A 121896-nucleotide genomic window follows, 5' to 3' on the forward strand; every position below is an offset into this window, starting at 1 on the left:
TATGATGAAAAGATTCAGTGCCAGCTCATGAGACTGGTAACCACTCCAAGAACCCCAGATTATCAAAATTTTCTATAATTTATTTTTTTTTGTGATCTCCAACAAGTTTCCAAAAAGCAAAGGGAGAAGACGCTGCAAGTGCTAAGCGCTGCAGGTAATTTCTTAGGGCTAGATTCTGTCACCCTTACCCATGTCATGGAGTAACTTATTCCTTTAGCAGCTGGTGTGACTATGTGAGAAGCAAGACATGCTTCAGTTTGAGGAATAGTGGTAGAACCTGGCCCCAAATCAGTAATGACTTGAGACAAACCACTTCAGACATATCCCTGATATCTGTACTTTAGTTCATATCAAGTTATGGACAAAAGGCAAGATCATGGCCCAAGTTGTGCAGCTGTGCAGGGGAGTAAGTGGGCACATAGTGTGCCCTTGTTCCCTGGCATGGGCCACTTATATTGTGAACTGCTGATGCAGAACTGCTATGCTCTCCCGCTATGTATATGGGTGGGCGAGGGCAGAAAACGGGTCTGACCCTCCAATGTTCCAACCAGCATTGCTGGGCTGAGGGACTGTGGAGGGGTGTACTGCCTCTTTAAGGAATAATCTGCAGCTTGTGGCCAAGATGGCCTGGGAAAAAACAAAAGCACTATCTCAGGTGGAGTCTGGGCTACATACAAATGAAGTTGAGCAAGAATGAGGGGGCCTGAAGTCATGCTGTTAGTTGTAAGCCACAGGTAAGTAGTTTGACTTACCTGAGGCTAGAGGGTGTTTTTTTTATTACTACAAGTTTGGTTGCTCTTTACTAAGAGCCTTGTGAACTGGGTTAACTAGCTCCCCTTTCTGATCTGACACCTCAGGGAAAGAGAAAACCACCCTGCCTCCTTAGATCAATAGGAGAACTAGGAACTCTGCTAGCTGAGGTTGGTTTGGAGGCCTTTTTAAGGGGGACACTTTGTTTGGATTTAGCCTCCCCCTTCATGGATCCTGTACAAGGATAAATGCTGCACCAGGTATACAGCTAAGGGAATATGCCCCAACCCGTGCAGTAGGAGAAACTGAGAGGTAGCGTCTGACTCTAATTTTCTTTCTGCTTCCTGGGCTGCTCCCGGGACAGTGCAACAACATACTGCCTCTTGGTTAAGGCTCCTGGAAATCTATGCTTTAGTCCTGAAGACCAAATTCATCCCTGGTGTAAGTCAATACAAGTCCATAGATGTTTTAATCATATGGAGATTATTTATACCTTGCTTTAATAAAATCTTCTCTGAAGTATTTAACCATCTTTATAAAGAAATTTGCTGCATTGAATAGCAATGTTCTGCTCTATTAATTTTGTGTAGTGTTGGCTTTTAAAAGTTTCTTGGTCTTAAAGCAATATAACAAACTATGGACAAGCATTGTGAAACCAGACATGTTCCTCCCTAGCAATCTCATATAACTCCCATTTAACATCTGTCTTCCATTAGATGATACATTCTTCTCTAATGACAGTTCTTCAGTTTTGTTGTTAATCTAATAAACTAATAGTTCTCATAAGGCAATTTCTGCTATAAAAGATGAGTGTTAATACAAGACCTTTTTCACCATCTAATGTTCAGTTTCTGCACAGCCAGGAAGAATTTCAGTCCATTTTGTATAAAAGCCTGTAGTCTGATATAATGATTCAGACAGTAACTTACAATTCTATACTAATTTTAACAGTACTATCCTAATTCTCTCAAATTTGCAGAAGTCCAGTAACTCCTTAGATTTTTAAGTTGTTGCAATTCCATTTTAGACTAACCAGTAAACTATGCCGTAATGTTAATATATTTGACTATTGTCTGATCAACACATTTAATTCATGCTTCCATGCTTCTGAGAGACTGAAATGCACAAATAGGACAATGACAGGCCAAATAACAGCATAAAATTCTGCTACCAGATGATGATGCAGGCTGATTTTATTGTAAGGATTATTAAAAAATTCAGGTGTAGAGTAGGAATGTGAATAACCTGAAATCACATGAAAACTTGGTAGCTCACCAAGGTAAACCCATCTTGAAAGGATGCAGATATACCTAGCATGCTCTCCTGATACAAATCTATACAGGAAACACTAACCATTTATCATTCCTTCAGCTAAAGGACTTTGCTTATTAGCTTTTGTTTTAAATTCTAGCACTGATCCAGATGGTTGTGTCAAGGATAAATTGTTACATTGTTCCACAATTTGTGCCCTGAGCCAAACATAACTGCTAAACTTCAATAATGGGTCAGCTTTCTCATTTGTGTTTCTAGGAAGAATTGCACACTTCATTTTTAGCACTTTTAAATGTATTTTCAGTGTATAAATGATTCAGTAGATCCAAGATAACAAGTCAAGTGTGCCAGACACTTGCATAACAATCATGTTGACTGATTGCTTGGAAATGATCTGCCCCCTATCATGGTATTATCAGAACACTTCACAAACATTAATGAATTCTGACTTGGAAGCTCTAAGGTATCTTGTCTTACAAACTTCTAATCTTACTTGTCTTACTAGTAGACCTGTCAAACTTGGAATCTCTCTTCTGCAGGAAATTGACACTTCAATTTATTTTTGTCCTAAATCAGAATGAAGAATTGAATATATGGACCAATACCAGAGGGGGGTGAAACACACACACATACCCCTTATCAGTGGATTTCACTGACATTTGCTACCAAATGAATTGTGAGACTCAGGAATCTTGGGTTCAAATCCAGGCTTTTGAGAAGTGTGTTCTAGTTAGCACAGACTCCTCTGTTCTTTCCCTCCTCCAGCTGGTCCCTATCACCATCCCATATCTCGCTCTTAGTCCACCCTGCCCCTAGTCTCCCATTATTGGGACCTATCTGTCTCTGTCTCCCTTCCTCACCACATTGGGTAACCCTAAAAAAAAACAAAACTATCTGCTTCATAAAATGCCTTTGTCCTACTACCTAATCCACAACTCAAGAAATGACCATTTTTTTTACCTGCCTCTTTAGGGAGCTTTAAAATCAATATAAACCATTATGATAAAGGGAATTCAAAGGATTGAAATATTATTCCATTACACAAGGCTGCTGCATTTGGTCCCAAGTATAGCAATCTATCTGCTTAATGGTTGGTGAGTCTTCTTTCATCTGAACGGTAAACAGTATGAGGCATATAGGAGAATATGTTTAAACTTTTAGCTGCCCAAGAATTATTACCTCCAGAGATACACAATAAGATTTACTGACAGCTAATCCAACAAATATCTAAATAATGTTAAGAAGTTCTATGCATACCTGAGTGTAACCAGCTATTTTAATTGATCACTTTATGGAAAAATTTAAAAGTTAAAAATTAACACAGACAACATGGAAAGTTGCTCCGCTCACAAAGAAATGAAAATATCAGTAATTAGAAGTACTTACCCACAGTAGGATAGTTTGATAGGTCACAGTATATCAATAATTTCAATATTAAGCTGAAAGTTTTAGCAGATGTGAAAAAAGATATGCACTTCACCTTAATGGAACTACGATTAATCTATTTCACTACTAAATGCAGAGGTAAAGATCTAGTCTCATTGCTAGACTATAGATAGAAGCAGCCACAGTCATCTATCCTTGACTGGTGGGATTAATGAGAAGAAGCAAGTCAGCTTTGGGAAGGGGACTCCATACATTTAATGTGTGTGTTCATCATTCACCTCAACTGTGAATGTCAGTGTTTCTCAAGTCAGATCCAAGAGTCTCAAGTATAGCACCCTGAAAATAAGGAACATACAATTAGTGACCATCTGTGAAAAGTATGGTTGAAGTGACTTGCCTACCATCACAGGGCAAAAGCAGGGATAGAATCTGTTCTCCAGGGCAGCACTCAACTGCCTTCACCATGAGATTATCCTTTCTCTTCCTCTGATCCCCTGCCTCGCATGCTACATACCTTCCAATTTCTGCAAAAAAATGAAGTAAGGGTCCCACAGACAAATCTCTTTGGCTACATGCCTCGGATTCATCCCCAGAAAAAGAAAATGAATGATTTTTTTTTTTTTTGCAGAAGTAGAGAATGAATACAGGAGTCTGTTTTGAAGATTACAGTACCACTCTTGTCATAAATATAAAGGGAAGGGTAAACCCCTTTGAAATCCCTCCTGGCCAGGGGAAAGCTCCTCTCACCTGTAAAGGGTTAAGAAGCTAAAGGTAACCTCGCTGGCACCTGACCAAAATGACCAATGAGGAGACAAGATACTTTCAAAAGCTGGGAGGAGGGAGAGAAACAAAGTGTCTGGGTCTGTCTGTAGTCGTCTTGGCCAGGGACAGAACAGGAATGGAGGCTTAGAACTTTTAGTAAGTAATCTAGCTAGGTATGTGTTAGATTATGATTTCTTTAAATGGCTGAGAAAAGAATTGTGCTGAATAGAATAACTATTTCTGTCTGTATATCTTTTTTGTAACTTAAGGTTTTGCCTAGAGGGGTTCTCTATGTTTTTGAATCTAATTACCCTGTAAGATATCTACCATCCTGATTTTACAGGGGGGATTTCTTTATTTCTATTTACTGCTATTTTTTATTAAAAGTCTTCTTGTAAAAAACTGAATGCTTTTTCATTGTTCTCAGATCCAAGGGTTTGGGTCTGTGGTCACCTATGCAAATTGGTGAGGCTTTTTATCCAACATTTCCCAGGAGAGGGGGGGGTGCAAGTGTTGGGAGGATTGTTCATTGTTCTTAAGATCCAAGGGTCTGGGTCTGTAGTCACCTAGGCAAATTGGTGAGGCTTTTTACCAAACCTTGTCCAGGAAGTGGGGTGCAAGGTTTTGGGAAGTATTTTGGGGGGAAAGACGCGTCCAAACAGCTCTTCCCCAGTAACCAGTATTAGTTTGGTGGTGGTAGCGGCCATTCCAAGGATAACGGGTGTAATATTTTGTACCTTGGGGAAGTTTTGACCTAAGCTGGTAAAGATAAGCTTAGGAGGTTTTTCATGCAGGTCCCCACATCTGTACCCTAGAGTTCAGAGTGGGGGAGGAACCTTGACAACTCTTCTATCACCTTTAACAAAAATAATTTTTGAAAGTTTTTGGCTGTGAAATTTACAGAACTTTCCATTTGAAAGCTGCTCATCTTTTCCACCATTGTTAGATTGTTCTTCTTGCATTGGTCTGTAGTAACATTTGTATAAAAATACTGGGTAGAAGCTTGAACATATATCTTAAATTGTTCCTTTTTCCATTAAATTGGAAACATTACATTTGTCCAGAAGGGACCATTTTACATTTTTTTACTTTGCTTTGCTTTCTTTTTAAGAAGAAGAAGAATGTTCCCACTCTCTTTAACTTTCATTCAGTTTTTCTGTCATTTTACAATCCCAATCTCATTACCAGAATTTTTATTTTCCCATTCAAAATTAAATTCCCGTTGAAATTAAAGAAATCAAAAAGAAAATACAAAAGTGAAGTAACATGCTAAGCTCTCATGGAGTCTACTCTACAAGCAACTCTGAGAACAAAATTCCTGGTGAACTCTGCACGCAGCAAAAGTACTTAGAAATTTAAAGATGTACTACCACAAACAAAACTAATCATATCATTCATAACTTTACACATTGCACTGTATAGTTATTATAATTTTTTTCAAATGCACGATATTTCCCCAGATGTCCTGTCCTCAACCTGACAAGATTTTCTTCCCCAACCTTCCCCTCTTCCAACTTTTTCCATTTTTGACAACACTCTAATAGCCACCATAACCAAGCACACAACCTCTGTGATTATTTTTTTTTGTGTGGACCCCTCTCTTACCATCTCAGCCACATGCAGAAAGTGGCCAATCCTTTTCCATAACAGTGTTGCCAACTCGCTCAATTTAATGTGAGTAATGCAATTTTAGTCCCTACGGGAGCAGTTCTTTCTCCCTCCCCTCCAGACCCAAGAGGTGTTAGGTGGGGAAGGGATAGGGAGGAGGGAGCAGCCAACACCATTTTCACAAGAGGATGAAGGATGCATAAAAACCCAGCACCTTGCAACACCAAGCCTAGGAAGTAGAAGAGGGGAGTTAAGAACCCATGGAGCTCCCCCGCCGACAACTGTGGTCAAGAAGAGAAAAGGACCTCGTTGCAGCTGCCCACTGAGGACTGAGAGAGAGGAATGAAGTATCCATGGAGCTTGTCAAGGTTCCTCCCCCACTCTGAACTCTAGGGTACAGATGTGGGGACCTGCATGAAAACCTCCTAAGCTTACTTTTACCAGCTTAGGTTAAAACTTCCCCAAGGTACAAATTAATTTTATCCTTTGTCCTTGGAATAACCACTGCCACCACCAAACTCTAACTGGGTTTACTGGGAAATGTAGTTTGGACACGTCTTTCCCCCCCAAATCCTCCCAACCCTTGCACCCCACTTCCTGGGAAAGGTTTGGTAAAAATCCTCACCAATTTGCATAGGTGACCACAGACCCAAACCCTTGGATCTGAGAACAATGAAAAAGCATTCAGTTTTCTTACAAGAAGACTTTTAATAGAAATAGAAGTAGACAGAAGTAAAGGAATCACCCCTGTAAAATCAGGATGGTAGATACCTTACAGGGTAATTAGATTCAAAACATAGAGAACCCCTCTAGGCAAAACCTTAAGTTACAAAAAAGACACACAGACAGAAATAGTCATTCTATTCAGCACAATTCTTTTCTCAGCCATTTAAAGAAATCATAATCTAACACATACCTAGCTAGATTACTTACTAAAAGTTCTAAGACTCCATTCCTGTTCTATCCCCGGCAAAGCAGCATACCAACAGACACACAGATCCTTTGTTTTTCTCCCTCCTCCCAGCTTTTGAAAGTATCTTGTCTCCTCATTGGTCATTTTGGTCAGGTGCCAGTGAGGTTACCTTTAGCTTCTTAACCCTTTACAGGTGAGAGGATTTTTCCTCTGGCCAGGAGGGATTTTAAAGGGGTTTCCCCTTCCCTTTACATTTATGACAGAGCTGCAAGAGGAGCAGAGGTGCGCTGAGAGATAAGGCAAAGAAGAGCTAGGAGGATGGGTTGATGGACTCTGTGATATTCCCAGTATTCTGTATTATCCAGGGCCTGAAGAACATGGCAGGGTCCTGGTTTACAGGATTACAGTTTGGTTTAGTATTGTGTCTGTGGGTTGCCTCTGAATCTCCCTGTGTATTTTTCCAATACCTCTTTGGTCATGGAAATGCTTTCCTCAGAAATTGTCATGCTATCCCTGGCCACTGCTACAATCTCCTGGGAGAGCTCCCTGACTTCTTCCCTCTCCACCCACAAATGCTGCCTCCCATCTCTTTGCCATTTTGTTTTTTCTTTGGGACACTGTCATAAGATTTGAACATTTTATCCTGAGTTTTCTGTTTTTTGCCTTCTCATATTGTCCAGCTGCTTGGCCATTGATAAGGCCCTATCCTTGAGGGTCTTGCTGTTGTAGGTACCCTGACTGTGGGAGTATGAAAAAACACAGTTGGTTGTTCATATTCCAGACTTGGAAATGCTTCTAGCTCACATCCACCTAAAATGGCAGCTGCCATGGGGTACCCATAACAGAAGCTAGCATGCCCATATAGCATGATGCAAATAAATTGTAAAGATAGGTTCTCACATGTTGAAGCACCCGCCAGATGATTTGCCTCTTGGGTCCTGGTATGGATGTTTGGCTGGGACTCAGGCTCTGTTGCTGCAAGGGAGGAATCAGGGTGGCCTTCTATATGGCTGGCATCAGGATCTTGAGTCCCAAAAAGATCCTGGCTGTCAGGGGATAGCTCCTCACTGGCCTCCTCATTCTCATCCTCTGAGTCTTGCTGATCATGCTCAGAGGCTGGGGGTATTGAGCGAAGAGAGGGGGCAGCAGGTACCACAACCTTTCTGGGTTCCATGGTTGTGTAGTTGTGCAAATTCTGTCCAGTTCTTCAAAAAACGGACAGGTTACATGTCCCATGCACGATTTTTTTTCTTGCCATCCCTGATTTTAATGTAGATCCTCCTGAGCTACTTGCTCAATATTCGGTACTGGTTGGCATCCCAGTCATGTCCCCTCACGGACATCTGCTTTGCAATGTCCAAAATCAGATCTTTATTTCAATGATTGGCCACAACAGCTTCCTGCACCAATGTTTCACCCAAGATGGTGATGAGATCTAGGGCCTCAGCATGGCTCCAAGCTGCCTGAGGTGTGATGTGATGCCTCTGTAGCAGTTTCCCATCATTGCTGATATACTGGAATCCAGGAGCAAATAGGCAAAATCTGGCCTTGTGCCAGTTTGAAATAGAGAGGAGACATCCTGTCACCTTAACAGCAGAGCAGTGGAGGTCACACAGGTAAACAGACAGGTCAGTAATGGTTGCCTGCAAAGCATTATTAGATAGTTGTTGGAGGACTGCCAAAGTGGTTCTCAGCAGCATTGCTTACACATGAACAGTAGACCAAGCGAATTTGTTTCACAACAAACATAGTGCACTTGGCAAGAGGACTCCAGGGTTCATGAGAAATGCAAAGTTAATGCGCTCAGATGGACTTTTGTGTGTATGCAAGTGTTTTCAAACCAGATTAACTCAACTTAATCTGATGTAAACCCCTAGGGTAAACAAGCCCTTAGTTAAAGTAATTTATTCTGAATGTAACTTTTTGCAGTTCACTTTCCACATCTTTATAGCAGCATATTCAATATTTACTTTTAAATTCTTTTAAAGAGTTAAAAACAATATTATATTTAGCATTGTGTTTTATGAGAAGGAAGCAGATATACAGTACAATATGTCTGTTTACAGAACAGTTAGCTATACTAACTCTATTCTTTTGTGTGGCTTTTTAGATTCTTTATATAGAAAACTCTTTAAAGTAAATACAAAAAGCTGTGATGATGGAAGAAGTCACTTTAACATGGGCTTTTGTTTATATTAAGACAGTAGTACATCAATTTATAATGCAGCTAAAAAAGGTAAGTAAGAACCATCTTTGAGAGATGAAGGAATAAACAAGAGCTACAAAATTTTAACCAACATGACTACCTCTGTATTAGTGCAAGTGCATTATATAATAATGGCTTATGTGATTTATTATATTGGTCAGAATTTGTTTCTAAGCTTAGGTAGAAATGGATTTTCAGGTAGCCACAACTGCCAAAAGTTGCCATTCCGATCTGATAGGAATTGGGTACCTACCACTTTATCTGTGTGTTTGAAAATCTCCCTCTCTTATTCTTTTAGCTAATAATAAAACAATGCCTATTCTTAATGTATTTTCAGTGCATGTCCTACCATGAGGTGTAATATACACAGTTTTGGACAATTCCAGTTTTTGCAACAATGTTTGAATTTTCCTGCCAGTATTCAGATAACTTGGAACACAACCATGACATGTGAAGAACACATTTTATATTTACATAACTTTGACATTTAAATCTGCAATTTGATTGGTAAGTAGCTATTTCTGGAAGGCTATTTGTGTTAGAGGAGATTCATCTGTGTTTAATTTTAAAAAAATGCAGTCCCAACTGCATTCCAATTCTTCTTCACAATTTATTTCCAAATCTGATATATCATTTGTTGCTAAGATAATAAATCTGATGCTTTCCCCCCTTCATTATATTAATACCTAAGACACAGATTCTAGCTTACATGAATTCTTGAGTCCCCTTGCCCTCAGTTTCTGTGGGCATGGAAAGGAACCTCAGCAAGGCTGAGGCTGTGAAAGTGATCCATGCCCTTTTTATAACAGTCAAGTTTTCTTCCAACGAACAGTGAACAGTCTTCTCAGCAGAGCTAAGCAAATAACTGATTGTTTAGTTCACTGGCAATTCTGAAAAAATAAAAAAGTTGTATTTCAATTTATTTCAAAAATGAATGTTTGAAATTTCTGGTTTTAAAGGCCTAGTTTGGCATGTTGTTATTAAAGAATAAAAAATTTTGAGATAAATTTAAAAGGTGTTTTAAATATAAGGGTAGGTTAAGAGCATTTAAAAGAGTTAAATAAAAGAAAGAGGTTAAAAAAGAACACATGGCAAAAAAGGGAATTTACTAACTCAGAGACTGTTTAGTAAGCACATAGTAAAATGTATAAAGGGAGGTTAATAGAAAAGCATTTAAAATGTTAAATATAAGGGTAGGTTAAGAAAAGAGCATTTAAAAATAATTAAATAAAAGAGAAACATATAAAGATAGGTTAAAAGTGAGAACAGGGCAAGAAAAGGGAAAAGAAAGCCCCTTTGCAAAGCAAAGATAGACACACATAGTTAAGTCAGAGAGAGAGAAAGATCTTGCCCTACCAACTATTCCTGGGGAAAGAGGGAGCTTCCAAGGTTCACAGCCCCTTAGGCTAGTTATCTCCACCTTTGGATCAGACCAATCAGATGCTGTTCTACAGTTGCGTCATAGAATACATTTTCCTGAACCAATCCTATTTTCCTGAACCAGGTCAAGATTTTTTAAACAAGAGCCATCTCCCATTCCTCCCTATCCCCAGGAACAGTTGGTAGGGCAAGATCTCTCTCTCTGACTTAACCGTGTGCTGTCTATCCTTTCCCTTTGCAAAGAGGCTTTCTTTTCCCTTTTCTTGCCCTGTTCTTACTTTTAACCTATCTTTATATGTTTCTCTTTTATTTAACTCTTTTTTAAATGCTCTTTTCTTAACCAACCTTTATATTTTTACCACGTGCTTACTAAACAGTCTCTGCTTTTAGTAAATTCCCTTTTTTGCCATGTGTGTTTTTTTACCTCTTTGTATTTTTCTCTTTTATTTAACTCTTTTAAATGCTCTTAACCTACCCTTATATTTAATACCTTTTAAATCTCAATTTTTTTTATTCTTTAATAACATGCCAAACTAGTCCTTTAAAATCACCTCTCCTTACTAAACCTAACCAAACAACCTTTCTTTCCTCTAAACCTTACCAAAGCCTTCTTTTTTAATCTTTAAGCTCTCACTGTATCCTTTCTACCTTTTTCTCTAAACAAGCAACCAAATATATCCAAGCACAAGCACGCAACATACTCCCTATTCAAAAATAAAAAATAATCAAAAATTTTTTTTCAAAATGGTTGACAGCACCAAACCTTGACACCAACTGAAACGGGGATGGAGGACAGGACATAAGCCCTAAATGGGTACTGGAAACCTATTAAAAAATACAGGGTGATGAATGCTATTGAGGTATACACTACTCATGGGTATGTATTAAAAAGCGACCTTCACTCCAGAGTTAAAGTTATAAACCAAAGCACTATTTTAAAAACTCACACAGTGGGTAAATAAATATTGTAACATTAACTATAGTGTTAGTGTTGTATAGTGTTTTTCATACAAATATATTTTCTCCAACCACCGTACAACTGTGGAGTTCAGTATTCAAACATGGACAGTGGAGAGTGCAAATTAGTAGTCACATCTTACGATACAAATGGGAATTCATACTGGCCCTTAATCAGAGCCTGATTTTTTCACTGCTCTTGTATAGTCATTGACACGTGTGCAAAGTGGATATAAAATGCCATATTGAGAGAGAATTCTTAGGACCTGAAAAATGTATCCCATAGTCCAACAATTAGGTCCCTTCACTGAGGTGAATAATATTTGTGCAGCTACAACTCTTCAGGCCACATAGCCTCCCTACAATCAAATATTTAGGCTGTTACCTACAGATGAGCTCCACAAAAAGAATAAAACCATTGTAAATGGTATTGGCCTAGAGAGCTTCTTTCTTAGAGAGAGAGATTGGTGAGGGGAGAAGGGGTGCAGGTAGGAGAGCAAAATTACAGAAGTGACTGTCTGTATAAAGTTTGGTTTAAGTGACTTGCCCAACATCACAGAGGAACTCAGTAGTGGCAGAGAGAAGGAAGAATTGAAGTCTCCAGGAAGGCATTCAACTGCCCTAACCACAAGACTATACCTTCTCTTCCTGCAATCCCCTGCCTCACTCAGTACAAACCTTCCATAGCCCCTACCCCACAACCCCCTCTGATACACCACCTGAGTCAGCCTGAATTCCATCTAGTTGGTCCCTCTCTGAACTATGCCCCACTAACATATTTACACACACATACTCCATACCATCCACTTCCTCACTGTTTTGTGTCCTCCTACCAACACCAGGTGGCGGGACCTGCTACACCCAGCAGAGGATGGGAGCCCCAGTGGGCCAGCCTGTACTTCACCCTAACATGCCACGAGCATAGGTGTGTGGTTGGCATCATTTATAGAGTCCCCTGACACTTGTCCCTTCTGTGGCAAGAGGGAGACGCTGGCACACATCTACATAAAGTGCCAGCCTGCAACCCTTCTTCTGGCTCCTCCAAAACCTCCTGCTGAGGTTCTGGGTTTATTATTCTGCATACCTCCTTATATTTGCACACCATATCCATGGCCCCACAAACTCGTGAGACCTCTGTCAACCTCCTCCTGACACTGGCCAAGATGGCCATTCACAAGATCAGGAGGAGGAAGCTTGATCGCGCAGGGGTGTGTGTGTGTGTTCTATTACTGTGGGGTCTATTTCCAGTCTTTTGCTGTATCACTTCTCCAGGCAGAGTTCTTTTGAGCGGTGTCCACTGGGTCCTTAGACTCCTTTGAGGAGCAGTGGGTGCTGTTCAAGATTCTCTTCTCTGTGTCCCCATCCAGGACACTGTTTCTCAACTAGTGACCCACTCTCCTATTCCTTTTTTTGCATTTGTTGTCCCCTGACTTAAGTTGTGGCCTGGGTTCTGTTGTTCCTCCCCCTTGGTTGAGGGGGTGGGCCTTTAGTTTTGGGTGTGCCTGTCCCAGTACCTGCAGTAGATACAAACCTTCCAACTTTTGCAATAAATGAGGTGTGGGTCCTACCCACAATAGACTGCTTCACTACACAACCCCAATTCATCCTCAGAGCACATCTGTCCTATGCACTTGAATGAGGTAGGGGTCTTGTAGAAAAACAGTATGTGATCTGTACCTACCATGTAATTGTATCATAATGTATATACACAAGGGGCTGAATTAAGGTTGCATGGCAAATGTTCATTCTGGCATTTCCTAACTTGAGAGTGCTTGACTATCCACCTTTTTAATCCTTAGCTTTGTATTTCCTAATTTTTATGGTTTAGTTTATTGATGAGAACAATCTTAATTAACATTAAATGAAGATTTTTTGTTTTGAGAATTTCATTAGTTTTTTTAATAGAAAGAAAATCTTTTATATGTGTGCTATTTAAATAATAAAGCACTTACACATTTTAGGTCTTCAATGTATAGTCTGTTGCCTTCATCTTTGTAAAGCTCCACATTTCACCATAGCGCTGTGTTGAACAATATATATATTAAAAATATATTGAAAATAATTACATTTAACTATTCAAACATATGTTTGTGTTTAATGCAACTTCAATTTACTGCAACTTCTAATGTTTTCTAGGGGGGATTTGGTTTCGTTTTGTTTAGTTTTTAATTGTGTAACAGAAAACTAAGTAGGGATGAAAAATGTATAATGTCCTGCTTTTTAAAAAAAGGTAAATATTCAGAAAGCCCTCTTTTCATGAACAGTATATATAAACAATACACACCCACACAGGAAAAGCAGTTGTAATATGTTGTCTTATTTTAATGTAAACCTTTGTGAGGAAAGTTATCAACAATTAACCTTTAAAACCCTTGCCGCAGTACAACCCTAAAGGAGCATAGAAGGACCTTATCCAAATCCAGTGTGCTTTCATTATTGTTCCTCCCGGGACCCTGCTTTGCACCAAAGTTATGGTGGTCTGAGGAAAACCAGTTACCAAAGGCAGCTGTCACCATGACAACTAGTGCAGTAGTGACTCTTCCCAAGTATGCACATAAACTGGAGGAAAGGAGTACTTGTGGCACCATTGGTTAGTCTCTAAGGTGCCACAAGTACTCCTTTTCTTTTTGCGAATACAGACTAACACGGCTGTTATACTGATAAACTGGAGGGAGGGAATTATGAGTGGCTGGCTATTTCTGATGTTACTGCTTAGGTAACAGCAGAGGGCAACAAATCATGGGTGCTGTATGGAAAAAATCAGGCTTTTCCAGTGTTCCTGAAAAACCAACACCAGCACAAAGTACACATTGGAGATCATTGCATACCCATTAGTGATGAATCTTTGGTTTAAATTCCTTGTGGCATGTTTATATATAAAGGGTTCCAAAAAAAAAAAAAAAGCGAGACACAGAGATACAGACCCTGTAAAATAGAAAACTCTGATGAAAACTTAACTGTGGCCTTCCTACTGCGAAACCATAATAGAGTTTTGCATCTGTTTTGTGTCTGTTTTGCCCCAACTTCATCCAGATCTATGTGGGCATGTCTACACAGTGACAGAAGACCTGTGGCATAGCTGCAGCTGGCCCAGGTCAGCTGAGTTGGGCTTGTAGGGCTCATGCTGCACAGCTAAAAACCACTGTGTGGATATTGACTTGGGAGCCTGAGTTAGAGGATCTGGCCCAGCTGTGAGTTTTTTATGCCTTGTAGACATACCCGTGAATCCATAAGGTACAACCCAAGCCAAGCCAATACATACCATTTTCCATACTCATAGATTCATAGATATTTAGGCCAGAAGGGACCATTATGATCATCTAGTCTGACCTCCTGCACAATGCAGGCCACAGGATTTCACCCACCACTCCTAAAAAAGACCTCACCCTATATCTGTGCTATTGAAGTCCTCAAATTGTAGTTTGAAGACCTCAAGGAGCAGAGAATCCTCCAGCAAGTGACCCGTGCCCCATGCTACAGAGGAAGGCGAAAAACCTCCAGTCTTAATGTAGCATTTGGGTGTGCTAATTAGGCACAACATTTGAAAATGGGTGTCAATTTATTTCTATGTTTGTTAATACAGTTTTCTTATCTAAAGCTGTACTAAGATGCAGTTTGTAGGAAAAGTTTTATACATAACTAAGTTCTAGATAATTGCTGGAGCAGCCTATTAACTTCCTTCCCTGATGAGAAAGGAAAGGGTGGGGGAGGGGGGGAAGGAGAGTAGCTGAATAGGTTGCAGGGAGAGAGACAGACTGGCTGAGGGATAGATAGGACGGAAGGAAGAGCATGTGGATTTCTGAGAGTGAGAATGAGTGCAGCAGAGTTGCAGAGATGGAAGGGACAGTGGCTGAGTGAGATATGGCAGGTAGGGTGGAAGAGTGAGTGCCTGTATGTATGAGTGGCTGGCAGGGAGATAGAAATAGAGTGGCTATAATATTTTGATGTTTTCTGCCTTACAACAATTTCTGCAGATGCCTTGAAAAATGGACTATGTGTGGTACTACCACTGAAAAGAAAAGACTATGACTGCAGAGCTACATATGCACTCAAAGCCTGCACAACCCTATACTTTTTTTTAATTAAAAAGGGAAACTGGTAGAGCAGCTGTGGTTTTGGAAGAGAGTGGCTGCAGCCTCCATCTGAGAAGGTGAGGCTCTGGACTGCAGGCTGCTGACAACCCAGGTTCTGGTTGTGTTGTGTAAAAGTTATGTAATGTTGAAATAAAACCAAGTATTCAATACAAGCTCTCCTCCAAGCCTAGTGAGAAGAGCAGCACGCCACAGGGTGGATTGCAGGCTGTGAGAGTAACTGGGATGCAGAGAGGGAGAAAAGAAGAGCAAGAAGGCTGGCAGAGGTGTTGCAGCGAGCGAGATAGGGTGGCTGAATGGACTTGTAGGCAGTGTGGATGGGTTGTTGTTCAGAAAGAGAGAGATCATGGCTGTAGTTACACACCAGTTGTCGGGGTTACAGAGTGGGACAGAAACTGTCTGGTTAAGACGTTCCAAGGAAGGCAGGATGAAGGGAAGGAGAGTAGCTGTCAGGAAACAGAAAGCTGGGCTCGTGAAGAAGCCCTTCTGCCAGTGAGCAGAAATTGCGTATGCTCTGGGTTTCCATGGCCACATCTGTAGGGTGTTCTCCAGCATAGGAAACCCAACCCTTTTCAGGTATGTGGCTTCTGACCCTATTTATTTTATTTTTTTTAATAGGCATCAAGTTTAATACAAACAAGGGGAAATACTTTTTCCACACAATAGCATGCTAAACTGTGAAACTCATTGCCATGGGATGGTGATGGCCAAAAGTATAACTGGGTTCAGTGAAGAAAGAGACAAAGGATAGGTCCATCAATGGCCAGAGATGCAACTCCATGCCCAAGGCAACCCTAAACTTCTGACTGTCAGGAAGGGAAGACAGGTGGATCACTCTAACTACCTAGTTCTGTACACTCCCCCTGAAGCTCTGGTACTGGCCACTGTTGGAGACAGGATGCTGGGCTAGATGGACCATTGGTCTGACCCCATATGGCAGCCTATGTTTTTATGTTCTCAAGTTACACACAAATGGCAGGGAAGGGGGCAAACCACAGAATCCGCCGTGCAGCTTCAGGAGCTTCTAGGCTGGCAGGAGGCAATGAACAAAGCCTGCAGGCCCAATGTGCACAATACCCTAAAAGGCAGAACTAGAGTCTAACATGATCAGTCTGCGGGCCATAAAGATCTTCATTGTCCAGAGAAGAGGGCAAAAACAGCAGCCGGCACATTTTCCCACCATTAGCAGTTACCATGTAAGTATGGCCTTCTTTGCATACCCAGCAGAATTTGCTACCCTAGTGGTCCAGCACTGACATGTAAGTACAATATTAATATTTAAATTTATTACATGGTAAAAATGAGAAATTAAGGAATTTATTAATATTTCAGTTGATTAATTTTATTATTACATGGTAAGACTGAGATCCCCATCCCTATTTTTGCAAACACGGCAGGTGGCTCATCCCCTTGGGATAACTGTTACCCCTTCTCCCCATCCCAGATGTTCTCCCTGTGCAGAGATTTTGGCTTCTGCCATGATCTACAGCATCTCATCCCTGGGCTTATCCCAAGCTCCTACTCCTCCTCCCTGATTTTGCTCCTCAGCCCCTCTCCTGCCACTACTTACAGCTGCTTGACCATCTGGCCAGTAAATTTCCACCCCCTTCTCAGACCCTGACCAGTCGCCCCCGATTTGCCACCTTTTAAACCTTGTGAAGAGCAGGCAGCAGTCTGAGTCCAAGGAAGGGCAGAGTGAGGGCAGCAGCATCAGTAGATGTTACTGAGCCTGCTCAGTTTGGGTGAGCCTGCTCAGTACAACCTAGATAGAAAATTCTGCCAGGGAGCTGTATGCCTCCTCCCCTTGATGGAGGGAGGGAAAGGCAACCACTCTGCTTCCCTGGGGAGTCTGAGAATAAATGAGTTTGGTGGAGAGGTGTGCCTCAGATCAGATGAAGGTTGGAGCAATCAGGGGTTGGGGGAGCCTCTGGGTTGAGAGGAGGCAGATGACTGCAGTAACGTGTTTGAAGGAGATAGAGGGGGAGCTGCCATGTTTGAAGAGACTTGGGTGAGGTACTGGGGAGCCACTGGATTTGTTGGGGACTTAGTATTGACAGCCCCAAGTGTTCAAAATCAGGTGACTGACATCCAGATAATAACATTATTAAATAATACACGTTTGGGTTCTTTTGATCTATCTTCTGGTCTTCTAAACTGCCGGGTGCACTTGGGTCACATTTTCAAGCTTCTCTCCCCAACCAGGAGGACCAGAAATTTGATTGTCACATACAAATCCCATCTCTGTTGGCTCCCAAGATCTGTCGGTTTTTTTAGGGGGTGGGAGAGGGGGAAGAGAGAAGGTTGTGAGATACCTTTCCCAACAACCCAGTACCCTTTGTGATGTATAGTGTACCTGTGGGATCACTGGTTCGGGGGTTGAGATATGTATGTGTAGCTGGGCTCTAGGGTTGTAGGCTTGGGAGAGGAAGGGGGCACTGGGCTGAAGCAAATAGAGGGGCCAGCACTATGACTGCATGTCCCAGGAAAGAGCTACAGCCAGAAGGTTCCTGGTAACGTGGGACATATGGTAACACTAGTCACCTTTGTCTCACTTGAGTGAGAGCTGTAGGCAGCCTAACCCCGCTGCTCGCCCCGTCTGCTCTGCAAGGGGTCCCGACTCCCAGTTCTACTCACTAGCTCCAGCAATGGCTTTGGCCGGGGCCAAGTAGCGTGCCCGGCTAGCTAGCGAGCTCCTGAGCCGGGGGCGGAAGAGGGCGGCTCCCTTTCCTGTGTTATATACAAGAGCCGTCCCCCAGCGCTGCTCCCGGCGGGGCGAAGCAGCAGAGGGTATAGCAAGGAGCGCAGCACCGAGGCTCCCCACCACTGTTTCCGCAAGTCCCTGTGTGACCTTAGCCCCAGACAGGAGGTCGCGCTCGTCAGGGAGCCCCGGGGGAGTGTAGGGGAGAAGCTTGTTCCACTCAGTGGGTCTTGGGGCCGGGGGCCCGCACTCACCTTGCTCTGCCTGCTGAACGCTGGGGACCCTAGTCCCGCTCCGCTCCTTGGGTGTCCGCGGGCTCGTTGTGCTCGCTGGGAGCCGTAGGCGCGGCGCGTTCCCCTCCTTTTGCTGTGAGGACAGGGCGCTCTTGCCACCTCTGCTCGCCGAGCCTCTGAAGTGCAGCGCTGGGAGCTTGCCTCGCTCTGCCTAGAGACTGACCAAGGGTGTTGGCTCGCTCCGCTTGGTGGGACCCCGGGGGCAGGAGCTCTTGGCTCGCGTTGGTCAGTGGGTCCTGCTGCGGGGATGCCCATCTTCCACCTGTTGCCTTGTTCTGAGCTTCTTTGAGGCGCTCGTGCGCGTCTCTTCCCGCCCCGGGTTCTCCCAGCTTGCTCATTGGGGGAAAGCTGCCGGAGTTCCTGAGCTTCCTTTCCGACTCTCCCATCTGGACTCTGACCCGTCTCTCCAGACTCAGGGACGCCAGTAAAGCACCCCAGTACTGCTGGGTGAGGCGCTTACAGCTGTTGTTTGTTGTCCGCAGCTTGTTTGCTCCGGCTGTTCCGATGTTACCCTATTGGGTAACGGGCGCCGCAGCTGGGATTGTCTCCCTGCATCTCATCCAGAAACTCCTCTTCCCCTACTTCTGGCACGACCTTAAATACCTGCTGAAAGTGATAAAATATGGGCTGACCATGGAGATCTACAGGCTGCGAGGGAAGATTTTCACGGTGCTGGACAGGTTTGTGAAACAAGCTGAAAGGCAGCCCCACAAGCCATTCATTGTCTATGAAGGAGATGTTCACACCTACCAGGACGTGGACAGGAGGAGTAACCGGGTAGCTCAGGTCTTCCTGCAACAGGGAGCGCTGAAAAAGGGGGATACCGTGGCCCTGCTGATGAGCAATGAACCTGACTTCATTCATGTGTGGTTTGGAGTGGCCAAGCTGGGCTGTGTGGTGGCTTTCCTCAACTTCAACGTCCGCTCCAGGTCCCTTCTGCATTCTATCCGGAACTGTGAGCCCAAGATACTCATTGTGGGAGCAGGTACAGTATATACTTGTTTTGTATACTCGTGCTTTAACCTCATGCGCTGCATTTCTCCCCACCTCCTTTCTTTGGAGACCTGGTTTAGACAGATAATGTAATGTTTGTATTAAAGTAGCACCAAGAGGCTCACAAATCATGAGTGGGTCCCTTTTGTGCGGTAGGCTTATGAGGATATAGTTCCTAACCCAAGCAGCTGACAGTCTTAAAAAGTTTTGTGTTATTTGTGTGGTATAGATGAGATGAGACCGCTACAAACTTACAGTAGACAACTAACATTTAGGAGATGGGATGTAATAACCAGGGGTAGCTCACTTTGTTAGCTTCCAAATTATGGGTGGATTTTTGTTGAGTGTTCAGAGGAGATAGAACTCCTTTTTTGACCTGCATGTATTGTACAATGTAATTAGTGTTTATGAGAGAGGGCCCCAAACCAAAACCACATATCCAAAACCAGAGCTTGATTGGTAAAGAGCTTCAGCATCCAAATCCAGGTGCTAATTTTTGCAAACGGCTCTTTATCTTTATTAAAAAACTAAGCAAAATCTCAGACTGGAACATTTCTGATCTTTGGGGTTGGAGCGTGTGTGTTTCAAAATTTACACTCTAAATATGCAGCTTTGTCCCATCTCTAAAATTATTACCTCTACCTGCACTCTGTGCCTTGTTTCTGGTTTTCTACGTATTGCTGTGCCTTTACTAGGCTGCGAGAGGGATTTTGTACCCTTTTCACCTGATTGGTGGAATTTCCTTCTTCATGCTATCTGCAGTGGTGATTTTCTATTTTTAAAAGTAATCCTAAAACTTCCCCCTGATTATTTTTAGTTTCATTGGATGTTTTGTACTACTGTTCGTATGGGTGTTTGAAAAATATGAGTGGAGAAGAGTGTTATTTACGCAAGCTACTGAAATGAGAACCAGCAATGCAAATTCAGCAGGATCACAAAACACATAATGACTACAGTAGGGGGCAGATAGTTTTCCTATCCCATTCAAAAATTTTCCTGTTCCTCATTGTGATGAAACTAAATCTTTTCAAAGTTTTAAGAGTGAGACCCCAGAATAGCCAAAAGCTTGGTGATTACGATGCCCACCTGTGATGAGGGAGACCCTGCAAATGAGGCCAAGTAGGAGCTTGATCTCCCACATTCCAACTGAGGGCTGTAACTACCAGACTTTGACTATTCTAATGTGAGGGCTCTTTCAGTCTCTCTTGTTGGGGCTGTTTCACTTTGTATAAATAACTGAGTGGGGGGCACGGGATGAGACTGACTGCATAGCCTGGTGGAAGACTCTCACCTGGGAGGTGGGAGAAAATGGGTCTGAAAGTTTCAGTTAACAGTTTCTGACCCCCCTCCCCCCCCCCCCGCCAAAAAAAAGTTAGGTTGAAAAATTCCCAACCATCTCTAATAATGACCTATTGAGTTTACATTTTTCTTGTTCCCTGCTTATCTTATTCAATATATATATAAAAATCTCAATGTAATAGTTTAAAACAGTTAATCCTGCTGGATTGATGGTATTTAGTGTTAGAGTGGAAGGAGGAAATTCGCTTCTGTGAAACTTCTGCTCACTTACGAGATCCTGCCACCCTTACCTATATTGAAACTATAAGGACAAAGTGAGTAGTAAGGTACTACTTAAGATGAGTAAGGGCAGTGGAATCTGATCCTTAAAAGAGCCAAATCATGCAGTCCTACCTAGGCTAAATGAGAGTTTTTGACAAAAACTGTAAATTGTATCCCTTACTGCAGGAAGTTGTATGGAAGCAGTAAGTGTTAACAGCATAGATGTAGTACCAGAGTCACCCCAGCTAGCACAGGAAAGTGAACATGGAACTTCCTGGCACCTGTAATGGTAGCTGAACCCTTCCAAGGGTTTAACCGTTGACAGTACATGCAGTATTTCCAGCTCTGGAGTTGGTTGGGGCTTTCCACTGAGAGAGGGTTGCTTTGTCAGTGGCCCCTGACAACTCAGGCTGCTCAGGGGGATGTGCAGAATTGTATCCCCTAGCTGTTCTGATTATGGCTCCTTTTTGACCAGTTTCAGAGGAACAGCCGTGTTAGTCTGTATTCGCAAAAAGAAAAGGAGTACTTGTGGCACCTTAGAGACTGACCAATTTATTTGAGCATGAGCTTTTGTGAGCTACAGCTCACTTCATCAGATGTATACCGTGGAAACTGCAGCAGACTTTATATACACACAGAGAATATGAAACAATACCTCCTCCCACCCCACTGTCCTGCTGGTAATAGCTTATCTAAAGTGATCAACAGGTGGGCCATTTCCAGCACAAATCCAGGTTTTCTCACCCTCCACCCCCCCACACAAATCCACTCTCCTGCTGGTGCTAGCCCATCCAAAGTGACAACTCTTTACATAATCAAGTCGGGCTATTTCCTGCATAGATCCAGGTTTTCTCACATCCCCCCCACCCCCATACACACACAAACTCACTCTCCTGCTGGTAATAGCTCATCTAAACTGACCACTCTCCAAGTTTAAATCCAAGTTAAACCAGAACATCTGGGGGGGGGGGGGGGTAGGAAAAAACAAGAGGAAACAGGCTACCTTGCATAATGACTTAGCCACTCCCAGTCTCTATTTAAGCCTAAATTAATAGTATCCAATTTGCAAATGAATTCCAATTCAGCAGTTTCTCGCTGGAGTCTGGATTTGAAGTTTTTTTGTTTTAAGATAGCGACCTTCATGTCTGTGATTGCGTGACCAGAGAGATTGAAGTGTTCTCCGACTGGTTTATGAATGTTATAATTCTTGACATCTGATTTGTGTCCATTTATTCTTTTACGTAGAGACTGTCCAGTTTGACCAATGTACATGGCAGAGAGGCATTGCTGGCACATGATGGCATATATCACATTGGTGGATGTGCAGGTGAACGAGCCTCTGATAGTGTGGCTGATGTTATTAGGCCCTGTGATGGTGTCCCCTGAATAGATATGTGGGCACAATTGGCAACGGGCTTTGTTGCAAGGATAAGTTCCTGGGTTAGTGGTTCTGTTGTGTGGTATGTGGTTGTTGGTGAGTATTTGCTTCAGGTTGCGGGGCTGTCTGTAGGCAAGGACTGGCCTGTCTCCCAAGACTTGTGAGAGTGTTGGGTCATCCTTTAGGATAGGTTGTAGATCCTTAATAATGCATTGGAGGGGTTTTAGTTGGGGGCTGAAGGTGACCGCTAGTGGCGTTCTATTATTTTCTTTGTGAGGCCTGTCCTGTAGTAGGTAACTTCTGGGAACTCTTCTGGCTCTGTCAATCTGTTTCTTTACTTCTGCAGGTGGGTATTGTAGTTGTAAGAAAGCTTGACAGAGATCTTGTAGGTGTTTGTCTCTGTCTGAGGGGTTGGAGCAAATGCGGTTGTATCGCAGAGCTTGGCTGTAGACGATGGATCGTGTGGTGTGGTCAGGGTGAAAGCTGGAGGCATGCAGGTAGGAATAGCGGTCAGTAGGTTTCCGGTATAGGGTGGTGTTTATGTGGCCATTGTTTATTAGCACTGTAGTGTCCAGGAAGTGGATCTCTTGTGTGGACTGGACCAGGCTGAGGTTGGTGGTGGGATGGAAATTGTTGAAATCATGGTGGAATTCCTCAAGGGCTTCTTTTCCATGGGTCCAGATGATGAAGATGTCATCAATATAGCGCAAGTAGAGTAGGGGCTTTAGGGGACGAGAGCTGAGGAAGCGTTGTTCTAAATCGGCCATAAAAATGTTGGCATACTGTGGGGCCATGCGGGTACCCATAGCAGTGCCGCTGATCTGAAGGTATACATTGTCCCCAAATGTGAAATAGTTATGGGTAAGGACAAAGTCACAAAGTTCAGCCACCAGGTTAGCCGTGACATTATCGGGGATAGTGTTCTTGACAGCTTGTAGTCCATCTTTGTGTGGAATGTTGGTGTAGAGGTGATAGAGCCAGAAGAGTTCCCAGAAGTTACCTACTACAGGACAGGCCTCACAAAGAAAATAATAGAACGCCACTAGCGGTCACCTTCAGCCCCCAACTAAAACCCCTCCAACGCATTATTAAGGATCTACAACCTATCCTAAAGGATGACCCAACACTCTCACAAGTCTTGGGAGACAGGCCAGTCCTTGCCTACAGACAGCCCCGCAACCTGAAGCAAATACTCACCAACAACCACATACCACACAACAGAACCACTAACCCAGGAACTTATCCTTGCAACAAAGCCCGTTGCCAATTGTGCCCACATATCTATTCAGGGGACACCATCACAGGGCCTAATAACATCAGCCACACTATCAGAGGCTCGTTCACCTGCACATCCACCAATGTGATATATGCCATCATGTGCCAGCAATGCCTCTCTGCCATGTACATTGGTCAAACTGGACAGTCTCTACGTAAAAGAATAAATGGACACAAATCAGATGTCAAGAATTATAACATTCATAAACCAGTCGGAGAACACTTCAATCTCTCTGGTCACGCAATCACAGACATGAAGGTCGCTATCTTAAAACAAAAAAACTTCAAATCCAGACTCCAGCGAGAAACTGCTGAATTGGAATTCATTTGCAAATTGGATACTATTAATTTAGGCTTAAATAGAGACTGGGAGTGGCTAAGTCATTATGCAAGGTAGCCTGTTTCCTCTTGTTTTTTCCTACCCCCCCCCCCCCCAGATGTTCTGGTTTAACTTGGATTTAAACTTGGAGAGTGGTCAGTTTAGATGAGCTATTACCAGCAGGAGAGTGAGTTTGTGTGTGTATGGGGGTGGGGGGGATGTGAGAAAACCTGGATCTATGCAGGAAATAGCCCGACTTGATTATGTAAAGAGTTGTCACTTTGGATGGGCTAGCACCAGCAGGAGAGTGGATTTGTGTGGGGGGGTGGAGGGTGAGAAAACCTGGATTTGTGCTGGAAATGGCCCACCTGTTGATCACTTTAGATAAGCTATTACCAGCAGGACAGTGGGGTGGGAGGAGGTATTGTTTCATATTCTCTGTGTGTATATAAAGTCTGCTGCAGTTTCCACGGTATACATCTGATGAAGTGAGCTGTAGCTCACGAAAGCTCATGCTCAAATAAATTGGTTAGTCTCTAAGGTGCCACAAGTACTCCTTTTCTTTTTGACCAGTGTTTCCCACTTTTTTTTTCCCCTAGCTTCACTGACTGCCTAGGAGCCTCCTGGCAGAGGGGAAATTTCTGTTGCTTTCTGCCACTGCTGTGTGCCCTTGTGGAAGTTTTGTCGCTATGGCTCCTGAACCCTGGTTTATGCTGGCAGAAGTCAAGATAAACTAGGAATGAATTTAGATCATAGTCTATGAATGCCCTGGAGAAGGGGAATGAGTGAGATTTTCAGGAGCTTGTGAATTCAGAACAGCTACTATGACATACAAGCAGCAGAATCCTTAATCAGCTTTTAAAGGGGAAATTGTTTTCTTGATAAAATAAATGTGAATTATTATCTAATACCTAACTTGATTATTTAAACTAAATGATAAAAATAAGAATTATGAGACATCCAGAGCAGCACGGAGTTAAAGACATGCAGTGTGGACTCTTACGGACTGTTCCAAGATGGGATTTGGCTCTCCATTTTGCTTGCTTGCTTTTCCCTTTCCTGGAAACTCACTGGATCCCCTACCTGAGTCAGTGCCTCCTTCAGATATACCCCAGTGTTTGATCAGTAATATATGCTAAGTATTTGTAGTTCCTGTACACATTCTAGAATCTTTTGCATGGTCTTCAGTGGCATTTCAAGGGAGGCATGGCAGCCAACATAGATTCTTAGCTACATCTGATGACCCCTACAAGCTTTTGCCATAGGTTCTGGAACCATTTTTATAGTGGGGGAGCTGAAAGCCACTGGAACCAAATCCTGTGTATAATGGAAATCACTTCAAACCAAGGGTGCTGCTATACCTCCAGCACCCCTAGTTCCAGCACCTATGGCTTTTGCTGAACACAATTTAGCAGGAACAGAGAGCCTTTTTGACAGGGAACTAAGTATATGGAGGGAATGCATCTAAAAATGGGGAGTTTGGGACTGGCCTTTTATTGTTCAAAGGATCATTGGTGGCTACCTGGATTGTCACAGCTTATTTAGCATATGCATCAGAGTGCCCTTCCAATATTTTGTCAGCAATATTTCATAAAACTTTTTGAATGAACTGACTAAGATTTTGCTCAGTACACGTTGATCTCATAATCTGATTTCTGTCAGTTATTACTGTGGGTTCATATTTGCCTGCCAATAAATAATTGCATTATTTCCTTGCTCAGAAAAATAGAGAGAACCTTTTTGTATGACTAGCAATGCAGGATGGTAGTTTAGAACCAAAAGGTGTATTGTCTATTATTCGAATGTCACAATTAACAATTATTTATGTATTCAGGTTGTTTGCATCATGTCACAAACCTGCTCAATTGTTCGTAGGGAAGCAGGAGAAGGAAAAGGGCGTGGGGGAGATCTCCACCTTCAATAACGCATGAATTTTCCCAGGGAAGCCATGTAGTTAATGTATGTTTGTTCAGAATGTATTGTGTAAACAACACACAGGACTGCTATTTACTCTATTATAGTTAAAGATTAGGTATAATAATAACTCATTGCAAAACAAACCCTAAAAGTTTCTTAGTATGTTACTAAGAAAAATAGAGAGAGCTTAAGTTCACAACCTGTGATTTGCTTTACCATCTGCTTATGTACATGTACCAGGAACCACCAGAAATGCTGTATTGCATTTCTTCCAAGAGAGCTGTTTATTCCGGACATATGGGTAATACAAGTGTAAAATGAGCATCAGGTTTTTAAAAAACATCTGGTGGAGAAATTCAGTGTGCATTAAACAATACATCAACATTGGACATAGTCTTGGATCTTTTTACATTGGTATAAGTGCTCTTTGGAAATATATTAGTACAACGGAGAGTTTATCTTCAGCTCACATTGTTCATGCATGATGCAGAATTAATCTAAGGCTTCCGGCTCTTTTAATATTAGGAAAATATTTAGCTATTTCTGATTGCCTTTTTTTCCTTCAGGAAATTGCTTATGGTTTTTTTGCTGTGCTCTCCTATCTAACCTGGAATCTCTTTCAAGATAACAAATGGCTACAAACAGTTCAGATACTGTTCCAAATTTTTAATACCAGAGTGCAACTGAAAAGTCTTTTGTAGAACCAACTCACAGTATTAATATTCAATACTAGGTGAAAAAAACAAACCCGTACACAGAAACAGAAACTTTAGGTTAACTGAGTAATTTTAGAAGTGGAAACAGTAAATCAAGGATATTTTCAGTCTGGGCTTGATCTTAATTAATTGGAATAACATAAAGAAGATGTGCTTCAGTCTAGGAAGTGGGAACCACTGCCTTTCTGCCATTCTTGAATCCTAAATGACAGTTTAAATTGGACTGTAACTATGATATTTTTCCCCTTAGAAAGGATTGCCTGATTAGACCATAGGGTAGTCTTATGACCACAGCCCCCTTCTTGCTTGACTTGTCTGCAGTTTAAATATAATTGACATGTCTCAAATACATTAAGAACTCAGTGTAAATTTATTTCTAAGACTACTGCACTGAAAAATAAAAAATCAGAATTATACCTGAAATTCTGAATGACCATAAAATCAGTGACCAATTTCTTAGTGTTCTTTATGCTCAGTAAGAACATAAGAATGGCCATACTGGGTCAGACCAAAGGTCTATCCAGCCCAGTATTCTGTCTACCGACAGTGACCAATGCCAGGTGCCCCAGAAGGAGTGAACCTAACAGGTAATGATCTAGTGATCTCTCTCCTCCCATCCATCTCCACCCTCTGACAAACAGAGGCTAGGGACAGCATTCCTTGCTCATCCTGGCTAATAGCCATTAATGGACTTAACCTCCATGAATTTATCCAGTTCTCTTTTAAACCCTGTTATAGTCCTAGCCTTCCCAACTTCCTCGGGCAAGGAGTTCCACAGGTTGACTGTGCGCTGAGTGAAGAAGAGCTTCCTTTTATTTGTTTTTAAACCTGCTACCCATTAATTTCATTTGGTGGCCCCTAGTTCATATATTGTGGGAACAAGTAAATAACTTTACCTTATTCACTTTCTCCACACCACTCATGATTTTATATACTTCTGTCACATCCCCCCCTTAGTCTCCTCTTTTCCAAGGTGAAAAGTCCTAGCCTCTTTAATCTCCCCTCATATGGGACCCGTTCCAAACCCCTAATCATTATAGTTGCCCTTTTCTGAACCTTTTCTAATGCCAGTATATCTTTTTTTGAGATGAGTATTGTATGCAGTATTCACGATGTGGGTGTACCATGGATTTATATAAGGGCAATAAGATATTCTCCGTCTTATTCTCTATCCCTTTTTTAATGATTCCTAACATCCGGTTCGCTTTTTTTGACTGCCGCTGCACCCTGCGTGGATGTCTTCAGAGAGCTATCCACGATGATGCCAAGATCTTTCTCCTGATTAGTTGTAGCTAAATTAGTAGTCATAAACACAGGAAAAATAGTTTTCTGTAAATAAGCCAATGCTGCTTTGGCACCAATTCCATAAAATTGCAAACATTTCTGGGGATGAGAAACACAAGAGACAATAAATCATGGTAGTGGCTCATTTTTTACTTGTAGTCTGTGTATGTTTGGAGAATGGTGACATCTGTTGCTGCTTTCTGCCATGCCATTTGCAAGGGGATAATTTTGGATTAAGCAGACCACTAGAAACACTGCAGTTGTGTCACTAGTGTAGACACTTACTTCAGCGACGGAAGGGGTTCTCTGCTCTCCGAGGCAGTAGCTAAGTCAATAGAAGATTCTTTGACAGATCTCGCTATGTCTATACCAGAGCTTAGGTCTACATAAGTACATTGCACAGGGCATGAAATTTTTCAGTCTTGAGCAATATAGTTAAGCTGGCCTAGCTTTGCAACGTAGACCAGCCCAAGTATCCATAACTCAACTGCAATGCATGAAGGCAGATTACCTTGCCAGATGAAATCTGGAGAGAAACATGAACTGCACTTCTCATCTGAAACTTGACTGTAAACTACCCAAGACTGGGTGTGGCCAAGAGATGGTAGTCATTGCTAGTGGGTTTTCATGGAGTGCTGGCTAAAATTTAAAGCATGGGAGTGACAGCAACTGTATGTACCATTGTTTGTCCTTTTCTACATGAAGTCCACCCGACCCACAGGGCACCAGCACTGATTATATTCCCTTACTCTCACAGAGGTGAATCGGGCTCCTTGTATTTTGCTAACATAACTCTAAAACATTGAAAAACTTGCTTTAAGTTTAGCTTTCTGTAAATACATTATAAAATAGGTAACAATGTTGTTGTTGTTGTTTTTTAAGATATGCTTGGGACATTAGAGGAGATTCTTCCTAGCCTCCAAAAAGATATTGGTGTTTGGGTAATGACCAAAGACTGCACTCTGCCCAGTGTTAATACCCTTTTAGACAAGCTGGAAACTGCATCTGAAGACTGTGTGCCAGTTAACCTCCGCTCTGCAAGCAACCTCAAATCCTCTGTACTCTACATTTTTACTTCAGGGACTACAGGTACAGCTCTTTTTTCCCATGTTTCCGTCATTTCCTGAAACTGTTTATGAAACCATCAGTTAATGTGTCTGTGTCAGACACTCTAAATGTCTCACTTCAGCCCACAGGAGAAGGTATCAGAAGCTCAAGAAAGGCATTGGTCGTTTCCAAGGCTGTTGGCAGAGGGGATCCCGCAGAGGTAGCACCTTTTTCCCTGCCCAGCCGAATTGCTTAAATCCTGGGGCAGGGCATTATGCCCTTTTATTAAATAGCTACTATTACTGGTGCCTGCTAGTCAACACTGCAAACATAATACTAATATTTTGTGATTCTGTAACACCGCTGTAGAGCTAATGTGTACACCTAGAACTTTACAACATCCTTTTAGAACAAGTTACTATGCACTTATTATGAAGTGGGTCTTCATTAAGCTGCTTTGAATGCAGGTCGCCAAAGAGACCGAAAATAGGATTAAGTTACTAGCCTTTTAGTTTAGAAACAGATGGCTGGTTTCATTACCATTGCTCCAGTGGCTAAGAAGTTAAGACTTTTAAAAAAAAAAACTCTGATCAGTGGCATAAAAAGCAGCATCATGATGTTAAACAGATTGGTGTTTCTTATTCAACTGAAAACTAACTTGTGGTTTCAGTCATGAGATGTTTTAAAAATAACTTGCATCTTACAACTTGTTTCCCCTGCCCAAGCATAATTATTTTATTGATTTTTATTTGCCTCCATGGAACCATACGTTAGTTTATTTTAGAACTAAATTCTGTTTGTTTTTAAAGAAATTAAAAAAACCAGAACTGTTGCAAACATTATTCAGAGATTAACTATGTTTGAAATAGCGATGATGAAAAAATATAGCAGAGCTTGCTACTGTGGATAGAAATTTTGTTCTGAATACTCTTAGTTAAATCATGTTATAGACTTCCCTAGGTAGTCTGTAACCTAGTTCTCACAGTGTCACTTAAGGCCTCCATATGAAGCTGAGGTGGAAAGATGCAATGCCCAGAATTAATCTAATATAGTTTAGTTACTTACAGAGGTAAGAAAATTTGAGTGATTGTATGTAGCCTATGCACACTGAAACTTTTATCTCTTTTAAGTACAGTGTGATTGCAAGAAGAGCAATTATTTAGCATGAATAAAAGTTTAGAGGGAATTGAATCATTATGTTTAAAATCATGTCTTGTGCAATCTGATTCATCTAGTACAAACAAATCTAGCCATCCTTTTCATGCTTTCCTATAATACAAGAACACATGATTGCTGATTATAATTAATAGTCTAGATTTTCTGGCCAAGTTAAAAGGAAATAAAATGTTGTGCAGCTTTTAAACATCTTTTGGAATCTAGAGTCAGGGGAAATCAAAAGCAAAAAATCTGTGGATGGATTTTTCAAAGTGTTAGATTATTTTGTTCAATAAAATTTGTGATTATGCATGTTAAAGTAAGAGTGAAGGCTGATTCCTAAAGGAAGGAATCTTTCCTTCACATAAAGCACTGCACAGTGAGCTATTGGTAGGTACAGTATGGTGGGCAGGTTTGTGTGCCTCTGGAATGTCAAGTAGAGGCCACAGTCAGAGCCAGACAGGAGGAAATACTCAATGAACCATTGATCTGATCAGTATGGAACGTCTTTTTTTGTCCTGCGGGTGTATAATTAATCGATCATCCTTGGAAACGATATGTACTTGTGAGTGGCTCTCACCCCAAATACAGCTGTATAAACGTGCTCAGATTACTTAATATAAACGCCTAATTGGTTTTTAATTTTGTATATTTAAGATCAATTTTGCAGTCTTTGCTTGTCTTTCTGAGTTTGGAGCACCATCAGCTGTCGCTGTTTAATGTGAGAACAGCATTCATCCAGGAGCACAAGAAAGAGAGAAAAGTTCTTTTAGAACTCTTTTTCAGAAGGCAAATATCTTACTGCTTCCCACATCTTCTAAGGAGCTAGCTTTTGGGATTGGGGGTGTCAAGCAGAGGCAGGGAAGCCCTTGAATCTTACTGGAGAGAGATGCCATGAAATCAGTGTCAGGTGATGATAGTAAAGAATCCTAGAAAGAGCTAATTTCTTCTAACACTGAACAAGGATTAGAAATAAGGAAAATGATGTTGGTTTATAAAGCTTCTGCTTCAGCTTCACTGTAGTGCTTGTGTCTAGAACTTCCCCAGTCTGCCTCCGAGCAGGATCCCTCGTACAGTTTCAAAGAAACACTACATGTCCACACATAAATTGCTGTGTGTGAAAAACCAAAATGAAATGGAGCAAAGGCATGACAGCTGTGATTTCGTAGATTTCCACCATAACGTCAACCATCCATCCATGAAACTCTCTCTAGAGTACTACCACACCAGCATCAAATTCCTGGACACCACTATCAGCTTCAGCAATGAAACCCTACAGACAACTATACATAGGAAACCCATCGATCGCCACACTTATCTTCACACATGTAGTGACCATCCCCAAACACACCAAGAAATCTTATCTACCAGGCACTCGGATATCATAGAATGTGCACTGAGGACAGAGTCCAGGTACAAACCTTAACACACTTAAAATCACCTTCACCACACAAGGAAACTCCATCAGAAAAGTAGATCACATGATGGAATGGGCTACCGAAATAATCTGACAGAACCTGCTTTAATATGGGGAGGGGAAACAAACCTCCCACTGTACAACCCTAGTCACCTAATACCCTGCACTAAAACCCACACAGGGAATCATGAAACTTGCACCCCAGACTTGATGGGGACCACATCCTCAAATAAATCTTTCCCAGACTCCCTCTTCTGGCCTTCAAAGAGCCCCCTAGCCTCGCCAAGCTTGTCATCAGGAGCGAGCGAGCTCCCCATACACTAGGACATACCAGCTCAAAGCAGTACCATCCCCCACTATAACACCAGATGTGAAACCTGCAGATATGTCTTCACTGTTATGATGATCAGTACCCCCCACAACACACCTTTCAAGCAGTGGCATAGCCAGGTGGAGAAAACAGGGGGAGCTTAGATTAAAAAAGGTGCCACCTGCTAGTACTCCCCCAGCAGCGCTGAAGGACCACCCCCACCACTGGAGCGAGTGAAGTACTGCTGAAGACCCAGAGCACCGCCGGGAGAGTAAAAATTAAAAAGGCGCCAAAGAATTAAAGAGACTCTACTTCCGCTTGGTGGGGGAGCGGCCGCTGCCCCGCTCCCCGCCTAGCTATGCAACTGCTCTCAAGATCCATGGTTTCTACCCATGCCTATCATACCAATGTGGTGAACCTTATCCAGTGCACCAACTGCCCTAATAACTACGTGGGGAAAAACCGGACAATCACTACGCTCTCAAAGGAACTCGCATAGAAAAATGATAAAAGACAAAAACTTGGATGAACACTATTCACAAAATGATCACTGCATATCTGACCTCTGAATCCTCGTCCTCTAAGGAAAGGGAACTTAAATTCATAACTCTGCTAGACACCAAAAATCATGGACTTAATAAAGACACTGGATCTGTTCTACCCTTGTATTTAGCTTGACACTCTGGGCATGTCTACACTTAAAACGCTGCATTGACGCCACTGTAGTGCTTTAATGAAGATGCTCTTAGTCAATGAAAGAGAACTCTCCTCTTCAGCTTTGTTAATCCACTTCCCTGAGAGGCAGTAGCTATGTTGATGGGAGAAGTTTTCCCACTGACCTAGTGCTGTCTACACAGGGGGCTAGGTTGGTGTAACTACATCACTCAGGGGTGTGGATTTTTCACACTGCTGAGCAACATAGTTATATGGATATAGGACCCGAACTCTGGTTACCTCTCCCAGACCTGAAGCAGAGCTCTGCGTAAGCTTGAAAACTTGTCTCTGTCACCAGAAGTTGGTCCAATAAAAGATATATTACTTCACCTACCTTGTCTATTTTAACTATACATCAGGGCTGGAGCTCCTTCATATTGCTTCACATCCTGGTCCATCTGTTGTTGAATCAGATGACCCAGTGTGCAGTGAGTTGATGCAGCTATGACTTGCTTGCATACCCCTTACTTCTATAGGACCAACAGACCTAGTGCCACATTAAACTTGCAAACAAGTTCTTAGATGTCTGTTTAGCTAAGTGGCTAGCAGAAAAATTGGCTCTAGAATATAGAAAGATAGGTAATATTAGTGTTGTTGAAGTTCGTAACAGACTGGATACTCGTGTACTCAACAAAAGTGAATGTTGACCTCTCTGTAATGTATAGTTTTATGTCTTTACAGGTCTACCAAAAGCTGCAGTTATTAGTCATCTGCAGATCCTAAAAGGAGCTGCTGGATTATGGGCATTTGGTGCTACTGCAGATGACACTGTTTATATAACTCTCCCTCTTTACCACAGTGCAGCTTCTGTCCTTGGCATTGCTGGATGTATTAAATTGGGTAGGCTCACTTTATTTTATAGCGTTGTTGATTGAAGAGGGGATTAATTTAGAACTGCATTAAAACACAGTGCAGAATCGTTGTTATCAGTGGAGTTAATTAGACTTGGCTTGTATCTTCCTTTCTAAATCAAAAAACAAATGAATCTGGAAATAATTGTAACCAGTTTTGTGATTCCATTGACTAGGTTTTTTTTGGTTTGTTTGTTTTTTTTTAAGAAACTGCAGTAAGGTCCATATTATCCACTTTTATTTTAGAAAATTAAGTAAAATTCTGTTCATCCACGTTTTTGTTTTTGGCATTAGGGTAACAGGCCCTTAAATGAAATTGGCCTCAGAACCCCTGTTGCAGTCCAGGTGTGCCTGTGTTGGTGTAATGAGGCGGGTGGGGCTGCCCTGGGAGTTAAAAATGAGACTTCAGAGGCTTGAGAAGGGAATTCAGAACTCAAACCCTGAGGGGAAGCTTAGAAGGAGAGTTCAGAACCCAGAATTTAAAAGGGGAGAGTGTCTAGAGTCCTGAGAGTAAAGAGCTCAGAGGAAGGACAGGGCTGGGCTGAGAGCTTCAGCGAGGAGATGCCCGTGAAGGATGAAATGGTGTGAGTTCCCGGTTTAGGCAGTGAACCCAGAATAATAGGCTGGTGAAGGCAGTTGGGGTCACCTGCAAACTTCTCCAGGCTAGAGAGCCATAACCAGGGAGGGCTGAAGGCTGCGAGCAGTAGAGGGAGGTGCTGAGCCAGACAGCTGAAGACGGAGGACTAGAGAGGGCTGAAGGCTGGGGAACAAGGGAGCGGCAACCTTGCCGATATCTCCAGGCAAGAGCCGGAACCCTATCCGGGAAGAAAATAGGGTAGATAAACATCTGAGGTGAGGCGAGGTGTGGGGTGAGATGCCAGAGTTGTACCTGGGAGCTGGGCTGAAGCACGATGAGGGATGTCTGAGCCACACTTAGTGTTGGACTGTTGGACCTAATCTGCTGTTTGGACTGCACTGAGGGATTCTGGTTTATGGTAGTGGGACTTTTGGTAATAAAATAATGCCCCTTGCCCTCTCCCCACAGGGCTATTTATACATTTCAAAGGCTGTATTGAGTTTATTTGAGGAATCAAGAGGGGAAAGTGAGGCAATGGGCCACTTGCAGGGCTTCCTTGGGGCCAAGAGGAGACCACACATTTATAGGATAACAACCCTAAACACAAGCTGTTCTTTTTAAAGTCTTAAACTTGCTATAGGCTTACAGTTAAGCAGACCCATAACTTTGTAGAATTGGACTATTCTCATGTGTAAAGTTATGCACGTGTTTAACTGTCTGCAGGCTGTGTAAACACACCAGCATAAATATTGCTGGAGCTCTGTGACTCCCCCACTGTCACATTTCACTGTAATGGACAAGGTCTGTGAATTTAGACCTGTCCGTAAAACAAACACATGAGAATGTCTTTTGTATTTGAATCAAAGTTCTTACCTTTACATGACTCTGTGGTACCTGAAGCAGCATTCTTGTCAAGTTCACAAAACCAGTGTTTCCTGTTTTTATTTTCTTAATAAGGTGCAACTTGCGTCTTAAGAAAGAAATTCTCAGCTAGTCAATTCTGGAGTGACTGCAAAAAGTATAATGTGACTGTTATCCAGTATATTGGAGAGCTTTGTCGTTATCTTTGCAACCAGCCTGTGGTAAGTGGAATTAAAATGATGGTTATCCTACCATTTGGTTATTCACTAAACTTTATTTGCATGCTAGCAGTTGTAGCTGTATTTACATTAAAAGGGAAATATGAAAAGTAATTTTAAAAGAAAAAAATCTGTCCCCTCCACCCCTCTTTCTGTGCAAGGTTGCTGCTGCGTCTGTGACTGCCAATAGATTGGTTCTGGGCAAACTGAACTGGCACCAAGGAGTTGATACCATATTTAAAGATGTAGGGGAAAAAATTGAATCAGTTTTATTTTATTTGGAAAAGAAAATATTCATGCTCAAACTTTAGCCAAGGGTAAGTCTAGAGTACCTACGTTAACATTAATACATTTTCAAAATCTTGGTTCTTGTGATCAACTTAAATAGACACTGTCAAGTTTTGTAGGCCTACTTTTGGCCCTACTAGCTTTATTTTGGCTTGTGGAACATGCATGCACATAGGCCATCCCTCTGCTCTGTTCTTGAAGGTTTTATAGGGGTCAATACAGTTCAAAGGATCAAGAGAGAAAATTGTTTCAAGTTCCTATTAGTTTGCCCTTTAGAATTTTCAGCCTTAACTGTGCAGACCAATGTGTCTACCCCTTCTAGAAGTACACATGGAGGGAAGAGGGAGCCTTTCCCTCTTCCTGTCCTTATGCCACACTTGGGCAAAATGGGAGTTCCTGATTTCTGTGGCTGCAAAGTCCCTAGGGGGAGGTGTCCCCATCTGCACTAACTTCCACAAAGGGGAAGAACCATGAATTGGCTAGCAGAGTGAACACACTGCTCCCAGGTCTGGAAGGCCTCATATCTGACCTCCAACTGGGCAGACTAGTGACTATCCACAATCCAGCCGTGTATCTTTAGCATGTTGGTCACTAACCAAAACTTCCAGCTATGTAGAAACCGAAAAACTTAGCATAATTAAGTCCTCAGCAGTGTCTTAGGTATAAGGAATATATAGATATTCTGTCCAAAAAATCAAGTACACTTGACATAATATAGGAAACAATTTGTTTCCATCCACTAGAGCTATTAGGTTTGCACTCTGTGTACATAAGTCTTATTAGCTCTCATAAATTACATACGTAGGTTAAAAGCTGATATAGCATTTTAGTTGGAAGCTGCATTCAGTGGTGGTATTAAAACCGGGGCATTAAATTATGCATGTCTTAAAAGAACTTTCTGATTTGCTTAAACAGAGAGCAAAATAAGGAAGATTCGAATATTTAAAATAAAAATGCATGTTCGAGTCAGGGATTTTGACTGAGATGTACACACAAGTGCATGTGTACTCCTGAAAATATGGGCCTGATTCTTTAATTCAGTGTGTAAAAAGCAATTTGAGCAAAATTGAAAAGTTTTGCTACATTAGGGAAGTTGGGTAAACTCTGGTGTCAGTGGTCACAAGCATTTAGTGGGATTGCACTGGTTGTAAAGTAGCCCAGAATCTGACCCTTTACATTAAAGAACGGAACCTATGTTTTAGGTTTTTATAAAATTGTATCTAGCATATGACATAGTAAAGAGTTCTGTAAATACACCTCTATATAATAGATCTGGCTTCATTATTTGATGTATGGATAATAAAGTTGGGGATGGATTCTTCCTTACTTGTACCTGTAAAGTGCTATCCAAGCACAACCGCAGTATTTTATATCCTTTTTCCACAGGTGTAAATGAATATATAAGGTGCCTGGCAATGGAGAATCAGACACTTAAGGCTCTTCTGTATTCAGAATAATTTGTATAAATTAATTCTTCTTAAGTCCTTCAGGGTAGGTCTAGACTGTGTTTGGGAGCAACCCACAGATGTGTTTTATTGGGGTTAAAAATAGCTGTGTAAAGATGGTGTTTTGATGATGTGGCTTGGGCTCACAAGCCACACCTCCCAGGCTTGAGACCCTGAGCTTCAGTCCAAACTGGAACGCCTACACAGCTGCTATTTTTAGCCTGCAGGCATGAACCCTGCCAACTCAAGTCTGTGGACTTGGGTTGGGAGGCTCACTCAGATGCACTGTAGACATATCCTTGTAGTGTGGAGACCAGGTGCTTAGATTGTGGTACAGAAATAGCATACCTGTGGCATGTGGATCTGTCACATTTTATCTTGAGAGCAAATAAGTGAAAGTGTCTCACAGCTAAGACTTTATCATGACTCCATGTCTGTGGATTTGGATTTTTTTTCTTTAGACATACAAACTTTCTTTGACTAGAGCAGCTATCTAACTAGTGTCAAACTATCACTTCTGCCTGAATCAGTCTACTTTAGTCCTAACTTTAGGATGCTTGTTTTGATACAGTATCACTGTCTAAGGCCCCATCTGCAGTGGACTAAGAACAAAGTTTGCAGAACTAATTATAAACACCATTTATAACTGGTTCAGATTAATTGAATTTAATCATAGTTTGACTGGACAGGGAAAAACAGAGTGAATCTAGGCTATAAAATAATTTCTAAAATCAATTTATAACATTACTTGGTTTCTGTCCTTAACTATGCAGGGAAACTGTGTGTCAAACTGAGTTTAAAATAAATATAACCATCCTAGTTCTTGGTCTTTGTAGATGGAGCCGAAAATTGTTTCTGCTGATATTGACGACTGCCACCTTTATGCTTGTTGTGAGCTGCAGATAATCCTATTGTGACAGTTGTTAATAACTCCTAAGGACCAAAACATACACAATTTTAAGTTGAGTTTTTTGTTTTGTTTTTAAAATGACCATTGTTTACCATAGTGGTGGCTTGTTACCATGAACAGTTTTTATTTATTAAGTGTTTCAGTATTCAGTTATCTAAATAGATAAATACTCTCTTTTCTTAATGGAACAAAGACACTTGCAATTAGTGGTTTTGCTTTATTTAACAGGACTTTCAAAACAACCCAGGGGAGTTTGGCAGCCAACGCCCAGGAAAATGTAGCGGGAGCTGAATGCATGACTGCCTTCTGTGCCTTTGAAAATCTCCTCCTTGCATGCAATAATTATTTTAAATTGTTCTCGGGACTCCAAAAATATATACAATTAGTAAATTTCCCTGTCATTTTGTGGATTTTGTTTAGCAACTTAGATTTTAAGAAAATATGGTGAGATATTTATTAATAGTAATACCTCCAAATTAACATGAAAACTCCTTTCTAATCCAATCCTCTGTCAGTGCTCTTTCAAAATAATCAGCACTGACTTCAACAGTGGGTTCTGTTAACAGGAGATGAATGTGAGCCAAGATTATTTTTCAGCACTATTAACAATTTACTTTTAGAGCCCAATCCAGTGACCACTGAAGTTACTGGAAAGATTCTCATTAACTTCAATGGACATTGGATCAGACATTTTAGTTTTCACGTAGCTTTGCTACAATCCCTAGCAAAGGCTATAGTAACTCAAAATAGTAACCTTTGGGGGTCTAATGTAACCTCTGAATAGTGCAGGAGTGTTGGCCTATAAATTGACTCTGTTTCACTTCTAATGAAGACATTTAAGTCACGGCAGTCAAAATCTGAAGAAATGTCTACACTGTGTTTGAAAACCCATGGTAGCAAGTCTGAGAGTCTGGGTCTATGGACTCAGGTTGGTGCCAAAAACAACTGTGCAGACATTCAGGCTTGGGCTCTAAAGCCCAGGGAGGGGGCTGGTCTTCAGAGCTCAAGCTCCAGCCTGAGCCATAATGTCTACACTGCTGTTTTTAGCACCTATAGACCGGGGCTCTGACACTTGCGGCCCCAGGTTTTAAAATGAAGTGTGCACATGTTACGAGAGCCAGATTTTGGTTCATGCTCTGACTGCACTTTAGTGGTACAAAGCAGCCCTAAAGCTAGTGGAGCCAACCTCTTAAAGATTCCTCCTTACACATGTGAATCTTTGAGTGGTGTAGATTATACTGGAATTGGAAAAGGTTCAGAAAAGGGCAACAAAAATTATTAGGAGTATGGAATGGCTGCCATATGAGGAGAGATTAATAAGAGTGGGATTTTTCAGCTTGGAAAAGAGACAACTATGTGGGATATGATAGAGGTCTATAAAATAATGACTGTGGAGAAAGTAAATAAGGAAGTTTTGTTTACTCCTTCTCATAACACAAGAACTACAGGTCACCAAATGAAATTAATAGGCAGTAGATTTAAAACAAACAAAAGAACATATTTTTTTCACACAATGCACAGGCAACCTGTGGAACTCCTTGCTAGAGGATGTTGTGAAGGCCAAGACTATAACGGAGTTAAAAAAAAACTAAAGTTCATGGAGGATCGGTCCATCAGTGGCTATTAGCCAGGATGGGCAGGGATGGAGTCCCTAGCCTCTGTTGGATCACTTGATGATTATCTGCCCTGTTCATTCCCCCTGGGGCACCTGGCATTGGCCACTGTTGGAAGACAGCATACTGGGCTAGATGGACCTTTGGTCTGACCCAGTATGGCCATTATGTTCTTATGCTAGAACCACTGTTCTAGCTCCTACCCCGCTCCTCCCTCCTGTATGCCAGCACAGAGGATGTTCCTGGGGAAAAAGAGGCATGGTCTGGGAGTCCTCTGGCCAGTGCTCCCCAGCTGTCAGAATGGGATCAGATGGAAATGGCAGTTTCTTATATCCACTTCACACAAATGCAAATTATTGCACAGGATGCAGTACTGGAATTGGGCCCAGGACTATACTGGAAGTCAAACATACCAAGAAGGTGACCATGTATAAGCTGGTTCCTCTACAGCATGCTTTTCTGTTTCTCCCTCACCCCCCTCCTTACTTGGTTTACAAGTTCAGCAACTATCCTCTCAGACAGTTAAGTTTCCCCTCTTTCCATCCCTCAGTTGCTTGACTTTGCTGAAGAGTGCTGCTTGATTTTATTTAATTTTCCTTTACACCTCCTGTGTAATGGTAGGTTTATTTTCATAGCCTAAAACACAGGCACAGCCAAGTCTTTTCTTATGATGGATAATTTAAGGAATTACAAGCTCTATGGAGCCTTAGTTTTTTTAAATTTTAATTTTAGTTACAAAGTTTCTTTCTTCATATGGAATTTGACACAACAATAACTACTACACTGAGGAGAGATTACACATTCTAGGGCTGAGTTTCCCCTCTCTGTACCAACATGAACTCACACTTCCATTAAATAGCTCCTACTAACATGGGCATACATGTCTAATTCCTTGGCACAGGCACATCCGAAACTCTTCCTACCAATGTACCATTTACTTAAATTGCAGGTCAGATAAAGAAAATCCTAACACTTATCTTCAAAGAGTTAACCTTCTAAACTGAATCCGTTCTAAAGTTTATTAGATTGTAGTTGGAAGAAAATCTGTAATAGTTTGCCATGTTAGAACTGGAGGAGAAACGTGTTTATACAAATAAATAGTATGAGTAAAAACCTGTTATTCCATGTAGAGATACATTCATTAATATTTTCCAAGTGAGTGAAATTGTTTACTGTGTAATCTCTAGTTTCACTTACAAGTACTTTAAAAAAAAAAAAAATCTTAGCACCAATAGAAATCTGGCTTGCACAAGGAAAAAAATTCTGTGCTGGTATGTGGGTTAAAGGGACAAGGTTGTCATTGCTGTACATGAAAGACCTCCTAATTAACATCTATCACATCTGGAAGTACAATATTCTTTAAAACCAATACTAAATTAAAAATAACCATAGCTGGGTGAAAATCTTTGAAATTTGCAGTTACAGGAGATGGCCTATAGGTACCAATGGGACCTATAGTAAATGAGGAGCTTTTCCTCTTCACTTGCTCATAGGTATAACTTGGAACCCCAAGAATCCAATCTTGGGGTATGTCTACACTACGGAATAAGGTCGAATTTATAGAAGTTGTTTTTTTAGAAATCGGTTTTATATATTCGAGTGTGTGTGTCCCTACAGAAAATGCTCTAAGTGCATTAACTCGGCGGAGCGCTTCCACAGTACCGAGGCTAGAGTCGACTTCCGGAGCGTTGCACTGTGGGTAGCTATCCCACAGTTCCCGCAGTCTCCGCTGCCCGTTGGAATTCTGGGTTGAGATCCCAATGCCTGATGGGGCTAAAACATTGTTGCGGGTGGTTCTGGGTACATATCGTCAGGCCCCCGTTCCCTCCCTCCCTCCGTGAAAGCAAGGGCAGACAATCATTTCGCGCCTTTTTTCCTGAGTTACCTGTGCAGACGCCATACCACGGCAAGCATGGAGCCCGCTCAGGTAACCGTCACCCTATGTCTCCTGGGTGCTGGCAGATGCGGTACGGCATTGCTACACAGTAGCAGCAACCCCTTGCCTTGTGGCAGCAGATGGTACAGTACGACTGGTAGCCGTCATCGTCATGTCCGAGGTGCTCCTGGCCACGTCGGCTGGGAGCGCCTGGGCAGACATGGGCGCAGGGACTAAATTTGGAGTGACTTGACCAGGTCATTCTCTTTAGTCCTGCAGTCAGTCCTATTGAACCGTCTTATGGTGAGCGGGCAGGCGATACGGACTGCTAGTAGTCGTATTGTACCATCTTCTGCCAGGCAGGCAAGAGATGAGGATGGCTAGCAGTCGTACTGTACCATCTTCTGCCGAGCAGCCATGAGATGTGGATGGCATGCAGTCCTTCTGCACCGTCTGCTGCCAGCCAAAGATGTAAAAGATAGATGTTGTGGATCAAAACAAGAAATAGACCAGATTTGTTTTGTACTCATTTGCCTCCTCCCCTGTCTAGGGGACTCATTCCTCTAGGTCACACTGCAGTCACTCACAGAGAAGGTGCAGCGAGGTAAATCTAGCCATGTATCAATCAGAGGCCAGGCTAACCTCCTTGTTCCAATAAGAACGGTAACTTAGGTGCACCATTTCTTATTGGAACTCTCCGTGAAGTCCTGCCTGAAATACTCCTTGATGTACAGGCACCCCCTTTGTTGATTTTTAGCTCCCTGAAGCCAACCCTGTAAGCCATGTCGTCAGTCGCCCCTCCCTCCGTCAGAGCAACGGCAGACAATCGTTCTGCGCCTTTTTTCTGTGCGGACGCCATACCAAGGCAAGCATGGAGGCCGCTCAGCTCACTTTGGCAATTTGGAGCACATTAAACACCACACGCATTATCCAGCAGTATATGCAGCACCAGAACCTGGCAAAGCGATACCGGGCGAGGAGGCGACGTCAGCGCGGTCATGTGAGTGATCAGGACATGGACACAGATTTCTCTGAAAGCATGGGCCCTGCCAATGCATGCATCATGGTGCTAATGGGGCAGGTTCATGCTGTGGAACACCGATTCTGGGCTCGGGAAACAAGCACAGACTGGTGGGACCGCATAGTGTTACAGGTCTGGGACGATTCCCAGTGGCTGCGAAACTTTCGCATGCATAAGGGCACTTTCATGGAACTTTGTGACTTGCTTTCCCCTGCCCTGAGGCGCATGAATACCAAGATGAGAGCAGCCCTCACAGTTGAGGAGCGAGTGGCGATAGCCCTGTGGAAGCTTGCAACGCCAGACAGCTACCGGTCACTTGGGAATCAATTTGGAGTGGGCAAATCTACTGTGGGGGCTGCTGTGATGCAAGTAGCCCACGCAATCAAAGATCTGCTGTAGTGACCCTGGGAAATGTGCAGGTCATAGTGGATGGCTTTGCTGCAATGGGATTCCCTAACTGTGGTGGGGCTATAGATGGAACCCATATCCCTATCTTGGCACCGGAGCACCAAGCCGCCGAGTACATAAACCGCAAGGGGTACTTTTCGATAGTGCTGCAAGCTCTGGTGGATCACAAGGGACGTTTCACCAACATCAACGTGGGATGGCCGGGAAAGGTGCATGATGCTCGCATCTTCAGGAACTCTGGTCTGTTTCAAAAGCTGCAGGAAGGGACTTTATTCCCAGACCAGATATTTCTGTGTGCTCCACAATATCTGTGAGAGTAAGGGGGAGACGTTTATGGCGTGGTGGGAGGTTGAGGCAAAACGCCTGGCTGCTGGTTACGCGCAGCCAGACACCAGGGCGGTTAGAAGAGCACAGGAGGGCGCGGTACGCATCAGAGAAGCTTTGAAAACCAGTTTTATGACTGGCCAGGCTACGGTGTGAAAGTTCTGTTTGTTTCTCCTTGATGAACCCCCCCTCCCCTTGGTTCACTCTACTTCCCTGTAACCTAACCACCCGCCCCTCCTCCCTTCAATCACCGCTTGCAGAGGCAATAAAGTCATTGTTGCTTCACATTCATGCATTCTTTATTAATTCATCACACAAATAGGGGGATGACTACCAAGGTAGCCCAGGAGGGGTGGTGGAGGAGGGAAGGAAAATGCCACACAGCACTTTAAAAGTTTACAACTTTAAAATTTATTCAATGACAGCCTTCTTTTTTTTGGGCAAACCTCTATGGTGGAGTGGCTGGTTGGCCGGAGGCCTCCCCACCGCATTCTTGGGCATCTGGGTGTGGAGGCTATGGAACTTGGGGAGGAGGGCGGTTGGTTACAGAGGGGCAGCAGTGGCAGTCTGTGCTCGAGCTGCCTTTGCTGCAGCTCAACCATACACTGGAGCATACTGGTTTGGTCCTGCAGCAGCCTTAGCATTGAATCCTGCCTCCTCTCATCACGCTGCTGCCACATTTGAGCTTCAGCCCTCTCTTCAGCCCACCACCTCTCCTCCCGGTCATTTTGTGCTTTCCTGCACTCTGACATTATTTGCCTCCATGCATTTGTCTGTGCTCTGTCAGTGTGGGAGGACAGCATGAGCTCGGAGAACATTTCATCGTGAGTGTGTTTTTTTTTTTCTTTCTAAGCTTCACTAGCCTCTGGGAAGGAGAAGATCCTGTGATCATTGAAACACATGCAGCTGGTGGAGAAAAAAAAAAGGGACAGCGGTATTTAAAAAGACACATTTTATAAAACAGTGGCTACACTCTTTCAGGGTAAACCTTGCTGTTAACATTACATACATAGCACATGTGCTTTCCTTACAAGGTCGCATTTTGCCTCCTCCCACCGCGTGACTATCCCCTCAACCTTCCCCCCTCCCTGTGGCTAACAGCGGGGAACATTTCTGTTTAGCCACAGGCAAACAGCCCAGCAGGAATGGGCTCCTCTGAGTGTCCCCTGAAGAAAAGCACTCTATTTCAACCAGGCGACCATGAATTATATCTCACTCTCCTGAGGATAACACAGAGAGATAAAGAACAGATGTTGTTTGAATGCCAGCAAACATACACTGCAATGCTTTGTTCTACAATGGTTCCCGAGTACGTGTTACTGGCCTGGAGTGGTAAAGTGTCCTACCATGAAGGACGCAATAAGGCTGCCCTCCCCAGAAACCTTTTGCAAAGGCTTTAGGACCACATCTAGGAGAACCGCAAATGCCAGGGCAAAGTAATCCTTTCACATGCTTGCTTTTAAACCATGTATAGTATTTTAAAAGGTACACTCACCAGAGGTCCCTTCTCCGCCTGCTGGGTCCAGGAGGCAGCCTTGGGTGGGTTCGGGGGGTACTGGCTCCAGGTCCAGGGTGAGAAACAGTTCCTGGCTGTCGGGAAAACCGGTTTCTCCGCTTGCTTGCTGTGAGCTATCTACAACCTCCTCCTCCTCATCATCTTCTTCGTCCCCAAAACCTGCTTCTGTATTGCCTCCATCTCCATTGAAGGAGTCAAACAACACTGCTGGGGTAGTGGTGGCTGAACCCCCTAAAATGGCATGCAGCTCATCATAGAAGCGGCATGTTTGGGGCTCTGACCCGGAGCGGCCGTTCGCCTCTCTGGTTTTCTGGTAGGCTTGCCTCAGCTCCTTCAGTTTCATGCGGCACTGCTTCGGGTCCCTGTTATGGCCTCTGTCCTTCATGCCCTGGGAGATTTTGACAAAGGTTTTGGCATTTCGAAAACTGGAACGGAGTTCTGATAGCACGGATTCCTCTCCCCAAACAGCGATCAGATCCCGTACCTCCCGTTTGGTCCATGCTGGAGCTCTTTTGCGATTCTGGGACTCCATCATGGTCACCTGTGCTGATGAGCTCTGCATGGTCACCTGCAGCTTGCCACGCTGGCCAAACAGGAAATGAGATTCAAAAGTTCGCGGTTCTTTTCCTGTCTACCTGGCCAGTGCATCTGAGTTGAGACCGCTGTCCAGAGCGGTCATAATGGAGCACTCTGGGATAGCTCCCGGAGGCCAATACCATCAAATTGTGTCCACAGTACCCCAAATTTGAGCCGGCAACGTCGATTTAAGCGCTAATCCACTTGTCAGGGGTGGAGTAAGGAAATCGATTTTAAGAGCCCTTTAAGTCGAAATAAAGGGCTTCATTGTGTGGACGGGTGCAGGTTTACATCGATTTAACGCTGCTAAATTCGACCTAAAGTCCTAGTGTAGACCAGGGCTTGGGGACTCACTGTCTGTCCTGGCATCTGAGGCTGCTGAAAGCAATTTGGTCTGAGTAGTAGTAGGAACCCCTGTGACTGAGATGTGTACAGGCAGGACTCATCATTGATCTCCATCCCGTGAAGCTGTTGTCATGCTGTTCTGCACTAAATATTTGAAGATTTCAGTAGTGGCAGATGACATAACAAGAAGCAATGGTCTCAAGTTACAGTGGGGGAGGTCTAGGTTGGATATTAGGAAACACTATTTCACTGGGAGGGTGGTGAAGCACTGGAATAGGTTACCTAGGGAGGTGGTGGAATTTCCATCCTTAAAGGTTTTTAAGGCCTGTCTTGACAAAGCCTTGGCTGGGATGACTTAGTTGGTGTTGGTCCTGCTTTGAGCAGGGGGTTGGACTAGATGACCTCCTGAGGTCTCTTCCAACCCTAATATTCTATTTGTTTTTTCTTGGTGTCTTTTCTCTAGCATTGACTCTTGTGAACAAACCTTTTCTCCGCTCCAGCCTCTTGACTTGCTGCCTTCTTCTCACACATCTGCAACAACTTTTGCAATGAGAGCTTTCCTGTGCCCTATTCTGCATGCAGTGCTTTAGCAACCTGCAGACGTGTGAAAGGCCACCTGTTACAAGAATGCATCAGTCACCAGATCTCCCTTCTCCACTCAAGGGAGCCTGAAATGTGCAACTTTTGCTAGAGCTCCTAATCAATTGTTGTCTATGCAGCTTTGTTGTTCCAAGCTCCTCTCTCAGCCTCTTTATCTCCTCAATAGAAGTGTACTTTAGTAAATGCAGCAGAGAGCTAGAGAGTGGCATCTGTATTAATGTACTAATATAGATACTTTAATGAAAAAAGTTAGTCATAAAACTAATAAGTGTTCTTGCTGTCAGGCTCCATTGAAAGCCTCTTTGTTGAAAGGGTTAAGTGCTTTGACAAATCTCATAATGGAGTATGGTATCGGGTCAGCTACTGCCTCCCAATTCTCCTGTAGGGTCTGAAATTACTTTTACAGACCAGCACTGTAGTGCAAGCCTCTCTCTGTAGATACAGGTTCTGAGACTCACTGCTGCTAGGATTTTTTTGCGGGGCCATGTAGACATACTGTCAGCATCCAGGGTCATTAGCCATACCTTTCTTCTAATTAGACTGTTGTGAAGTAGAGATCTAGATGAAAACTTAGCCAGTATCTATAGGTCTCATTTTTAAGTACTGAATACTTCAAACCCCAACATTTTTTTAAATTTAGATTTCTTGTAGGGATTTAACCCAGGAGAAAGTGCCAGTGGATAATGGAATGACCTCTTTTACCTAGCAACAGATGCCCCATCAGTACAAGAGTTCCACAAGTCAGAATATCATTTAAACAACATCAAGGCTGAGAAAAACCTGAAAGTTCATTATATAGGCTTTGCATACTCTTTAAGCTTTAGACATGGGGAGAACTGTCTAGGACAGAAGGGAAAGGCAAGTAAGTTTTAATGCTGATAGGATCAGCATTCATTTCCCTGCTGGAAATTCAAATGTTAAAATGGAGAACAGTGGACAGACATCTTTGAGCTAACACTCTTTGCCACAGTATGGAGAGCGATCCCTGTAAAAGAAGGGAGCTTCACAGACTCTGAAGAAGAGGGAAAGAATGGGTGGACAGCATTTCCTCATTCTGTGCAACTCCACTTGCTATGAAGGTATGTCATGGTCCTATGTTAGACAAGGTAATAACACAAGAACAGGAATGAATGCATCACTTTTGTCCAGTAGTGCTGCAACAGTTTTTATAGTGGGGGTGCTGAAGGTGGAAACCATGTATTTGGGTTGTTGTTACCTTTACGGTAAGGAGTGCGACCACACCCCTAGTTCCAGCACCTATGCTTTCATCTGCAAGTTTAGTAGAGGTTTGGCAAGTATCTTGCAGTTTAAAGTTTTGAGGGTTGTTGGGTGTTTATATATAAAATGTGAGTGATTACAACATAGCAGGGCCTTGAGAATTGGTGAGTATCACAGTTACAGGGCTTGTTGCACCTCTGTCACTTTTCTGGTCTCTGTGTACACTCAGATCTTGGGTAAAGGCAGGAGACCTATCTCAGGGGAGTTTTACAGACTGTTTTCAACAGTCAAGATGCCTTTCCTTTTTATCCCTCTGTATGTTTCTCTCTCTCAGTACAAAACTCTTTTCCTAATTGCACCTTATGGTGAAATGGGACAACCCTTGCAGATTATCTCCTTGTGGTTCCCTGGCTCTGTTCTTTCCCCACCTGGCACCCAGCAGAAGAGCTGGGAATGGGAGTGGTTGGTACTCTATCTATTATTCTTTGCAGATGTAATGGCCCATAGAGGATTGTTACAGCCCTGAGACTGCTTAGTTGCACCAGGACCAGAATTTACAAGACAGCTTAAAGTCATCTTCGCTTCCCTCCCGCTCATCATTTCCTGAACCCAAAGTAGGAAGGTAGAACAGAGAATCCAGTCTCTTGGGGTTTTTAATGCAGATGTTAAGTAAGATTTTATATTACTACAGTCATGTAGTTCCTTCCACACTCATTTAATATCCTGTTGATTATAGATGACAGTCTCATTTATCAGTGACCTATCAGCTTACTTAGAATAAAAAGGACATTATGAAAGAAAGAATGGCTGAGGAAGATTCCAGCTGTATGGGTATCTAGCAATAATAAAGCAGATCTGGACTTGATAGCTAATTACTACAAAAATGTAGCAAACATTCATAAAGGAGAAACCTGTTTCCAGAATTTCAGTTGCACTAAATACCAGTAAATGTCATATGATTAAAGGAACTTGGCCAAAGGCTCTCAAGAGACATCCAGCTATTTGGTATTCATACATGCTTTCTTGTGTATTATTACTTTACAAAATTTAATATATTAAGGCCAGAATGGACCATTATGATAATCTGTTCTGCCCTCCTGTATAACACAGGCCATAGAACTTTCCCCACATAATTCCTAGAGCATATTTTTTCAGGAAAAAAAAATCCCTTTTTGATTTAAAAATTGTCAGTGATGGAGAATCCATCACAACCCTTGCTAAATTATTCTAATGGTTAATTACTCTTGGTGTTAAAAATTTACACCTTATTTCCATTCACCTCTCTCTGTTTTTAGGCTGCATTTAAAACAGAACTTGTAACTTTATATTTATATTTAAAAATAAAGTTACGAGTTCAAATCCATGTTTCTCTCAAATCACTGTTCAGGGAAATAAATAGCAAATAAATTGAATGGACCATTTTGGATTTAAAATATTCTAATGTTTGATCAGTTCACAAATACCATCTTTATAACCCTCAGGGAACCATTAATCACAGTTGTAATTAACCAAAGCTAATCTTTGATTATATCTGAATATCAGAATCATGAATACTTTACTTTACTGTTTATAGAACCCTCTGAGGATCTTTAAGCCTTTAAAAATGTTTCTATTGTTACCTAGTTTATTCAGAACTTTAAAGCAGTTCCATATGAATCTGAACTATGTGACAATACAGTCCTATCACCATTGCACTTTTCCTCCTTCTCTCCTATTGTTTGTGTGTGTTTGTTTCACTCATTTGTTGCATTTTTGCCTTGAATTATATTTTAGGCTTTCTGCCACAGGGACTACATCTATTTATGTGTCTTTATTAGATCGAGACTGTGGCATCTAGATGCTGCCCATAATACCTGTAATTAATAACTTTAGGAATGTTAATCTATTCAGCCTCTCACAATACCCTATGAGATGGAGTAATATTACCACATTTTATAGGTGAATAAATAGAGGTATAGACTGGTACAGAATACCTTGCCCTATGGTCAGAAGTCAATGGCTGGACCAGGAACAGAACCCAGAACGCTCAACTTCTAGTTCTGTACTTTTACCTCTAGAGTATACTCCCTTTCTAAAAATTTAATTTGAACAGAATATCATAAGAACCAGGTACTCATGTACTAACAGGAAAAATATGGTCTAATTGTAGTTCTGTATCTTTGATCTATAATCATTTTTCTCTTAATATGATACAAAATCTTTAGAAGGAATACAGATACTAAGAGTAATTTTACAGAATGCTGGGAGATAATTTTCCAAACCATGGGCCCATTTCTACAAGCCTTTCTCAGTAGAAGAGTCCTACTGAAGCCAGGCTCGGGACTGAGTTTTAAGTTACTATTGAAAAATATCATTAGATTTAAGAGCACAGTTAGAGAATAAAATCTTTTAAGGCAATAGCTTTATACATTAAGAATATACTCAGCAGACAGTAACATCTGATGGTGTAGCACACAATTTAAAACATTAATGGATATAGTGTGGATATGCATGATTTCTATAAAGCTACCTTGTAAATACAAAAATGTAAATCTCATGTGATCTGTCCTTCATTTTAAGATTCACAGACATAATTTTTTTTTTTTTAGCAAGTACAAGGGATGATAATTATTAGCATCACTAATAGGGTCAGGAGTTAACATTAATCAATTGGTAATTTACAATGTTTTTGACATGGCATGAAAGCAAAAGTAAACAACTTGCATTAACACTTCTTTAGTTGTACGAACAGAAGACTTCCTGATATTTCAATTGGAAACATTGGGATGAAATTGAAGAGGCCAGATAGACTGATTTATAGCATTTGAGGATCCAGACTGACTTCAGTCTAGATTTTTGGAACTATGCTGGTTTACACCAGTTGAAGATTAGTCCCAAGGGTTTGTGTATGTTTATATGCGGTGGAATTCTGGAAACTCCCAAAAATTCTGGAATTCTGTACATAGGTTCAGGGCTAGTTTTAGGGTCAGGCAACCCAGGTCACTGCCTGGGGTAATGGGTTTGGGGGGCACCAGGCTCAGGATGCTGTAAGTTATTCAGAAATTTAACAAATGGAGGTGGCACCATTTGGTCTAGGGCTGGTCCTGCATGGGTTGGGGAAAGAGAGGGTGAAAACAAAAACACCCCTGCGCTGGAGCATATTGTGGGATTGTAGCATAAACCTTCTGTGACCAGCTATTTCCTTCTGTGAACAGGAATAGCCTTTTGGCCCTTCACCCTCTGATCAGGAGCTCTCGCCCATTGGATCTGTTAGTGGGGATCCAATGGCCTATGCCTACCCCAATCCAGAACTTCCTGCTACACTGGCCAATTCAGAGCTGACATGAAGTCAAGTTCATTAGCATGCAGGAGTTCTCCAGTTGCTCCACCTGCACTCCTTGTCCACAGAATGTCTCCAGGAAACTTTTTTAAGAGGGCCCATCATGCACTTGACTAAATTACAAGCCTTGTAACTTCAACAATTAAATCTAATTCAATCATTGAAGTGTGTGAAGCTGGACTGCAGGAATGGTTGAATGGATTCTTTTAGGACAGCCCCCGCTTTTAGGAAAGGTCACTCTCCAGCATTGGGCTTTGGTACCTCCATGTGACTCCTTTGTCCCTTTGCAGGAAGTGCTAGATACTTCAGAAAAACATTTCCTGAAATCTAGCAGCCCTGTCTTTTACTGTTGATGGCCTTAAAGTTGCAGCCAAAAAGGGCTGGTCTATACTACCATGGTAAATTGATTTAACTTACGCAACTTCAGTTACGTAAATAACGTAACTGAAGTTGACGTAGTTAGAGCCACTTACTGTGGTGGCTTTGCTGCACTGTCAATGGGAGAGTGTCTCTTGTCAATTTCCCTTATGCTTCTCAAGGAGGTGGAGTACACAAATGGATGGGAGAGTGCTCTCCCAGCAATTTAGCGTGCCAGACCCACTAAATCAACACTTGCTGCATCAATTGCAGCAGTGTCAATCTACCAGTAAGTGTAGACATGCCCAAAGAGACATTGGGCCAGATCCCCAGCAGTATCTGTGTTTCTTCTCCTCCCGAGAACGTGCCTGTGAAGGAAAGATCCTGTGGGGCCTAGGTGCACTGAATTTAGGGCCATAATGGAGCAGTGCAAAGCCGCCATTATGAGGCTGAGGATTGAGATCACTGATTCCACTATTGATTCTGAATGTGCACTGGTGGAAATAACAGAGCCTGGTTCCTTGTGAAATTGTTCTTCAGCATACCATCAACAACTTTGTCTTTGTTCCTGAAAAGTATAAATGGAAACAGTTACCTATATCTTAACTTGATCTCTAAAGAGCTTCAATTTCCCTTGGTTTATGAATAAGCCATTCAATCTATGTATACTTTTTTACGCTCTCTCTTCTGTTCATTGTTGAACAAATTATCTCAGTGAAAGGAGTTCTTTGTTTTGTTTTCAGTGGGGTGTTACCAGAATTCTTTACTTTTGAATGACTGAGAAATCAATGACCTCAGCAAAGGGTAACTGTAGTTCAGCAACTGACACACTGTCAGTGTAGCAATGAAATGGAAAGAAAAATAACCAATTCTAAAATAGTTGCTACTTTTAAATCAAATGGACTTATCTATTTCAATTTTATAGCACTCAGAGGGTGAATAGTTTTCTAGAAGCAAAATGAATCACAAAGCTTTTCTACTGAAATTCAAGATGGCATTTAAACACATTTTTTCAAAGTATAGTGGTAGTCAGAAGCTCTTCAATATTTGGTAAATTTAAAATACATGTAAAACCTCATTGTAGCTCTCAGATGTATGAAGATCTACATTATGATACGTGATATGACATCCAAATTTTACTAAGTCAGGCACTTATTGCATCACTGCTGTATTTAGACACTATTGTTACTGGTAACACCTTCCATCAGGTCCATCATGCTGAATAATGAATCACATGTTGAAACAAGATCACAGAGCTGCAGGGGTAGGAAAAGAGCAAAGTTGTGTGTGACTTTATAGAATCGGTGGTTACATAATTCTTACTGCAAATTGAGGTCACTGAGCAGTAGGCGAAGGTAAAAACATGGATGTGGTAAAAGCCAGCTGCATGGAACAGGGATTGTAACAGGATGATGGATGCTTTAGATACTTGCATGGTAAGAGATGCCAACATGTACAAAATGTGGATTTATTTCTGGTTCACTGAAGTGGGGTTCCCAAAACTAATAAAGACTTTGCTCTTCCCTCATAATGAGTTATCCATTCTTAAAGCGAATGGGGGGAGGAGGGGGGGAGGAGAAGGAGAAGAAAAATGTGCACTTTTGACACACACACACAGTGTAATATAACTTCCACAGTTCAAAAAAGAAATTCAGAGTTCACTTGAAATGTGTACTGAAATACGCATTTTCTCTACCATAGTGTTCTGAGATCTAACAATGGAGCTCCAAATAACATGCATGGCAAGAGCTTGAAATTGCCTCCCTGTTTTCTAAAGCAGCCACTGTTAGTAGGGTTGTCTGACCTCAGTTCATCACTTATCAAGAATGCAGCAATGCATTAGATTTTGATTTATTTGTCTATAAATAGTATTAAAGGTGAGGTAAGATTAAGGCAGTCTTACGCTTCCCCATGATTGAAATCTTATTTTTAATTGCTTATAACATTGCCAAGCTTCAACAGTCTGGGCTGAAATTTTACATGCTATATATCTGCCTCAGCCTGACTTTAATTTCAGCCAAAACACTTCAGCCATTTCCAAGATCAAAGCTGGGGAGGGAATACATTGTTTGACCCATAATAAAAAAAAAAATTCTGGTGACCTTTTTCTTTGAACAGTGGTAGGGCTCCCATGCTTTGAAGCAGTGAGTTGAAATTTAGTTGGAGTGTGATCTTTTGCTGTGCCCATGAAAATGTGCCCGAATTTGATGAGTTTACAGGTCTTTGGAAAAAATTGCAGTTTGCACATGCTTAGAGGAGTTAAAATCTAAGAAGACTCTGTTCTCACCGAACATGCTTGAGCTTCTCACAGCTCCTAGAGCTGATCAGACTCTGCAGGCATCATCCCTACAGAGCAACTGAGCATGCTCCAGCTCAGGGCCATGAGGTAAAGCTGGGCTTTCCCCGAACTGGATGCTCCAAGCCATGGTCGGGCTTGCACTGAAACTGAGGGCCAGGAGCTTGATCTCTCCTGTGCTCACAATGACTCTTCTACTGGAACCCAGCAGTGTGGATGAGGGATTTGCTGTTTCCAAAGAAACAGTACACCCCAGTTTACTAGATCCACTGGATCACTGCTCCATGTAACATATAGCACTTAGATATGTTTATAGTGAAATCAAGTAAAAGTTTATTTAATGATAAACAAATAAAGGGGAAGGGTCCCAGAGCCCAAGCTCCAGCCCAAGTCTGAATGTTTGCGCAGCAGGGTTTATCTCTGCAGCCCGAATCCCACAAGCCTGAGTCAGCTGACCCAGGCCAGTCACAGCCACGTCACAGATCTTTTATTCTAGTGCAGACATACCCCAAGTCTCCAATACATTCTTTGTATGCCTTTCTTTGTTGCAGTTTCACTCTAGACTTATTAGCAGATAGACAGTACTATGTATTTGATAGTTGTCTCTCATAAAATCCTATATTTAATTCATGCTCTCAGCTCACTTGCAGGGATTCAGTATTGCCAAACCCACACATTCAGAAAATGAGTTCAGCTTTAAAATCATGAGATTTTTAAAAATAAAAAATGTTGGGTTCTTTTTATTTGCCTTCTAATGTTTGCACCTTTGGAATACACTTGGATCACATTTCCAAGCTTTTCCCTGCAACCATAATCACTAGAAATTTTTTCTAAATGAAAGCTGAGATTCTCATGTAATCAACTGAATCCAGGATCTGGTGCTTTAAGAGAAATGCCTAATATTGTGATTCTCCTGATAAAATTATGAGAGCTAGCAATACTAGAGATTGCAGTGAATAAGGAGGCTAAAATAGTCCAAGAAACATTGAACAAAATTTTGAGATTAAAAAAAAAAAAAAAGGTTGCAAGTAGGGCTATCAAGCGATTAAAAAATTAATTGTGATTAATGGTGTGATTAAACAATAATAGAATACCATTTATTTAAATACTTTTGGATGTCTTCTACACTTTCAAATATATTGATTTCAATTATAACAGAATACAAAGTATACAGTGCTCTATTTATATTTGTTTTGATTACAAGTACTTGCACTGTAAAAACCCCCAAAAGAAATCGTATTTATCAATTCACCTAAGACAAGTAATGTAGTGCAACGTCTTTATCATGAAAGTTGAACTTACAAATGTAGAATGATGTACAAAAATCTCTGTATTCAAAAATAAAACAATCTAAAATTTTAGAGCCTGCAAGTCCACTCTGTCCTATTTCTTGTTCAGCGAATTGATCAGACAAACAAGTTTGTTTACATTTGCAGGAGATAATGCTGCCCGCTTCTTGTTTACAATGTCACCTGCAAGTAAGAACAGGCATTCTTATGGCACTGTTGTAGTCAGAGTCCCAAGATATTTACATTCCAGATGCACTAAAGATTCATGTGTCTCTTCATCTTCAACCACCATTCCAGAGGACATGCGTCCATGCTGATGATGGGTTCTGCTTGATAACAATCTAAAGCAGTGCGGACCGACGCATGTTGGTTTTTATTATCTGAGTCAGATGCCACCAGCAGAAGGTTGATTTTCTCTTTTGGTGGTTCGGATTCTGTAGTTTCTGCATCGGAGTGTTGCTCTTTTAAGACTTCTGAAAGCATTCTCCACACCTCGTCCCTCTCAGATTTTAGAAGGCACTTCAGATTCTTCAACTTTGGGTCAAGTGCTGTAGCTATCTTTAGAAAACTCACATTGGTATCTTCTTTGCGTTTTGTGAAATCTGCAGTGAAAGTGTTCTTAAAATGAACAACATGTGCTGGGTCATCATCCGAGACTGCTATAATATGAAATATATGGCAGAATGAGGGTAAAACAGAGCAGGGGACAGTTCTCCCCCTAGGAGTTCAGTCACAGATTTAATTAATGCATTATTTTTTTAACAAGCGTTATCGGCATGGAGGCACGTCCTCTGGAATGGTGGCCGAAGCATGCAGGGGCATATGGATGTTTAGCATATCTGGCACATAAATACCTGGCAATGCCAGCTACAAAAGTGCCATGCCAATGCCAGTTCTCACTTTCTGGTGACATTGTAAATAAGAAGAGGACAGCACTATCTCCTGTAAATGTGAACAAACTTGTTTGTCTTAGTGATTAGCTGAACAAGAAGTAGGACTGAGTGCAGTTGTAGAACATAAGAATGACCATACTGGGTCAGCCCAAAGCTCCATCTAGCCCAGTATCCTGTCTTCCAACAGTGGCCAATGCCAGGTGCCCTGGAGGGAATGAACAGAGCAGGTAATCATCAAGTGATCCGTTCCCAGTCGCCCATTCCCAGCTTCTAGCAAAGAGAGGCTAGGAACACCATCCCTGCCCATCCTGGCTAATAGCCTAGGCTCTGAAGTTTAAATTGTTTTGGTTTTGAGTGCAGTTATGTAACAAAATAAAATCTACATTTGTAAGGTACTTGTATGAGGTGAATTAAAAATATTTATTTTGTTTATCATTTTTACAGTGTGAATATTTGAATCAAATAATATATATTGATTTCAATTACAACACAGAATACAATATATATGAAATTATATAAAAACATTCAAAATATTTAATAAATTTCAATTGGTATTCTATTGTTTAACAGTGCGATTGAACTGCGATTAATCATGATTAATTTTTTTGAGTTAATTGCGCGAGTTAACTGCAATTAATCAACAGCCCTAGTTGCAAGTCTTAATATTGAAGATGCTATAGGAGATGGATCATATGCTCTAATCAGGACAGGAATGCTCATAATTTGTAATTGCCTGAGACGCAACCAAGATTTCATGAAAGTTATAATGCATTTGAAAGGACAAGGAGGTAACTGATAACCTCTCCTGATGTAAATCTGTTACAAAAGCAATTCCTGCTTTTCCCTGTTCATTTTACTAACCTCTCCCCAACATCAATTTTTAATTTAAAGTTGTTCTAGAGAGAAGAATGTTCGGTTAATTTTTCTAAAACCTGCATATATTCATATTCTCTAATCCAAGTATCCTTTTTTAAATATTCATTTAAGCAACATTTTAACCGTTGCAATCAATTTACATGCATATATTTATGACACTGGTTCAGTGTTTGCTGAACTACAGCTGTATCTTAGATATAGTTCACAACATTAGAAATGCACTGTAATTTACTTTAACTTATTAGTTTCTCTTTTGCTTTCTGTTGGATGTCTGAAAGTTTGTACATTTTTTTTTGTAACATCTGCTACAATCAAATACATGCATTATAATATTTTATTCTTTAAAATCTTCTTTAATTTCTCTTTTAATAGAAAGAAGGAGAAAAAGATCACAAAGTTCGCTTGGCAGTTGGAAATGGAGTAAGGAGTGATGTATGGAGAGAATTTTTAGGCCGATTTGGTGACATCAAAATGTGTGAGTTTTATGGGGCTACTGAAGGAAACATTTCTTTCATGAACCACACTGGGAAAATAGGATCTGTGGGACGTACTAATTTCTTTTATAAGGTAACTATTTAATATTTTATTTTAGAAGGAGGGTTGGGGATAAATGTGATTCTTAATTCAGTAACTAGATCAGAAGAAGTGAGGCTAAAGTCAGTGGGAATGGAGGATGCAAAATCAAGTCCTAAGTCTTTTGGTCTAGTTACTGCAGGTTTAACTGACACTGTTCAATGCTCCCAAAATCATGTGTATATAGTGCTCTCACCTGTGCTAATGGCAGCACCAGTGGGATTTTTTTTCCCTTAAAATTTCCTAGCATAGACAAGGTCTAAATGAGTGAAACTCCATCATCCTGAAAGTTTCAAGAAAGTTCTGTTCAGTTCTGCATTCTAAATCTTTGTTACTAGGCAAGAGCCTAGATTACAATTATTTAATGCATCACAGATTTATAACCAGTGAAATATATGTACAAGATTGAAGACTGGGAGGTATACCTGCATGCTCTCTCTGCTCATCAGGAGTCTGTAGATGCTTGTATGTCTCAAGTCCATTTACTTCCCAGTCTTCAAACTTTTATTTTCTGGGTCAGAGCCTGGTGTGGAATTGGAGATCAAGTACTCTCCACTCCATGTTACCCTATCTAGACCCAGGGATATTTTGCCAGGAGCTCCTTTCTGCTGTATCTTGCTGTGTGGCTTCAACTACTCAACTGTGGAAGAACAATATCTACAGGCAGCATGCTTCCTGGGGGTGCCTGCAGTACTGCCAACCCCAAGCTTTCAAAAGTCATGAGATTATTTTTAAAAACAATACATTTCTATTTTTCTGAAACTTTAAGGTGCGCTTGCTTCATGTTTTGAAGCTTTCCAGAACCATGAGGACGCAACTTTTTTCATAAAGAAAGCTGGACTTTTCATGCAATCCGATTCCAACACCTGGGGTACTACGAAAAACACCAAAGATCATGAGACTTGATAAAATCATGAGAGATAGTAACACTGGGGCAGTCCATAGGAACAGGCCCTTGGTTTAGAGACTTGCACGATTAAGAATACAGTTCTCCATGGAGTTAGTAGGACAGTAATATTCAGGGCTAGAGTTTCAAAGAATACACTTATCATACACTAATGTACAAATATTCAGCTTAAAATAATAAATCTGAGTAATAATAATAATAAAGATAAACTACTATATCATCTATAATATCTTGATTATGGGTAAAGTGACTAGTGCAATGAAATTTACAATAATGCATGACTAACTCAGTGTGGCCATTTTACCTCAAGTTGGTTTTCCATACTTCTAAATTTAAAAGATAAAAAGGACACTAATATATTAGCTTGACTGGAACAAAAGAATGATATACAGGAATGCTAAGAAATATTTCCTGTCCCCAGTCACATGGCCAAGTCAGAGTTACAAAAAGTTCATACCCCGTCACATGGCAAAAATCAAAATCCACCGAGTCTGTAACATTTATTTTGTTACTTTAGATTAAAACTGGAAAGATAAATCAAATTTACTTTTCACTATTTACTGCATGGTGCATGTGTTGGCATTTCACTCAGCTTAGACAATAAAATATGTGATTGGGAAGAGGGAGGGTCGCTCACATCACCTGTATCATCCCTTCCCTGCAAAATAGGAGGTGAGGAAGAGTTCTGGAAGTAGGTGGAGAGTGCCTTTACAGTTGTATGCTGAGGTCAGCATAGAACTTGATCATCCAAGCCCACACGGGGCTCCCCAACCCCATTTTAAAAGGATCCTGAAAAGTTCAATTTGGGTGGATCTCTTGAACTCTACACTATGCTCACAGGCTTAGTGGCACGCAGCCATTCTGTACTAAGCCTCTTAACATTGTTAAAACCAGTGGAACTTAACCAGGCTTGGTGATGGTGGGATATTTTGATAAAAAACATCTCTAGTATAGACAGGCCTGGAGGGTGAATTCCTGGGTGACTTTTATAGAAGAACCTAAAACTGCTTCTACAGAAGGATATTGCAACAAAGGTGAGATGCCAGAATTAATTAGCCTTTAAATATCTGTTAAAATCCGTGGGCCATATTGTAACGGCCCAGTGCAACAATACACTGTATGTAATCAGTCGCTATAGTATATGGAGAGAAACGGCAAAAAAAAGTTATCCATGTAAATAGTTCAGATATTTTTTTAAAAAGAGTTAATCTAAGGGTATGTCTTCACTACCCGCTGGATCGGCGGGCAGCAATCGATCTAGCAGGAATCGATTTATTGCGTTTAGTCTAGGTGTGATAAATTGACCCCCAAGCACTCTCTCGTCGACTCCTGTACTCCAGCGCCACGAGAGGCGCAGGTGGAGTTGACATGGGAGTGGCAGCAGTCGACTCACCACGGTGAAGACACCATGGTAAGTCGATCTGAGTACGTCGACTTCAGCTACGTTATTCATGTAGCGTAAGTTGCGTAACTTAGATCGATATTTCCCCCCCCACCTTCCCCAGGGCTAAGTGAATGGATGAAACTATTATGAATTGGTTTGGACCCTAAGTGTAGCTCCTGAGACAGGCTGCTGCTGATCATGTTGGTAGCACTTTTAAAATTTGGCTGCCCTGGCCTCCTGGAGTACTATCAGCGTGACTCTTACACATCTTACTTTCACGTTGGATCTGTTCCCATTTATTGGGTGTTTTTGTGCGGTGACAAGCTGTAAAATTATAAAGGAGTATAGTCATCTCATAGTTTGAAAGTTGTGAGCAAACAGCTTAATAAGTGGTTTTTTGTGAGGCTAAGTGACATTTGAGAAAGCTTCTGAATCTGGACAGACATGTTTATTGCTATCACTACCACTTTAAAGTCTGAATAAATTCATTTGAAGCTAAGGTCAACTGAGTAAAGCTGTATCAATTACACCACAGATCAGTGTAATGTTAATATTTAACTTTTTGATGGTTAAAGTCAATGCATTGTAAAGCAGACTTGAGTAAAGAAAAGTAAAAACTGCAAGATGGGTACTGAAGGTTTAGTCTTTCTGTTTCCCTTTATTAACTGTTAGGACTTTTGTATAGAGATGAAACCCATAGGATTTTATAGAATTTACTCTAAAACCCTATGGAATTTAATAGAAAATTAGATCATTTGTCTCTAGTTTTTTGATCCTGGATAGATATTCTATAGCAGGGATAAAATTTTCTATTAAATTCCATTGCTAAATAACTCTACAGAAAGACTGTCCTTTTTATAATAAATTCTGTTAGACTTTCCCATACAGTTCAGTAGGGGAAAAGGTGGAGGGGTTCTTTCTTTATATTGCGTGAGAGATTCTTCCACTCTCATTGGGTTCTTGTTTTTAATTTTATTTTTTGTAAACCCCTTCCTTCACCCTCCCTCAAGACCTAGTGTCACAACAACCATCTCCCAGTTAGAAAACGACAGTAGATGGATCTTCCTGTGGCTCCTGTTAACATCATTCCTTTAAATGGCTGGAGAGATTTGTCTCTAAGAAACTTGCATCCAAGGGTTTAGATAATTAAGTGATAGGTGTCTTCTTCAGAATTTCTACTCACTAGGCCGCCAATTTAACCTTGTACTATTATTGAGGCCCAGTCCTGCTCTTCTTGAAATCAAGAGCAGCACACCCATAGTATGGAATTTTAAAAAGCAACTAAATATTTAGCAGCATAAATCCCATTGATTTAGAATGAGACTTGTGTTCCTAAGTCACTTTGGTGCATTTGAAAATTCCATCTGTAATCTTTGGTTGGTTCAGGATCAGGCCCAGAGTTGTTATATTTCCCTCTGTGCCCTTCCATCCCCAACCCCCCAAGTCTTTAAACCATGTAAGGTGTGGAATGTTGTTTTATATTTGTTTCATACATTAATAAAATGGTACTTTTTATATACCCAGAAAGGAAGATTGATACTTTTTCTTGAATATAAAGTAAAGGTGCTATTTGTTCTCCTCTGTGGTTTAGTCATACGACTTGAATTAGCCACTATACACTAGAAATAAGGATACTGCTGCAATCCACATTTTAAAAATTCTGTTAATTTTATTTATTTATTTTTGCAACTGGATAGTGAATGTCTACAGACATTTCTGCTGTAAATTCTAACCGGTTGGCATTACTGTGCCCTATCAAAGTATCTATCTAATTTGATAATATAACTGTGAAATCATCTTCCCTCACCCTTTCTCAAAAATGAAAATGTGAAGAATGCAAGACCTCTCATGAACAGGAAATGGCCGCTCTGCAATTATTCTGCCTTCAAAATTAGTTTATATTGTCTTTTTAAAATACTGCTCAAACTCTTTCTTCTCCAGAAAATAAACCTGCATTAAGGGCTAGATTCACAAAGAAAATTAGGTGTCATGATACTGAATGTTGATGGATAAATAATTAAAAAAGTCAGAGTACAACAGCTTCAACAGCAAAAACCGAGGGAGCCCCACATCAGAATATCCTAGACGAGGGCATTCACCTGAAAGGTGGCAGATCCCTGTTCAACCCTTTTTCAGCCTCAAATGGAGGGGAGACTTAACTGGAGATATCCCAGATGACTATCCTAACCACTGGGCTAAAAGTTGTGAGGGACTTTCTCTCCCCCATCTCCCTTATTTTGTATGAGATTGCCTATTAGGGGCCTGATCTAGTAGCTGAGGTCGGAGCTTGCTTTCTAGATCAGGCCCCGCAGGTGAATTAGGTGGAGGAACACCTATCTACCTACTCCTGGTTTGTGAATTTATGAGGACTTAGGCATTTGGATGCTTGCCGTGCAGTTGCAGTGCTTATGCTCAGAGGTAGAAATGTCGGTGCCCAGGAAACTTTACTGCAAAAATTTAGGTGCTGAGCGATTTTTAGGTTCAGGCCTAAAGGGTTCAGGGGCAGCTGACCAGGGTTTTGTGAATACCTGTGGGACCTGATTCTGGGATTTAGGTTCCTGCAGTGGCAGGCGCCTAAGTCCTTTTGTGAATCTAGTCACTAGTGCAGAGGCACAGGATCTTTGATTTAACTACACTGGCTGCACTTGAATACTTCAGTATTTTCCAGGTGTTTTGTTGGGTCCCATATGGAAGACAAACCTATCTGACACCTCAAGAGAATGACTGGGGAGGAATTCTGAAGGGATATTCTTGCACATGCTTCCTCTTCCAGAACTCTCTCCCCTGGATTTTTCTACAGTGGGACGATCCAGTCCAAAATATGTACACTTGTCTCCACCCCCTCACCTCCCAAGCCTCTCCAAAATGATGCTCCCTTTCTCTTTGAAGGGAATATTTCTTGTGGAGCCACATTGCATGTTTGATTTTTCCCTGTGATGTATAAAATACTAAGACAAAGCAAGAATCTACAAACTAAGGGCCTGACCCTACATCCCTTACCCATATAAGCAGGCCTACTGAAGTCATCTTAAAATGGTCATTCCCTCACTTCTCTTTCTGCCACATTCCTGTTCATAACAGCGGATAGCTCCCCACTCTGTTATGGCACTGGTACTATTCACCTGAGTAAGAGTCTTTGGTTAGACTTCTCTCAGCAATGGATGAAAAAAAGCAAAGGGTAGGAGAGGGCAAGAAGGAATGAATGTTACAAAAGTAAAAGGTCACTAGATATGGTTTTTGTTACTTTACACTCTTTCCTCTGGATTTAAAAAAAAGTATGGGGGCAGTGTCTGAACTGCAGGGGAATGAACATTCACACTGCTCCTTTGTTTTGGTGTTTCTGATTGCACTGCAGTTGAATACTGATTGATACAAATAGTTTCTGAATCATAATACCCTGGGCCAGTTTCCTTGTATACTGAGGGGTTTCCTAAAAACAAATAAACAAACAAAACCCTTACAAATCACTGACTGGCAAACACTATATTTCAGAAGCGTAGATGATGCCATGGTTTTATTCCACTTTGAGTGTCACTGGTTGGACATCTCAAAGCGTGACAAGGAGAGCGGCTATGACTTTGAAAAGTGTGTCAGATTGGAAGCTAGCTGAAATCATTTGAGGAAAAACATGTTTGTGGTGTATACAAGAGGCCTCATTGAGTCCTAATGGTTATTACACACCTTTCTGCTAATACGGTTGTGCTGGTGGGAGCAGACAGACATAAATTTAAGTGATACATAAAATCCAAGTAGGGTAACTGAATACACACATGCTACTTCTCTCTCCCATGAATGGGAAGAAGAGAGCTTCTCAGATACTCTCTGAGATCTCATTCCCTAAATTGGAATTAGGACAAGGAGAGAGAAGTTGAGGATGGGAAAAGAAAATCACGTGTGAGCACGTTTGCAATGGGCCTCCTGTCTTACCCCCACCACACCCAGGAATTTCTCTTTCTGACTTCTACCTGTTGGAGGCTCTAGTGTCTTTTCTCACTTCGTTGCCTTTCCATTCACACTGAATCCGGTGCAAAACAATATTAATAGAGAATAGGTAGAGATTTTTTAGGAAACCCCTCAGTATTCAAGGCTTTTCCCTTTTAAGGCTCTTCCTCCCAGATTGGTATGCCTTACAGGTGTGGTGGGGTAAGACTGCCTGAGCTCAAAGCGGGTTTGCACACCCCATCACAATAGGATATAAAACCTCATGGTTGCAAGCATAAACCAGCCACTTTGTGGGGATAGAGGGAGAAATAGGAAAACATATCCCCTATGGACACTTTATCTCATAGCTGTCCACGGTAAGTTTCCCTGCATCTTCTTCTGATGCAGCTAGTACTGGCCATTATCAGGCAGTACACAGAACTATATGGTTCACCAGTCTGATTCAGTATGGCAGTTCCTATATTTGTATGTTGAAGTGATGAGTGTGGAACAGTATCTAAAGATTAAATACAGACAGATGAGACCGCAGATGCTAAAGCTGGCAAGACTGGTACAGGCTCCCAAGATAATGAAAGCGAATTTTCTGTCACTAACTGCCTTCTCCTAAAGCAAGGAGGCAAAGACTAATGTGTGATTGATGTTCCACTTGCCAAATTATAGGTGATGCAAAAGACACAATGCTAGCAACCAGAAAAGCTAGTGAGAAGACAGAAGTAAATGAATTAATATTGATAGTGATGATCTTCTGTCAGCCAAATCATATTTTATTATATTTTCAGTTGTGTGAAGAAAAGGGTGAATGCTGTAGTAGTGTGTCATGTATCCAAAGAGCCACTGGATGTGAGATGCTAACTGGAAAGTGGTGTTCTTGTCTAGGAATAATTTAGTTTATTTGTACTGTGTAATCTCTAGGTACAGTGGGTCCTGTTGATATGTTTGAAGGCACAGTTACTCAGTCCATCTGTATAAACAGATTTTTCAAAAACAAGGATGTCTATATGTCTCAGGTGAATAGAATTAATGCAGTAGAAAATGGGAGCCTATATCTGCTAAGGAAACAAAATTTGCAGAAGCCTCTGAACAGGAATGCACACAGCAGCTTCAGACCTTTTATGCATATATGATTTGTGTGATGCATAAGGAGTTAGGCATGAGACTCCCATTAATATTGATCAAAGATGCATGGAAAAGACACTCCACATTACCCTTAAAATGTACCCCAGGCTACAAGAGAGAAAATGCAACAGGAGTGAGGGGAAAGAGAACTCATACGTCATAAAAAGTGGTAACAGGGAGTACAAATACTATCTACCTAAAAATCAGCTTCTAAATATTTGTATTCAGAACTTTGCATGTAACATTTTTTTGCCAGTGTTTTAGTTTAAAAAAAAAATTGTAAAGGCCTGAATCTTTCTCCAGGACTCATTCTGTGTAATACCTTGTTTTGTTGTTCTCCTAGAAATCAGTAGGACTGCTTGCATGATAAGGCATTACTCTACATGAGAATGGATGACAGAATCAGGTGCTAAATTAATAATTTAACCTTTTATTCTGATGGAAAGCTTGACTGTGGCAATCAATCAAAAAACATTGTAGCATTTTGTTGAGGCTTATTGCCTTTCTTTCACAGAACAAACTATTTCAGAACTGACCCAATTCTAGTGGAGTTTGTTTTTTGTTTGTAATCTTAAAATTTAAAATAACAGAACAGGTACTTTTTAACATGACAAGAAAACTTCATGTCAAGTTTTAGCTGAAGCAGATATTTATAAGCCTCTGGAAATCAATATTAACAGCACAAATGCTTAATGCGTTTATCAACAGTGTTACTAGAAGCTTCTATGATCTTTGCCCGTTCAGCAAAGGTTAAAACATGTCTGAAGATTAGTACCACTCCTGCTCTTTTAACAGTGAGGTTATTCACATAGCTTTTGACAAGCATGGTCTAATACTGCCACTATATTCCAAAATATCTTACTGTACCAGTATTTTCTGGGTTAGCACCAAATATGTTCTTTGCAAGGCTTTTTTTTTTTTAAATAGTTGGTCCTGTCACTGGCTAGCCAAATCACGAAGAGAAACAATTTAGCCCAAACAGGGTTAAATAGTGTTCAAACTCTGTTTTCATACATGGTTCAGAGTTCATCATAGATAAGGCCTTGTCGTTATGAAACATAGTTAATGTATAAAGAAAAGGAGGACTTGTGACACCTTAGAGACTAACCAATTTATTTGAGCATAAGCTTTCGTGAGCTACAGCTCAGTTCATCGGATGCATACCTAAATTCAATGATATTATAGGATCCCAATCCTGGAGGCAAAACTGCCAGTGATAGCAATGCACAAGGACTGCAGGATCAGCTGGAGGGTTCCCCAGTCACCAGTTCCACAGCTAGGCAGAAAGCAACCAGAACAACAAGCCCTGTGTGCATGTTGCTCCCCTGCCGGTGGAAGTACTTCACACGGCTCCGTTGCTCCAGTTCATTGAAAGCTTCGCTGCCCGGTGGTTAAACTAGTCTGCAGGGAAGAGGAGGGGGGCAACTGTGCTAGGGAAGGAAAGTTTTAGTTAAGTCTTTGAATTTGTTTGGATGGTGGATCCTGAATCTTAAGGCTTGTATACAAAGGAAAGCTATTGCAAAATAAAATTAGGGTGTGAACTAAAAATACAATAGCTATTCTGCACTAGTTCCCCATGTGGACACACTTACTCCACACAAAGTGGATTAACCTAAACCAAATGAAAGCACAGTTTAGGCTGTGTCTACCCCGAGGGAGACAGAAGTGTGATTCTCAGCGCAGGTTCACATGCTCATCAAGCTAGCATGAATATAAATAATGCTGCAGCCCTGGTAGCACAGGCAGCGGTGGCACAGCTTAGCTACCCGTTTCAGGTGGGCTTGTACTTGGCATGGCTAAGTTGTGTCTCTGCTGATGCTCCCTGTGCTATCATGGCTACTGCTTTAGTACTATTTATACTCGCACTAACTCTCTTCGACCTCGCACGAGGATGTGTAAGTGAGCTGGGAATCACACCCCTAGCTCATAGTGGAGAGGCAGCCTTAGTAAGGAACAAGCATTCACATTGGGAACTCATGTGGAATAGCTATTCTGGGCTATTTCCCTGTGCAGACAAGTGTACAAATGTAGCAGTTTGTTTTATAAACATCTACCAGGGTATTCAGCAGTAGATTTCCTGTAAAATTTCCAGCTGACAAACCAAACCAAAGGCAAAAGCTGATGCATATTTTTACTGGTCCACTGTGAGTTTAAAATATAATAATTTTTAAACAATTTTAAAAACGTATTTGAATTGAAATATTGTATTTGAAAAAGCAACAGTGTGACATTATGATGATACTGTTAGCTAGAAAAAAAGATGGTCCTGTAGTTAGGGTATTAGCTTAGCACCTAGAAGACCCAGGTTCAATATCTTGCTTTGCCCCATGCTTTCTGTGTGACTGTGGGCAAGTCACTTGGCCTCTCTGTGCCTCAGATCACCCGTTTTATAGATGGGGATAATAGCACTTCCCTACCTCACAGGGGTATTGTGAAGATAAATGCATTAGAGATTGTGAGGTGCTCAGATACTATGGTAATTTGGCCATATAAGTACTTTAAAGAGCTAAATAATATCAGAGCAACATAATCACAGGGCAGTGGTGATACAGAGTATGGTCAGATTGCAATTTATCTGGTTGAAAGGTTCATGTGTTGTATAATATTTATTTATCCAGTAAAACAGTTAAATTAGAAGAATGATCCACTGCATTACACTGTGTAGAATAATACAGTAATGTTTGTCTACAGCCCTTCTTTCCCCATAATTTGAAATAGCCAAGATGAAACAAATTTAGGTCTGTACCCGCAGCAGTATGATGCAGTGCTACCTGTTTTGCCAAGGTGACTCCAATTCACAAACTTTAATGCAGAAGGAAAGCAGCTTGCATGTAGACAGGTTTACAGTATTACAGATGCTGATGAGTAGGTTCAGTAAATCTCAGTTCATGTGTCCAGTCTTTAGATCCTTGGGCTGATACACAGTAGCGCACTGTTAGAAGTACTCTTCTTTAGACCAGGTGTTTAAACAAAGGTTCTTTTGCTCTGGGTCGTACTGAAATCCAAAGATGCACTTTGGATGCAAAGATGCACCTTTGGTCAGGGAAATCGGGTAGTCTCAACATTTCCTCTGTCAGTGAAACAGATTTGCTCAAACAAGGTTGTACTTGAGTGCCTGATGACAGTTGAATTCTCATATGCAGTCAGTTGCTTTGCTACCAAAATCCATCCCTTTACATTATAAAGCATTTTCAATATGTCTAATTCAAAAAGTAAAGTTTATAACTAAGTCCCAGTCTCATTCAATTTCATATTACAAAAGGTGTGCACAATGTGTAGCTGCATTCACTAATCCAGCATCCAACCACCACAGACTTGATTCTTTCTAAATTGTCCCCTGTGCTAATTAGTGGTTGCTATAAAAAATCAGGCATCAGTGACAACAAAATGAAGAGTGGTCTGATCAGGTTAAGGGATGATAAAATCATATACTATTCAGTCAAATTAACTGAAGTCAAATGAGCATTTTATGTTTTAGCATCTTATCCATTACATGAGACATCTTCCTAATCCCATTTCCCTAATTACATTGTATTTCTTGCTGGTGAAAAAAAGTGCTGTGTGATTTTAAAATATATATTTGCAATTAGTTTCTCCCACACTGGTCCTGTCAGTACTTCTTCTGCAAAGATTTCCAGAAATCCTTTGTTAGTCCTACTTTTACAAGAACTACTGATGCACTTCTTTAGGAGAAAGAAGATGAGGAGAGTAAGGAGGCAGGCTAATTGAATTCACAGAAAGATAAGTGAATATCTGATAAGAAATGCACCCTGTCCATATGATGACAAAGACTCTGGGTCAAGTTATCATTTACATGAAAACCACTTTACACTACTTGCAAAGGGCCCTTAGGCCAGGTCTACACAACAAATCTGTATCGGTATATCTGTTGTCCAGGGGGTGTGAAAAATCCGCACCCTTGAGCGACATAGCTATACCATCCTAACTCCCCGTGTAGACAGTGCTGCATTGATGAGAGAGCTTCTCCTGCTGACATAGCTACAGCCTTTGGGGAGGTGGATTAATCGTTGACAAAGGAGCATCTTTACTAAAGTGCTACAGTGGTGCAGTTGCACTAGTGTGAAAACAAGCCCTTAGTGTAAATGAGAATCAGGTCCTGAGTATTTAGTGGAAAACAGCGTACCTGGGTTTTTAATGTTGGGAAGAATATGGGGCCCAGTCCTGCAGCCATGGCCAGATTCTGTCTAGTCTTATGCAAGAGGTCCCAAGAACCTTTCACCCCAGCTTCAACTCTGGTGTGCAGCCTATGTAGGGGGTCAATCAGAACAGCAATGTCTGTGATCGGGGGAGTATAGAAACTTCTGTCCCTATGCTCTCAGGAGTGGACAGTACCCAAAAGGAGGATGTGAGGCCCACTGAACAGGACTGGTGCCCAGCAGGGAGAAGGCTGCAGTCCATAAAGAAGTATAGTAGTGGAAATGCTCCCCTCCCTGTTGACGTTTAGGGAAGTAGAATGCTCCCAGTCTTCTTGTTCAGGTAGTGCAGCTTTACCAAAATGAGGCTTTTCCTAAGAGCCATACTGTAGTGCTGAGTGAGCGTGAAAGTTTTTAGGATCCTAAGGAGTGCTGCTTTTGGTTCATCTACAATCCTTTTCTGACATTTTAATCTGCTCTTGACAATACTTCCACAGTCTACAACTTCAAGCATTCTCACGAGCAAGCAATGCTAAAAACTGTGGGCCAGAGCCTCATCTGGAATAAATTGGCATAACTCCAGTGAAATAAATGGAGCTACAGTCATTTACACCAGCTAAGGATCTGGTTCCAGGAGTAGTTTTTGTAGCAGGCACCACTATCAAATACTATAGCTAAAGTTGCAGATCTGATTCTATTATTATGACATCCTGGTGCTGATTCTGGTACACTGCTCCAATGGTATATAGGGGCCACAGTTGTACCACAGGATGCTGTATGGAAATAAGTGAGATTACATATGTGTTCTAGAGATATTTTTAATGTTACAGAGTTATTAAAATCAGATGTTGCTTTTCTTCAGTGAATAGTATAAGTTTATCTTGTGCACTTTGTATTTACATAAAACTGGATTCTACATTTAGGTAAAAAAGATTTGAATGCTATACATAAAATTGTTTCATTGCTTACTTCTGCTGCCACCAGATGTCGCTGTGTTTATAAATAAGTGATGGTTCATCTGTTCTCTTCTCTTTTCAGCTTTTTTTCCCCTTTGACTTAATCAAGTATGATTTTAAAAAAGATGAACCGATTAGAAATAGGCATGGTTGGTGTGAGAAGGTTAAGAAAGGTAAGCATTCATTATAACAGGATATGTTCACCCTATAAATAACTTGCAGGTGTTTTTTTTTTTTAAATGAACTGTATTGTTGTGTTACAAGTGATAAAGCACCGACATCAGCTAATAATAACCTATAACAATCTGCCTACAAAATCAGTAGGTTTAATGACCTGAAGTGGTTCATTTTTAAACATGTGAGGCTTTAGAAGCACAATCTGTTTAATGGTAGACTGCCTAAGGACAAAAGCACGAATAGGGAAAAGATGGTCTTTCTTTTCTGCTTGAAATTTCAAAATTTATCAGAATGAAAACCTTTTTAAGTGTCAGAATTTTCCAGACAATGAAATTCTGAGTTTTGACAAGTTCTAACTGTATCTGGGAAAATAGTGGTTCTGAAAAGATATTAGGATTCACAGTGGACAAGCAACTCCATGTGAGCTCTCAGTGCGATGCTGTGGCAAAAACGGCTAATGCAATCCTTGGCTATATAAGTAGGGGAGCAGTGAGTAGGTTTAGGGAGATGATTTTTACCTCTGTATAAGTGATTGATGAGACAGATACTGTATACAGTTCAGATTTCCATATTTTAAAAAGCATATTGTAAAATTGGAGAAGATACAAAAAATAATTAGAGGGCTGGAAAAAATGCCTTACTGTGAAAGACGAAAAGAGCTCATTCTGTTTAGCTTATCAGAAAGATTGAGAGACTACCTGATACATGTATAAGGAGACTACCTTTCTGGAAGTTATGTGTTAACCAAACAAAAGTTATAGGACTCAATACAGGGGTAATTGGGTAAAATTAATGGTCTATGATATAAAAGAGGTTAGAGTAGATGCGCTAGTAGTACCTTCTGGCCTTAAACTTTATGAATCTAAGAAAAGCAAGGCAAAACCCTGTTATGTAGTCTTTTTATGCTTTCTCCAGGATTTGGTCCTAAACTCCTTGTAATGTTTTCTATCCCTTTTGGGTATATTTTTTATTGGAGTACTTTTCTCTGCTAGAACAATGTAACCCTCTGGTTTTACTGTTCAGAAAATGCTTTAATAAATGTGAGACCCTACAGTTAAAACTTGTGTGTATGGGTAACCCTAGAATGCTCAGGGACACAACCAACCATTCCAGGAATGCGCTGTATACTTGGTGTTTCGAACTAGTAGTCCATAGAAGTATTCTACCCATGCATTCTATGTGCAACAAGCAGACTTATTTCCTCCTCTCCTAACTTGTCTGTTATTTTCTGAAAATAGATTTGGTTAACTTTTATAAGTTAATTGGCAAAGAAAGAAAACTGATTCTGTATAAATATAATCCACTTTTCTGGCTTCAATGGAAACTGCTGCGGAGCTCAGTACTCTTGAAAATCAGGCTATTTAAATATGGATTTAATACCTAGCTTTAGACATACATTTTTTGCAAATCTTGGGTACTTTATTTTGAGTATTAAAAGGAAACTAATGCTGACAATTATAATTCACTAAGAAATGTGAGATCTAATCTTTCTTGGCAGGTGCACTTTAGTAAGTGATATCTCTAAAACAGAGCAGAGTCTGATCCTCCACTGCCTTGCATCTTGTGTAGTGGTATTTATCCTGTAAACAGTTAATGGGGATAAGAGGGAAGGTCCTCTCCTGGATCAGTAACTGGTTAAAATATACAAAACAAAGGGTAGGAATAAATGGTCAGTTTTCAGAATGGACAGAGGTAAATAGTGGTGTCCACCAGGGGTCTGGCTGGTGCCAGTGCTGTTCACCATATTCATAAATGACCTGGAAAAGGGGGCAAACAGTGAGGTGGCAAAACTTGCAGATGATAGAAAACTACTCAAGATAGTTAAGTTCCAAGCAGACTGCGAAGAGTTTCAAACGGATCTCACAAAAACTGGGTGACTGGGCAACAAAATGGCAGATTAAATTCAGTGTTGATAAATGCAAAGTAATGCACATTGGAAAACATAATCCCAACTATAGATATAAAATGATGGGGTCTAAATTAACTGCTAACACTCAAGAAAGAGATCTTGGAGTCATTGTGCATAATTCTATGAAAACATCCATTCAATGTCCAGCAGCAGTCAAAAAAAAAAACAAACAGAATGTTGGGAATCATTAGGAAAGGGGTTGATGATAACACAGAAAATACCATATTGTCTCTATATAAATCTATGGTATGCCCACATCTTGAATTCTGCGTGCAGATCTGGTTGCCCCATCTCAAAAAAGATATATTGGAATTGGAAAAGGTAAACAAAAATGATTAGGGGTGTGGAAAAGCTTCCATATGAGGAGAGATTAAGCAGACTGGGACTTTTCAGCTTGGAAAAGAGATGACTAAGGTGTGGGAAATATGATAGAGGTCTCTAAAATCATGACTGGTGTGGCGAAAGTAAATAAGAAAGTGTTATTTACTCTTCCTCATAACACAAGAACTAGGGGGCCACCAAATTAAATTAACAGGCAGGAGGTTTAAAACGAACAAAAGGAAGTATTTCTTCCACAGGTTGACGGTGCATTGTGTGAACTCTTCACCAGAGGATGTTGTGAAAGCCAAGACTATACCAGAGCTCAAAAAAGAACTAGATAAGTCCATGGAGAATAAGTCTATCAAAGGCTATTAGCCAGGATGGACAGGGGTGCAAAATCATGCTCGGAAGTGTCCCTAGCCTCTGTTTGCCAGAAGCTGGGAATGGGCAACAGGGGACAGATCACCTGATTAACTGTTCTGTTCATTCCCTCTGAAGCACCTGGCATTGGTCACTGTCGGAAGACAGGATACTGGGCTAGATGACCATTGTTCTGATCCAGTACGGCCATTCTTATGATCTTATGTAATGTAAAACACTATCTTTCCTATTTGGCAGCAGTTTATATGCACCTTGGACAACTGCAAAGGACTACAGAAGGTGCAAGGCAGTAGATCAGAAGACACACTATTGTTTGTTGGTCTCATAGGCTAATTCCACCATGTCGAGTTGGGTATCTAGTATCTTAATATTGTAAATGTAGGATATGTAGTCAATTAACATTAATGTAAACATTAACATGAACTATCCTGTGATATCTTACATCACTATTCACCTTAACTTTTCTCTGTAGGTGAGGCTGGTCTTCTCATTTCCAAAGTGAATGCAAAGAATCCCTTCTTTGGTTATGCTGGGAGTAAGAAACATACAGAAAAGAAATTACTCTGCGAGGTGTTTAAGAAGGGAGACATTTATTTCAATACAGGGGATCTGATGGTTCAAGACCAAGAGAATTTTCTTTACTTTTTGGATAGGATCGGGGATACCTACAGGTACAATCACTATGTCCTTATTAAAAAGCATTAGTGCATGGGATAGGATAATATTGCTTGACCTGTTTTGCTCCGCTCCTCGCTCCCAAGTGTCTCTGGTTCATATCCATTCTTGAAGTATATAACAGTGCTAGTGTTTAATTTTGTGAGCAGCATGCAACCATACCTAACTTCATTTTGTGGCAGGTTTTCATTCAACGTCCCTCATGATCCTTCTCATGAGCATTCTAGCAAATGGTGGGCAAGGAGACTTGGCACACTGAAGTAGAGAAGTGGGGAAATGTATCAAACAAAATAGATGTCTACATTTGGTAGATTTAGCTGGATATAAATGTTGAAAATAATTTATTTCAGATTAGTATAGGATTTACTTGTTTTCATTATTTATTTATTTATTTTTAAATGCAGCTGTTTTAGCAAAGCTTACTCTTATGGTGATCAGAGCATCACATTAACTGGACATGCTAGAACAAATGTAGGGTATATTTAGACCAATGTACTCATAATTCCTATAAAAGGTAATATTACTATTATTAATTTGTATTATTATAGTGCCTAGGAGCCCCAATCTTGGATCATGACCCCACTGTGCTAGGTCCTGTACAAACACAGTGGAGTCAAGGCCCATGACTGTGGCTACTAGGCACAATAATAAGATAAACTATTATTATTATTATTATTATTATTTTATTATTATTAATAATATTAATGTTACCTTCCCCCAAAGAGCTCATAATATCCATCAGGAGTACAATATGCCCATATGTTTTCATGAGGGTACAGTGTTTTGTTCTCCACTCCCGACTCCATTTAGATGGAAAGGAGAGAATGTTGCAACTACTGAAGTTTCTGATGTCATTGGTATGTTGGACTTCATACAGGAAGCCAATGTATATGGTGTTCCTGTGCCAGGTAAGAACCTTTTATTTCTAGAGGTTTTTCATTAAATTCATGCTTCTATTCCTCATAACTTTTATTTTTGCTTTACAAAGTTATACAATCACTTTTAATTAACTTGGCTATTTAATATTCAGCTCTCTAAAAAGCTCTTAAGAAGAGCTCAGATAACAAAAGATTGTGGATCAGCCATTTAACCTTGTACTTTGATTTATGTGGAATATAAGAGAGACAACTTGATGTTGTATTGTTGTTATAAAGGTTATTTTGCCATGAATTTGAGACTACTGCATAACTTGAATTAATCCTCTGAGCATCATTAATATGGCATCTGGGAAACCCAAACATTTGTATGGAAAAATAGAAACATTTCAACAGAGTGAGGAAGCAAAGAACTTTTAATCACTTAAATTAAAAAAAAAGTCACATTAAACTAAGCATTTGAGCTAGTTTGCTTTCATCTTTTAACACAGTCCAGTAAACTAGTGCTGAGGGAGAATTTCCCTGGGAACCTAAAAAGAAATGAATGAAATATGTAAAACAGTATGATGATAATAAACAAAAAAAAAAGTTTGCCGAAAATGGTCTGGGCCTGATTTCCATTCATGCTACAGCCTCTTTACACCCCACTGGGAGGTTAAAGAGGTTTGAAAGTAGGTGCAAGTTTAATTTACTCACACTTTAAAGCCCCTTTACTCTGAAAGAGCAATGTAAAGGAGCCTTACTGTAACTGAGAATCAGGACTACTCTGTCTACAGTGGTCTCCATTGTATGTTCAACACTGGCCAACAAATAGTATAATTTTTACCTAAATTTTAAAAAAAAGGAATAATTTCAATATCTCACATGCCACTGTGGGACAACTTTTGGCAAATACTGAATTTTTAATGGCAGCCGCCCTCTGTGTATTAAAAGTAAGAGACCACATAATTGCAAGGTGATATAAAAAGGTTTATTGTTATGAGTTTAGGGTGGCTGCTTTACTCCAGAGTGGCAGAGGCACTCATCTGGAATAGCTTGCATAACCTGTGAGTGGATAATAAGGCTAAGATTTTATCACAGATATTTTTAGTAAGTTACGGACAGGTCATGGCCAAAAGAAAAATTCAAGGAAGCCTTGACCTATCCCTGACTTTTACTAAAAATATCTGGGACAAAATGGGGAGCTGCGGGTCCCAGCACTGCTTGAAGTGGGGCAGCTGTGCAGGGGGTAAGAGCAGCTTGCAGCAGGTGGGGGGCGTAGGGTACTCCTGCTGCCTGCAGCTCTGGGGGGTCCCCCCATTGCCCGTGGTGGCCAGGAGCTGTGGGGTGCACCTGCCTCCCATGGGAGCAGGGAGCTGTGGGTACCCCTGCTGCCATTAGAGGCAGCAGGGGTACCCTGCAGCTCCCTGCCCCCCACAGGCGGCGGACTGAAGTCACAGAGGGCACTGGAAGTCATGGATTCCATGACCTCCATGACTAAATTGTAGCCTTGCTAATAAGTAATGCAGTCATCCTAAACAGAAAAAATATTACAGAAAGTTCTAGAAACCTAAGCTATCTAGTCATAACTTTTCTTTTCTGCCAGTACTTAAGTTATTCTCAGACATTCCTATAATAATTTCCCCTATAAAATTTGTGACAAAATATACGATATGGTGATGAAGTATAAGGAATTCATTTGAGCCTGCCTACATAACTCACTTATGGTTCTGGTACATAAGAGTAATGTAGTCATTCCACATTTATTCCAGTAAAGCTTTTGTCATTTTGTGTGTTCACGTGTATATTTTATCGTTTGATTGAAACATAAATACTACATACATTCTTAATCAGACACATTTTCAGTATATTAATATATGGTTTTTAAAGTCAGGTTACACTAAGATTGAAAATTTCCAGATTATGTAGCATATAACTAATTTTAAACTTTTTTTCACAGATCATGAAGGAAAAGTGGGAATGGTCTCTGTTACTTTGAAGCCCAATAAGTCATTAGATTTAGAACAAATGTATGAACAAGTTGTGACATATCTACCAGGCTATGCTTGCCCACTATTTTTAAGACTCCAGGTAATTTACATTTATTGTGCAGGACACACAAATATCACATGTGAACAGAACACTGACAAAGATCATAAAAGGCAATATGGTGGGTTGAAGAGAAGGTATCTGATGGTGTATTGCACAGATTGACCGTATGACCAGTCCTATTTACCATCTTCATTTATGATCTAAAAGGGGAAATTATACAGCATAGTAATGGAATTTGCACATTATGCTAAACTGGGAGGAGTCATGTACAGCTGTGAGGATGGAGATAATACAAAGAGATTTACAGAGATTAGAAACATGGACAGGGAATAACAAATTATATTCAGATTAATAAATGGTACCTAATGCATCTGAGAAAATAACCTGAAATCTATATAGTTAATGGAAGGGAGAGAGCTGGGAAGAAGTAATGCTGAAAGAGAAGGGGTGATAGTAGACAGCGAACTAGACATGCATTTGCAGTGTGACATAGCCACAAAAATGCCAAGGTATCCTGTATTGGAGCAAAGTTAACAAACCTTCTCTATATGGCTCTGATGCTCCTGCACCTGGAATAGTATATTTAATTCTGAGCACATATTACCAGAGAGATTTTGACAAATTGAAGGGAGTTGAAAGGAACATAATATTATCAGGAGGCTGGAGGAAAGGTTAAGAGCAAACTGTGTATTGTTTGTGTAAGCAACAGTAAAGGTGCAAGAGGTAATGCTACAAATTTCTGAAGGGTGTTAATAGCAAGGGGAGAGAGGAATGATGTATTGTTATAAATTGGAGTAGCTGGATGAAACTAGAAAAGCAAACCAGGCTAAATAGGGAGGAAAAAATTTCCTGACAGACAGATATGAGGTTCTGACTAACGTACCATTCCCCTTTCCCTCCCCCTTATCCCCCCCTTCCCCCGCCAGGAAGGAGTGATTTTAAAAATTAGACTAGGTAGAACATTACAAAGTATTTAGTAGAGAGCAATCCTGCATAGCAAGTGGATGGACTTGATCAGGGTTTCTCAGACTGGGGGTTGGGACCCCTCAGGGGGTCATGAGGCTATTACATGGGGGGGGTCGCACGCTGTCAGCCTCTATCCCAAACCCCGCTTTGCCTCCAGCATTTATAATCGTGTTAAATATGTAAAAAGGTGTTTTTAATTTATAAGGGGGGGTCGCACACAGAGGCTTGCTATGTGAAAGGGGTCACGAGTACAAAAGTTTGAGAACCACTGGACTGGATGATCCAATATGACTCTTCCATCTTCCGTTTCTGGATATTAGTATGGGAACTTATTGGGGGAATTCAGAGATGCTCATTTACATTATAAATAGAGGCTCTTGATTGTGACAGTCTATACTTTGTGAACATCTTCCTAAATTTTGTCTTTATAAATGTTCACAAACGCAGAGTAGTTAAGAAGCTGGGCTATTTCAGTCAAATGTGGGCTCTCCTATAAAGCCTTTGATTTGATACTACAGTTGCAAGATCCAAAATATAGTTTGCAACATTCTTCCCTCTTGTTTCAAACTCTTGTCCCATGCCAGCATGCGGGTTCTGTGGCTCAGTCCCTAAAGAGGGAGAGTAAGAGAATAAATTAGAGAGACATATATGTTTGTGTGTAGAAGAATATTTAATAGAGGGACAAGGAAACTCGAAATGTGGCCCAGCCTAGGCAACAATAAAAGGGCTAAGACCCAGATTGAATAGGAGGGAGGGTTAACTGTTGTCACCATGGAGCTGTCAGTCAGCAAGAAACGATTTTGCTCTGCTCCTTGTGGTTTTGGAACATAAGCAGGAAATTTCACGCTAGTCTTGATTGGGCCTCAGTTACTTAAGGGATGGACTGCAAATTTGTCATCACTGGGTAAACCAACCTTACACTTAAGTCAAGAAGGTAGGTGTCCATGCAGACGAGAAAAAGCATTAAATATTTCCACTTAACCTTAAATAATTTTCTTTCTCCCCTAGGAAACAATGGAAATGACAGGAACTTTCAAACAACAAAAATTTCGGTTGGTGAGGGAAGGGTTTAATCCATCTGCAATCACTGATCCACTTTATTTTTTATACAGTTCTAAAAAATCTTATATTCCATTAACCAAAGAACTTCATGACAAGATCTTATCTGGGCAACTGAAACTTTAATTAGTGTTAAATTAACAGATTTGATAACTACTTTGTAAGAAGCAACAAAGGCACTAAGTAATATTTCTATGTAGTTTGTATTCTTGATATTTTGCAGCCATATCTTTTTGGATTCAGAAGTTTCACTACACCTTTCAGTTTTGATCGTCACTGAACACTAATAATTTTCTATCTCCTGAAACACCAAATATACTTTATATTACTTATGAAACATGTTTAAAATGTATCTTCTTTGTGATTTGGGGTATGAACGTCTTGAACCTATTTTCTATATCAGACATGAATGAGTGATAGTTACAGAAAAATAATAATATACACAGAAATAAATTATATTGGAAAAATATACTACTGTTAGTATTGTTGCTTGAGACTAACATCTATTTTACTGTACTTAATAGTTTTCCTTTAAATTTCATAAAGCCAAATGATTATTTATAAAATGTTAAAATTAAAAAGGAACTGAAGAAAGGTAGGGAAAAAACCACAAACTATAATTTTCCTGCTCTATGAAAACATTGACTTAAGCTGCTTAGTTTCAATACATGGAAGGCATACAGCATACATTGTTCTTATCTCCTTCCCACATGGCATCTGGATCTTGGTTCTGTCCTCATCTGATTCCTAATCCACTTACCTTCTGCAGCATATTTAAATTCCTTGTCCACATGCAAGATGCAAGTTTACTGCTCTAAGGGCCCAGGCCAAAGCCGTTGAAGGCAATGGTGATCTCTCTGGCTTTTTCCATTCACTTCCATACATGGGGGAACCATCCCTCTTCCTGACCTTGTTTTCCATAATCCAATCTTAAACGCACACATGCCTAAAGCCTACAGATCATAATGCTCCCTCAAAGCAACATCAACAAGATAAATAAGAAGAGAGTTGGACATCAAAAAATCCTCTTAACAAAACATGGAACTAATGAAATGTGTGGTAGCTTCACTGCTCAGCAGCATGCCTTTTTGTTGTCATCTATTCCCTTCCTTCATTTGTACCTTGTCTCTTTAGACTGTAAACTTCTGAGGGCAGGGTATACTGTCTGGTAAAGCAACTAGCACACTTTTGGCACTGGATAAAAATATCCATGCATTGATGTGCATAGTCCTGGTCTGTTGGGTAGTGTCACTCAGATGTAGTTAGGACAAATGGATTGGAAGTCATTGCCAGCTGAGGGCAAAAATTGTTCTTAGAACATTAAAAAAAATGTATAAAACAAGAATATTAGTTCTTTAAAAGATTCATCTTAATTAACCAGTGGGTGCCTTGTTTTCTTAATGACTGATTCGGATTATTATTTGAAGGTATTTTAAAATTCTAGACATACATGCTAAAACACTGTTCTTAAGAGTTTTAAAATAAAGTGTAAAAGTTAAAATAAACTGTATTTGTGTCAGTCTGATTTAGGATTAATGACAAAGTTTTGTTTTGGGATTGGTTACATTATGCGCCTCACAGAGGACAGATGGCGGATTTAAAAAATATATTAGGTTAGATTGTCTCCTCTCCTGAACCTTCCTGTTATGCCAAATTTCTCCAATTAGTCCGTCAATCAGATGTGATATTTACAGACTTACAAAAATTGAGTCTTCTACTCCTCATTGTTCAAAATATAGTGATGCTGCTGCTGCTATTCAGCATTGGACACAACATCTCTTTATCCGGTATGATTGCAGCACAAAGACCACCTGAAAGTCGTAGTCTAAAATGGATTGCTTACAATTTACATCTTCTACTTTTATTTTTAACTTTAGAAGTCTGTTGAAGTCGTGTTATTAATGTTTATACTAGAATGTACAGTACAAATACTGTTTGAGATCAGAATGTTCACTGCTATTGGCCTTTAACTAAATATTGGTCTAATCTTTGCCTTTCTGCAGTCCTTTTTCCGATTACAAATTTGATTTGGACCTTAAAAAAATAAAAGGTCCTACCATTGCGCTATTTGAATGTACACTACCTTGCATGCTCCAACAACTCTCAGGGCTGATTTATTTTTGACATAAAGAAGGCTGCTTTAACTTAGGCTGGCTAGCAACAGCCTTCCAGGGGCTATCTGTTAGCTGGGATCACTAGAGAACAACAGAATTCCAGCAAAAGTCATGCCATTACATGAACCAATTTGCCATGTAGAAGATCTTATTGGCTCAACAAAAGCCTAGATTGTGGTTCTGGCTACTCAGCCAGGCAGAGGAGTGGCTGAATTAACTGTGCCCAGAGAGTGACTCCAGGCAGAAGTGGTAGGCATGTTCTGGGAGCGCTATATTACCCTTTGCCCCCAACAAACAAATGAGCAGGTATTGGGCACAGCCATGGTGGAGCTGGCTGGGTACAAGAAAGGAGGGCTATAGCAAAGTACTCCTGACCCTACCCTACAGCAAGAGGCCTCTCTGAGATGCAAAACCACCCTGAGTTTCTCCTAGGATGGTGCAATTTACACATCCCCCTTATTCTGGCCAGGTTTACACAAGAAACTTTTACCAGGATAATATCGGTTAGAGGCCTGATTCTTAACAACATTTTTGTAACAGCAAGAGCTTTAGAGTAAATGCATTTATCCTGTCAAAAATGTCCTTTTGCCAGTTTAGTTTGTTTGGGGAACTGCATTATTTTGCCACAATGAACTACGTCTCCACGGGGAAGTGGGGCTGCTGGTATAGCTGTCCCAGTGTAACTATATTGGGAAAGTCGTTCTAGTGTAGACCTGCTGTCTAGAATCAGCCTAATGACTCAATCTAAGCCAAAAGGAAAAAAAATCTTAAATTCAGTGTTGAGTACAGACAATATTTTAAGCACATTTTGCAATAGGGTGATTGACTGCCTTGATGCATATTATCTGAATTCTGATATTGAAAGAGTTCTGATTAATTCTGCTCTTTAATTCAAAATGACCTGCTGTGTGCAGATACCCACAATTTTCAAAAGGGTGAGTGATCCTTCAAACACAACTCTCAGTGTTTACTGTATGCAAGGAAACACGTTTGTTTTTAAAGTGTTAAAGAAAATGGCTTATGTAAGTTTTCCATTTGATATATGGCCAGATAATAGATTTTGGTAGATAGCTGTATTTCATAATGGAACTTATGTATTTGTGACCAAAGCTAATGAGATTACTGTGTGTATAATAGAAACGTAAGTGGCCAAACTATTTGTATTGGTTTCCAGATCAGACACCCTATTTCACTGATGCAGGAGATGTTTATAATCAGTTGCAAACTCTCACTATGGTGACATTTTTTATGTTTACATCAGTCAAGTCAACAGTTTACACAAAGTATACATTCAAAACACAGATCTGAGTTATGAAAGTGGAGCATTTTTTGTCCTATTAAATGAACAGATGACAGATGTTTAAGAAAAATACATTTTTTCTAATTGCAGTTACTCAGCCTAAGTAAACGTATTTGTTAGTGAGGCTGAGGATGTTTTTGTATAGTTTCGGGTTTTCATTCCAATTGGTAGGTGATGGATAGCTGAGGCTACAACTGGCCATTTTTTGAGTTGGCTACAAGATTCTACTTTTGCATTAAAAGGCCTTTTTCCCTTTTATTCACAGTGGTGAGCATTTATTCAGGTGAGTAGTCCCACTGAAACCAGTGGGTCTACTTGTGTGGATGACTGCTCACCAGTGTGAGTAAATGGGTCATCATTTTACCTTTAAGCAGGAGATCGCACCCATTTGGACCTATGCACAAGACAAATTCTAGCTAAATAGACAGGCCTTGACCTGATCCCTAAAGATTAAAAAAATCATAACAGGGTCACAAGACCTGCAAAACTCCAAAATTGAGGACCTTCCACCAAAATTGCTGTTCCACAAGGTTTCCAACACTCATTCCAACATTAATTTGAGCTCTGTGGCTGACCTCAATCATCATGAAGATATAGGGGAGGAGAGGTTGTCTATAAAGTACTCTGGACTGAGGCCAGATAGAGATTTATACAATATATTAAAAACAGTATGTGCAACAATGAAGAAACTAGTACAGTGTAATATGTTTGGGGTATCTAGCGCTACTGAGCACTGTATTGAAGTCATCAAGAAAAGTCACAAGGTGGAACACATTACGATAATCCAACTGTCATAACCATAAGGGTAGCCTAAAATTCCTCCTTACCTGTAAGGGGTTAAGAAGCTCAAATAACCTGGTTGGCACCTGACCAAAGGAACCAATGGGGACAAAGATACTTGCAAATCTGGGTGGGGGGAGAGGCTTTGTTTTGGGTTCGTTTCTGTGTTCATTCACTCTTGGGACTAAGAGGGACTGGACATCAATCCATGTCCTCCAAACCATTCTGAACCAGTCTCTCATATTACAGAAATTGTAAGTACAGCCAGGCAAGGCGTATTTATCTTTGTTTTCTCAACTTGTGAATTTTCCCTTTGCTGGAGGGAGGTTTATCCCTGTTTTGTTGTAACTTTGAAACTAAGGCTAGAGGGGGTTCCTCTGTGTTTTGTGCATCTTTTGTTACCCTGTAAAGTTATCTTCCAACCTGATTTTACAGAGGGGATTTTTACCTTTTCTTTTTTTTTTTAAATAAAATTATTCTTTCAAGAAATGATTGATTTTTTTTTTCAGTATACAAAGATCCAGGGATTTGGGTTTGTGTTCACTTTGTAACCAATTGGTTTGGATATTATTCTCAAACCTCCCCAGGAAAGGGGGTGTAAGGGCTTTGGGGGATATTTTGGGGGAACAGGAACACCAAGTGGTCCTTTCCCTGATTCTTTGTCTAAATCACTTGGTGCTGGCAGCATACTGTTCAAGTACAAGGTGGAATTTGTGTTTGGGAAAGTTTTTAACCTAAGCTGCTAAAAATAAGCTGAGGGGGTCTTGCATGCCAGTACCCACATCTTTACCTCAGAGTTCAGAGTGGGAAAAGAACCCTGACACCAACCTTGAAGATACAAAGTCATGCACCATCACTGTGAGGTCCACATCTGAAAGAAAAGGTCATACACAGTATATAACAGAGTAGGAAATGGTTTTCCCAACCTGCACAAATTCGAGATTTTGAAAAATTTTCCCATCCCAACTTGGGAAGAAAAAACAAAATTTCAAAAATTTTCATGAACTGAAAATGCGTGGAATAAAAAAGAGTTTATAACTATACATTCAATTAAATTTCTAAATAAAAAATCATTTTGGCCCAGAAGATAAAACTCTTTGGTTTTGTAAGTGTAAAAAGTCTCATTATGACAATTTTAAAAAAATGTTGAACAGGAAATTAACCAAAATCACTCCTTTCCCACAAATGGCTACCTTTCGCATCTCCCCCCCCCCAAAAAAACCCAACAAAACCAAAAACAAACCCCTCTTCCCCACCCCAAAAAACCCACACACAATTTTAATAGAATCATAGAAATATAGGGCTGGAAGCAACCTTGAAACCTTGTGAAGTCCAGCCTCCTATGTTGAGGATGGAACAAGTAAATCTAGACCATCTCTGACAAGTGATTGTACAACCTGTGCTTGAAAAGCCTTCAATGCTGGGGATTCCACCGCCTCTCTGGGTAACTACTGCAGTGCTTAACTACCCTTAGAGTAGAAAGTTTTTCCTAATATCTAACCTAAAGCTCCCTTACAGCAGATTAAGCCCATTACTTCTTAGTCTACTTTCAGTGGGCCTGGAGAACAATTGATCACCATCTTCTTTATAACAGTCCTTAACATACTTGAAGACTTATGATCAGGTCCCCCCTTTGTTTTCTTTTTCTCAAAACTAAACATGCCCTTTAACCTTTCCTCCCAGATTAGATTGTCTAAATTTATCATTTTTGTTGCTTTCCTCCAGACTCTTTCCAGTTTGTCCACATCTTTCCTAAAGTGCCCAGAATTGGACACAATACTTCAGCTGAGGCCTCACCACTGCCAAAGAGAGATGGACAATTACCTCCTGTATCTGACATACAACACTTCTCTGAATACACACATAATGATATTAGTCAATTTTGCAACTGTATCACATTGATGACTCTCATTCAATTTGTGATCTACTATAGTCCTCAGATCCTTTTCAGTAGTGCTACCACTTAGTCCCCATTTAGTAGCTGTGCATTTAATTTTTCCTTCCTAAGTACTTTGTACTTGTCTTTATTGAATTTCATCGTATTGGTTTCAGACCAATTCTCTAATTTGTTACGGTCATTTTATATTCTAATCCTGTCCTCCAAAGTGCTTACAACCCCTCCTACCTGCTTGTCATCTCCAAATTTTACAAGCATACTCTCCACTCTATTATCCAAGTCATTAATTATTATCCTGTGTCCCCCCACTAGATACACTTTGCCAGTTTGATGGCAAACTCATTGAGTACAGTTTTTCAAACAATTGTTCCCCTACCTAATAGTAATTTCATCTAGACCCCATTTTCCTAGTTTGCTTATGTGAATGTTGTAAGGGATTGTGTCAAAAGCCTTATTAAAATCAAGGTATATTATGTATACTGTTTCTGCTTTATCTACTATGGTGGTAACCAGGTCAAAGAAGGAAATTAGGGTGATTTGGCATGATTTGTTCTTGATATATCCATGCTGGCTATTTCTTATAACCTTATTATTTTCTAGGTGGCGTCCAGAACTGGGGACAGTACTCCAGCTGAGGCCTTACCTGTGCCAAATAGAGCAGGACAATTATGTCCCACATCTTACATACCACACTCCTGTTAAATTACCCCCAAAAGACATTAGCCTTTTTTGCAACTGCATCACATTGTTGACTCGTATTCAATCTGTGATTCACTATAATCCCCAGATCCTTTTCAGCACTACTACTGCCTAGCCCCATTTTTGTAGTTGTGCATTTAATTTTTCCTTCCTAGGTGTAGTATTTCATACTTGTTACTAAATTTCATCTGGTGGATTTCAGACCAATTCACCGATTGGTCAAGGTCATTTGGAATTCTAATCCTGTCTTCCAAAGTGCTTGCCACCCCTCCCCCTCCCATCTAGGTGTCATCCACAGTTTTTATAAGCATACTCTCCACTCAGTTAGCCGTGTCATTAATGAAAATATTGATTAGTACCAGCCACAGAACAGGACCCCTGCAGAACCTCACTAAATACTACATCTCCATTTAACAGCAAACCATTGATAACCACTTTTTGAGAATGGTCTCTCAACCAGTTATGTACCCATTTCATAGTAATTTCATCTAGACCACATTTTTCTTGTTTGCTTATGATGGTAGATTGTGCATGACATCTTTAATCTGAAGATAAACGGAAAGATAGCATTGCTTTATAAAAATATTTGTAATTCTACATTTTGCTAGCAACAAGGCCAATGGTATAAATTTAGCTGATTCTTTTTCCATTAGAGTAATGATCAAGGCTAGGAGATAATCCGATAGGTGACCTGTTAGTACATTAAAGCATGGTAATAATGTTTTGTTTCTGAGATCATATACATCTAGAAAGTCATATTTCATCATAAAATGAACCCCCCCCACCTTTTTTTAACGTGGCGCCTCTGCCCCTTTTTCCATTGTGAAGGGCATTATCTAATTTGTCTGAGGAGAAGGTTTCACATGTCATATGAAAATATCTGTAATCTGTCATTAATGGAATGTTTTTGTTGGGATATTCATGTTCAAGATAATAGGGCTGACTCACCACTGCTTCACTGCCATTTTACATCAGCAGAACTGCATTAGACTGGAGAATCAGACCCTGTTACGCTATTCTGGTACAAACTTGAAAGAGTCTGAGTCTGGAGACTGTAGCCATTCCAGTTTGTGTGTATTTGTTATTTCAAAGACCTTTCTGCTTCTTGTATGATATTTAAAAATGACACGTATTTAGCAAAACGTTAATCTTTCTGGTTTTATCATTTGTATGTAAGTCAAAGTATTACAGAAATAAGCAAGTAACAGTATTAGGATATACCATAACATTAAATGAAAGCTCGGTCTTAAGTCATTGATCACAAGTTTTAATTTTCCTGATTGTTTTAGAACAATGAGAAAAGCATTAATTGTAAGGAACATAATAAAACACCCAATGTATTCATGTGACTATCACGTTGTGAGGTGCTTCAGAGTTTTGCTTTCTTTTCTAAATTCCAAAAAATGTATTTTACTATTCCGCTTGAACTAATTTCTGAGGATTATTGGACACGAGAAGGATTTTAGCCAGTCATCACCCAGAAAAGTCAAATGCTATTATCTCATGAACAGTATTGAAGTTTTTATTGACACTGCTGTTCTCACTCAGTTGAATTCAATGGAATTATACCAGGAGTGGTTTTGGCCCTACATATCCAGTCATATCTCTCCATATTCACAAAAATTCCATTCAATTATTTACTTTTTAGACCTGGCCTCATTTTATAACCTATCCTTGAACAATTAGTCATACAAGCCTTGCCCCCCAATAGTGGCATCACTGAAAAGGCCAAGAAAGCTGCAGCACAAAACTTTCAGAAAAGCAAGAAACAATTTTATTTTTATTTCTTGAGGTGTGTTGATTCTTCTTTTGCCCTGAATAAGAAATAGTGTTCATTGGGCCAAAAGAAATCTGATGAGGTTCAACAAGGACAAGTGCAGAGTCCTGCACTTAGGACGGAAGAATCCAATGCACCGCTACAGACTAGGGACCAAATGGCTCGGCAGCAGTTCTGCAGAAAAGGACCTAGGGGTTACAGTGGACGAGAAGCTGGATATGAGTCAACAGTGTGCCCTTGTTGCCAAGAAGGCCAATGGCATTTTGGGATGTATAAGTAGGGGCATTGCCAGCAGGTCGAGGGACGTGATCGTTCCCCTCTATTCGACACTGGTGAGGCCTCATCTGGAGTTCTGTGTCCAGTTTTGGGCCCCACACTACAAGAAGGATGTGGAAAAATTGGAAAGAGTCCAGCGGACGGCAACAAAAATGATTAGGGGTCTAGAACACATGACTTATGAGGAGAGGCTGAGGGAACTGGGGATGTTTAGTCTGCAGAAGAGAAGAATGAGGGAGGATTTGATAGCTGCTTTCAACTACCTGAAAGGGGGTTCCAAAGAGGATGGCTCTAGACTGTTCTCAGTGGTAGCAGATGACAGAATGAGGAGTAATGGTTTCAAGTTGCAGTGGGGGAGATTTAGGTTGGATATTAGGAAAAACTTTTTCACTAGGAGGGTGGTGAAACACTGGAATGCGTTACCTAGGGAGGTGGTGGAATCTCCTTCCTTAGAAGTTTTTAAGGTCAGGCTTGACAAAGCCCTGGCTGCGATGATTTAATTGGGGATCGGTCCTGCTTTGAGCAGGGGGTTGGACTAGATGACCTCCTGAGGTCCCTTCCAACCCTGATACTCTATGATTGATTCATTGCATTGGAGCATACTCACGATAAATAACTTCTAAATGTTTCAGTTGCACTTGGATGCTTAATTGCAGAAGGAGATGGCTGCCACTCAGACCTCACTACCGTGAACATAATCTGTTACTTACACAGGTGTTTCAGACCTGCATGGAATATAAGACCACAGATTCTGTTCTCTCAGGGTGATCTACTCCTACAATTTCAAATTTTCTCTGTGCTAGGCATCTTAATTCCTTTGCATTCTGTTTCTCCATTAAAAATAAAAGTAAATCCTGTGGAAGAATCTGGCATGGAGTAAATCTTAATTTAATGCACACTCACTCATGGATCAAGGATTTCATGAATTAAATAGGTCAGTCTCAGGAGTAATAAAAACCTCATTCTTTGAATAGCTGATAATGCAGACATTTGTCAGGCAGATGTAAGAGGAATCGAGTTAAAAAATCTTTAAAGGAGCATTTGAGTTTGTAAATTACATCTGCAGGATAAAATATTAAGAACTGGCAAATTAAGAAGTATAGAGTAATTGTCTTTAATTTTAAAAATAGATACAAATGAGAATGGTCCCTGACAGTGGAGGAGCAGAAAGGAGAAATCTCTTTTCTTCTGAGCTCCATTTTTAATTTCCATAGTTTCTACAACGTTAATATTTGTTGATGTTCATTATTCTCCATGACATATCAATTACAGCTGGAACCGCTCTTTTTGATTTAGTTACTGTATGCCAAAAGGAAAAACAAAGGAACAAATTCTGATACTACTCTGATGGCCATGGTATACAAACAACAGAATAAAACAAAATTCCTTTTGACAACAATGGGAGTTTTGGTTGATTGAGGGCTACGAAATTTGGTTCAAAGTGACTTTTTATTATCAAAGTCTAAAAGCCAACTTATTGGGCTTTATCAAATCTCCCATGCCAGGCTTCACATGTCATTTCCCCCTGTAGTTCCAGACAAGTCTGCTTTTTTGAAGTCCTATATTCTTCTGCTCTCACTCCTACCTTTCCTTAGGATCATGAAGTCTATCTCACTTCATGATCACTTTCACCCAAATTGTCTTCCACCTTCAGATTAGCAACCAAATCCTCCCTGTTGGCTAGAATCAAACCTAAAATGGCTGTTCCCTGGGTTACTTCCTCCACTTTCTGAAACAGAAAGTTGTCCCTAGTACATTCCAAGAATTTGTTGGAAATGTTGTGTTTTGCTGTATTACTTTTCCAACAGATGTCTGTGTAGCTAAAGTCCCCAACTGCTACAGGGTGTTGTGTTTTGAATATTTCTGTTATTTGTTCTAGAAATGCCTCCTCCTCCTCCTCTTCCTGATTTGATGGCCTATAGTAGACCCCTATCCTGATGTCACCCATATTTTCCAACTTTTATCTTTCCCCAGTGACTTTCAACTGGTCTTTCTCTCACCTTCTTCTGGACCTGAGAACAAGTTATATATTCTTGATGTATAATGCAACAGCTCCTCCCTTTCTTCCCTGCCTATTCTTCCTCAACAAGTTATAGCTCTCTATACCAATATTCTAGTCATGAGATTTATCCTCCCAAGTCACTGTGATGCCAATTAAATCATAATTCAACTTATGTACTAATACATCCAGTTCATTTCCTATATTCCTTGCATTTGTGTGTAGACATCTAAGATGCTGAACAGATTCCTCCACTGATTTTCCTATTGTTGTTCGTAATTTTCCATGCTTCCCCCCTGCCACCCCAAAACATCTAACTCTCTGTTAAGGTTGCTTTTTTTATGCTTACCTGGTAGCATTTGTCACTGCCCCTTTTAAAGCTAGTTTAAAGCTCTACTCACCAGGTTGGCAGGTTGATGCACAATTTATGTTCTTCCTCTTCTTGGTCAGGCGGACCCCATCTCTTCCCAGCAGTCCTCCTTCTCAGAACAGCATGTTCAGTTCCTAGGGTGATAATCTGAAGGTACAGACTAGAGACCAAGGACACTGTTCTTCCTTCCTACACTGGGACAGGAATGGAAGAAGATTGGATGGAAGTGGTGTTCTTAGCCACTGCTCCCTACATTCTGGCACAGTCAGGAGCCTGCCCAGCCCCTGATGTAAGTAGCTCTCAGTCTCAGTACAATGTCTCTGGCTAAGCCCAGACCCTTCCCTGGCCTACCCGTTTCCTCCCAATATGGAGGGACTTTGAGCATGGTTAGAGTCCTCTTGCTATCTCTACATCAATGGGCAAGGCCTCATGCTCAGAGAATATTCTCAGGGAGCAACTCCTGCCCCCTTTAATACCCATTTGTACTGCCAGAGTGACACAAAGTGTAACCGTAAATTGGGCCCCAGGTGTGGATAAAATAGGCCTATGACACAAGTTAGGGTCTAATTTGGGCATAATTCCCTCTTTCTCTGCACGGTTGAGGCAGTGAAAGTGATCTCATTGGCAATCAACTATCATAAACATTTCAGATAGTCAAACCTTCCACTAGAAAATCACATTGCTGTATATCAGATTTAATCATTTCCCCCCATCCTTTAACTTGCCTCAAACATTATATTTGTAAGCTCATCATATGATAAATGCTTTTAAAAGACAATGGTCTCCCAGTACTTTCTGCCAGCATATTGTATGTAATCACAGGAATATGCATCTCATGATAGTACAGATATTACATGAATATCTAGATATTCATTAAAAACTATCAGAATACCCACATATTTGTGTGTGGGGGGGGAAATCTCTATTCTCCCGGGCCTGACTCTGAACAGAGAGTTCAGATGGCCCCATTAACAAGGAGGGATTTCACTGGGGGCTCTGCACAGGGATCTGCTACATGAGGTTCATTGAAGGGTCAGGACCTTCTTTTTCCACTGCACTTGTTCATCTGATTTACAGCCCACAGGAAGAAGCAATATTTGGTTCTCACACCTTAAAGAACTATAATGTAAATACACAACTCACAGCATTAGGAGAGACAAGGTGATGCTGGAAAGATGGAAGGATATGATAATCCCACTTTTCACATGCAGTTAAGTATTCAGTATCTGAATAAGAAGTCAGCACCAGTTGAGAATTCAGAGACATAAAATTATAAACCTTTTTATAATCAATTGATAAGCAATAAATACTTTAATAGAAATGACTACTTTCTATATAATAAATATCCACTTCTGGATTCTAGCTTTAGGGCTGCAATATAATGAGCACCTCAATTTAAGGCTGGCAGCAGTATATTTCCTGCTCATTGTATTTTATTTATTTATTTCAATTTCTTTGACCTGTCTACCAATGGCTCTAGGCACTTTATACAGTTAAAACATACAACATCAGACTAAATCTACAAAATACATGATGCACACTGCATAATATTATGCCAATACCCATGCTGGAAGAAATAATTATAACAAAAATAATCCCACACAAACACTCTATTACTTTAAAAAAAAGGAATACTTGTGGCACCTTAGAGACTAACAAATATATTTGAACATAAGCTTTCGTGAGCTACATTTATGCTCAGATAAATTTGTTAGTCTCTAAGGTGCCACAAGTCCTCCTTTTCTTTTTGCGAATACAGACTAACACGGCTGCTACTCTGAAATCTATTACTTTAGTGATTTCTTCCCATGTCTTAAAGGTTAAGAAATTCTGGTTCTGAAGGTCCAAAGTGGGGACCTTCCACAATCCAGGAAAGGTCACACTAGTCTCACCAAGCAGAGATTACCTTTTTTTTTCTCTTTGCCACAGTCACTACCTAATCATCTAGCAATAATCCCAGATCTAATGACTCCCCCTCTTTACACAACATAGGTAACATGAAGGAACCACAAGGGAAGAGTGGTATCTGCATAATTATGTTTACTAAACATATGTATAACAAGAAAGGCCTAGCTACATGCACTCCTGCTCTGATAGGGTTCAGGTGGCTTCTTTATCAATTTGACCTTTAGTACATTCTACAGAGGTAACAGATCTAGGAGCAAAAGCAACAGCCTTTCAGGTTGTTGACTTAAAGGCTTGGCCATTGAAATGTACTCTCTCTCTAGACAAAAGGTCGGCTCTCAACCAAGAGAACTGGTTTGTCACAGGAGAGGTCACCTATCAATGAAGTTACTTGGTAGGATTCTGTGGTCTCCTGTTGAGGCTGACCAAGGAGTCACCTGACAAAGGAGATTGGAAGGCTATAAAGGGCAGAAGCTGCTCTGTTTGGTCTTTCTCTTCAGACATGTCACACCAGCTTAAATGAGGGAAGTTGCTGCAGGAGCTGGATGAAGTCAGGGGAAGGAGTGGACCCTGCCTGCCTGAATACAGATGATTCTCTAAGGACAACCAAAGGAAAGATGAACTAGAATAAGGGGAAATGCATGCAGGGTTTATATTTTTTAATAGATCTGTGTAATTCTCATGTGATCAAAGAAGTAGCAATAATGATTTAGAATTCTGTGGAACGTGTCTGTATGTTATTGGCTATACCTACCATGTAGCCCCTTGCACAAGGCTTACATCTTCAGTGGGATTCTAGCAGTGGGTGTATTTAAGCTACAGGAGTCTGAGGAATCACTACTGGTTCCAAGGGGCAGGGGACAGTGAGGTCTCAGCTCCCAGGCAGGAGTGTTAGGTAGAGCTCTGCATTCCAAGAGTGCCCTTGAGGGCCCTAGGACTTGGATGGTGCCTGGGCTTTGTTACGACTCCAGAGGCTTAAAACATCCAGGGATCCAGAGACTGGATTCTCACAAAGTGATCTGGTGGGCTGTCACCAAAGGTAGCCACACTGGATCTGTGACCACCTCCATTGCCCTCTTGTTTAATTTTTCAAACAACCACCTTCATGCTTTTTCACATGTTGCCCTTCATGCTTGGAAGGTGCTCCCCATAAACACCCACAAAACTATCTCATTATGATCCTTCAAAACCCTCCTTAAAACTCTCCATTGCCATGAAGCCTACAAAAAACTTGACAATGGCTAGGTTGCTGGTGTGCAGCAGAGACCATTGCATATCATGCTGACCAATATTGTCTCATTATTTCCTTGTACTTCCCCATAACTCTATCTGTATCCATCTGTTGTCTCTTGTCTTATACATAGACTGAGTCTTTGCCCCAAAGAGCTTAATCTTTTTGTTCTGTGTTTCCTCTCATAATGGAGTCCTGCTCCATGACACTACAATAAAAGAAATAAATAATAATAATGTAGGTATTCTGTTGCGGTCTCTTACTTCTTTCTTAGGGCTTATTCAACAACAGCCAGTTCCCCCCCCTTGGTACTGAGAATCCATTCAGCAAATTGATGGTTTTCAAATACATAATATGAAAATTAAATTCCCACAGAAAATTAGAAGCTTCTAAGGTAAATATGGGCAGACACAGCTCTAACCTTTATATATGAATCTGGGAGTGACGGGTAAGTAAAGATGTTGACTTTAGATATTGAATACTAAAACTGGAAACAAAGTGCGGAGGACAAGCTGCTATAATTTTTAGAAATGGCACATCACAGATTAAGATCAACGAAAACTGATTAATTCAAATAGGATAAATAGGATTCACACAGATTATTGAACTTGTCACCTTTTTCATTTGGAGAACTGGAATTGATTCAAGCTAACTGACTGACCCATAAAATTGTTCAGTTCAAATGCTTCTACTTAATCGTATTAAGTGACTGGCTGTAGTCATTAACTGTATCAGCAGAACAGTAAGCCTAGATAAGCAATTAAAAAATAAATCCTGAACAACTGGCTAGTTGGCAGGCGTGACTACATGTTCTTCACAGACTTTGAAACTCATCTCAAAATGTGTATTTCTAATATAACAAAAATAATAACTTGTAATTAACTTCAAAACATCCCAGTAAGGAACATACTATTATGTTTACTGTACAGCTATGTAACCTGAGAATGGAGAGTTTAAGTCACTTGGCAAATGTCAGATAGTAGATCAGTGGCAGAACCAGAAATCAAAGTCAAGGGTGCCTGCTTCTAAGTCCCTTGCTCTAAGAAAATATTTGCAGATGACATTAGTTCTAAAGGGTTGATCCTAAGTATGCTAAATGATTGATACATTTTAGATATGCTACATTGATATGTTGGCTTTATGTTCTCTTAACATAGCGGAATTGTGTTCATACTTTTGCACTGAACCTTAAATGTATGCTAGGAGAAAATCTTTATCTAAATTAAGCCATGTAGATCACAGAGAGGCAGCTGCGGTTTCCACTAAACTAGACCATTCTTTCTTTCCCTGCTAATCCATGTGATTCATTACTTTAATCATTATGGGCCTGATTCTTCCACTCTTTACCACAGGGAGTGGTGTCTACTCATATGAGCAATCCTATTGATTTCAGTGGGACTACTTATGTAAGTACTAACTCAACATAAGTAAGGATGGCAGAAATGGGCCGTTATTAGTCATATTGTGGTATAAGTTCTGACCTCATTAGTGTCTGTGCAAACTTGCTGAATTTAGTGGGAGAAAATTAGGACAGAGTCAATGTATGTTTTGGACCGGTATCTTGATACACTTTTAAGATTCTTTTGGTATAACTTCTGCTTACAGAGAATCAGAACATTAGTTTGAATGTCTGCTCCTGTAACGTAGAATTTTCACTAAAAACAGCTGCTGAATGGGGTCTTCATTAATCAGTTAAGGCTGTTTTAGTGTCTGCCAAATGTGACAATTTACCATCAACAGGGAAAAATACAAAATTGAAGGACTACATTTGCTAGCAACTGTATTTTTTTAATCAAGCATAAGATTTATTCTCTGCTAAATTTGCAGTCAAGTTAGTTCTTGAGCATTATGATAATTGTATATCACACAGTCACAGATTTCCAACATGTGTATTTTAGAGAGGTAGACATTCAGTAAAGTCTGTGAACTGTTTTGAACTGGATGACCATCGGAAACTTATCAGACTGTATTTTGCATTAAAATGTATTAACCTATCATATATGTCCATCATGACACGATGAAAAACTGAATCTAAATCAAAGTCAAAGCTCAGGCTGCAAAGCATTTTTTTTTTTTAAAAGAAAGAATTAAAACACAGGCAGTCTTCAGGCCATATCAATGGCATATTTATTATATATGCACACATAATATTACAGTCTCCATACTGTTAAAGCCTTAAACATGCAGCAAATCCTCGCTGAAGCACACACTGCAGATAAAGGACAATTTTTGTTTAAGTATCAGATTGTTTCATACTTTCCATTTCACTATGTAATGATAAATCTTATCTTTACTGGCTGGTAATCAGATCTAATGCCAGCAGCACTCCATAGGATGTGTTCACTCCATGAAATACCTTTATCCATTTGAGGTAATTACCAAATAGGAATAGTCTCAAAGAATTATCAGGTTTTATAAAGGATTATAAAGTTATAAAACTGACTTTTAGGCACTACCAACAAGTGCTAGACACAGGCCAACACGAGCTCAGGGCAGTCAGCCCTGGCAGCAATTCCACATTATGACACAAACAGCTCCCTGCCCCCATTCTCTACGTTGGGTGCACGGAGCATGCTCACCCGAACTGAGCATGCTCAGTAACCTTCGCTGTTGCCACTGCCCTCTCTTTGCCCTTACTTCTACTTGTGATTTGCTGCCTCCTCTTTGGAGGAGTTAAAGAGGATGGGGGGGGGGGGGGGGGGCAAATCACAGCGTGTGTGTGTGTGTGTGTGTGGTGTCAGTAGCTGAGCAGGAAGCAGAAATTTACTGGCCGCGGGGCTCAAGCTACTGTAGGTAGCTGCAGGAGAGGGGCTGAAGGGGAAAATCGGGGGTGGGGGCCGGGTTTAAGCCCGGGGGGAGACGCTGCCGGACCCTATGGAGGGACAAAACCCCCGTTTGGGGGGGAGAGGGGAACAGTGGCCCCGTGGGATTGAGCCGCGTGCTGTGCTCGCAAATCTAGGGGCGTGGGGGGTGCAGAGGCGTGTTTCGTTCTCCTCACAGGAGGCTGCATGTCAGGCGGGGGGGTTCCTGGGGCCGGGTTCTTAAAGGCCCAGGCCCCCCAGTGCCTAGACTGTCAATAGACACCGCAGCTGCAGGGCTAGGTTACTGCTACAGCCAGGAGACGGAATGCTGTGAAATATTGTATAGACACCCCTACCCCCCCGGAAACTCTGTACCTCATATTTGAATATGTAAAAGAGTCTTCTATCAGTTTCTATGTCTATATGAAATCACTGCAGCTCCTTTCTCTTATATAACATGCTGAGTTGCTAACTCCCTCCCAGAGCCCATGTCTGGACCCGCTCCTGTACCCCAATCCCCTGCCCCAGGTCAGAGCCTGTATCCCTCACTCAAACGCTGCATAGCCTGCAACCCTCCTGCACCCCAACTCCATCCCAGAGCCTGCACCCCAAAAAGGGCCAGATTAACCTTTTGTGGGCCAAGTGCTAAACATATTTGTGGGCCCCCACAGAGTCCTCAGAGCGAGGAGTTGGCCGGGGGCAATGGGAGACGGGTCATGGCACAGCAGGGACAGCCCCGCTCCCCACAGCCCAGTACAAGGGCACTGTTTACAAACTGGGAATTGCCAGATGCACACTGGCCAGCCCCGCCCTGCGCTGCCATCATGCTTCTTCCCCTTGGGGGCGGGCCCATGCTGCACCGTGCTACCGCCCTGCCCAGCATCCCTCTGACTCCCTACACCCAGTGCCACGCCACCCAGAGACCCCCACAAACCCCCATCCCCAGTGCCCTCCCACAGACCACTATGCCCAGCACAGCCCCCCCCACCCAGAACTCCCCCATGGCTCCTCTCACTGCCCAGTGCCCCCCTAGCTGAACACCCCCCACAGCCCTCCCACAACTGCACAGCACCCTGCACCTCCCTGCCCAGAGCCTCCCCCACAGATCCCCTCACTGCCCAGTGCCCCCCACCGCCACAACTGCACAGTGTCCCGCCCAGACCCCCCACACTTCCCAGCACCCAACACACACAGATCTTCCCACTCCCCACTGCCCAGCACCCCCGCACACCCACTAGAAACCTACTCTCCCACACCCTGACCCCCAGCCACAATAGCTGGCCCTGATGGGAGGTGACTGTGTCCGCCAGGCTGAGCTGGCAGCGCAGCCAGAGCTGGTCCTGGGGCAGGATTGCACCCTCCCAAGGGGCCGGAGTTATCAGCCAGGCTGGAGCTGGAGCAGGAGCAGAGCCTACCTGGGCCAGGTTCCCTCAGGTCCCATATGCCTGGCAGGACCCACCCAGCTGAGCCCCACCACACTGTCCCCTGTGACTGGCTGAGACTGGCCCAGCCTCTGCACCAGTCCCAGGTGGCTCTTCCCCTGGGAAGGAAGGTGGGGCCCCACAGGTCCCAGGCAGCAGAGACAGCTCAGAGCTGGAGCAATGCTGGGGAGCGGGGCAGGTTTCTGGGACGTGACTCCTGAGATCTCACCCAGCCCACCCACACCCATTGGCCCTGTGGCCAGTAGCCCTGCCGAGCCCGCATAGTGGTCCCCAGCTGCTAGGTGATGAGCCTCCTACAGGCGAGTGGAACCTGCTGGCTGAGAGCTGCTCACATAGCAAGGCCTGTGTGCTGGACTTCCCCAGGTGAGGGGCCAGACCTGGCTATGTGCCATTCGCACCATTGTAAACCTGGTACTGACCCCAAATCCACTCCCACAGCAATGCTCTTTTGGACCTTTTCTGGATGCCACCAAAAAATATAAAAATATGCTGCCCTGGTGCTACTTTACTGCTACACGAGACCTGATGCAGTGAAATAATTTCCCTACATTCCATCAAACTCTGCATCACACATTCTGAGTATTTAAAAGAGTCTCATCACTATTTTTCTACGTGAAGTCTCATAACAGTTCACAAATTTTAGGATTGCCTTTTGCTGCATTTATCTCGCAAGTGACTCCAGCCCTTACAATCCCATGTTCACATGTCATTGCTTGTGTGTAGAAGCTGATTCACAAATATTCAGTAAGTGTATCATATGCTGTCATCTTACATCCTTCCCAAGAGCAAAAATATTTTGCACAAATCGCAGTGTGTGTGGGGGGGAGGGGCGGAGGTGAGCAGGGGGCAGAAATTTACTGGAAATTTTGCAACAATGAAGGCTTGGGCTCATGAGCAGCAGCTGCAGAAATTTTGGATGCGCAAGTCCACATTTCTGCATCTGTGTGCAAAACTCACCAAAATAAAAGCTGTACTTATAATGGAGAAGAAAAAATAATTGCACTATGGGGATCTGCAACACCAGATTCTTATTGGTCAGTGAGTGGTCTCTCTCCTAAACCAAGGTGGAATGGATTTCTTTAATGTAAGTAGTCACAACATATTGTTAAAGATCATTTCATGCTCAATGCCCTCAATTATGTCACAGATAATACCTGTCTTCTTGGGGAACCAGGGCACAGTATCCACCCTGTCTGACTCATGAAAGGACGCTCCCCCACCAAAACTGATCAGAGAAAAAACTTGCATAGAGCAGTGAATGGCGGTGTAAGACACACCTAGATCCCTGGTGACAAGTTCAGGCAGCTCCCCTATCCTCACCTGCATTAAAGATGTGACAGACTCATCTCAATTAGCATACAGAATGGAGAACAGAGGCCACTCCCCTATCCTCATCTGCATGAAAGATGGAACAACCAGACATCACATTAGCATATAGAATGGGAAAAAAGAGAACCGCACAGTACTCTGGGACCAAAAAAGCAGGGAACAATGGCATCATGGGAGATCTTTGCTCCACATGTTAATGAACCTATGCTGCACACACCCAGATCAGCAGTTAAACCAATTCTAGTAGCGAAACTTTGATTGATATCTAAAATACTGAAGCAGCCCAATTTCATTGTTAGCCCCCTGAAGGAACACCAGCCATAGTTAAAAGTGATCAGCTCCTATTGTCTAGCCTAAAGAAATTCCTTGAGTCATCAGTGTACCCATAAACAAATCTAGTGTCCTCCCTTGAACCATTGTATTTTCTCTACAAAACCATCTACTCACCCTCCAGTAAGTTTTCTGATGCGTGCATAGACCCAAATTCTGCCTCATTTCCACTGGGGTTTCATCTACTCCTGACTGATACAAGACTCTGAGCTGTCACCATTGCCTGGGAAACCTCACAAGTTCAAGCTTCTGGAGTGGGTGAGATCCCTCATTTTCCCTCTCTGTTTCCTTTTCTACCTCAGATATTAACCTTTAATAATGTAACTTATTTTGTTTAGGCTCTCCTTGAGTAGTTATCACTATTAGTCCATAAATAACTTTACTCTTGTGTTTGCATCTTCCACATTTATTCTGCAGCAATGCTTCTTTTACCTAAGCTATAGATCCTTCTTTTAATAACCTTTTATGTACTTGAAAACTGTTATCATGACCCCTTTAGTCTTCTCTTCTCCAAACTAAACAAACCCATTTTTTTCCAATCTTTCCTCATAGGTCATGTTTTCTAGACCTTTAATCATTTTTGTTGCTCTTCTCTGGACTTCCTCCAGTTTGTCCACATCTTTCCTGAAATGTGGGACCCAGAACGGAACACAGTACTCCACCTGAGGCCTAATCATCATGGAGTATAGCGGAAGAATTACATCCCCTGTCTTACTTGCAACACTCCTCCTAATACATCTCAGAATTCTGTTTGCTTTTTTTAGTAACAGTCTTACACTGTTGACTCATATTTAGCTTGTGATACACTATAACAACCAGACTCCTTTCCACAGTACTTCTTCCTAGGCAGCCATTTTTCATTTTTGTATGTGTGCAATTAATTGTTCCTTCCTAAGTGGAGTACTTTGCATTTGTCCTTATTGAATTTCATCCCATTTACATCAGACCATTTCTCCAGTTTGTCCAGATAATTTTGAATTTCAATCCTATCCTCCAAAGAATTTGCAATTCCTCCCAGCTTGATATACTTCCATTTCATTCTTAATCCCCTGCATACCTGTTATGGGTACATTCTACTCCCTTCTATTTACTGTAATAGTCCTAAATACAGGAATTTAGGAGCAAAACATTGAAAATAAAAACGTCTCTGCCTTTTAATTTTCAAATCTGCTTCTTCATATCCCTTTAAATATCCCTTCTATTGGGCCTTTCCTGACATTTCGTAGGAATATCTGCAACATTTTACCACTACTACAATTGTCTCAACACATAAGTCAGTGCATCCACAACTATCCCAACATCTTTTTGCACAAAGAGCCTTATGCAGATAAATCCTCAAGCTATATTGCTATGAAGGCTGCACATATAATTGGTGATCTCATTAGTGGTGTTTGGATTTCAATGATAATATCTTGAGATTAGTAGCAATTACTTCCTAGTAATGTAACAAGATGATATACCTTTCTGTATCTTTTAAATACCTTTATGTCTATATAAACCTTTATGTTTAAGTAAACAAGCATTCTGCTTTCTTTATCCTGTTAACTCTTTCTTCATGACAGTCTAACTAGCGAGGCACTTATATTACACTCATCAGTATTCAGAGTAACAGCCTGTTAGTCTGTATTCGCAAAAAGAAAAGGAGTACTTGTGGCACCTTAGAGACTAACCAATTTATTTGAGCATGAGCTTTCGTGAGCTACAGCTCACTTCATCGGATGCATACTGTGGAAACTGCAGCAGACTTTATATACACACAGAGAATATGAAACAATACCTCCTCCCACCCCACTGTCCTGCTGGTAATAGCTTATCTAAAGTGATCATCAAGTTGGGCCATTTCCAGCACAAATCCAGGTTTTCTCACCCTCCACCCCCCCACACACAAATTCACTCTCCTGCTGGTAATAGCCCATCCAAAGTGACAACTCTCTACACAATGTGCATGATAATCAAGTTGGGCCATTTTCTGCACAAATCCAGGTTCTCTCACCCCCCTCCAAAAAACACACACACAAACTCACTATCCTGCTGGTAATAGCTCATCCAAAGTGACCACTCTCCCTACAATGTGCATGATAATCAAGGTGGGCCATTTCCAGCACAAATTCAGGTTTTCTCACCCCCCCACCCCCATACACACACAAACTCACTCTCCTGCTGGTAATAGCTCATCCAAAGTGACCACTCTCCCTACAATGTGCATGGTAATCAAGGTGGGCCATGTCCAGCACAAATCCAGGCTCTCTCACACCCCCCCCCTTTTTTCCCAGGGACACACACACACACACACACACACACAAACTCACTCTCCTGATCCCTGGACACTACAGTGCTAATAAACAATGGTCACATAAACACCACCCTATACCGGAAACCTACTGACTGCTATTCCTACCTACATGCCTCCGTCACTTTCACAGGCCTTGGGAGGCAGGTCAGTCCTTGCCCACAGACAACCCGCCAGCCTGAAGCATATTCTCACCAGCAACTACACACCGCACCATAGTAACTCTAACTCAGAAATGAATCCATGCAACAAACCTCGATGCCAACTCCGCCCACATATCTACACCAGTGACACCATCACAAGACCTAACCAGATCAGCCACACCATCACTGGTTCATTCACCTGCACATCCACCAATGTAATATACGCCATCATATGCCAGCAATGCCCCTCTGCTATGTACATCGGCCGAACTGGACAGTCCCTACATAAAAGGATAAATGGACACAAATCAGATATTAGGAATGGCAATATACAAAAACCTGTAGGAGAACACTTCAACCTCCCTGAACACACAATAGCAGATTTAAAGGTAGCCATCCTGCAGCTAAAAAAACTTCAGGACCAGACTTCAACGAGAAACTGCTGAGCTTCAGTTCATTTGCAAATTTGACACTATCAGCTCAGGATTAAACAAAGACTGTGAATGGCTAGCCAACTAGAAAAGGAGTTTCTCCTCCCTTGGTGTACACACCTCAACTGCTAGAAGAGGGCCTCATCCTCCCTGATTGAACTAACCTCATTATCCCTAGCCTGATTCTTGCTTGTATATTTATACCTGCCTCTGGGAATTTCCACTACATGCATCTGATGAAGTGGCAGGCAAAATGGTGGGGAGCCTAGGTGGAACATGGCTGAGATCCTGAGGAAGAGGACGAAAGGGATAGGGCCATAGGTGGTGCAGCCAGTGGACAGGGTGGTAGGGGCCCAACAATTGCTCTAGCTCAGGGCCCCGAGAAACCTTAATCATCCTCCGTGCTCCATCTTCTACGATCAACAGAGGGGACATTGTTCCATTCTGCAAAAGGAAGAAAGGTTGCCCTACAACTCTTTGAAAGATATCATGACAGTCTACTGGGTGGACATCTAGGAATATTCCAAACGAGGAATATGCTGACATCAAAATACTATTGGCCAGGGATGACAAAAGACATTGCCAATTGGGTATGTAAAGTAATGAAACTAAATTCTGAAGAACTCTATTTACAATTGAAATAGAAGTTCAAAATGTATAAAAGAAATATAAAAATATATTTGGTGTGCAAATGTGAACTCTGTTCCCTTGCAATACTATTTCCATGACGAAATGTTAATATCATCATATTGTTCTATCAAAACCAGGTTGCACGATGTCTGACTTGCCAGAAAGAGAGAAAGGAATTAAATTGAAAAGCATAAAGGTGAATTTTGGAATCAGACACATTGTTGTTTATCATTATCCATTGTTATTTCTGCGATACAATGAGGCTTTGATTTTGAAACGAGTCCAATGCATACAAGTGGCACAGCATAGTGCAGCAATTACCGCTATTGTGTCTTTGCACTGGCTGGGGATATTTCTTCAGCTTTAGTCTTGGATGGTTTTCCATAACCCATTCCTGTATTTCTTTTTGTTTGGTTTTTCTTCTGTATTTAAAAGTGGGCTTTACATTCTCTGCTTACGACATATGGGTGGAAGCCTTTCCACTTAGAAGTCAGCATCTGAAGTGGCAAAGGGCATGTACAAAATGATTGTTCGACGTGGATGCCCAAAGCGGATACTGACAGATCTTGGTCTGGAATTCAATAATAAGGTAATGACTGGTTTTTTTCTGGTTATTTGTACTATGTAGTCAAACTCACTCTCAGGTCACCCATTGATCTCAAACAATCACCATACTTTTTTTTTTTTTTTTTTTTTTAAATAAACTGCTGTTGGTCACCATCAGTGTTCCTATAAAATTATTTTTCGGTGTCTTCATATCTAATAAAGAAATGCGCAACGACTTGTTTCCAAAACAAATATTAAAAGATGGGCTATTCCTGTTGCTAATTACACATAAAAGTACAGCAAATACACAAAGGAACATTCCTTAATACAAGTCTATATGTAAGTTTATGGTGTAACTTATTTTCTTTCAGTTTAACCTGTATATTTGTGAAAGATTGAGAATAGAACGTAGCTTCACCAGCCCGTACCACGCATAAACCAATGGCTTGGCTGAAAACGCTAATAAATCCATAAAAAGGTAAGTGAAGGGGTGGGAATATTACAGTATTAATGGTAAGTAGAGTGTGCTATGCAAGAAGATGTAACTCACAAAAAAATCTTCAACAGCAATGTGTTACATGGAAAGTCTTTTTCATTATGTATTACACCTTTTTGATTATGTTTGATCTGTTTCAGTCAAGACCACACATATGACTTTCTTTTTTTAAACAAACCAATCAATCAATGAGCATTTGTTACAGAGCACTGCTGAAGATGGTTGATGACAATGGGAGTAATTGGGATGAATTACTTGACCCCATTTTGTTTTCTTTGCAAACTAAAGTACACGCAACAACAAAAATTTCACCCTTTTGACTAATGTTTTGTGCTGACCCAGTGTTTCAAGAAGAAGTCTCAGAGAATTACACGGTAAGTGTATGTTATTACCAGCACCTTTCATGTATACATGGCATTCAGTGTGTCTTCATTTTACAAATACAATCCCTTCTCCATTTGTTTACAAAGATCCCAGATATGAATACGTTTGGGGAAGATTTCTGCAAAGAGCACAGCATAAATATGAAAATCGAGACATGATGCTGACATTGCACTGGCCCTAAATAACATTTCTAAAGCACAAGAAAAACGACAAAGACATTATGCTAAAAGAAAGAATTCTAAATATGGGGAAATAACATTTGATGTTGGGGACTCTGTTCTGTTACTGAATGCTAGAAAGAGAACAAGAAAAGGAGGAGTACTGGAACCTAGGTATATTGGACCATACAAAATTACGGCTGTTGAGGGTAAGAGAGTGAAATTACAAACCATCTTAGGGAAATGGTTAGGAACCATGTACAGTATGGCACACTTAAAACCATTTAAAGAGCCACCAACATTAGCTGCTGCAAGCACATCAGAGGGAAAAATCGGAACTGAAATTGCAGTTAGTGACACTGAACCAGAAACACCCACAGAAGACTTTAGAAAAGTGGATGGCACTGTATCCCATGACAGCACAGTGAAAAACATAGAGGTCACAGCAATGGAAGAAGAGAAGTATGTAGGGCAAGATGTTTCAAACAATGATTCAAGTGATGCTGATGACAATTTTGATGACATGCTTGTGAAGGAGGTGGAAGACAAGCAATGGATTCTGAAAGGTAATTGGTTACCACACCTTTCTTAAACAGATTAACATACTTCAGAAATGGAACTGTTAAAGGTTTTCATGTACAAAGTGGCGGCATTCACAGTAGTAAAACAGAGAAAAAGGAAACTGTATTACCATGCATGTAATATGTGTTAATATTTTTTTCTAGTCAAATTTATAATGATCACCAAACACACAGAGAGACTGGAGGCCAAAGTGAGAAACATAAAAGTGTATGGCTCTTCCTTTCATTGCCTGAAACCGAGAAGCTGGATAAGTGATGAGGTATATTTAAGTACCACTAAACATGTATTTGTTAATGGGATTGATTCATCAAATATTATTGAAATTGTGCCTTTTCTTTCATCATGTGTTGTAGGAGTCAGGTAATTACTTTCTACCATATACTGTGGACTCATGAGGCACATGTGAAGATAACAGGAAGAGTGGAATTATGTCACATAGCAGACAGTTATCTTAATACCCCTAAAGTGGGATATCTCACAGGTTTGGTTCTGTAATGATGACTATGAATCAATAATATCTTTAAGTACACAAAAATTTGAATGGGGTGAATAGTTGCTATTGATTGACCAGTTGAATGAAACTGGTAGTTTTATATACAGGTGCGGTAAAAATTTGAGAAAATATGACTCACAAAAAAGAAAAAGATATGTTCAAACCAGTGACTGGATTAAAATATTGACATTAATTAAAAATAAATTAACATTGACATTAATTAATAAATCAAGATTTGCATTTTCAGTGTTGGTTGTAACATATTCATCATTTCATATATTTATTTTTAAGAAAGCGTGGAGGACTACTGCATATACCGCAACCTTGTCAACTGTGAAAAGGAAAGTGAGGATTGCACGATGGTGAGAAACATAGAATTGTATGAGAAATAAATGCCATAAACTGCCTAAGGATCATGATTCTTATAAAAATTCCACATCAGTAAACATTTTCATCATGCTGACAGGCATATGTTAGGTAATGCTGACATGTGGAAGGAATATCATGAGTGAATGCAAAGTATGTGCATCCGATGAAGTGAGCTGTAGCTCACAAAAGCTTATGCTCAAATAAATTTGTTAGTCTCTAAGGTGCTACAAGTACTCCTTTTCTTTTTGCGGATACAGACTAACACGGCTGCTACTCTGAAACCTGTCATTATAACTTTTGTGATTTCATTTACTCAACGGTTACTTATCAAAGGTCAAGTGTGATTCTTGCATCTATACCATGCATTACAGAAGGAACCAATCAAGACTACCTGACTGATGAGAAGAAAGAGTACAACTGCAAAAAATGTGCATAGTTCCCTTCTTTACCAAAAAAACAAAACACAACAAAAAACCCATTATATTTAAATGCCTCTTGTTCAAAACATAATGCAACCAAAATATTTTTATTTATATATCAGATTATAATAAATGTTTTTTATTTGAAAAAAATTATTCTCGGTATTTGTGTCCATGTGTACAATGCAAATTATAAAAGCAGCAAGGAGGAAGCAAATTGTGAGTGTTTTCGACCAAAACCCCCATCCCTCCTGATTCGCAACCATCCCTGGACCAGTGATAGGTGCATGGGCAGCCAAGTAATTGGAAATAACCAAGGATGTAGCCAGTGAAAAAAATCAAAGGGGACACTCTGGTATTACCTTGGGCTCATGGGCATGCTCCGAAACCCCAAAGCTTGCCTCCCTTTTCACGCACCTCTCAATCATCAAATACATCAACTGTGCACGTTAGGAAGGAGGGAGGGAATTGTGAGTCTTTTCGACCACAAAACCCCATCCCTCCTGATTCACAACCCCTGGACCAGGCAGTACAATCAATTTGGCACATTAGCAAGGAGGAAACAAACCGTGAGCGTTTTCGACCAAACCCCCATCCCTCCTGATTTGCAACCCTGGCAGGCGGTAGCAAGTCCTGAGCAGTAGCCAAGATGGTCACGTTTGCGTGGCGGAGACTGCACCTAGTTGCAAAAGGGGAAGGTTGCTATCTGTGTCGTCCTCTCTGTGCTAATGGTGGGGCCCGGCGCTGCAGTACGAGGCCCCGATCCTGCACTCGGATCTGAGGCGTGGACGCCAGGGCAGCCCAGCTGAGATGAGCGCGGCGCCGCCCCAGGGGATCCTCTGGGGCCGTGCAGCGGCAGGGCCCGGTCCTCGGGCGCTCATCCAGCCCCGTGCAGAGGGCCTGCCTCAGCAGCGGGGCGGCGCGGCCAGGCCGGGGCCTCGGCTCCTCCTAGCAGGCGGGGAGCGAGCCGGGCTGAGGGTGAAGGGCCCTTGAGCCGGGGGAAACGCCGCTGGGCTGGGAGCGGGGCACCTGGGCTGGGCCTCATGGTGAGGAGGCGGAGCAGGAGCCGGGATTTGGGGCCGCCCGTCTGCCTGGGGGCGGGAGCGGCTGGCGGAGCAGCAGTTGCGGCAGCTTGGGCCGCAGGGAGGCGCCTGAGCGGCTGCCCCTGAAGATGGCGGCGGCTGCTCCTCCCGCGGGCGGCGGGGGCTGCTGCCCGGCCGGGTCTGGCGGCGGCTCGGTGCCCGTGCTCTTCTGCTTCTCGGTCTTCGCCCGGCCCTCGACCGTGCCGCATGGCGCCGGCTACGAGCTGCTGATCCAGAAGTTCCTGAGCCTCTACGGGGACCAGCTCGACATGCACCGCAAGTTCGTGGTGCAGCTCTTCGCCGAGGAGTGGAGCCAGTACATCGACCTGCCCAAGGGCTTCCTGGTCAGCGAGCGCTGCAAGGTGCGCCTGGTGCCGCTGCAGATACAGGTGAGAGCGACCCCAGGGCCAGCTCCCGTCCCACAGCTTCCCGCCCTCCCTGTGCCTGCCTCGCTCGGAGTTATGGGCTCCCTGAAGCACATGGGGGTGACTCACACTCCTTCGCTCCTCTGAAGCGCACGCCTCCCACCCTGTCTGCATGAGTGCACTCCCGGCATCTCTCAGCCTGCAGGGGCCCTGCCTTGGTTTCCCCTCACCCCCCATTCCTTTAAACTACGGCTTTCCCAGCGCGCTTCAGGTCTCCTTAAGACACACCCCCCGGGGGTGCTGAAGTGGTTTCCCTTATATACAGGCTTCACAGTTTTTGTTCAATGGCATCCAGCACCCTCACTGTAAAAACTGTTCCAGTGCCACAGCCCCCAGCCACCTCTCTCTCAGGCACACACCCCTTTTCACACCCACTGCCTGCTTCCCTCTAAAGTCCACACAGGCTGTTGAAACCCCCTCCTGTAGCCACCCCTCTCTTCTGTAACCTGTTCTAAAATTTCTGTTGGAAAATGAATGTTGAAGGAATATAACCCCAATTTCTCTTAACATGCGCATGTAGAATTCTATGTTTACAGTTGTGACCAGAGTTTAGAGAGAGGATTTATTAGTTCTTATCACTTTTATTATTTCCCAAATAGTTAAATGGTAAATACAGTTATCCTCAAGAAATCTCAGAGCTTCCACATGTTGCAATAAATGTCTTCGTTTTAAATATGACGCAATATAGAAGACAGATTATAAAAAGGATTGCATAGCAGTGTCTGTGAGTGCCATGTTTTCTGACTAGCGTTGTAATTGCAATGGCTGAGGGAAACTTCAGTGCAGAGTAAAGAACGGACCAGGCAAAATCTAAATCTGTGAGGAAGCAATACAGCAAACCTACATTTCATATTATATGGATACATTTATCTTATTAAGCCCGTAACCTAATGCACTTCACAGAAACACATGTATCTTACAGCTTGAATCTTGGTTTTATATTTAATGAATCAGACCATATTTTCCCCAAAGGTGGTACAGTACATAAAACAGGTTTCAGAGGAACAGCCGTGTTAGTCTGTATTCGCAAAAAGAAAAGGAGTACTTGTGGCACCTTAGAGACTAACCAATTTATTTGAGCATGAGCTTTCGTGAGGTAGCTCACGAAAGCTCATGCTCAAATAAATTGGTTAGTCTCTAAGGTGCCACAAGTACTCCTTTTCTTTTTGCGAGTACATAAAACAGTAAACATTTGTCATTTGAAATAGACAACCTGTGCTTTCTTTTCTTTTCTTTTCTTTTCTTTTCTTTTCTTTTCTTTTCTTTTCTTTCAACTTAATTTGTGCTAAGGTGGAGTTGAGGTTGGGGTCAGGGTTCAACATTGAAAACAAAGATTAATCTTTAATTACAAATTTTATTGTGCCAGAGCTTTGTACCATGCATTATATGTCCCCAGTTTTATATTCAGTCCTGCTTCTGATAAATTATAGGATAGTAACTCACTGGTTTCATAGCAGACTGCTAGACAGATATAGTACGTGTTTTTCATAGTAAGATATCTTCATGCATACCAGAGATTTATGCCAGTCGTGCTGTAATGACTGCATTCAGAACAAAATTGCATCACTTTTCTCTTTTTCCAGTGTAGGGAGTTTTAAAAGTCAACCATTTTTCAGTAATGAAAATTGAATTTTATATGGAGAGGAATGTTCACGTTTTAGCTGCAGTCAATTAATTTTTCTCTGTCAGGCAGAAATTCTGGATGAGTTGGAAATGCAATGTAAAAAATGAATAATTTTTATTATTTGGAATATGGCTATTCCTTGTATCACCAGAAAATACTTATTGGGATGTTATTCATAAATTAGCCTTAATAGAGTCCTGTGCCCTAGCAGGTTATCAGGTCAGACTCCCTCTTTCTCAGTGGCTCTCAAACTTTCCAGATTTCTGTACCCCTGTCAGGAGTCTGATTTGTCTTGTGTACCCCCAAGTTTCACCTCACTTAAAGACTACTTGCTTACAAAGTCATACATAAAAATACAAATAGTGTCACAATACACTATTACTGAAAAATGGCATACTTATTTTTACCATATAATTATAAAATAAGTGAATTGGAATATAAATATTTTACTTAATTTCAGTGTATAGTATATAGAGCAGTATAAATAAGTTATTGTCTGTATGACATTTTAGTTTGTACTGACTTTGTTAATGCTTTTTTACGTAGCCTGCTGTAAAACTAGGCAATTATCTAGATGAGTTGATGTACCCCCAGGGGTACATGCACCCCTGGTTGACAACCACTGCTTTACGACTAAATACTGTTCCCTATGCCCAGAATGTTATGTATTTTTTGTTATTTCCTTTGCTCATGTGTCAAAGACCCCTCTTAGTATCTGTTCCTTTGTCTAATTATGTTTACCAAGTCTCCCAAGGAAGTGATGGAAACCTCATCATTTGGTATAGTCAGAACTAGGCAAGAAAACATACTATGTGGAACAAACATTAACAGAAGGAATGTCTAGAGGTCTGAATTATTTTCCATCCTCAAATTTACTGTGTGTTTGGGGATAGAAAAAGACTTCAGTCATCTAGCCATTGTTAATTTAAAGTGACATTATACTGCTGAGTTGGAAACATGAAAAGATGAGGTCCCCTCCATGAAACTGACCCATGAGGTCTTTCTGAGTTGAGTTAAAGACAAAATAGGCAGCTAAATTGTGACAAGAAAACTACAGGATTTTAAGATTAGTTTAAATAATTTAAAGTGTCATTAATGACACAGATAAGACTCCTTCCACCGCAAGTACAGGCCTCACTTCTGCAAAGACTTCTGCTGGTTGTTCCCTATCTTGAAACCATTGACTTCAGTGGGATCCCCCACACTCACTTCTTAGAGGGCCAGGGCATATCTTTTATCTTGAACTTGACATCCCTGCATACATCTCTTTGAAGAACTGGGCCATAATTTTTATCTTGACCTTGAAAAGTCAATATTGTGATATCTGGTAATACATTCTTGTTAAACCTCATATACATATTACTCCATTTTAGTCTAATACAGACTTGCCAAACGCTGTCATAGTGTGGATCACATTTTAGTACAGCAGCAGTCTCGTGGGCAGCCTGCCCTCTCATTGGTGATGCCATTACATCTCTGAGGTTTTTCATGTAATTGTTTAGATGAAAAGGTAAAATTAGAGCAGTCTTTGATGTATCTTAGCTGTTTCTGAATGTAATTTAGCAGCTGGTAATGAGGTGGAAAGATCACCATGTGACCAGCCAGTTCTCCTTGAACCAGCAGCCAGTGTTCCCAGATCTCAGGTTGGGAACCTCTGGTCTAATACAGTCATAATTGCATGTTTCGGATTAACTGGGAAATGTTAGTCAAAGAAAAAAGTCCTTCATCTGCATGAGTGTGATAGGGAGGGCGGTTGCACTAGATACCTAATTTTTTTTAATAAAATGATTTAAAAAAACCCAATAACAACAAATTGCTGACCCCTTAACTTGTATAGTTTTATCATATGCATAGCCTAATCATCAGCCATTCAGATATCTCCTTCCATAAACTCATTGTAATTGTGATAGATATTTAGACATCGGGAAAGGAAGAGAAATTTGATTACTGTACCAGTTAATGCTCAGAAAGGGACAGCACTGCCTGGTTTCTTCTACTGAAATATTCAATTCCTTCCTCCATCCCTCCAAAGTTCAGAAGGGTTGTAACCTCGCTCTGTATTAATTTTGTCTCTGTATGGTCTTTTCTGAAAGCTACTTTACACACTTCAGATTAGGATATGTCTATCAGGGAAACTTGCATTTACTTACACTGGTATACATACACTGATGTAAATTCCTAATGTAGACATGCTGCATTGTTGCAATACGGGGTGTCAGCCAGTCAAATTCTTAATTGTCTACCAGTAGTTATACACAAGGCTGCAAGTCTCACAGAAGTCATGGATTCTGTGACTTTCCATGACTTCTGTAGTGGCTGGTGCTGGCTCAGGGGCTGCCCGACTCAGGCAGCCCCTGGGCCAGCAGCAGCAGTTTGGGTGTGTGAGGTCAGGGCTAGAGGCAGAGGGTTGGGAGTGTGGGAGGATGTTTACCTCGGGGTGGGGTGCTCCCACTGTCATGGCCCTGCAGCTCCTAGGTGGCAGAGGGGTTGAGGGGGGGGGAGGTCAATGCTGCCTGCACCTGCAGGCCCCACCCCCACAACTCCTATTAGCTGTGCTTCCTGGCCAATGGGAGCTGCGGCAGCTGGCGCTTGTGCCTCTCCGCCACCTAGGAGCTGCAGGGACGTGGAGCTGGGTTGCTCTGCCAGCCCTGCCTGCTCTGCCAGCCTTCCCCTCTCCAGCTTCAGTTTTATCTTTTAATTCCCTGTCTGTAAAATGGAGCTACTACTTTCCTATTTCACAGGGAAGTTGTCAAGGTAAATTCAATAATGTTTCTGTGTGGTGAGTATAATAGAAAAGCCTGTGAGGAAATTAATAATGCTGTATTCAGTGAAGAATTTGCATGGTGTGCAGTAAACAAAGCTTGGGACCACACATTGTATGAAGAGGACAAAATGAAATACTGAACAACTGCCTCATTCCCTGAGCACTGTCCATTATATGCACTGATGGATGTGGGGGTCCTGGAAGGTGAAATAGTGTGACTATACAGTTAAAGACTCCATCATACTGTCTATGCACAAGCAACCTTCATTCTGCATTTCCTAGCTTTTGGATGTTTGACTTTCCAGTTTTATAAATGATAATAACAGAAACAAAGTATTTATAACAGAACATTGTCATGAGTAATGTCTTCTGCTGGCAAAATGTTTTGGTTTTTGTCTTAACATTTATGTGGAAACCATTATTTTGTAACATTATTCTCTTTCATAACCAAATCAAGTACTCTATACGTCACAGTGCTTTACAGTATCTCAAAAATAGACTTAAAAACTCATTATTATAGTGCCCTATGCGAAATTAGCATATCACCTTAGTGCAGCCCTTAGTGTCCATTACACTACTGGTGCTATTAAAAGCCTCAGAGGACAAAGAGTAAATTGACGTGTAAAACAAGCTATCATCTTGCTCCTAGAGGTGATCCTTCCAACTCTGGATTCCAATGCAATGTGGCCAAACTTACACTGCTGCTAATCATGAAATACATGTTCAGTTGTTTGAAGGCTCCAGCCACCATACTGTCAAGTTTTATCAGCACTAAAATACGCTCTTTTAAAAGCTGAACTGTAAGGGAAAAAATGCCAAACAAATAAACCAATAAACCTTTTTAATTCTTGATTCCATCTCCCTCCCCTGATCCCCTTTAGGAATATCAGGCCCTTGCTGCTGTCTTGGTGGAGGTGGTCCCCAGCAAGATCTTGAAAAGACCTTATGTCACATGACACTGTAACCTGATGCAGCTCTCTCTGCCCATCTAGAATAGCCACCTCTAGAGCCCTGCCTAGAATAGGATTTAAAATGGTTAGATTACCAAATTACACACACCTTTAAATCCTAGTCTAGACAAGACCTAAGTATTAGGGAGTAGTTGGTTTTTCAGATTGATTCAAGCTTTGGCCTCCGAGGGTATGTCTCCATTGCAATAAAACAGCCCTGACTGGCCTGGGTCAGCTGTCTTGGGCCAACCGTGGGCATTTTATTGCAGCTTAGACATACCATAAGACTGCTGTTTGTACAAAATGTTATGGTCACTGTGGACTGCACTAAGACGGCACATTAATTTCACAAAGGTCACCATATATTCCATTTCAAAATCAACTTTGGGGAATCCTTATACATTTAGAATATTACCATTAAGAATCAGTATATCTACCCCTTTTATGGAGGAAACTGGGGAGGGGGAAGGTATGATGAGTGTGGCCTCTGAGGTACTGCCCCAGTAACATCACCATTCCTCTTACAAACATCTGGCCAAGATTCTCCAGCAAAGAGAAGGAATTGAGGACCAAACAGCCTTGATATTTCATATTTGAAAGATGAAATAGAAAAATATTTAGAAAAAGCTTGAAGCCATTTTTAGAATCATAAAGAAGCAGAAAGGACGCATACAAGTTTTGTAAAGGTGAACTGCAAAGCAAACCCAAAAGTAAACTATCTGAAAGGTGAAAGGACCACACAAACAGGAGACATTGACTATACTGTAGAACCAAAGAAAATGAGTTCATACAAAGTATATAGAAAGAGAATTTTATTTTAAACTTTCAGTTATACCGCTTTTAAGTTTTACTTTGTAACATTAGTAGGTAAAACAGTTTTGTGAGAAGTTTGTTTAAGTAATGTCCTTTTAGTTGTGGCTGCAGAATTGGATGTATTTTTGTCAAAAGGTTAAATCCTGTGACTGGCAGTTATATTTTAAAGTATACAAGTCTCGTTGTGTATTTAAACTGTCCTGAGTGCATCTCTCACTTGATAAAACTGTGGATTCCTGTTGGTTACTGCAACACTGCTGCATGTCTGGGTCAATATTTAATTGATTGCCACATGTTAGTTTTAAAAACAAATGAACAAAATAAAATAAAATTCTTAAAGGTCCTTTTTCCCCCCTAATTTTCTTGTTCTTCAGTATGCATTCAACCCATATGCTGATAGTTTTAAAAAAACTATTTTTCATTCCAGAAATCTCCTCCTTTTTTTTTTTACTAATCATTTAAAAATTTAATTGAATTAAAACGGTGATGTTAAATCTATATTTTTGTTTTCAGATAACTACATTGGGCAACCTGACACCTTCAAGCACTGTATTCTTCTGTTGTGATATGCAAGAAAGATTCAGACCTGCTATCAAATATTTTGGTGATATCATCAGTGTAGGACAACGTTTGGTAGGTTTACTGATTTTCCCCCTCCCCCTGCACTACAAAAATATTTGCAAATTATCATCAATGCACAGATACTACCAGTGACTGGTGTCTTATACAGTCCAGATTTAAATATTGTACGTTCACTCCTCTCATGCTTAAATAACTGTTTTATTCTTGTGGATTTTTTTTTCCTTGCAGCTCCAGGGTGCACGGATTTTAGGAATTCCAGTCATTGTGACAGAACAGTATCCCAAAGGCCTTGGAAGCACTGTGCAAGAAATTGATTTAACAGGAGTTAAACTTGTGCTTCCAAAAACAAAATTTTCTATGGTATTGCCAGAAGTAGAAGCTGCATTAGCAGATATTCCTGGAGTCCGCAGTGTTGTCTTGTTTGGAGTAGAAGTATGTACTTGTTTGTTATAGTACTGTATTATTACTATAGTATGGTTGAAAACGTGTTTATATATTGATGTCTTTGCGCAAATCAGTGTTATAGTCCAGATACCACTTAAAGGTTAAGTTGTGATCATTTCAGTTGTTCAGAGCAGATAATCTCATAAGATACTTAGATATAAATCGAGTTTACAAGGCCAGATCCTGCAATTATGCAGTTTGCATTCAGAACTCCCATTGAATTAATTATTAATTTAATGTTTGGGAAAATTATAGGATTGATCCCTAATTTAATCTTGTACTGTAGTTCCAGGTAATCCTGTAAATACTTTTATAATGCTGGTATTTTTCTGACAGACTCACGTGTGCATCCAGCAAACAGCGTTGGAATTGGTTGGCAGAGGTCTGGAAGTTCACATTGTAGCAGATGCCACCTCATCAAGAAGTATGATGGACAGAATGTTTGCCCTTGAGGTAACATGCATAATTTAGGCAGACTTTCTTCTACATCTTGGTTCTATGTTTGGTTCTCTGATTGTTACAAACCATTGAGAAAGTCACAAGCATTACAGCAAGTGACTAACTCAGTGAGAGGTGTTAGTCATGTAGTCGTCCACAGAATAGGTCACCATGCAACAGGAGGGCCAGGATTTTTTAAAAAACGTAAGCATTTTGGTGACATGTCTATATGCAGAGCACAGGGTTGGGGACATCAGGTCAGAATTTGGGAGCTTATCATGAAATGTTGGATATTTTAAAAAACTACTGACTTTTCGTGGCCCCTTGGGTGACCTCGTAAGACAGAATTCTCTATGAAACTGTATAAAAATACTATACAACTTTTTATAGTTCAGAATGGTATTTTGCTCGGCATGCTACTGCCGTTAAACACTTCAAAGTATAAAGGGGCTCCAGTTCTGAAGTGCCTTCTAATGTGCAAAAAAAAAAATAAAAAAGGCAGCAAATTCAGTAAAACTCCTACTTGCCTCTAAGGAGCTAAAAAGATTTAAAGTCCAGATTTTTAAAAAGTTTCATCATCACAATTAGAAAAATTCTGGTAGTCCAACTGAATATGTTACAAATGTTGCAGAAGTGACAGTACATAAAGCTAGAAAATTTTAAAAGTGCAGCTACATTTCATACACAACTTCATGGTGGTTTTATTGAAAACAATGTACTCTAACTAGCTTGCAAGCTTCACTGTTGTGTTAAAAATCCAGGATGGAAAAGAGAACTGTATCTGCACTGAACATGGGAATTTTTGCTCTGGATTTTAGCAGAATAGTTGAAAATTAAACACTTAAAACGAACAATAATTCCATAACTTTGTACCAGTCACCTAGAAGGTGTGCAACTCCTTTTTTTATTCTATGTCTCCTAGAACCTCAGAGCTTAAGTAAAGTCAGCAGTATTGAGCATTTGATAAAAATGCAGTATCTTTTTGATTAAGTGCGAGCTTAATGAAATCTGCCACATAATGCATATGATGCACAAGGACTACTATCAGAAAAATAAGTCACAGACTCATCTGGAAACTAATGCAGTATTACTATTACTTAATATGTACGGCAACAGAAAAAAACAAAATTTTGGTGGTTTTGCTGTTTCTGTACATTTGCTTAGAACAAACAGCACATATCTTTCATGCGCGCATGCACACACAAATCACAGTTCTGTGTATTGTGATAGATTTTGAATCGCCCTGGACAAGTCCTGGATTTTGTTCAGTCAGAATAGATCCATTATAATTATAAAAAAGTAGATAGCTGCACTCACTCAAAGCTCCTAGAAGGGCACTTCAGACAAATTAATTGGTTCTAGATAACTTTTCTTTATTTGAGGAGTTTGGGGTAAATGTCAGTGGTTCTCAAAATGTAGTTCAGAGAGCACTTCCTGGCTCTTTGTGGAGAGCCTACAGGTTACATGTTACTGGCTCCACTTCCAGCCACCTCTACAAGCTTCTAGTTTCCTTTGTGCAACGAAGAGCCTATATTAGGGCTGCTGCTTAATATTATAGGGGAGAGGAATTGAATGCTGTCTTCAGGGACCATGGCTGGGGAAATGGGGACCAGGAAACAGGAAGGCATATACAGGAATGTTGTATGATCAAGGGACTGATTGTCTTAAGATGTGTTCCATGATTTCAGAACATTTGATAACCTCTGGTTTAGGCTAAATACACCATAAGAAGAAATATTTAAAGCCTTCAATTTTTTTCCCTTTCACTGGATTTACAGGTTAAATTTACCTATCCCATGGGGTGGTGTAGATTTAATTCATTAATATGTGTTACTTCAAATATGCTCGCAAGTCTTTGAGATCCTCTAGTAGAGGGTACTGTAGAACTACAAGCTATTATGTAGACACTTTAACACAATTTGATTCTAAATTATTGTTGTACAGTGCATTTAAAATTTTCAAATTAGACCCATATACACGTCAGAATGATTGTACTCTGTATAATGAGACACATTCTGGCACGAAACAGGAATAGGTCTTCACTCTATCCAATGTTAGTGTCAGCCTTTTTTTCTGCTGCCCTCAGCCCTGTCTGCATTGCTCTACTCTGTGCAGATTACTCCTTCCACATGGTGGGGTGACTGCCCTGTAATGTTTAGATTCTGACCAAGGAGAATCCTGCATGAAACGTGAGTGTAGTCAAACTGAAGAAGACAACTTTCATCCTGTGGTCTCCTCTTTTGTTGTTACTTTTTAGATATATACAAATCTATGTAGCCCCATTTAGAATTCAGTCCTGCATGTTGAGATTTTTTTTTGCCATCATGAAGAAAGCTCTAAAAGACATTTGTTTTACAATAAGTTAGATTTTTGTTATGTTTGAACAAGTATAAGTAATCAGTTAAGCAGCAAAATTTTTGAATGCTAACTCAAGCTATCTTGAGGCTCCTGTTAGTTTCCTCAGTTGCTGACATAAGTGGTAGTGTGAACAAGCCCTAAGGCTATGTCTACACTATAGCTTATGTTAGCAAAACTTATGTTATTCAGGGGTGTGAATAAACCACCACCTGAGTGACATAAATTACACCAACATAAGCGATGGTGTGGACAGTACTATGTCAGTGGGAGAGCCTGTGGAAATGGTTTTATCATGCCAGTGGGAGAACTCTCTCCTGTCGGCATACAGTGTCTTCACTGGACACGCTGCAGCAGCGAAGCTGCAGCGCTGTACATGTAGATGTGCCCAAGTCTTTTCCTAAGACATTTAATAGCCCATTCTGTGGAAAAACAGTTTTGCCTCTTGGGCTGAAGAGGTTAATGGTTTCCTAAAGCAGATCTGCGAAGCTAATGCAAAGCTAGGTCATTTACACTTTTACTAGCCATTATAGAGAAGAGGCATATACCTTTGCGTATGCTACTTTCAGAACCATTTAAGCCCACAAGATAGCGACTGTTATGTCTCACCTCTTCACAGGGTGAATTTTACCCTCAGCGTTTTCTTCTCTTAAATGTATTTCTTTAACAGCCCACTCTCTGTTGCTATTCTGTTTTAATGACACATGCATTACTGACATGAACACAGATTTCAGCTATACTTCTGAAATGTATTTCTGGTAGTGCTTTATCATTTGCATTTTTTGGATAAGGATTTTTGGTTTTGCTTTTAAGTGTGAGTGAGTCTCTTGTTTTTCCCTAACCAGTTTTCATTCCATTCCAGCTCCGATTTGTAACTCTCCCCTAATAGTTAGTGCTCTGATAATCATTTTGGGAATTCTAACGGGAGCCTCAAGTCCACATGTTTGGCACTTAAATTCAGCTATTTCATTTGCTGCTTGTATCTGTTTAAGTATATGGCCCAGGGAAAATGTATCTGTTGTTGTTAGATAATGAACATTTCCACCGAGAAATACTCTATGAAACGTTACCGGCAATATATTTTAAAATCTTTAACTGAAAATATGTGTGACCTTCATGTGGATTAGTTATTCACTACAGTGCTGGAGAATGCACTTCTTTTTTGCAATTTAAGATTAAAACCTACAGCCATGCTCTCATGCAGAAAGTGTTAACTTGAAGGAAACAATCTGCATTTGTTCGTTGTTTTACAAACTACATGCTTACTGTATAAGGTAAGACACTTAGCTAAAAATAGTGATTTTCCCCTGTACAAAGATTACGACAATAATGTGGGGGATATGAATATAGGGATACGTATCCCACAACTGCCTAAACTAGCTACCAAGGGGTAAAGATCCCAACCCCTCATAACAGGTTAGGGTATTTTTTTCCTCCACTGCTCACAATAGAGACCAAGCCTGGAAAGTCCACTTCCTTTGCATTTCCTCTCCTACCCACTGTCCCCTCCATGGGGATAGTGGGCATGGGAGGTAGACAGGACCCAGAATAGGGATCTACAATATCAGTGAGGAAGGGATCTGATGTAGTCACCAAACAGCTGAATAACTCTTTGCTGTGGAGCTTTGGCCTAGCAGAGGGAGCCAGCCTCTCTCCAGGATACATTAGAATATCCTGCTGTTACAGACAGCAATTGTAGCCTTCCAGGGTTTGCATGCACTGCAAGATGTTTGGAGCTAGACAGAACATTACTGAATTTAATTGTATTTGTATGAAATAACTTAAAATATAGGTGGTTTCTTTTAATCCTAACAATTTTAACTTTTATCTTGAGAACATTTTATAGTCTTTCAGAAGAGTTCTCTTTGTGTAAATGTCCCATTACAGGCTAAGTATAATCTTTGCATTGTTAATAAAAATTATTGCTGTCTGACTAATATGAGTGAATTACAGTCAACAGCTAAGGCTTGTAAAAGAGTCTTCCTCTCTTACTTTCACAAGACTGCTGGTTCCAGGGCACTGTATAATCTCATGAACAGGGTATTGGATGGTATCTAACAACCTCTGAAAAAGGAAATTCAGCGTCAGTAGCAGCTAACTTATTTTCTTTATAATAATGCGTCTTACCTACATAGCATCTTTTATCTGAGGATCACAAATTTTTAAACACTGGATGAGATAAGCTTTTCAAAACTGCTGTGTTGTGGGAGGAGTATAATCCTCACTTTATGTATGGAAAAACATTCACATAGAGGGAAGTGACATGCTTAAATTCACATAGAAGATCTGAACTGGAGAAAGAAACCCTTCTGAGTACCATGTCTTTTCTTTAATCCAAGACTGTCCTTCCCCTTAATATTCCATAACAAAATGGAATTGACTTTTTCCTCCCCGCACCGCTCTTAATTCTCACTGGCCTCCTGGTTTTATCCTTCCCATCCGTAAATACTGGGGGCAAAACAGCACAGGTTTTATTGTTTGTTTAGTGAATATTTTAAAAGTGTTCTCCATTTGGTATACTGTATGTGCTTATCCACAGTTGCAAGGGTGTCACCTTTTCCTGTCTCTGTTCTTTTCTCTTTTAGCGTCTTGCTCGCACTGGAATAATAGTTACCACTAGTGAGGCCATCTTGCTGCAGCTGGTAGCTGATAAAGACCATCCAAAATTCAAAGAAATTCAAAACATCATTAAGGCAAGTGCTCCAGAGTCAGGGCTCCTTTCCAAAGTATAAAGAGGGCTTTTTGAAAGAGCAGCACATTGTCATCTTTAAGGAAGAACTAAAGTTGTAAGCAGACATGCGTGCACACTCTCACACTAACTTCAGTAGAACTATAAAACTAAAAGTTGGCGTATTTGTGCTTGCCTTAGCAAAATTTGTCTGGGTGCCAGTGTGTTCTGTTTAATCACAGCTGTCAAAGACCTTGAGTACCATCAGATGCTTTTATTGTCAGATGCTCTATTATTTATTTAAAAAAAAAACTTAACAGAGGTGCCTGTTAGTCTGTACTATATCCACTGATTGTTACACTTCTCCAAAAAGTGCACATTTCTGTGAAATCTCTTGATTGTTCACTTTGTAAAAGAGTACTGTGATATTTTGCTTCACTTTTGTATTGATTGAGGTAAATGTGATGTGATAATATGCTTTAACTTTGCGCATAAATTAAACTATTTTAATAGAGAATTTCAGTAGTATAAAATAGATGGACTACATGTTTACATTGTTTGTCTTTTAGAATAAAAGCTAAATGCTTGTCTTATTCAGTAGACAAACCAAGTAGCTCAAGCAACAATCTAGGCTTAATTATTTTGTGTAGCTGAAGTGGACTACGTTGATTCTTGATTATTCCAGACTTTTGACTCCCTAATCCTGTTTTAATGTTCTGTACTTCAACTACAAGTTCCAGATGGAAGCAATCATTGGGTCACTGCTCCTTTCAAAATTATAAAGAAATCTGTCAATTTGTTAATGAGATGATCTAAAAGATTGGTTTACAGTAATTCACAGCTAGTGGGAGACTAGCAGCATTTAAAATTGAAAAAAAAATCTTAAATTCTTTCAGTTTCAATTACTGAAGGCTAATTATTTCTAGAAATGTCCTCAGATTTTTTTAATCCTTTTATGACTAGATTTAATAAACTCCATCTGGTTTCTGCATTAAGCCAAGCAAGCCCTGAAAAAACTTTTCAAGTGTGTTGCAAACTTCTGCAGCACTGATTTTGGAATTTGATTGGAATCTAGCCTAAAAGCGTAATTTAAAAAGGAACATCTGTAATTTGTTGCTATATATTTTGTAGCTGGAACTAAACTTTAACACGATTGTTCTTCTTGAAGGCACTGTCTTCATGTTCAAATGGGTTAAAATTTGTTATATAACGTTTACAACAAGAATGTAACTTTAGAACCTTTGGTTTTTTGTTGTGTTTTTTTTTTTTTTTTTTTAGGAGATGAAAAAATTATTGAACACTGATCTTTTAGGTATAAAATACTGATCTTTTAGGAATAAAAATTACAGTAAATGTATTGCTTGAAATGATTTATTTTCCCCACAAGATGGCTCTAAAAGAATTGTATAACCTTTATATGTTTAAAGCAAATAAAATGTTAACATTTACTGTCTCTCTTACTCTTGTGGTATTTGTGGAATGGAGAATCCTAAAAGCTATTATTTACCATAGCTCTTACTCTAGCTTTTGCTGCCTGTGAAATTCCCATAGATGTCATGGAAATTTGGTGCCAAGATTAAGGGCAGAGTATGGCCCAATTTGCTTATGTTTTTGAGAGAACTTATTTTGTGCTCTAAAATTTGAAGAATGATCACCACGCTTGTGGCTCGGGGCAGGAAAGGAAGAGTTTAAGAAGCCATTGTCCCACATCACTGACCTATTTTTACCCTTTTTTGAGGGGGAGGCGGGGGAAGAGGCTGCTATGTTAATCATGCTGTCTAGCAGAGTAAAGTCCACTTATATAAATCAACAACTGTGTGCAAAAGTGCTATAAATATCTCATGAAATATTATTCTGTTTCTTCAATATTTATACATTTATATTAGCTGCAATAGTGAGGAGGGGGAAATTTCCAACAATATCTTTTATGCATATAAATTTTTGGAGAGATGTTGCCACCTTCCAGAGCACCATATTTTATGTTGGAAACACAAGCCGGTATTTGTAGTTGATTGAGTGTTAGTAAAATCAAACCATTGGAGCCACACTGCCAGGCTAAAGCCATAGGGACCCGAGAGCCTGAGCAGTGTCTCCTCAACCTCCAGCAGATCCCAGAGATCCATAAGGTTTGTGGACTGGATCCATTGTTTGTACTGCCAGGGTTTGGGGAAAACTAAACCCTGTCCCCTTCCCACAGATAGGGAAAAATATTGGAGGAAACACTATGAGAACTCCACAGAGATTTCCCTTCAATGGGTCCATCCCAATGATTTTACCACAAGAGAGGTCAATCAGGAATAATAAAAGAAAACACTATAGAGGATCCTTATAAACTTATTCATATTACCAATGATGCCTATTTGTACCTAGTATATACTTGCTGAATTTATAGATTTTGCCTTTAAAAATGTTAATTTTTTTAAAAAACCCACTTATGTTTTTTCCTAAGTTTAAAAAAAACACCCCAAAGCATACTGAGAGATAGTGTCATATAAATGAGTGCTTGCATGTGAAGTGAGGCACAAGGTGAATCAAATTGCTGTCTTTCACTTGAGACTTGTTAATCAGCACAATTGGATTGTCTGGTATGTTTAGTGAGATTCTAAAACTGATTAAAAATTAATTATCCAATTTTGTGCCTAGGGGAACAAAAATGAGAAGAAAATTTTGCCCTAATTTCTTCATGCTTTTACTCAACTGCACTATTCTGTTCTCCATGCATCTGTGGATTGTTGGTTGACATTAATGGACATATTTGTAGAGTAAAATTTCAAAGGTGAGAGTAGGAAAGGAAGTCAAAGTGCTTTATTTTCAGAGGTGCTGAGCTTCTGCAGTTACCTTTGATCTCAACACTCCAAAAATCGGGCTCTACACCTCTGGCAGGGATGCACAACGAAAATGTCACCTTTGATTTTAGTTTTAAAAGCTTGATAAACTGTATGGTTTTTAAATGTTACTTCCTCCCTTCTTTCAAATGCAATGTTTTATTGCCATTCATTTATCTTCTCTCCTCCCCAAATGATTTGTCAGATTATTTTTGTAACTGAAATCTTCCA

The 121896-nt window shown here is 40.8% G+C and overlaps 3 protein-coding genes and 1 long non-coding RNA gene across 4 annotated transcripts; 2 read left to right on the forward strand and 2 right to left on the reverse strand.

The window, feature by feature from the left end:
* The first annotated feature begins 18099 nt into the window (after window positions 1-18099).
* SLC27A6 (solute carrier family 27 member 6) lies at window positions 18100-78955 on the forward strand. The gene is made up of 10 exons (XM_048851715.2): window positions 18100-19301; window positions 28641-28847; window positions 33083-33241; window positions 34787-34911; window positions 56451-56645; window positions 69193-69283; window positions 72371-72569; window positions 73384-73481; window positions 75388-75518; window positions 77454-78955. Exons 1-10 carry the CDS (start codon window positions 18821-18823, stop codon window positions 77628-77630), a joined length of 1863 nt encoding a protein of 620 aa, XP_048707672.2. The 5' UTR covers window positions 18100-18820; the 3' UTR covers window positions 77631-78955.
* On the reverse strand, window positions 37458-44931 carry LOC125637350 (uncharacterized). Its single transcript, XM_048851717.2, has 4 exons — window positions 44289-44931; window positions 43610-43699; window positions 40362-40366; window positions 37458-37574 (listed from the first exon to the last, which is right to left on the reverse strand). The coding sequence occupies exons 1-4, from the start codon at window positions 44869-44871 to the stop codon at window positions 37458-37460; spliced, it is 795 nt and encodes a 264-aa protein (XP_048707674.2). The 5' UTR covers window positions 44872-44931.
* LOC125637354 (uncharacterized) lies at window positions 76449-88900 on the reverse strand. The gene is made up of 4 exons (XR_007356909.2): window positions 88748-88900; window positions 86955-87072; window positions 82527-82569; window positions 76449-77053 (listed from the first exon to the last, which is right to left on the reverse strand). It is a non-coding gene; the product is annotated as an uncharacterized LOC125637354 (long non-coding RNA).
* A 16122-nt stretch (window positions 88901-105022) lies between these two features.
* Window positions 105023-120293, forward strand: ISOC1 (isochorismatase domain containing 1). Its single transcript, XM_048851718.2, has 5 exons — window positions 105023-106166; window positions 112867-112986; window positions 113164-113367; window positions 113716-113832; window positions 118758-120293. Exons 1-5 carry the CDS (start codon window positions 105867-105869, stop codon window positions 118902-118904), a joined length of 888 nt encoding a protein of 295 aa, XP_048707675.1. The 5' UTR covers window positions 105023-105866; the 3' UTR covers window positions 118905-120293.
* Window positions 120294-121896: the final 1603 nt, after the last annotated feature.

This window comes from Caretta caretta, chromosome 5 (assembly GCF_965140235.1).
Source record: "Caretta caretta isolate rCarCar2 chromosome 5, rCarCar1.hap1, whole genome shotgun sequence".
Lineage (NCBI taxonomy): Eukaryota > Metazoa > Chordata > Testudines > Cheloniidae > Caretta > Caretta caretta.

Bases quoted from the DNA above. Each gene is read 5' to 3' on its own strand.
- ISOC1 (XM_048851718.2), top strand. From the start codon at position 105,867: ATGGCGGCGGCTGCTCCTCCCGCGGGCGGCGGGGGCTGCTGCCCGGCC. The intron at 112,987-113,163 runs GTAGGTTTACTG...TTTTCCTTGCAG, and splicing joins TCAGTGTAGGACAACGTTTG to CTCCAGGGTGCACGGATTTT. The intron at 113,833-118,757 runs GTAACATGCATA...TTTCTCTTTTAG, and splicing joins ACAGAATGTTTGCCCTTGAG to CGTCTTGCTCGCACTGGAAT.
- LOC125637350 (XM_048851717.2), bottom strand. From the start codon at position 44,871: ATGCAGAGCTCATCAGCACAGGTGACCATGATGGAGTCCCAGAATCGC. The intron at 43,700-44,288 runs GTGAGTGTACCT...TTTCTCCACCAG, and splicing joins AGGCGGAGAAGGGACCTCTG to CTGCATGTGTTTCAATGATC.
- SLC27A6 (XM_048851715.2), top strand. From the start codon at position 18,821: ATGTTACCCTATTGGGTAACGGGCGCCGCAGCTGGGATTGTCTCCCTG. The intron at 28,848-33,082 runs GTACAGCTCTTT...ATGTCTTTACAG, and splicing joins TTTTACTTCAGGGACTACAG to GTCTACCAAAAGCTGCAGTT. The intron at 73,482-75,387 runs GTAAGAACCTTT...TTTTTTTCACAG, and splicing joins ATATGGTGTTCCTGTGCCAG to ATCATGAAGGAAAAGTGGGA.